Consider the following 144,179-nt stretch of genomic DNA (forward strand, 5'->3'; position numbering starts at 1 on the left):
TGTGGCAATCTTCCATGAACTTGAACACCTTCCAAATATTTCTGAATTCAACTCTGAGCTATCACTGTTTAAACAAACTGCTCATTCCTATTCAGAGATTTGAGATTTTGTTAGCTATACCAGTTTAATTTACCAGAGGATAAACTAGCCATTTAAAGAATCCATTGATCATCTCCTGAAAGAAACGCTAAAATGAATATTCCAATGAATATTATAGCTAAATTTCAGAATGATCAGATGAAGGAGAAAATACAGCAAGCAGACAGAAAGAAACAAATCAAATATCGAGGAGCCACAATTAGGATTACCTAGGATAGTAAGTAACAGCTTCTACTTTAAAGGATCAAGAGGAATATAATACTCTGAAGGACAAATGAACTTGGTCTGCAGCCAAGAATCAACCATCCACCAAAATTAGGCATTATTTTTCAGGGGAAAAAGTGGACATTTGATGAAATAGGTGAATTTGATTTATTTTTGATGAAAAGACCAGAGCTGAATAGAAAATTTGATCTTCAAATACAGAACTCAAGAGAAGCATAAAAAAGTAAAAGGAGAAGGAAAAAAATTAAGGTTAAAAAATTTACATCCTTGTAGGGAAACTGATATGTTTTATTCTTGAGAATTGTAACTTTGTTAGGGGTATATGTAGAGGATGTAGATATAATTTGACTTTATTGTGATGCGATAAAAAAGAAACTAGGATGGAAAAGGATTGTACTGGAAGAAGAGGAAAAGGAAGTAAATGTGGTAAAGGATATTATATGAAGAGGTTTGGGGATATTACAAAAAGATCTATTACAATTAAGAAAAAGAAGGGAGGGGAATGGGCCTTATGTGAACTTTAATCTCACCAGATTTGGCTCAAAGAGAGAATATATTTAGTATGATAGAGAAATTTGTCTCATCCTTTAGGAAGTAGGAAGAGAAAGGGGAAAGGAAAAGGGAAGTCTAATAGAAGGGAGAATAGAAGTAGAAGGGGAAAAGGGATAAAAAAGGGAGGAGGGATTGTAAAATGAAAGGGCTGATTGAGGGAGGTGGTAGAGAGGAGAGAAATGGGGAAAGAAAAGAGAAAATTATAATTTGGGGAAAATAAGATGGTGGGAAATACAAAATTAGTCATTTTAATGGTGATGTGAATGGCATGAACTCTACTATAAAATGGAAGCAGATAGCAAACTGGATTGAAAGCCAGCTACAATATGTTGTTTACAAGAAACATATTTAAAGCAGAGTGAAACAAACAAAGTAAAGGTAAAAGGCTGGAGCAGAATCTATTATGTTTCAACCAAAGTTAAAAAAAAAAAAAGCAAGGATAGAAATTCTTATGTCAGATTAAGCAAAAGCAAAAATAGATCTAATTAAAACAAATAAGAAAGAAAACTACATTTTGCTACAGCTACAGATAACAAAATAATATCAATACTAAACATACACTTAACAACTGCTATAGCATCCAAATTCCTAGAGGAGAAGAGAGCTACAAGAAAAATAGACAGCAAAACTACAATAGTGGGGAATCTTTACCTTGCTTGTCAGAACTAAAAGAATAGAACCACAAAATAAATAAGAAAGAAGTTAAGGAGATAAATAAATTTTTTAAAAAGTTAGAAATGATAGAACTTATAAGAAAATTGAATGAAGATAGGAAGGAACACACTTTTTTCAGTGATACATGGAACCTACACAAAAATTGACCTTGTATTAGGCCATAAAAACCTCAAAATCAAATGAAGAAAGGCAGAAATATTAAATGCATCTTTTTCAGATCATGATGCAATAAAAATTACATGTAATAAAGGGTCAGGGAATAATAGACTAAAAATTAATTGGAAAAAAAGCTAGAAAAAGAACAAATTAAAAAACCTTAATTAAATACCAAATTTGAAATTCTGAAAATAAAAAGGGAGATTGATAAAATTGTAAGTATAAAAATTAAAACTTATAATAGACAAGTAATAAAACTAAAAGTTGGTTTTATGAAAAAAAATCCAACAAAATAAATAAACCTTTAATTAATTTGATTAGAAAAAGAAAAGAAGAAAATCAGTTTGCTAGTATCAAATATGAAAAGGATGAACTTTCCACCAAGAAGAGGAAATTAGAACAATAATTAGGAACAATTTTTTCCCAACTGCATGCCAATAAACCTGATATTATTAGTGAAATGGATGAATATTTACAAAAATATAGATTGTCCAGATAGTATCATTTTAGAAAAAGAAATTGAATAAACTATTATTCCATTCTCTAAGAAAAAAAAATTTCAGGGCCAGATGGATTTACAAGTGAATTGTGTCAAACATTTAAAGAACAAATTAATTCTAATACTATGCAAACTCTTTGGAAAAATAGAGAAAGAAAGAGTCCTATCAAATTCTTTTTATGACACAGAGATGATGCTGATACCTAAATCAGGTAGGATCAAAACAGAAAAATAAAATTATAGATTAATTTCCCTAATGAATATTGATGCAAAAATCTTAAACAAAATATTAACATATATTACAGTAAGTTATCATCAGGATAATACAGTATAACCAAGTAGGATTTATACTAGGAATACAAATCTGGGTCAATATTTGGAAAACTATTAGCATAATTGATTATATCAATAACCAAATTAATAGAAATCATATGATTATCTCAATAGATGCAGAAAAAGCATTTGAAAAAATCCAACACTCATTCCTATTAAAAACACTAGAGAGTCTAAGAGTAAGTGGAGTTTTCCTTAAAATGATCAGAAGTATCTTTTTAAAACCATCAGCAAGCATCATATGCACATAAACTAGAACCATTCTCAAAAAGATCAGGGGTAAAACAAGGTTGCCCACTATCACCATTACTATCATTATTGAATTAGAAATGTTAGCTTTATCAATAAGAAAAAAATGAAAGGAATTGGAGTAAGCAATGAGAAAACAAAATTATCACTCTTTGCAGATGATATGATGGTATACTTAGAAAATCAACTAAAAACTACTAGAAAAACATCCATACTTGTATAAAATAATAAATATTGAAATTAATAGAACCAAGAGAATATTACATACAATAACCACAAATTTTTTCAAGAACAACTTTGAGTGACTATCATTTTGACTATTATAAATATCCAAATTAATTACAAAAGACATACAAAAGAAGATACTATTTGCACTAGAAGACCGATAAATAGAAATATGGACAGAATGATTTTATATACATGTGCATGTGCATACTTGCGATTAATGGGGATAGAAAAAAAAGGAAAAAAAAGAAGAGCAAGTTGTACATAATAGATTTGCAGTTTTGTGTACAATCATGGATATGGAAATGCTTTTTATTGTTTCTTGATTTCAAAATAAAATAAATAAAATTTACCAAAGAAGAAAAAGGAATTCTTATAGTACTTATAAATTTTCCTCAAATTGTATCCACACTTAGTTATTATTAGTTATTACTTATTTACATTCTAAATTTTCTCAAAGAAAAGGATTACATTGATATATTATTTTCTCTACACCCCTACCCCCTTGCTTAGACTATTATGTTAAAACAATATAAAAGCACATAATATTGATGAATTAAATTTAAGCTTATTAATTTGGAAAACATCATGCAAGTATAAAATTTTGAGTTTTATTTCAAAGGAGAACTCTGGCAGATAGAAGTGGAAAAACCATCCTCAGAAATATGTACATCAGATGAAATGATTCAAAGACTGAAGTGTTGAATAATTTGGTCATATGTTATAATTCAGGGATTGTTAATTAGGGTAGATATGATCTAAAGAGAAAAAAATATATAGACTAATTCACATTACTTTGTGGACTGTCTTGTCTAACCTGACTCCAAGCACCCAGACTGAGGAGGGGGAAAAGAAGGAGGAGGAAGGAAAAGGCAAAAATCTATTGGATTAACTAACTTGGAGAACAATTGAGGCATGGGAGCCCTGAAGTAAAAAACAGGCTCAGTTTATATATCCCATTGAACTATAATTCTGAAGAATTTTAGAGATACCTTCGTGTAGCTTCTTAATCTATATTATCATTGTCCTCTCAGAAATTATTTCTGAATCCCAGCACTTGAGACTTATTAGATCAATTCCTAGGTCCTGTTACTTTTTTGTTTTTCTGAAGGGTAAGAATATATTAATATGAAATTTTTCTTAGAACCTGCATTTTGTAACATTGTGTTAGGTAGTAGGTAGTAGTATTGCTCAGAGTGATGCCCATTAAACCAAGGGATTTATCCCTTGGGAGCAGAGGTGAAATCTAAACTGGCAAAATAAATCCTCCTACTTTTCTACTTTTTTCTTTTCTCTTTTTCTGTTTTCTTCCTTCCTTCCTTCTTTCCTTCCTTCCTTCCTTTCTCCCTCCCTCCCTCCCTTCCTCCTTCTCCCTCCCATCTCTCTCCAATTAGATGAGAAGATAGAAGCTATAAGTAGTAGTACTAAAAGTACATAGTACATAGAGGTAGAGAGAGGCAAAATTCCCACTGCTAGAGCTCCTTATAAATAACAGAGCAACTGGGTGTAAGGTGCAAGCGATGTGGGCAGATTTGGCTCAGTTAAATCAGAAAAGTTTAACTGCAATAGTCTTGGGTCCAAGTAATAACCTATCTTTTTTTGTGTGCATTAATCTGCTCTGCTATTGTGTGGACTATCATGCAGATGATACTACAAAAGTTGGTGGTATAAGTGTTTTTTCCCAGGCAGTGTGCTTGAATACCAGTGGATATGTCATTCTGGAGTATAGGCATAATTTTGCCAGTCAGTAATACTGTATTGTGATTTTTATGAACCTAGACTCAATAGTCATTTTATTAATCAATCCCTTTCTAAGGTTTCTCTCCAGATCTGGGCATAGTAAGAGACTAAAGATTCTTGAAGACAAGGTCTATTCTTTAACAAACTTATGGGACACATATCCACATATGCAATCCACAAAAATGATCAGCGCGAATTTATATATATGTTACCAACCAAGTTCAGCAGCAAAAGATAAAAAGAGAAATTCCTTTTAAAATAACTTTAGCTAATATAAAATTTTGGGGAGTCTACCTGTCAAAAGAAAGTCAGAAACCATATGAATACAGTAACAAAACACTTTCCACACAAATAAAGTCAAATCTAATCAATTGGAAGAATATCAAGTGTTCATGGATGGGCTGAGCTAATATAATTAAAAATGACAGTCACAAGTATGCACATACACATGTACATAAAACTCTTCTGTAGCTATTTCTATCAGTCTTTTGATGCAAATAGTATCTTCTTTTGATACTTTTACAGTTAATTTGGATATTTACAATAGTCAAAATGACTTAGTCACTCAAAATTTTTCTTGAAAGAGTATTGTGGTTACTGTATATAATGTTTTCTTGATTCTACTAATTTCATTCTTCATTATTTTATCCAAGTATGGTTGTTTTTCTAAAGTTATTGTGCTATTGTTTCTTATAGCATAGAAGTATTTCATCACAATCATATACCACAACTTGTTCAGTTATTCCCCAGTTGACAGGCATCCCACTATTTCTAATTCTTTGCCACAAATAGAAAGCTGCTATAATAAAAGGAATCATGACTGAGGAGTTGGCGTTTCATGTTTTGAGTCTGCAATGTTTTCTGAAAATCATACCAATTGATCATGACTTTGTTTCATATACTAAAAGTGGATAACATGTGAATGAAGAAAAGAAAATTAGCATTTGTTAAGAATTTACTGTGTGTCAGACACTGCAATAAGCTTTGCAAATGCAAATACAAGCAAAAGGAAAAAAAAATACATGCCTTCAAAGAATTTACCTTCTAATTGGAGAAGTCAACACACAAAAGAGAGATAAAAAATAAGGGATAAATAAGGTTGGAGGCATCCGTAGGAAAATAGTCTTAAAATCTAAAATTCAAGAAAAAGTTGATAAAAGAAATGAAGGCTAGCCTGGACTTCTCCATAAAACTGATACTCCAGGTGGAATACTAATGAGAGGATGGAATAGGTTTTATAAAGGGATGTTCCAAGTTGATGTGTCCACAAGGAAAGGTTGGATGTCCCAGGTGGGGAAGGAGCCTCTGATACCAAGGGAAGTTGCAGGAGGAGACAGAACAGTTTGAAACTGCAAGGAGGAGACAACCTGGCTATGAAGCATTCAGAATGCCCACAGAATGTTGATAAATCTAAAGGAAGACTTCCTCCATAAGGATTTATGGGACATAGAAAAGAAACATAGGATAAGAAGGAAAAGTTAGGTTGTGTCCTGAACCAATGGAAGGAAATGTCTACTAATAAGATCACCTATCCATTGAAATATAGGATTCATGTCTTATATTTCATATATATATATATGTATATGTATATATATATATATATATATATATATATATATACACATATATTTAAGATGTGTAGTTTTACTGAGCTAAAGCAATTTACAGGTAATAAATGTCTGATCCAATCATCTCCTTTACTACCTAGTCATTCCAGTAGTTTTCCTGTCACCAGCAAAATTAAGATGAACTATAATTTTCATTCCATTATGTATTTTTCCCTTCTCGTCATCTCAAATCACTCAGTTTGATTTCCCCCACCATATTCCCTTTTATCCCTATCTTGTGTAAAAAGATGGCTCTTCTCCTGGCTAAGGAAAGCTTTTTTCCAATATCCTTTTGACTCTTTTGCATTCCTTTAGCATACTACCTGACACATAGCAAGATTTTACTAACACAGTAAATGCCTTTTCCTTCCTTTACCAGGGATATTAGATTTTTTTTTCCTTAATAGAGGAAATGGAAAAATAAAAAGGAAAAAAAAATCACTTTTCCAGATCCTGAAAGAGATTAAGGAAGAAATAGACTTAAAAATCCTTTGCCCAGGACTTATAAAATCATTATACTTCCTTAACAAGTGTTAGGAAAAAATGTCAGTAAGGAAAAGGTTAAATGCAGATATTTTGTAATATAATTTACTCAATAAGGATTCAAATATGGATGGAATATTTGTCACTGAGAATACTATTGCAGAGGTGTCCTTAATTTTTACTTCCCTATAAAAGATAAAAAAAAAATAAAATGGTGAGGTAGGTAAAAATTAAACCTGATATAATATTGAGGAGTAAGTTTAGTTTTCTGGAGTACCTTTTTCACTGAACTAGCAAATCAAGACTATAAATATAAAGAACTTCTGGGAGCTCTGGAGTTTGTGGTTTTATTGAAATGGGCCTCTGAGGCTTGATAGTAGATGCTTCAACTACATAATTAGTTATTTCATGAAACCAATGTGTTTATGTTATATAAACTCAACTAAGCCCTTATTTCAGCAAGGTAATCCTATTTACCCTTCCCTAATGGATTTGCTATATCACTCACCACAGTGGCTGTTCCACACATTTTTTACTTCCTTAAGCCTTTCACAAATCCCCTTTCCCTCATCCTCTCAGATGTGGCCTTGCTTCATATTTCACTGGAAAAAAAAATTAGGACCATTCACTGAATACTCCCTTCCTCCTCTTTATCTTACATCATCCAGGTATCTTCCACTATTTTTTCTTTTACCCCATCTCACAGGAAGAATTGTCCTTTTTACTTGCAAGGGGAAGCCATTATATATAGATTCTTAATTCAATTCTATCCCATCTTTTCCAGCAGATTTCCCCCTCTATCATTCCCTATTCCTTTAATTATTTTCAATATCTCCTCATTGACTACAAATATGTCCATATTTAATCATTGTAGAAAAAAAAGGAAAAAAAGAATAAAAATCCTCTTTTGATCTTACCATCTCTGCTAGTAATTTTCCTATCTCTTTCTTTTCTTTGGTAAAATTCCCTCAGAAAACCATCTGCATTTCGTGCTTCCATCTCTTTCCTCCAAACTGTCTACAATCTGCCTTCTGCCTTCATCAGTATTTAAAGAATAATCAATTCCAGTAGTATATAACCTAATTGGAAAAATAGGCAAGTTTCTTTCATGATACAAGTACCAAATTTCTTTTATGACACAAATGTAGTGCTGATATTTAAACCAGGAAGAGTCAAAACAAAGAAAATTATAGACCAAATTCCCTAATGAATAGCAATACAAAAATTTAAATAAAATATTACCAGCAATTTATTATAAGGATAATATACTATGATCAGGTGGGATTTATACCAGGAATGCAGGGCTGGTTCAATATTTGAAAAATGTATTAACATAACTGATCATTCAAATAAACCAATGAAAATAATGTGACTATTTCAAAAGATGCAAAAAAAGGTTGTGACAAAATACAACACCCATTCCTATTAAAAAGACTAGAGAATATTTTTTTCTTTCTCTTTTTTCCCTTTTTGATCTGATTTTTCTTGTACAGCATGATAAATGTGGAAATATATACAGAAGAACTGTACATGTTTAATGTATATTGCATTACTTGTCTGGGGATGTGGGAGAAAGGAGGGAAAAATTTTAGAACACAAGATTTTACAAGGATAAATATTGAAAATTATCTTTGCATATATTTTAAAAATAAAAGGCTATTATTTAAAAAAAAGATAGAGCATAGGAATAAATGAAACTTTCCTTAAAATAACAAATAGTCACTCTTTAAAACTATTAGAAAGCATTATCTGAGATGGAAAATAAGCTAGAAGAATTCTAAATAAGATCTGGGACAAAACAAGGATGCACGTAATCACCACTATTGTTTAATATATTAAAAGTCTTAGCTTTAACAATAAGAGAAGAAAAGGAAATTAAAGAAATTAATATAGACAAAGAGGAGATACATGCTATTGCTCTTTGCAGATTTTATGATGGTATATTTAGAGAATCCTAAAGAAACAATAAAAAAATTCTTAAACTAATTAACAACTGTGGCAAAGTCACAGGGTTTAAAATAAATCCACTTAAATTATCAGCATTTTAATATATTACCAACAAAGTTCAGCAATAAAAGCAAGAAAAAGAAATTCCATTTAAATAACCTTAGATAATGTAAATTTTGTGGAAGTCTACTTTCCAAGACAAACTAAATGCAAATACTAAACACTTTTTATACATATAAAGTCAGATCTAAACAATTAGGAAAATATCATTATTCATGGATAAGCTGAGCAAATATAAAAAAAATTATACAAAATTTGTATAAATTAATTTACTTATTCAGTGTCATATCAATCAAACTACCAAAAATACCTTATTTTGATATGGGGTGTAAGGTGTAGGTTTATGCCTAATTTTTGACATTATTTTCCAGTTTTTCCAGAAATTTTTATCAAATAGTGAGTACTTATTCCAGAAGCTTGAATTTGGGAGTTTATCAAATATTAGATTACTATAGGCCTTGATTAATGTGTTGTGTGTATCTAATCTATTCCACTGATCCACCACTCTCTTTCTTAGTCAGTACCAAATGGTTTTGATGATTGCTGCTTTATAAAATAGTTTAAGTTTTGGTACTACTAAGCCGCCATCCTTTGTATTTTGTTTTCGTTAATTCCCTTGATATTCTTGATCTTTTGTTCTTCTAGATGAATTTTGTTATTATTTTTTTCTAATTATTTTTTCTAATTTTTGGCAGTTTGATTGGTATGGCATTGAATAAATACACTAATTTAAGAGTTGTCGTTTTTATTATATTAGCTCATGAGCTACCCATGAGCAATTGATATATTTCCAAATGTTTAGATCTGACTTTATGTGAGAAGTGTTTTATAATTATGTTCATATAGTTCCTATGTTTTTCTTGACAGGTAGACATTCAAATATTTTATTTTGTCTACAGTTATTTTAAATGGGATTTCTCCTTCTACCTCTTGCTGCTAGGCTTTGTCAGTAATATATAGTAATGCTGATCATTTCTGTGGATTTATTTTATATCCTGCAACTTTGCTAAAGCTGTTGTTTCAAGTAGGCTTTTGGATAATTTTCTAGGATTCTCTAAGTATATCATTATATGGATGGATTATTTCTTACAACATTTGGGACAGAGTATCCTACACTGAGAGGAAGTCATTTCCTAAAAAAAAATCTGTGCATGAGCCCAAAGGATGAAGATATCACTTGATATGGCTTCTTAGTATGGAACTTTTTTAAATTTAACATCAGAAAGCAATATGGTTTTATTAAGGAAAATGGCATTAGAGAAGATTTATTACATTATATTTTAAACCTCTACCCTCTAGACCACCAGGCCTTTCCATCTGCCTTACAGCTGTAACTTTCTATATCTTCTCCATTAGAGTGCAAATTCTCTGAGAGCAGAAACCATTTTTGCTTTTCATTTGTATGTGAGCTCTTAGCACAATGCTTTGTAAATTTATTTTTTAAAGATGTAATTTCATTTAATACATGTTTATTTTTCCCTCCCTTTATTCTTCCATAGAGATGGCAATTATATTTTTAAAGAAGAATTTTAAGACAATAAAGCTAAAATAATTCGAACAGATGGTAGAAAATATTAAAGGCATATATATATATATATATATATATATATATATATATTGGAAAAAAGAACAAAATTCAAAAATAAAACAATAATCATCGGCACAAAATAAGAAGATAACAATGTTGTATGAAAATTATATCTCTACAGCATGAAGCAAATGACCTTGAAGTTAAATTTGAGATAATCTGAGATACATTGGTTTTCTATGAAAATACATACACACATATGTCAATGTACATATAAATATATGTATGTTTGTGTGTATAAAATATTTAAAAAGGGACTTAAAGTCACACTCCAAAAAGAAAAGAAATAGTCTTGAACCTCCAAATATCATAATCTATATAGCTAAGAATATAATTTCATGTTAAAAGATAGATGCTCAGAGAAACCATAAATGTTCAATCATTAAAAAAAAAACTAGAAAATTAAGGATAGATAGAGAGATCATTAGATAGATACTTCCTTCCAAAAATGACTTCTTACTCTGGAGAGGCTGCCACACCAAGCCCTGTTCTCCTATTGGTCTATTCACATATGGAAACTCCCTTTTTGGAAGGAAGTACCCAGGCCTGTTATGTTCATTTTTCTCCATCATCTGCTGCCTCCTTTTACATCTTGCCTCCTTGAATATATCTCAACACCCTCCTTTCATCCCCCCAGTCTCTCCCCAATCACCATTCCTGCCTCACACTTCCTTTCTTTACATGACTTTCTTTGGGGCAGGGGTTATGGAGTGTGTGTGTGTGTGTGTGTGTGTGTGTGTGTGTGTGTGTGTAGCATTTAGCATGGAGTTTCCCGGTGTGAACAGACCAGGAGAACAGGGCTCAGTGTGGCAGCATCTCCACAGTAAGAAGGCTGCTGAGATAAATATGGAAAAGTCTAAAGACTCAGTATAATTGGGAGAGAGAATAAGCAGAACCTTTGCTAATATTACAGTAGGAACAGAAAGAAAGACCAAATTAAAAAAAAAAAAAAAAAACCTTCTAACCTTAAGAGGTTCACATTTTAATGGGAAGGCAACATGAAGATAACTAGATATATTCCAGATATATAAAGCATAGATGAAGATACTATGAGGAGGGGAAGAATTAACTGATAGAATGAGTAAAAGCTTCTGCGGAAATTGGAACCGAAGTTATCCTTAAGAAATCCAGGAATACTAAAAGGCAGAGGTAATGAAGCATTCCAAACAAGGAGATAGCCAGCATAAAGAAACTGTTGGAGATAGACTGCCATGCTTGAGTATCTGCAACTAGGTGAGTAAACACACATTGCAGAGAGCTTGTCAGGCAGCAGGATGTAAGGTAGGAAAAGGCCAAGGTATGGAAAGCTTTAAAGGCCAAACAGGAAACTTTCCATGAAAGTTCAAAATGATAATTTTGGACAGTTGAGCCATGAAAGAATCCTAGAGCTGTTATTTACAAAGCGCACATTCATTCCTTCATTCCAGCAATGGGTGTGGTTCAGGTATGCCCTGGGGATAGAAGTGTCAAGAGATTATATAAAAGACTTGAGTAAAAGCAGATTCCAGGAATATTAGTCTGAGCTAAATAAGAGATGGTATTTATATGTATATAACAGAAATGGCAGAGATAGAAGTGTTTGAAGAAAAATGAACTATGGTATTTTGTGCTGATTTAAAAAATAGATATATCCAGAAATATGAATTTAGTTTGGTCATAGGAAGAAAATGACTATTGAAGTTTAGGTATGATATTTTTATGTTTAAAGTAAACAAACTGAAGGCAACATGACCTCAAAATTCCAATTCAATGTACAACAAGAGGGTACTGAAGTACCTTGAGCATTTTTAGGGAAACTGGTAGTCCCTAAGAAACTGGGTCTAAGATTTGCCTCTGTTGTCATGGACCCTACTGCCTGAGGGTCAGGCATATTTATGGAGAATAAGATGATACTAAAAATAAAACGAGGCAATATAGTCCTGTGATTGGTCAGTTCAAAGAGGGAAAAGTTATTTGATTGGTCAAAGGAAGGAAGTAGAATTCTATATTTGGCCACAGGAAGAAACCAAAAGAAGGAACTCCCATGTTTGATCAAGGGTAATACCACACCCAATCCCACCCTTAGTCACCTGCTTATTTAATCAGTGACCAGGCAAGGATATTTTGGGATTTTCCAATGTTTGTTACAACCATCTGGTGTATAGAAAACAGGAAATTGCAGTTTTCTGGTTCACAGCAACCAACAAAAATAACAAGATTTGGGGAGAAGAGAGAGGTATTCATTCCAATAGGTCTTTGTTGGTAACATAACAAATTATAAATCTACATATTATACTTGTGTTATAAATCATTTAAAGCAATATGATCATCAAAATCATCAATACATAATGAATAAATTAATTCTAACTTACTAAATTCCCATTCTAATAACTTTAACTAACTTAAACTGCATGTTCATGCAATGACTGATACTTATTAAAACAAACCGAAATAAGTAGATACTCAGGTCTGAGTAGATGATCAAATTGAATAAAGCATTAAAATCATTCTCAGAGAACTTAGAAGAATTTTTTAAGGGTAATACAAAAGATTAAATGGAGAAAAACTAAATTTAATTATAAGTTGAAATAAGGTTGATTGTTGTCCTTTTTTTTTTTTTTTGGCTGAGGCAATTGGGGGTTAAGTGACTTGCCCAGGGTCACACAGCTAGGAAGCGTTAAGTACCTGAGGTCAAATTTGAATTCGGGTCTTCCTGACTTCAGGGCTCAAAATGCTTTGCCAGAAGTTGGATACAAATAGTCCATATGAGCATTTGGGATGGCTTTTCTAACTTTGCTCACTTTGTGCTTCTTCTAGGCTAATTCAATTCTGCTTTGTTTATATAATACAGCACCTTCTCTGATGAAGGTATTAATGCAATAACTGAAAGAAGAAAAAGGATAAAATTACATTTTGTTTACTGTTGAGTCATTTTTCAGTCATGTCCATTTCTTCATGATCTCATTTGGGATTTTCTCAGTAAAAATATTAGACTGGTTTACTATTTCCTTCTCTAGCTCATTTTACCAATGAAGAATTTAGGCAAACAGTGGACTTGCCCAGAGACATACAGCTAGTAAAAGAGGCAGGATTTGACCTCATAAAGAGACCCCGGGTCTAGCACTCCATCCTTTGAAACATCTATTGGATGAGAAAATAGAACCTACAGGTAGAGGCAAAATGGAGAAGTAGCAAGAAGTAACATAGTAAGCTTCTCTCCCATGCAGATTCCTTGGGAAAATTTTAGAAAATACTGAATTCTGATGGAGAAATCCAAGAAATCATAGTTGGTCTTTTTTTCCTCCAGCCCAGCTCAGCACAGGAAGACAAACTAATTCTGATGATTGGGAATAATTGTGGAAGTGGAAATGACCAAAACCTTCACAAAAGCATCTACTTCTTCCTAAAGTCTGTGATATAGGAGAGGGAAGATGGGATAATCTAGTATGCATTCTAAATTGGGGAAAGAAAATTAAAAGGATTTAGAAGGAGGATAGTTAAGATAACATGGTCTGAATTTCTACAGGGAAAAAAAAAAAGAGTATCAAATTCTCAAGAATCATATTATGAAATTATAGAGATAAACAATTCAGTTTGACTATTGCAAGAGTCTTTTGGTTGGTCTCCCTATCTCAGGTCTATCCTCATTCTAACACAACCTCCACTGAATTGCTAAATGGATCCTCCTAATATACAGATTTAACCATGTCATTCTCCTCTCATCATTCTCCCATCTACTCAATAATTGTCATATTAAAATTTTATAATATTATATCTAGAATCAACTATATAATCATCTTTTTGGCTTTCACTTCCCTTCAAACTTGCCTCTGCTTATTTTTCCAATTTTCTTGCACTTTATTCACTACCACTTTATTCATAGTATCATATTCATATGACACTAGCTTTCTTGTTATTCTTCACATATGACACGCTATATTTTAGCTTCATAAATCTTCACTAATTGTCCACTAAACTTAAGATTCTCTCCTTTCTTATATCTGTCTCCCTGTTGTTTCCTTGGCTTCCTTCAAGTCCTAGCTAAAATTCCAACTTCTACAAGAAGCCTCATGTATGTATATATGTTTATACAAATGTGTGGGTATATATAGATATGTATACATGTAGGTATATAAAGTAATACATGCATGTAATTCATGTACAAACATTTGAGATATAGTTTGTACAACATTGTTTGCATGTTATTTTTTTCATTAAACTGTGAACTTTCCAAATCTCTCATATCTAATCTTTTCTTTCAATCACATGACCATTCAGGCTGTTATCAACATCTCACTAAACTAGTTCCATAACTTCCTAATAAGTCTCACTGACTCAGGCCTTTCCCCCCTTCAATCAACCTCCTCAGAGTTGCCAGTTTGACAGTTTTAAAACATAATCTGAACTATGTCCTTCTCCTATGTGAGAAGCTTCAATGGGTCCCTATTACTTCCAAAATAAATTATAAATTTCCCTGTTTGACATTACATATCTTCACAATCTGACTCCATCTGGCTTTATCTTTCCAAGAAGAAATACAGTAAGCTCATACCTTACATTTCAGTAAATCCTCCTTCCCCATCTTTAGTTTGTGTTATTCCATTTCCTTTCTCAGTTCATACAGACTGACCCACATACCTGAAAGATTCTTTATCCTGTTGAATACCTAACTTCATTAAAGAAGCAACCCAATTCCATCTACAAAAGACTTTTACTGACACAGTTGTTGGTGATCTTTATTCCCATCCCCCAAATTATTTTGCATTTGCTTTGCATATATTTTATATTTAATTATCTCTATATATCTTTATCTGTATCTTTTTTTCTCTATTTTTTATCTGTACATTTTTAAAACTTTCTTTGTGTCATAGACTACTTTAACATACTGATGAAGCCTGTGGACCATTTTTCAGAATTAATATCACTTGGTCTCTATTTCCATAATCACTGTTTGAATATGATCTTACTACCTCTTCTCTGGGCTGTTATAAATCTCTTTCTCATTCTTTTTTTTTTTTTTTTTGCATCCATAATACAAATAGAGCAAGAAAAATCATCTGTTGATGTCATACCATTATCCCCTTCTTGCTTCTAGTAATTTGTAATAGCTTTTGTGGTTATTGTTGTTGTTTACTTTGTTCTCAGAGAGGTGCATCACATTAGGGAAGTGATGCTATGACATGCAAGTGAAGTGGATTCATGTGAGGGCTGGGCAACTACTAACCCTGCATTTGTAATGTTTACTAACCAATTTGCCTTCCCCTCACTACTATCCTTATATTTCTCTACAGCTTGACTGATTGGCAATTTCTATGCCAGTCAAGGAACACTTTTCATCAATCAGCTATTATGCTTTAGTTCCTATAGAACCCTGGAATCAGGATCAGTGATTCTAGGTTTGAATGTCAATTCTGATCGTTAATAGTTCTATGACCAGGTTTCAGTCTAAAATGAAGGTGATAATTCTTAAGGTAATGATTTAGACACTGTATTACTGTAAGGAAAGTATTTTGGAAGCCTTAAAATACAATATAACTAAAAGGCATTATAATCTACATCATTATTATGTTGTTTCTCTCATCTCTTTTTAAAATAGTTTAATTTTTTAAAATGATCCATATACTAATGTCTATACTAATATTTCTTCACCTCCTCCCTCTCAATGCATTGTTCATGTAAATATAATTGATTTTAGTCACTAAATAAGAGAATTGGGATATAAGCTCAACTTCTATAGAGTTACTAAAAGCAGTTTCAGGGTAACTCCATTTCCCCTACAGGACTCCATATGTATGTCTTGCATCTCATTCCATACACAAACGATTTTAATTTTTTTCACTAGATCTTTAGACTGTAAAACTTAATATCTAAAAAAGGAAGCATCTTGCAGTATATGAGCAGAAGTTTAGGAACTAGCCCTCTGAAAAAAGGTCTATGTTTGATATTTTAAAATTTAATTTACATAAAATTAACATTTTCTCCATCACATTGGGCCAAATTCAAGGACCAAAGATTCCCACAAAATTCCTTAGTAGAAAACCAGGTTAAAATGTAATTAGAAAATATTTAACAAAATTAAAATATGCAATACATGTTTAGTTATTTTTTTATCATGTCTAACTCTTCATGACTCCATTTAGAGTTTTCCTAGCAAAGATACTTGTGTGTTTTGCCATTTTCTTCTCTAGCTTTTTTTGCAAATGAGGCAATTGAAATAAACAGGTCTAAGTGACTTGTTCAGAACGATACTGCTAATGTTTGAGGCTTGATTTAAAGTCAGGAAGATGAATGTTTTTGACTCCTGACTTGGCACTCTATCCACAGTATTACCTAACTGCCCACAATACAACATAATGTTAATTTTCTAGGTCAGTATGTGACCCTAAAGTATCCGAAACAATAAGTCAAGGTCTAATTTATAGCATTTGCTGATTTGTGAGATATAAATGCTTATACTTTTATTTTCCTCAATAGTATTTTATTTTTCCATTTTCATGTAAAGATAGTTTTCAACATTCATTTTTTGTAAAATTTTGAGTTCCAATTCTTTTCTCCCTCCCTCTATAATCTCCCTCCTTCTCAAGAGAGTGAGCAATCTGATAAAGGTTATATATGTACAATCATTTAAAACATATTTCCATATTTGTCATGTTGTAGAAGAAAAATCAGAACAAAAGAGAAAAAAAAAACCCATGAGAAAGAAAAAGCAAACAAAAAGGTCAAAATAATATACTTCAATATGCATTTAATGTGCATAGTATTCCTTCTGGATGAGGATGGCATTTTCTATCCCAAGTCTATTGGAATTGAATTAGATCACTTCATTGCTGAGAAGAACTATTGTAGTTGATCATCACACAGTTTTGTTATTACTGTGCAAGATGTTCTCTGTGTTCTGCTCGCTTTACTCAGTACAAGTTCATGTAGGTCTTTCCAGACTTTTCTAAAGACCAGCCTGCTCATCATTTCTTATGGAATAATAATATTCATATACCATAACTTATTTAGTCACTATCCAACTCATCGGCATCTATTCAGTTTCCAATTCCTTGCCACAACAAAAAGAGCTACTACAAACATTTTCGCCTGGGTGGGTTCTTTTCCCACTTTTATGATGTCTTCAGGATATAGACCCATTAGTGACACTACTAGATCAAAGGTTATACACAGTTTTATTACTCTTTGGGCATAATTCCAAATTACACTACAAAATGGCCGAATCAGTTCATTACTCCAAAAACAATACACTAATGTTCCAGTTTTCTCACATCCCTTCCAACACACAAATACTATATACTTACACTGAAATTTTAACAATCAGCTTTCCTGGAGCCTACAGCAGCTGAGTCCAGTATATTCCTGAAAGTGTCTCTCTTAGACTTGAAAAGACTTACATGAACTGATGCTGAGTGAAATGAGCAGAACCAGGAGATCATTATACACTTCAACAACAATACTATATGAGGATGTATTTTTTAAAAAATTTTAATAGCCTTTTATTTACAGGTTATATGTAAGGGTAACTTTACAGCATTGACAATTGCCAAACCTTTTGTTCCAATTTTTCCCCTCCTTCACCCCACCCCTTCCCCTAGATGGCAGGATGACCAGTAGATGTTAAATATATTAGAGTATAAATAAAATACAAAATAAGTTTACATGTCCAAGCCATTATTTTGCTGTACAAAAAGAATCGGACTCCGAAATAGTGTACTATTAGCCTGTGGAGGAAATAAAAAATGCAGGTGGACAAAAAATGTAGGGATTGGGAATTCAATGTAATGGTTCATAGTCATCTCCCAGAGTTCTTTTGCTGGGTGTAGCTGGTTCAGTTCATTACTGCTCAATTAGAACTGATTTGGTTCATCTCATTACTGAAGATGGCCAGGTCCATCAGAATTGATCATCATATAGTATTTTGTTGAAGTATATAATGATCTCTTGGTCCTGCTCATTTCCCTCAGCATCAGTTCGTGTATGTATGAGGATGCATTCTGATGGAAATGGAAATCTTCAACAAAGAGAAGGTCTAATTCAGTTTCAATTGATCAGTGATGGACAGAAGCAGCTACACCCAAAGAAAGAACACTGTGAAATGAATGTAAACTGTTTGCATTTTTGTTTTTCTAACTAGGTTATTTTTACCTTCTGAATCCAATTCTTGCCATCTAGGGGAGGGAATGAAGGGAGGGGAAAGAAAAGTTGGAACAGAAGTGAGGGATAATGTTGTAAAAAATTACCCAGGGATGGGTTCTGTCAATAAAAAAATTATTAAAAAAAAAAAAAGAAAGTATCTCTCTTAAGGCTCTTTCAACTGGCTCTGCTATTGGTTTTAAGAGATCTTTCTCCAATATCTTTGTCCTACCTGGTAGGCTGGGACAATATATACTTCTGGTTAGCTTCTTCTGCCTCATCTTAATTCCCTAATGTAGCTATTCTGCAGCTACAAAATGAGATGAAAAAAAATGAGAAAACATTTCCCATTTGCAGTCATTCAAATATCCAGATGTATACACTCTTCTGAAATGTGTGGATGTGTTGTGTTTGTGTCTGTAAAATAACTACACACTGCTATCCTGGCATGTTGGATAGGTATACTGGAAAAATGCTATAAATCCACACTCTGCTTTGATCCCACTGCTGACTGGTGTAGTAGTTATCACTATTATTGATGTTCAAAGTCCAAGACAGCTATATAATAATATATCTCCAGAACCACTAAGGAGACATATTCTTGCACTTTCTATAAAACCACAGACAGATGCCCAAGTTATTTCCTTGCAAAAAAAAAAAAAAGAATGGAGTTATTGATTTACTGAACTCTACATCACTTAAAATTAGTAATAATAACCAATCAATTCAATATTAGTCCTTAAATAAAGTTTGAAAAATCTTTCAAACTAGAATTTCATTGTTGTATAAGAATTGTATTCAATAGGCAAAGGAAACTTGGCTGCTCCATGGAGGTCAACTATAAATTATCAAACAAGTTGAGAAGAAATTCATTTGAGAACTTAGAGCAAGTATGGTTTTCCAGAACATCTCAGAAGATGTTCTGAGGGGTAAGGGGAGACTTTGATTTATGTCTCTTCTTAACCCCTTTGATCAGAAGAGAACCTTGCAAACTTTGCAGAATTTGAAGGATTTTGGACTTCCCATTGATGTCATAGTAGCATACCCAGATCATCTGACAGCCTTCTGTGTATTAGAAGCCAAAGACAAACTAGGTATATATTCATGGCTTTACAAGTATATTATCAAAGAAGCTACACCAAATCTAACAGAAATTCCTTGAGCACCCAATGAATAGGAGAAAAGGAATTCTATGAATTAAGACCTGTAAGTTAACATTTTGCCCAATGTATTCTCTTTTTTAAAAAAAATTTTTTCAATAGTATTTTATTTTTCCAAATACATACAAAGGTAGTTTTCAACATTCATATTTGCAAAACCTTATTTCCAAAATTTTTTCCTTCTCCTCTCCCCTCTACAAGATAGCAAGCAATCCATATAGGTGAAACATGTGCAATTCTTCCAGTTATATTTTCATATTTGTCATGTTGCACAAGAAAAATCAGATCAAAAGGGGAAAATACACACAAAAATGAAAAAAGCACAAGCAAATAAACAACAGCAGTAACAACAAAAGATTTAAATGCTATTCATTGATCCACATTCAGTCTAGATAGCTATCTCTCTGAATGTGGATTGTGTCTGGGCCATAACAATGGATGGCTCTTTCTATAACATATCTTCTGTAATTGCCTAGAATGCCAACATTGACCTCACTTTCTTTTGGATTCAATATGTACCAGAATGGGACTGTGTCAAAGAATATTTTGTATCAATTTTTCTTACTATACTATCTTGGTAAATTCAATTTTTTAAAAAAAAGTTACTCAGAGTTAGTTGATAAAATTATTCTTAACTGTTAATTTTTAAGGAAAGCATAGCATTAGAAAAAAAAAAAAAAAACACCCTAACTGCCCAAGAGCATCCCTAGATGCCTAAAGAAGAGTTATCATCAACTTCTGGGACAAGGTATAATTAATCTGTGAAAATGTAAGTTAGGATAGGAAAGCATAATGTTTATATGAGCATATACCTTTATAAAAATTGTTGTTTCCTATGAGGGTTGGGCTTACTACTGGTGCTCTTATGTCCCTCAAAGTCCATATTTTATCCAATAATAGCAAAAGTATATATTAGTATTGGAGCAGAAATTTTACAGTAACAGGTCATCTTAACACTGGCCTTCATGATTACAATAATTTACATTGTCCAGCATCAATATGAATTTTTTTCATTTTATTAATCTTTTCTATTCCAGGAAGGAAATTCTCTTATCAGTCACAATACTGGATTATAAATGCATTTAGCATTTTACTCTTTTCCATCCAGCTTAACAATAACGTAGTGTTCTGGACGCCTCTTACTAACAAATCTCATTATTGATTGTTTGCCACATCAAGTCTCTTTTCCTTGTCAAGTTTAATTAAGAATTTATTTGAACTACTACACTGGTCTTTGTGGATATTTTAGAACCTCTGTACTATAAGAAAAATGCACTTTGCAAATGCTTGAGGCCTTTTGATGCATTCTGTTGTCCTCTTATGATAATCCTGAGTTTCTATGTAATTCAGATCTTAAGTGTTCAGGAAGAAGATTAATGAATACCATTAATCAACCCACTTTTGGAGAGCCAGGAATGAACACTTTATGACAGATGCCACAAAGTTCTTTGTATTCATTTGTTTTGCTTTCCTTCTCAATTGAGGATCAGATAATACAAACCTGAAGTATACTAAGTCTTTGTCTAAATGTAACACGAGAGTAAATTAATATTATGTCAAGTGAGTGACAGAAACAACCTTAGTAATTGTTTGCTTTTGTTAGACAGAAACTCATATATATTTTAGTTGTTTTTTGTATTAGTGGAAACTATTGGAGAGTGCAAACACTTCTCTAAATCTCCTGTCCGAGTTCTGTAGCCCTATGTAGTTTAGTGAAAAAGGCAATGAGATTTAGAGTCAAAGACCTCTTTTTTCTTTTCTTTAATTAATTTTTTTTCTTTTCTAATTACTTTCAAGGGTTGACTTGGATCAAAACAAGTCCTCAGACAAGCATTACCTCTGGGAACTTTGTCAAACATTTCTGGTTGAATTCTATGACTATGTATCTGGGGATAAGTGTAATTTTTATACTTAATCAACAATAGGAATTCTCAGCTCTCTTTAAAAACTATTCATTTCAAGAATGCCAAGAAGTATCCCTATTTAACCATTTCTGTGGCTTCCTTAAATTGATAGAGAGGTATCCAGAATTGGGAAAATTGTCCATTGTTTTCCAGGATATCTCAATTTGATTCTCAGGGATAAAACATATTTTATTGGGAAAAAATAAGATAAGATTAAAGGAGTGTCTTATTAGTTCCCACAATCTACTTGACGAAACTACAAAGCATAAGCATGTCCACTAGCATCTTTCTATGAGAATAATGGACATCCATAATGATTGGATGATAAAGATTCAGAGGGTTAGGAGTCTTGTCAGGGTAGGCAGTCCTCTTTGTGATCATCTCTCTCTTATTCTCACCAGATCCTACCATTCTGCTACTCCTCCATTTCTTAGATAAGGTCCTTAAAAAATCTGATTCTACTCACAGCTTCCATTTCCTCTCCTCTTACTGTCTTCTAATTCCTCCATAATGAGATTTCTGAATTCATCACTGAATTTAAACTACACTGTCTAAATCAGTAAAAAGGATCTTTTAATTGTTAAATTTAAAGGCTTTTTTCTCAGTCTTTATTATTCTTGCCCTCTGCATCTTTAGCTGATGTTCTCACCTTCTCCTCTTGGATATTTTATCCCAAGTGTTATTAACCTGGGGTCCACAAATCCTCAAGGATTTATTGTATAGATTTCATAAGATCCATGAATGTGGATAGAAGAAAAAAATACATTTTTATTTCAATATAATTCAATAAAATTAATTTTACCTTATATATTTAAAAACATTATTCTGACAAAGGGTCTATGGGCTTCACCAGATGACCTTTGTCCACGATGTAAAAAGAATAAAAAATCCCTGCTTTGTCCTTTCTAGAATTTCATGATCTTGCTCTCTCTCTTTCTTGATTCTTCTGCATGTCTGACAGAATCTTTTCAGCTTCCTTTGCTGGATCAACATCTGGTTCTAGCCCGCTAACTATAGATTGACCCTAAGTCTCTGTCCTTTTATTTTTTCTATCTATGTCACTTAGTATCTTTATTAAATCCCATGGCTTCAGTTGTCATTTCTGAATAAATGATCCCCATTTCACCAACTACCAAATAGACATTTTAAATTCTGTTGTTCACAGACATCTCAAACTCAAACATTTGAAACAGAATTCAGTTATTTTTCTCACCAACCTACCCATCTTCCAACATTCTTAATTCTAAAAAGTGCCAATAGCTTGACAAGTAACCCAAATTTACAGTTTTAATGTCATTCTTGCCTCCTCAAACTGTTACTGCAGGTGTCCAATCTGATGCCAATTTTTGATTTATCTCCACAACATCTCTCATACATCCTCTTCTCTCTCCTCACAAACCTTCAACATTACAACCTTATTACCTTTTATCTGTACAAATGCAAAAACTTCCTAATTGGTCTCTCTGTTCCAAGTCTATCCAAATGTCAAAATTAACTTTCACATTGCTTCCAAAATGTTTTTTCCTTTAGGGCATGTTTGACATTCTTTCCTATTTACTCCCAATCAGTAAACTCCAATGATTCCCTATTACACCTGGAATTAAATATAAACTTCTATGGCTGACCTTTCAAATTTTTATTTCCTGCCTTCTTCCTACATTTCTAGTCTTTTTATAGATGAAATCTCTCCATAGCACTCTACAATTCATCCTTACTGATCTACTTACTCTTCCTGATACAGGAACTTCATCTCTTGTCTTCATGCCTTTTTTATAGGCTCCCCCAAACATAGAATGCTCTCTCATTATTTACCTTTGCTTCTTGGAAATGCTGATTTCCTTCAATACTGAGCTCAAGCACTACTTTTTGCATAAGGCTTTTCCCAATTCCTCAAATGCTGATGCCTTTCCAATTTCAGTTACTATTTATCCACTTCATTTGTATCTTCCATATACCTATATATGTACATGTTCTGTCTCTCATTAGAATGTAAATTCCTTCAGGACAAACTTTGATTCTTGTCTTTATATTTCCAAAACTTAGCAAAGCACCTTATATAACAGACACTTTATGACTATTTATTGATTGAATGATTTAATTTCTCAATATCTTCGAGATTTTCTCTTTGCATTTTCCTTAATGCTTTCTTTAAAAGCACAAAAAGAATGTTCTGGGACTTTTCATCTTCCCTCATCACAAGTACAATTAATAGCATATCATGTCTAACTATAGTAAGCTTTGATCCACTTACTTTGGACCAAAATGCATAGCATTTGTAAAAGCTCTCACCCCTCTCATTATTGGGATCTTTCTCAGCAACCATATGATCATCTAATGAAGACATTCTGAATACTCTTACTATCAACCAACATATCATCTCCACCTCTGCTCAGCAAGGCTCATTAAGTATCCTGTACATGCCTAAACCTCTGAACTAAGGGAGAAGAGAAAGATCTGTCCAAATCCTGTTCTATCTTCTATATAAATGCTCCCTCCCACTCCATGTGGGCAAAACTCTGGGACCATTCTCTAATGGAAAGTAACACATCACAGTTGTGCTCTTATCCTGCCTAGTTGATGTTGAATAAACCTACTGACTTGCTTTGCTTTGCTTCCTCCCTCCACAATTATTGTTGTTTCCTAAATTCCTCCTGGGGATTTCCCTTGACATGTTCTAGCTCTGACCTTGTGTCAGGTGATTCCCCTCTACATTAACTTTCTAAGCAGAGCTTAGTGGGACATAGAAGCACATGGAATACTGCACATATATGCCCATGTGATCTAAAAGGAGTCCATCTATACCTTCTGCCTTTTTGTTTCCTGTACTGAGCACATCAGATATTAGAGACCCAAGAATATTGTACCCTATCACTGGGGAAAAGATAGAAGTAGCTGGGGTAATATAGAGTACCTACAAAAACAAATATAAATTTCTATTCAGCATTAAACAGGTAGTTCACTGATAAATGTTCCTGACTTTCAAACTTCTGTCTGGGAAGGGGGAAAAGAAGGAAGTAGTGTGGAATTCTTTAGGTGGTATAATCCGGGAATTCAGCCTTCTACTCAGGAAAGAGGGATTTCTTAGACAACATTAGCTATCTCATGGGTAATCTCAATTTTTTTTCATTTCAAAATTTAAGGCTCTTAAGCATTAGCCTAAACAAAGAATAATCTCTGCACAAAATAATATCTGGATTTTTCTTGGAGAAAGAAGACAACCTATAAAGTAGCTGAAAGTCTAAAGTCCATCAAGAACAGGAGACAGACAAGAGATCTTGAATTTGCAACTTCTTCCCTACTATTACCATGAGTTTCTAGGAAATTGAAGCTACATTGGGAAGTGAATTGCTTTTCCAGCAGTCACCTAAGTGTGTTTGCCTTCCAAAGAAATTCAAAATCATAGGGTGATTCTATGAGTTTATAGGAGGCACAATATAAAAATTTGTGGGAAAGAGGCAAGCAACAGAAGATCAAAAGTTTGCCCAAACTGTAACTCATATTTCATTTCCCTTCCAGAGAGGAAGTAAACTGACTTTCTCTGTACTTTATGTTTTTGTCTGTATATTTATATGTCCTCTGAATTTTTTGTACCTAGTGCATTTTCCAGGAGATAAGGCTGTCCCAAACTTAATTTATCTTTGTCACCTTGAATATTTGTGTACGAGCTAGGGTCCCCTTTACTTATATTTGGAGACATCAAGAAACAAATTAAATGGAAACTAGTTAAACTTTGTTCTAGAGTAAAACCAGGTTTGAGCCCCTGTAGAGGGCTGAAACTCTTGAGTCATTGCCCTGAGGTCAGTTCAAGCACTTAGGGCTAATTATTGAGTGGACAATAGTTTATGGGCATACACTTGGAAAATGGTCCTTCCCACTATCCTGTACTAGCTCAGTGATTGCTGTATACAGAGAATTGTGGGAGTGACAAAGAAATGGAGTAAGATGAGCCAGGGTCACTCTTTGGCAGTAGAGGAGTGAGAAGGCCGTTGTGGAGATTCTGCTTCCATCCTGTTCAATCCTGCGTCTAAATATCAAGAATAAAGAGTAAGGACTTTTGCTTATCCTGACTCTGACTGATTCTGGGGTGTCTGGGGTACTAGCGTGGTCATCACAAGCCCCCATGATTGAGCCCAATCCATAGGAGCCAGTTTTGAAAGAGACCTAGTTCACAGATTACAACTGAATGAATCATGTATTATACCAAGAGAATGACTTAAATTAATCAATGAGATGCCAGTCATTTAGATATTGAGGTATAAATGAGAATCATATCTCATTTTTTAAGCCTTTAATTCATCAAATGACTTAAAAATAATGGAGAAAATATAGGATAAAGTAGGAAGTAAAGGCAGTTGTCAAAGCTCAGGTTATTGCTTTGTAAATAATAGTCTTTCACATACATGTCAACTAGCAAGTCAGTAAGTCAGCCAAGGAGCATCTGTTAAACACTTACTGTGTGCTAGGCTTGTCCCTGATATCAAGAAGTTCACTTTCTAATGAGGGAGGCAACATGCAAACAGGCAAACAATGGAAGATATATAACATATAAATAGGAAGTAAACTAAAAGTGCTACAAAGTCAAATTCATGCTATCCTGATTTCTGTTATGACAGAAGTATCTTAGGAAGTGAGCAGATAATTGAGAACTGAACTACATAATTTAGACTTAAACACACTTCTCCTTTATTTATCTGGCAGTTTCCATTGAATTTTGGATTTCCAGCAGACATATAGTCTCACAGTCATAGAATTTACTTAAAACCTATTGATAAACTGTACAAAGAATATATAATGTCATCCTGTGCTATGGCAACCCAAATAATTTTTTTTTACTAATCTGAGACATGTGACACAACATATAAAGTCTAACCAGCTGCTAGCCTCATCTGCCAGGGCTGCAGAGTGGCCTGAGTGGTTCCTTAACATTGTAGTTCATATTGTATTTAACCAGAGTTAAACATCCTTTTTTTAATAGAACAAATGAACAAACCCTAGGGATCATTAAATATTCCATTTAGAAATAAGTCAGATAAGGATTCACTGAGGAGTTGGGGCAATTCCTTGACACTTAGTAATTATACCTATAAATTCATAAGCCCTACGACTTAATGTTTCTCTTTTCTCCTTCCATCAAGTCTGAACAGACTTCCTCACCTAGGGAATTTTCACATGAATTTCCTCTGTCACCAAAATAGCCCTCTCCTGAGAAAGTGACTGCAACTTGAAAGGAAACTCTAGACTTAGCCAAAAATATTTAGGGATTTAAAATAAATGTAGGTTCTAAATGATTTTTTAATTTAGGAGAAAGAAAAACAATGGTAATAGATCAAATTGCAAAATCATATTAAATAATCCCAAACCACTTACAACCAAATGATCCATCTCTTTAACTTTAGTATTTTCCTAGTAATGTTAAATCCTCTATATCTCTGAGAATGAGATTTTAAAAATAGCCAACAGATTTTTCAGCTCAAACATCTTTCTTCTGTTTGCCTCAGAAAGACTGAGAAGAAAAGTAGGAAAGAAAATGAAAACTCAACTTGGGTTGCAACAGATACCATCTGATACTGCGAAAGGTTTCTTTTTTATGCTATTTGCCTATTCCATGTCACCTGATTTTTAAAAAGTTCCACATAACCCTTAACAGTAAATTTTTTAATGCAAGGCTGGTGGTGTTGTGGGTGAGCATAGAATAAAGGGAATTGAGCTAATTAAAGGAAGAAGGTTTTGGGGGGTTTTATTGTTCGGCAATTTCTGAGTGTATATTAGAATATATCTCCTAGGCCGTCACTAAGCTCAAAAAAAAAGAAAGAATGAGATCATAGATCAGGTGGGAGAAGGTATAAATATCTCCAAACACATTTTGACACTTCATTCACCTGAGCAATACAGAAGATCTTCTCCAGAGGACCCATTTTTCAATATTTACAAAATAAATACAAGGTGATTTGAAGGGCTTTTAAGAAATAAAGTTGATTGTACTGAGATTTACTCACAAAATTAGTCAGCATGTGCTCTGAAACCTTCATTCAAGATGGGCAACTAATGCTGGAGAAGAAGCAAAAAAAGGGGGAAATGCAGGGTCTCAGAATGTAGAAGAGGGAAAATATTTCCCCCTTTTTACTTTTTGGAGATAGCAGTAGAGATTAAACTGAAAAAGTAAGCAAGGTAAATAGGCTCTGAGAGTTTTTAGTGTAGGGTTTATTATGTGGGCCATCATTATTTTTCATATTCTTCTTGAGGAAAAAGTTTGTCTAAGTACTAAATACCCATAACTACTTAACATTGGATTAATTTTTATTTTTTAATGTTATATTTATTTTATTTTTAATTTATGGAATAAAATAATCATTTCTATAATAGTATAATTCTTAAAAATTGTTGCACATAAAATTGCAAATCTAGATAATTTATAATGTATAATCATAATATATAGAATATATAATATGTTAAATATTATATTATGTGTATTATACTTTAATATATTATATATAATTTATTATTCCTTTTTAGTTTTTTTTAAGAGAAATATTTAATTATTTATATCAAGAACAAAAAGAAAAGTATTTTTCCAGCACCTAAGTAATGCTACTTTACTGTGGAATGATGCATTAGGGTTGGGAATTAGACTCACAATTTAACTCAGTTCCTACACAGCAATGAGAGTACCACACTCTGGTCCAAAGCCAGCACTAATCCTGGCTTTTGATAAGCCAAAGTTTTAGGAAAAAAGACAGTGATATCATCTACAAATGACCTGTTTTATGACATTTAAGTTTTAAAGGATTCTGTCTTTAATTTCTAGTGACAAAAATGACCTTCACAAAAGAGTAAATCATTTCCCTTGGGTTCTGTTTTCAAATAATTGTAAAGTGTCTCACTTTTTCTTAAGTTGATCTTTTATATATAAGCACATGCATAAAATGTAAACATACAGTCACCATGCATGTCTCTTCCTTAATTCCCACTCACTTGCCAGTCAAGCTAAAAACTTTTATTATAGCCTAATAAGTCCCAGAAGCAGACCTGAAAGTTTGGATACATGGAATCTGTTTTTAGTATTTCACTAGGTAACTCCATCTTCCTCCACAATTGCTCATATTTCCTACCTTTAATTTCAGTCTTCCATTGCTTTACCTGAATTATATGTCAGATTAAATTGAAAATCCAACCCACTCCCACAGGCATCCAACTTGATATGTCAATGATGCTGTCAGAGCTGGTCCTGGGATCTTGATCGAGACAGGCTTTGGGAGCCTATGCCTTTCTGATGCTCTGAGTAAGTCTGACAGCTAAGTCAATACCAATTGTAGGAAGAGGGCCCTCTACTATTAAAATTCCAGTGTGCTTTTCATGACAGCTTGTTAAATCCCCTTCCTCTGATCTCTGAATCTCTTATGACTCAGGGGTCTGGAAAGCCACAAATGAGTTTCTCAGTTCTGCTGAACTTAAAAAGTACATGGGAACAGAGAAAGCTTACAAACTTCCCCACAGGGATGAAACTAAATTGTTGGCTTGCTACCCCTGGAGGTTAAAAAAGAAAAAAAAAACTTCCAATAAATTCGTTCTTTGACTTGGCCTTTGATCGAAAAATTGCCTACTTCTTGGAAGTGGCTAAGGCTTCAGTGAAGGAACTCCTTCTCCAGGGAGAGAAAAGTAGAATCAAGGAAATTTCTTTCTTTGACTAGATTTCTGATCCTACAGAAATCTGATGTTATTATTGTAGGTTAATTCATTCACATTCTCCTAAAGATATCTTTCTAATTTTTCTTTTGATAAATTCTGAAAAGCTATAATTAATTTTAATTATTTTGTTCCTCCCTATATTAAAAACACAAAATAAAGCAAATATAACCAAAGCAAAAATATGAAATGGTAAAAATATCAAAAAAACTAAACATTTTACAAGTGGCATAGCATAAATATCACTGAACTTGAAATTAGAATGTTTGAGATTTAGACTTGACTTTCTGCCTAGATGGACAAGGAAATTAATATTTTCGCCCCTTAATTACCTTATCTGAAAACAGGATAATAATGCATGTTCTATTTAGTTTCAAAAGGATCAAAGGAAATCTAACACGTGAAAATGCTTTAGTAAGTTAGGATAAACTTAGTGTGACAAAAGTTTGCCTGAAAAACATCTAGTGACTTTTTATGGTCACTGCATTTTAGAAATAACATTGATAAGCTGGGGATATCCAGAAAAGGGCAACCAGCATGGTGAATTTCTAAACCCTATGAGAACAGAAGCTGGAGTTGTTTATCCTGGAAAAGAGAAGTCTCAAGGAAAATGTGTGATAACTGTGTCCATAGGTATTGGAATTGATCTCAAATTAAGTCTAGGCAGAATCACTATTTATTAAGTACATTATAGTGAATATTCTTTTTTTTTCCAGGTATAGGTTAGATTTAAAGATTGGCTAAAGTCTCTTCTAATTCTAAAATTTTTTGGAACTAAAGAGTGTAATGTAAAGATAAGACTTTGTAGTAAAAAAAAAAAAAAAAAAAGCTATTTTGGGTTTCATTTGGAAGACCAAGATATGAATTCTACTTCTGTTAGGATCAAATCACTTGATATCTCTGTATTTCACTTTCCAAATTTGTAAAATGCAGATAATAAAAAATTCCTTCTGAGGATTGTGAACAACGCATTGGCTAAACCTTAAAGCACCATATAATTATGATGAATTATTATCAGTATTACTCTTAGTAGCAGTTGTTGTAAAAGTAATGTTTGTGGTGGTGGTGGGTATTACTAATTACTAATAATAGTAACAACTTTATTCTTAAATTTGTTCTTTAGTTCTTTACATGTAAACAGAATAGTCTCTTCTCATATCATGCATATATTTGCCATGTTATAAGTATGTATAACATCTATCTCATGGAGAAGATAATTCTCAGCTGCATCTATATGTATTTCTATTAGAAATATTATTAAGTTATTCCATAAAGACCTAATTAAGCTAAAATAAAATAATGACTTTGTTTTTAGGTATAACTTGCTACAACCTCCCAAAATACATTGGCAAAATACTCAAAATACTCAACCCTAGCCTAAATATTCTCATTTCATGGAAATTGGCAAAATCTTTGTGCTTTGGTGAGATCTCAAACTTATAATCAGTAAACATTTCTAAATGTCAAATGTCTGATTTACATCTCTTCCATACTTTTTGTGCTTGTATTACTTCTTTGACTCCTAACCAGTTTAATAAAAGATAGGAGGAACTAGAAAAAACACCAAAAAAATTCTTCTGCCTCCAGGAAAATGTCTATCTTCTATGTAGGAAGACCCAACTTTAATTAAGGCAGAAATAAAGCAAAGATAAAGCTAGGCCATCTTAATGTATCCCTCATATTTAAGAAGACCTCATATGGACAATCAGGTAAACATGGAGACAGTTTTTCATGCCATGTAGAAATTCTTTTATTCCTTTTTTATTTTTTTTTTAGAGAGATTGGAGAAAACATTTTTCCCTAGATCCATAATTAAGATGAGGTTACAGGCTTTGTACCAGAAAAGGCAAATTTAGAGCATAGAAAAAAATCAAACACATACACTCTTTCCTCTGTTAAAGGCAGAGCAATAAATTACCCTTCCACCTTAACTGGATAACTTAATTACTTCTTACATTATTTTCACATTTTTAATTAATTATAGTCACTTAAAGACTATGAATTTAATTCTTGTCTTCAATACTATTTCAGGCTGCATGCCCCCTATATTTTTAGCACTACCTGTCCTGGATTCCAAAATTACAAGTTCTAGCTTTGCCTAAAACCTGTGTGAATTTCTAGCCATACTCACAAAGTGGTACAATGACCTGGCACATTAAATCTCTGGGGAAAAATAACTTGGTCCAAAATTCATGAATTTTGTAAGGAATCCCGTGATGTCCATCTGAATTCAATATAGTTTACAAGACTAAGTCAGGCAGGAAAAGATAATGATAAATGTTGTAGGGGATACATTGTTGGTGGGGTTTTGAACTGATCCAAGCATTCTGGAGAGCAATTTGGAACTTTGACCAAAGGGCTATCAAACTCTGCATACCCTTTGATCCAGCAGTGACAGTTGTAGAGGGAGAGGATTTTGGGAAGATGGTGGGAAGAAAATTCCAATCTTTTCATGTTTCCCACACAAACAAAACAAAATAGCACCTCATGGAAAATGTAGGGTAATAAAAATAACGGGAATTGGTATAGAAAGTTGGTCCTTCTGAGACAACCAGAGGAGGGCCTAAGAAAAATCCTAGGACAGAGGTTTGGAATTTAGGAAGTGTAAACACCCCATTGAAAAACCAAGTGGGGAGTCCTGGGGCTAGCCCCAGGGTTGGGAGGTAACCCCAGTCCCAGTCCCAGTAACTTTCACCATCCAGACCCTGTGCTTCTGAGAAAGGGAAAATTGAGGGAAGCTCAGCTGATAGGGGATATCAGGGCTGCTAAGACACAGCCTTGGAAAAGAAGGTACCAGCACATATCCACTAAGAGCAGAAAGCTATGGGCCCAAAGATACATACTGGAGAATAGAGTTATTAGCTTTGGATCCAAGCCAGAGAGGAAAATCTGAAGGAGGACCTGAGACCAGAAACACCATCCCCCTACACCTCAGGACTAAAGATAAATCCACTAACAAGCTCGTATTTTAAAAAAAAGGAGAGAGCAGTCAAAGAAAGAACTCAGCCATAGAAAGTTTTTGTATGGGAGAGGATTCTGGGAAGATGGCAGAATAGGTCAAAAAGTTTCAAGCTTTCCAGATTTCCCCCACAAACTGAATAAATTTGTGTCTCAGGGTGAACATAAATTAGTGAAAAAAAGAAGACTTGGGCCAGAAAAGGGATCCTCCTGGGATAATCCAAAAAGACCCAAATAAAGACCCTAGCTAATTCCAGAGAAATAGCAAGTGGAGAACCCTAAGGCTAGCTGGGTGCTAGCCATAGCCTAAACCTCAGGAACTTTCACGTCCAAGACAGTATGGGGAATGGGAGACGGGGTCTGGGAAGACAGAGAACCTCTGCTAATTAGAAATGCCAGGCACATCTGTGCTGCAAATATACAGCCCTGGACAAGAAGGAAACTAGTACACCTGGTGAATACAGAAGCAGTGGGACAGGGATGCTACTAGCTGCTGGCACTTGCAGGAGAGTTCTTGGGGTTCCAGGTCAAATGAGAGAGCTTAAGTGAAGCTAGAGGCAACATTCCCTTACTCCAGGATTAAAAGTACTTACACTAATAGTTTTTATTAAAAAAAAAAAAAAAAAACATAATGAACAGGCAAAAAAGAAAGAATCCAACCACAGAAATTTAGTATGGAAATAGGGAAGACCCAGATTCATCTTCAGAGGAGGACAATGAAATTTTAAAAACCTCTTCTACTTTACAAAGTAAATAACTACCTATCCAGAAAAAAAAATTTATAAAACTCAAAAAAAGAATTTAAAATTCAAGTGAAAGAGATTGAGAAAAAAATTTAAACAAATAAAAATAAAAACCATCTAAGAAAAACAAGATTATAGGGTGGAAAAGTTAACTAACCACAAAAGGTGATACAGTGTCTTAAAGAAGAAAATCATTCTTTGAAATTTAGAATTTGGCAAGGGGAAGATAGTGAAACTATAAGAGACTACTATTTATTATAAGAATAATATAATTATTATAATAATATAATGACAAAATGGAACAGAATATGTAAAGCACTTATAAGAAAAACAACAGATCTGGAGAACAGATCAAGAAGAAAAAATCTAAGAATAATTGGACTACTTGAAAGCTGTCACCAAAAAAAGAACTTTGATAATCTAATGCAAGAAATAATAATAACTGTCCTGCAATGATAGAAAAGGAAGAGAAAGTAGAAATAAAAAAAATCCACTGATCATTAGCTCAAAGGGATCCTTTGTGAAAAACACATATGAATATTATTGCCTAATTTCAAACCCCCCCCCCCCAAAGAGAAAAGTTTGCAAGAAACAACAACAACAAAAAAATTCAAATGTGTTGGGGCTACAATTAGAATTGTATAACACTCATAGGCAGCCACAATAAAAGATGGCAGGTCCTGGATTAACATATGCTGGCAATCAAAAGAACTAGGCCTGTGATCAAAAATATTTATATTCAGCAAAATTGTACTTAATATTGAATGAAAAAAGGACATTCAACAAATTTGCAGATTTTTAGAACTTGGTCTCAGTCAAACTCAAATTTTATAGAAAATTTAACATATAAGAGCCAGTATCAAAAATTAATTTCAAGAAGCTCAATATGAACAAATAGTTTATGTGTTATGCATGGAAATGTATACCATATACACTCTACAAATAATTGGATAATACAAAAGAAAGATTGGGGCAGAGTTGAGTGTGATCTAAAAGCAATACTATCTAGGAAAAGTTAAAAATAATAATCATATTATATAAATGAGGAGTAGAGAAAGAACTGATTATAGATGCCTGTGGCATTAGAGAGGGGAGAAGGGCACATGCTTCTGAAAATCTACTCACATCAGGAATGGGTGGAGGGAGGATAAATAATAGCAAAGCAACTTAAGGTGTAGGACTAAAGTAGAAAGTTAGGAGGGATAGGAAATAACAGATATATACCAATACAATAACAATAATTGGGAGTAAAATTTAATGGGAAAAAAATTAGGAAAAGTAATCATTGATCTCAAAGTCAAAGTATCAAGAGAGAAATCTAGATTATATGTCAACCATATTAATATTGTTTTAAATGCATGTTTATGTATGTATATGTGTATATATGTATATATATATACATGTATGTATTTATGTAAGTACATTGTTGTGTATATAGATATATGCATGTTTGTGGGTATGAATGTATATGTACAAATACACATATGTATACATAAATATATCCATGCTTAGCTGTAGCCTGCTTGGAGGGAATTGTGGGGGATGAAAGCAAAAAAAAAATAGCAAAAAGTACACATCAAAGAGTATAAGAAAACCTACAAGAAAGCCAAGAAAAGATAGTCATGAATATAATTCCTTCTATTATTATATGGTTTTCTTAAAATGAAATTTATTGTTACATATTTTCAATCCTTCTTGATGTTCTGCTAAGCACATGACAATTTTTTCTTTTTCTGTCTTTTTCTATTTTGTTTTTTCATATTTTATATTTATTTTAAGTAAATAAAAATTAATAATAATTTTCCTAAATAAATTTCCCTACAACTTTCTTCTTCCTCTTCTTTCAAAGGACAGGTACAGCCAAAGATGGAAGGCTTAAATCAAAAGGAAAGTTGCTTCTCTTTTATCTAAGATTTTCCTCACTCAACCTGGTAGACACAGTTGGCAGCAGGAGGTACAGGTTGCTGACACAGATGGAAGTCATTACTCTGGAGTAAATGAAAAATGCACATCTTGACACTTTGCCACTTTTCCTCAGGGACATGATTCCCAGATGGAGATGGAAGGTTTAAGGTGTGGTTTAGTTTCTTTTCTTACCTAAAGAGGTGGAAGTAGGAAATAATACATTTCCTGTGCAGGGGGAAGTCACTTTAAGCAGGAAATTTTATTACATTGCCATGAAGGTCCCTTCCAGGTCTTAGTTTATGATACTGTGGTCATATTCAGAAGAGTCCTTGGTTCACATTCTGGTTAGAACTTTGAGAATACCATTTATCTTCTATGAATCTCAATACCTCATCTGGGTATTATACCATATATACCATATATCTCTATTTATCTATCTATATAGATATATATATAGAGAGAGGTCTATACCAAAGCTTCTTAAGTGGCTTGCAGCCTCATGGAGGTTGTATAATTGAATGTGAGGGTTATGAAAAATTTGGCAACAGTAAAATGTATTAAATATTCCACCAACATTAATTTTTTATGTAAAAATAAATAAGCATATCCATCTCATTGGCATGAAAAGTTGCTTTCATCTTTAAAAAATGGCAAAATAATACTTATAGTAAAGGATTATTTTAAAATAAACTTATTTATGATTTGTTATCAGTAAATATTTGATTTATATACCTATATACCTAGTGTCACATAACCATTTCTCAGATGAAAAGAGGTCACAAGTAGGAAAAGTTTAAAAAGCCCTAATTTTATCATTATTAATATCAATAATGAAAATGTCAAAAATAATAATAGCTAATAATGACTAGCATTTCTATTACATATAAAGGTTTGAAAAGCATCTCAGACATGTAACTCATTTGATCCTTGCAAGAGCTCTATAGGGTAGGGGCTATTATTATCTTTATTTTGCAAATGAGACTAAATGACACAACTGTTAAATATTACAGGCAAGTTTCAAACTTCAAACTTCTTTACTCCAAGTGCTATATACTCTATTAGAATGTTAGAAAATTCCATGAGAAGCATTCCTCCTTTGGACTCTTGGGATCAATAGATCCTTGACTTGACCTAAATCCAGAGTCAGTTACAATTTTTATCTTGTCCATAAAGATAGCATAAAAAATTATGTCAATCCTCTGATAAAATCTAGATAAATTATATCTATAGACTTTCCCTTATCTTTTTGTCTAGCAACATTGTCAAAAAGGAAATAAGATTAGTCTGGCTTGACTTGATCTTGAAGTCATTCATAGGGGTTTTTTGTGATAACTTTTCCTTTTCCTAGATGCTCCCAAGCTATCCTTGCAAAAATACATTCTCTAATATTTTTAGGAATCCGAATCAAGCTCCGTAGTTTAAAGTCTGTATGAGCAACTTTTTCCTTTGTGGAAAACTGTGATACCATTTGCTTTTCTCTATTTGCCATAACCTTTAAAGGATCAGTGAAAATGACTCAACAATCACTGCTACTAATTCTTACAATGCTCTAGATGTAGTTTGGTTGGTGCTACTGACTCAAATCCACGAAGCACCTCTATTAATCATTTGTATCCTGACCTTTCCAATGCAAAAATCATTCATCATGTTAGGAAAAAATAAAACCAAATCCAGAGCTGAGAAGCTTGGACTTTTCTTCATATGTCATCTACCATCATTATCCTCTCTACCTGAGAAGCAAAATGTGGCGAATCCCTTTCTTTGATCTTCCCCTTGTTTTCTCCATATACTTAAATGCCCCCCTTGTTGCCCTTTCTATTTCTCAGCAACCTTATCTCATATGTGATCTTGAACATTTTTGAGGCTATTTTTACAAGACTATTAGCAAGTTTTATTATACTTGCCTTTGCCTCAACATTTTAAGAATCTAAATTGGTTTATGAGTTACTCATGTAGCCACATGAAGAATTTTAGATAGGTTCCTATTTTCTTCTTTATTGGAATGGTTTCTCATAGACTTCAGATTTTCATAGATTTCATTCTCAACTGTTTCTATCCTTCCTAGGCTGACTTCCCTTATAGAATTTTAGGCTTTGGGATCTTACTAAGTTTTTCCCTGGGCCTTTGGAAATTTGCTTTTCTAAAATTTGGAATGCATTTTAAACTGTACTCAGCTTTCCTTTTCTTCTGCATCATTTGGAGATAGAGTGCTCACTTCTTCCAAATGTTTTCACTTTTTTTCTTCAGCATCCAATTTCTCAAACTTGATAAGAAAAAAGTCCACAACAACAATTTGTCTTGTCGTTTCTATCAACTTTGGAATAAGGAAATATTCATTAAGTAAATCAACATGTATTAGCTGCTCTGTGTGTTTGGGAAAAATAATTGCGATAAATGTCCATATAATTGAAGTTTGTCATCAAGTTTTGATATCAAATTTGTGGTTTAATACCAAAATCCTTTATCTATTTCTACCTTTTGTATAAATAGTCTGTTATATACTATCATAATAGTACCACTTTTCCATCACACTTGTTCATTTTTGGTTTCTGGATCTTCTGAGATGAACATTTTAGTGATATTCAGTGTCATTTTCTCTGTCACTGCCACTCCCTCCACTAAAATATTCCTCTTCCTCAGAGAATAATAATCTACCTATTATTATAATATCTCCTTGATAGAACATGTCAATCTATTGTTCTGTGGCTTCACTTAGAATCCTTATGTCTGACTAGACCAAAGTTTTCTTCTTTGACCAAAATTATCCAATATGTGGTTATCAGCCTGATAGAATACTAATTCTTTTGAGTGAAAAAGCCATCTCATTTTTGTATTAGCATCTCATTTTGTAATAACACAGTGCCTGGTGCATAGTAAGTACTTAATAAATTCTGGATCAATCACTCAATATCTGTCAATTATAGATGATGGTTTATAGTATAAGCCATTCCTCAAAACTTTGTTCACTTAGTGGTCTTAAAACTATGACAATTGATAGTACTTCCTGATTATTTGAGTATAAAATATCCAAAAAATTCTCTATCCTCTCTCTGATGCTTTGTTGGAAGACCACCATAGTCAACTCAGAGAATCAACTCTGTGTCTTCACTATATGCTCATTAACTATCTTTCCCACCAATGCCTAAGCAAATATTTTTATAAACTGTTACATGACCTACAAGTAGCTTGTTTCATTCCAAATTAGTCCTAAAAGGGAATGCCCTGAGTCAGGCCTAGCCCTGAATAGTTTTAAAAACTAAGTAGAGATTATTATTTTTGACGTTATGGAGCAGACAATAAAGAATTATTATGGATGTTTAAATATGATAGCTGATAGGATGAAAGCAATGTTTGTCACTGATTAGTTAAATTGGCATTATGTGCAGGATGGTTTGTAGACTATCAAAATAAACTAGATATGAGATAAAATGAGCCAGGATCACAATGGTGACAATGGGAAGGAAGGAGAAGAGGCAAATCCAAAGACATTATAATAAACACATTATAATTATTATAGAATGAGTTGAAAGGAAACTTATTGGTCATCTAGCCCAAGTATTCATAATATGGTGTTCAAAAATTATAACTATTTCAATGTAACTGATTATTAATTCTACTTCTTTTATTTTTACATTAAAAAACATTATTCCAAGAAGGAAGCCATAGGTTTTAACAGCCTGCCATAATATCCAAGACACAAACATGATTAAGAACACCTGCATTTGTTGAATTTTCTCATTTGCAGTTGAAGAAACTGAGTCACCATTGTTTTATGTAATCTCCAAGTTGAATGTAGCTCCAGCTTCTGAAAGAAAAATGCAAATACAATGGTGTACATACATTCCTTTTATTTATACATCCTAATATTTGCTCTCCTTTCTCCTATTCAGTTATGTAGTCTTTGTAGACATTCTCTGGACATCATCACCCCAAGTCTCACATTTGGTATTTTCATTCCAGTTAGAGACAAAACTCTTTCCTAAACCTCCTTAGTAGGTATCTTCCTCTTTGTGTGGTCTTTCTTCAGCCTCTTTATATTTAAGAGATGTGACTTCATTTGTACATTGTCCCAGTTTTCACATTTAGGTAAGTCTTTCCTAGTATGGTGCAACACCAACCAGACTGGTAATTTTTCACCCACACAATTAAGATTTATTTGTTGTCTACATTTTAGAGTCCTGTCTTGCCCTTTCTAAGTCCTGGGTCCCAGCTGTATGACCTAGTGAATGGGGCTCTCTTTCCCTCATACTTTATATATTTTTTTTTCAACTTTGACTTAGAAAGAAGAAAAAACTTCCTGTTCCTTAAATCAAATACAGCAACTGCAAGAGGAAAGTTTTTACCCACTTCAAGCAAAGAAGGGTAAAGAAGCTAGGGTTTAGACATGCAAATATAACCTGAGGTGTGAGTGATGGAATTTTAGATGTCAGTTCTACTCTCCCTTCTCTACCCTAACTGTTCCTGAACTTTAAAAAAGAAAATCTCTTTTATCTGCTCCAATCTTTTTCTCTTTTCTTAAGCTGGTGTATAGACACTAGTCTGAATGCCTTTTGAATGCATGGCAAACTTCTTTTCCATAAGTAACTCTTATCTTTTCTACTACATGATCTTGGGGTTCTTTGTTTTTGTTTGTGTTTTACTGTACTTCCACTTAGCCCGGCTTTCCCCATCCTAAACAGTGGCCTGAGATTTGGTGCTTCTGAAATATCAGAAACCATGAAAAATCAATCTACTTTTTGCTCAGTTAATAAGGTATTTGTGATGATGCAATTAGTCTGACTAGCTTTGTTTTTTCCTCCCTTTTATTAAGCTACCCCCTTAGCTATCATGCTAATTGACAATTCTTTTGAGAGAGACTAATTTAGGCCTCAGGGAAACTGGGTGTTTGATATAGATTAATAAATCAAACATCTTTTTCAGTTTTCTTATTGTTCAGCTTTTATGGGATTTTGTTATTATGGCTGTCAAATCCTCCTCTGTGATTGTTAGCCTTTAGAGAATTCTAAAAACAGATGAGAGATTCTGCTTTTGATATAAGGGGCAAACTTTTTACAAGGGTAATCGAAGCACTAATATAGTACAATCCAAATCATATTTGTGTATCTAAAAATTATTTGAATCAATTTGTCAAGTAGGTTTTCATCATCATAATATAACTTTCAAGATAATCACTTATCTTATAACTTATAGACACCTAGAATTTTCAAAGATGCTCAGAAATTGAAAGCCAATAGAAAAATTCATTCCAAATCAAAGGTTAACCCAAATCACTCTACCTACTTGAAGAATGATGCGCTAATGGTCATCATTTACATTTATCTATCAATTTGAGGTTTACAAAGTACTCTCCTCATAACTTTCTGATAGATGATATAAGCAAAATTATACATATTTTTTCAGATGAAAAAACTCAATAGATACTTAGAATTTGAACTCAAGATTCCTGATTCTTGGTCCATTAAAATTTCTATCTCATGAGGGGATGAAGCAAGCCCACTCTGAAACTTGGACTTTTTCCAGACCAAAAGTTCTTAATCTTGGGTCCATGACAACAGATTGCAAGAGATCTATGAACTTAGAACTTTTAATATTTTGATTCTACATGTTGATATAATTGTTTTCATTTGGAATCCTATGTTTTTATTTTACATACTGGACAAACGTTTTGAGATTGGATTTATTAGGTTTTACCAGACTGCCAGAGGGTCCGTTCCAAATAAATAAATGAATAAGTTTTAAGAATCCCTGTTTTAGGCCTGAAGTTCTTAAATGAAGTGTGTGTGATGTTATGTATAGTGGTGGGGAAGACACATAATACAGAGTGTTTCTAATATACTCAGAGATATAAATATCTTAATACTTGTTTTTGGTGAATAAATCCAGTATTGGTTTAAAATGAAGCATATGGGTTAAAGTACATGACTGGGAAGCTATTCTGATACTAACACCTATTAAAAGAACATGCTTTTTAGAAGAAAGTGTCCTTTGGACCAACAGCAATCACAGATCACTACTTCAAATGTACAATGTGTTTTCCATTCGATTTGAGACTAAGAATGAGAAGTAAATTGGGAAAACTGTTTTTAGGATTCAATTGGCTTTCTGAGTGAATTGCAATTAGAAGCCTGTCCAAACTCATAAAATAAAAAAGAATGTTTTGTACTTTAAAAAAAGTCTTTTTTACTGTTGGCCTTTGTAGGCAGATTTGTGGAGGAGGCTAATATGAAGGCTCTGAAATACTTGATAGCTTAGAAAATAGGTTATTTGATTTATAATTCTTTTCCCCTATCCTTTTGGCTTAAAACCTACAAATATTTTAAAACTTGATGGATTTTTTAAGTTTGTGAAATTAAACCTAGATTTCTGTACTTCCTTATTTTCAGAGGTCTCACTTTTAGAGTTTGAGAATATATTGAAGGTAGAGGTACTTTGTTACTCGGGTAATTGGGTGGGGATGGAGGATGTTTCCTCTATAAAGCTAGGGGGGTGAAGTGCTGAGAGCAACAAACTTGGACTGGAGAATAGAGTCCAAATCTCAGCTATGTGTGATCTTGATCAAATCACTTAATCTTTCTGAGTTTCATTTTCCTCGGCAATATAAGGAGAGTGGGAGTGGGAAGGAATCCTTGACTTCCAATCCTGTAAAGGCAAAGATAGCAAGTTTTATTTCAATAACTTGAAGCTCAAAAGAACTACAATATAAATATTTTTCTCAGCTTTGATTCTGTAAGTTGCTCATTATGGAAATGTTTGCCCCCTAAAACTTAAATCAAAAGAGTTAGAAGGGCCCTAAAAGTTATCTAATCTAACTTAGTGGCAGAACTTCACCTCAACAATGGGTAGTTAGGTAATATGATGCCTGGAAACAGGAAGACCTGAGTTCAAATCCAGTCTGAGATACTGAGATCACCCTGTGATCCTGGGCCAGTTATTAAATATTTGCCTCATCTGTAAAATGGAGATAATAATAGCACCTACCTCACAGGGTTGTGAAAATTAAATGAAATGATAATTATAAAGTGCTTAGTACAATGACTGGCACATAGCAAATATTATTTTTACAAATGGTTGTCCAGCATTTCCTTAGATATTATTCATCAATCAACAAGCATTTTAAAATACATCTATGTTTTTTGTTTTTACCTTGCCTTTCTTTTTCAATATGTCCCTTTTCCTTCCCCACCAGGTAGACATGTTTTATTTAAAAAAAAAAAAAAAAAAAAAAAAAAAAAAAAAAAAAAAAAGGAAGGAAGAAACAAAGAAGAAAAAGAAAAAAAATCAGCTGAACTAATCAGCATTTCAATCAGCTCCTATGATCTCTTCTACTTCCATAGTTCTTTTCTTCTACAAAGAAGAAAAGGAAATACATTTTCATCAAACTGGATCAGTATTGTTTCTATGATTATTTTTGTTATTGTTTTATTGTTTATTGATCTATTACATTATAGCCACTGTACATATTGTTTTTGAATGTACCCAAAAGCCCCCCAAATTATGTTTTGTTGGTTCTTCTGAGCTCCCTTTGCCTCAGTCCTTATGTCTTCTCTTACCTCCTTGTATTCTTTATAGTCATCATCAAATGACTATATTTGATTATTTGATTTTTTGTAGAGCAAAAAATATTTCATTGCATCTATATGCTACAATTTGCATAACCATTCCCCAATAAAAAGGTTTCTACTTTGTTTTCAGTTCTTGATTATTACAAAAAAATTATATGTATGTTGGTATTTGTGCCCTCCTCTCCTTTTCCCTACTTTTTAATCTCCTCTGAGTATATATACCTAGCACTGAGGTCTCTGGGTCAAAGTTATTTCTTTCTCCAGCATAATTCTAAAGTGCCTTTATTATCAACTTTGTGGGGGAGAGTATAAGCAGAGATTCCAGGATTACCTTATGGGCAGAGGATCTAGTTTACCATTATTGGAAAGGCTTCTGAGGAAAAGACAGGGATAGAACCTGGCTGGATGCTTTATTGACCTGATAGCTAAGTTTAAAACAAAGACCTGGATTTGAGGATTCACAGGAAATTGGTACTTGGGAAATTACTACAAAAATGAACTTTATTATGATGTGGCATATTAAGCAAGGATGACAAAACAATATAAAGTATTTGCACACGTGCACACACACACAAACAAACAAATATAACAGAGAGAGGCTGGATCCCATGAATGTGAAGCAAAAAAAACCCATCTGTCATCCCATCTCAATGGATGACATGTAATACAAAAATCTGGTTATGTGGGAAGAGCTCTCAAAGTAGAGGTCTGAGCAGAGAAGCTCAGGGACATTTTAAACTCTAAAAAATGGGCTTGGTAATTGATGCCAGATGTGGGAAGTGGGATTCCTAATCAAACCCAGATGTAGTAGAAAAATTCTCAATTACTTATCTGTACCATGTTCAGGTGGAGGAAGTTTCCTGATAGGAACCAGAAATTAGGTGAGGGTTTAAGTTGGCTTTCTGAGGAAGAAGGAAAGGAGTAGGTTTACAAGTCACTGTAGTGGCCTTGGTGTCTTATCCAATGAGAAACTGTGATCATTAACTGCTAGACATAGGATTGAATATGTGATAATATGTTTCAAGTGAAAAAATATAAACTGTATGTTATTGCTTTATACATGGGCATAGAATCACTTGGTTTAAATAATTCCATTTTGGAATTCTGCTATATTATTATAACTACAACATCAAATAAGGTAATTTTAAATTCACAATGATCATAAGGAGGAAAAGTTCATCGGGGGTTCGGAAAGGTCTAAATATCCTATGCTAGGCAAAACTATGAATTCCCTGTGAAATGAATAGTATGGTTCCTCAAACTTGGTAGGGCATTGTAGGAAACAATCTGCTACTTTGGGTGTGTGATCCAACTACTCTGATCTCTAAAGGATGATGGAGGCAAGATGTGATAGGTATGGGTAGGTAAATGACCCACAGAAAGGGGTATTATTGGCTAAATACGGAGGTAAAAACTGGAAGGGCCAGTTGAGTATTAAAAAAATATTCTAACCTGGAATGGAGGCAAAGGGCGGTAGCCTAAAAAACTGCCACAGAAAAGAAACATACCACCTCTAGGTTGATATGCAGGGACAAAGTTCCAGTTACTTCACTCTAGTTACTGCTATGCCTCAGGGACCCAGAAATCTGTTCAATCTAATCACCTCAGCCTTTGATAGTTTTCATTCTTGCTTATTCCCGCAGAGATTACAAATAACAATGACTTTTGCCTTATTGTCAAGGAATGGTTCCATTAATTTTGCTCAGGCATGCTTCTAAACTAATTTCTGTTATTTATTTCATGAGTTTATGGCAATTCTATTTATTCTTTATATTTGAACGGACTGCATCCACAAAAAAAAAGAAACACAAAAAACCCCAAAGAAACAAAGGAAGTCAGTTCAAATGAATCCAAGGAAAAAATGTTGACACTTTTTTTTGAAGGAAAATAAGTTTTGAATATTGATAGATGACTTTAAAAAATCACATTCAAATGAATGAAAAAGCATTTATTAAATGCCATAAGCATGCTAAATACTGTGCTAAGCACTAAGGATAACAAACATAAAAACAGAGATATTCCTACTCTCAAAAAGTTGTCATTCTAATTAGATGACAAAACACACACACACACACACACACACACACACACACACACACAAACATAATAGGTGTTCCAAAATCTTAAAGCTTAAGCTGCACAAGACTTTTGCATATCAGATACAAGGTTGATGACAGTGCCTAGGAGTATAATGGCAGATCGGATGCCATTTCCCATAGATTTATTTGGAGGGCATAGCTGAAAAGGAGTCAGAGGACCTCAGGACATGGCAGTAGTAGGACAGATAGTAAGGTCAAGTTGGCCTCCTTCTTATTGGAAGAATTGTAGTAGTAACTCTCAACTGCTCCAAGTATTTTAAGCAGCAGAATCTACTTTTGCAAGAGGCTGAAATCTAGCCATCATTAGACAGAAATAGCAAGGAGCTTGAATTCTGTGTTCTCCCTTGAATCTGTGGCAGAAGAGGAGGGGAATGGATTTTGCAATGGTAGGAAGAAGAGATTCTGTCACCTATTCAAAACGTGGGATCACAATGTGAAAGCAAAAAGACTTTTCCTCCTCTTTTCTCACCAGGCTTCCCCATGGTTATCCAAATATCTGATCCTGGTAGAAGAGTATAAAATAAGGTCTTTGCCTTTTTTCTTGGTTATCTAGTTGAAAAGTCATTCTTTATTGATCAATTTTCTTCAAAATTACAAACCTAATTGGACACAGTGAGAGGTAGACCAGTATAAAATAAGGTCTTTGGCCTTTCTTGGTTATGTGGTGGAAAAAAATTATTCTTTATTAATCAATTTACTTCAGATTCATAAATCTAATTGTTTTGATGATTTCTTAAGACAAGTAGTTTTTAAGATTTTAACTATTAATTTGTTTACTGTATAGCAAATTCTTCAGTAATTACATTTATATGTATAGGTCATATGAAAATTCCAAATTGTGCCATATGGTATTAGGTCACTGATGTTTCCTTGTATGCATTATCTAAGGCAACAGCAAAACAATATACATTTATTAAGTGCTTACTATATGCCAGGACATAGTAAAGCAAAATTTTCAAATTAAAAATACTAAATTTTTTTCGATACAGTGCATTTCACACAGTCTGCACTTTGTGAATATTTGTTGGATCCAATTCAAACATATTTTGATCTTTCATTCTTTTAATTCTCCTTTAATAGATGCAAACCTTTGTGAAGTGGTTTTTAAAATCTTTGTCATCTTCACTCTATTATTCTCTTAATTCTTTAATGTTTTTGTTTTAGTAAAATGTGTTTTTAGTTTTATCTGTGCTGCCTTATTAGTCTTTCTTACAGTGCTGGAGCTAGTGTGACTCTATCTTCTTTTTCATTATTGATGGGGTACAGTGTTCAGTTTACCTTTATAAAGCCCAGGCAGACTTTACACTAATGGTTCAATATTTTTCTTTATGATTACTATTCAACAAGGCTTTTTGTTGATCTCATGCTACATATAATTTAGGATGGCTCAGTAGCATAGAATGTTTCATATTTCAAATTGTCTTCATTGCTTTATAGCTCCCTGAATTGTGTAACCATCCTTACTATATAACCTTTTCATTTAGAACTCCTTAAAAATCAGTCATACTTGGTTGCAAAGCTTCCTCCCTACAAGTTGACATGAAAGACAGTGGTAATTTCCAAAGATCTGATGTTGTCAACACTATGGGACTGCTCCCTCATATCTAATTTCTGTTAGTATTTCACCATCAGCACTATTTATTTTGTGGCTTGTTACAAGAGACACTAGATATCAAGAAAATCAGCAAATTCTTGTATATCATTAGCTCCATAATAGTATGCAGATTTTGCAGATGTCTACAATTCAAGAAGAGAGGAGCTGGCTAGTCCAAGCCCACCTTTCATTGCCCTGTGTAGTTGACTGCTTATTGTTTAGGTTTCACTTTTATTTCCTGTTTTCTAAATAATTTCGAAAGTTTTTATGTCCAATCTGTCTGATATGTCTAATAATATTTGACTCCACTTTCTAAGAGTTGTCCAGTACTTTATGAGGTTTGGGGAGTCTTCTCTACCATCAGCTCAAGCCCCCCTCCAATTGTTTTGTCTTAATTGTATGAGGTTCAGTGCCTCACACCTTTTTTCTACTTAACCATCAGATGTTTGCTTCAAAGATATGGCAATAACAAACATATAAATTTTCCTCCCAACACTTTGAGAATATGATCCTCTTCCCCTCTGCCCCAGCGTGCGCACGTGTGCGCACACACACACACACACACACACACTAGAGAGAGAGAGAGACAGACAGATCTTATCTCTGGGAAGGTGATTAGATTTATACCTTAGTTTAGTTTCTCCATTTGTTCAAATTCAAAATTCAGCATGGGCTCCCAAAATTCCAAATCTTGAAGTCCAGAGTGAGAAAGCTCACTCTGCCATCAGAACAATGACAAAGATTTTATTTTATTTTATTTTTTTTATTTAATAGCCTTTTATTTACAGGTTATATGCATGGATAACTTTACAGCGTTAACAATTGCCAAACCTTTTGTTCCAATTTTTCACCTCTTACCCACCCACCCCCTCCCCTAGATAGCAGGATGACCAGTAGATGTTAAATACATTAAAATATAAATTAGATACACAGTAAGTATACATGACCAAAACATTATTTTGCTGTATAAAAAGAATCAGACTCTGAAATATTGTACAATTAGCTTGTGAAGGAAATCAAAAATGCAGGTGGGCATAAATATAGGGATTGGGAATTCAATGTAATGGTTTTTAGTTATCTCCCAAAGTTCTTTCTCTGGGCATAGTTGGTTCAGTTCATTACTGCTCCATTGGAAATGATTTGGTTGATCTCGTTGCTGAGGATGGCCAGGTCCATCAGAACTGGTCATCATATAGTATTGTTGTTGAAGTATATAATGATCTCTTGGTCCTGCTCATTAATGACAAAGATTTTAAAAATAGCTTCAGAGAAGGTTTGCTTGTGTTAAAGGAGAATTGGATGAAAGACCAAAATGTGTTTGAATCCAATTCAGTAAATATTCATTAAGTGCAGACTATGTGAAAGACAATATATTGAAGAAATTTAATATTTTAAATTTAAAATGCTTTTCGTTTACTATGACTTGGCGTATAACTCACTTAATAAATATATGTTGCTTTGCTGTTGCCTTAGATAATGCAGTGAACTGATAACATCTGGCACAATTTAGAATTTTCACATGACCTATACATTCAAATGTTATTACTGAAGAATTTGTTATTGAAAATTTGAAAATGACTTGTCTTTAAGAAGTAGTCAAAAACAATTAGGTTTATGAATATGAAGTAAATTGATCAGTAAAGAATAACTTTTCAACCAGATAAACCAAGAAAGGCAAAGATTTCTCTTTTACCATTGTTCTAGGTCTGATTCTGGAAATCATTTAGCCCAAGGAGTGAGGAGGGAAATGAAATCATCCTTAGGCCCTCGCCCCTTACCATATGGTGTATGAAAGTTTACCTTCAGTCAAGAATTCAGGAAAAGGCACTTTGAATTGCTGAGTCATGCCATTTAAAGATACTAACTTTTTCTGGTTCTTCATACAATAGAAAAGATTTCTCCCAACCAAATGGGCTGTTACAGAACTTGTCCACGCATGCACTAGTCCTCCAGTCTTCCAGAAGTAGAACCTCAGATGCTTTTATGTGGATGACACCATTTTTATGTAATCTGTACATGTGCCAAACCTTTTTCTTGACTGAGCTCTAATGCTTGCTACCTATGTGACTTCAGGCAAGTCTTTTTAATTTCCCTGAATTTAAATGGACATAGCATAAAGGGACAAAACATGAATTTCTCAGGATGTGCAGGCATTTTACTGGGGATGACTCCCAAATCAATGAAACCACAGAGTCTTTTGAGCTTTGAACTATGAGGAAAGCACTGATTTACTTTTAAGGAATACAAAGAAAGGAGCCAGTTTGACCTGCTCTCAAAGTATTTACAATTTAGTGTTTATAATCCGATACTGTTTATAATCTGATAATGAAAGAGTTGAGGAAGGTAACAATCCAATAGAGAACAAAGGGAAGTTTACCTATAAACAGTACCTTTCATCCATTAAGAATGAGTTAAGATAAATGTTGCAGGCTCTGCTCTAGCAATATTCAGAATTTTAAAAACGTCCCTACATTCTATGTCTAATCGTGACTAGAGCATGGGTCCTAAGGTTAATAGGACTAGTCTAATGCAGCTGGAGATTTATTCATTTGGTCCCTTTGAAAGGTTTCTACTGGATTCGAAATAATTGATTGTCTTTCCTATTAGTCTAACCCATCCCAGAAGCTAATATATGAGCTTCACAAAGTGAGTCAGATTCGATGACAAAACTAATTGCTCCGGATCTTTTTGTCAGAGGGAGCAATTGGAAAGACTTTTTTTTTTTTTTTTTTTACCTTCACAGGACCTCCAGCCGAGGGAAACTGGGCGACCCTGATTTACAATGACACCCTTTTCCCAGAGGCCTTCGCGTGCTCTAGTTATTTGGGCAACCTGGCGATGTAGGTCACGGAGGGGTGGGGGGAGGGACGTGGTTAAGCAACGCTCCGGCATATCCCTGCAAGCCAGGCTCTGAGTCACTCTCCACTCCAGTACCGGCTGCTAGTGGGAAGCGCAGATCCCTAATCTCTGGGCCGGAGCGCAATTCGCACACTGGGGCAGGCCCGCCACGCCCCCATCTCCAAACCGGAGGCCGGCACGTTTCCCCGGCGGAGCGCCAGCCCCTCCCGCGCGTAACCCGGATACACACCCACTCCTCCCCTTTCACCTCTCTCCGCCGTTGGCTAGCGGGAAGGGAAAGACCCCGGCGGGCGGTGGGAACCGGACCCGCGTCGCGGAGGCCGCAGCGGCTGCAGACGCGCCTAGCAGGCTGCTCGGCGCGGGTCAGGGAAGGAAGCAGCTGCCTTTATTGTGCCCGGCCGAAGAGAGAGCTCGGGGTAGGGTGGCGGGGGGAGGGGAGGAGAGAGGGGACCCCAGGAATCCCAGGCGGGCCCCGGCTCCCGGGGGTCTCTGCCTGCGCGGGTCGGGGAGCGCTGCGGGCGCCATGGAACGCCGCTGACGGTCCCCGCGTTCCGAGCCTCCCGGGCGGGAATCTCTCCGTTCCGGCTGCGGCCCCGGGTCCAGCCATGGCCCCCATGGGCATTCGCCTCTCTCCGCTTGGCGTGGCCGTCTTCTGCCTGCTGGGGCTCGGCGTGCTCTACCACCTCTATTCCGGCTTCCTAGCCGGCCGCTTTGCCCTCTTCGTCCTGGGGGGAGACCGAGGAGGCGGTCCCGACGCGCCGGGCTCGCGGGCCGACGGGGGCACGGTGGACCTCCGCGAATTGCTGGCCGTGTCGGTTCTGGCCGCCGTCAGGGGCGGGGAGGAGGTGAAGAGGGTCCGCGAGAGCAATGCCCTCAACGAGAAGGCCAAGGGGAAAACCCGGGAAGGCGCCGAGGAGAAGATGACCAGCGGGGACGTGCTGTCCAACCGCAAGATGTTCTATCTTCTGAAAACCGCCTTCCCCAACGTGCAGGTGAGTGACCTGGCTGCGGCCAGCGTGGGGGCAGCGTCTCCTGCCTTTTTTTTTTTTTTTTTTTTTTTTTTTTTTTAACAGCTTAGCCCAGAACACCAGATGGCTTGCGTGTGTTTTGCCTTGAGTAAAGCAGAATAACCTTAGGATAAACATTAGCCGAATGTCTAAAGCAAAAGCTCTGAAATTGGAGTTAATTTCCCAAGCCTTATGCCCGGGAGGTATCGCAAGGGCATCGCCTTATCTACCTTCTCCTGCCGAAGTTAGAATACCATCTGCTGAATAGTTCTAGACTCCTCTGAAACCTTATTGATAGATCCTTGGAACAATTGAGTTACGTTGACCCGATCTCATCTCTTTCTTACTTTTTAACCTATTAGAAAGTTTCTGGAATGAAGAAAATGACCTTGGGAGTGTATCTTATCATGATCTAATTAAGGAAACCTTACTATTCCATCACCTTTTCCTCTCTTTACACTTACAGCGCTTGCTTAATGTACCATATTCACCAATCAATTTATTGATCAAATTAATCAATTTATTATTGATTAATGTTCCTCTCCCCTCATGTTTATTCATAGAATGAGAATCAGAGAGGAGTTGTATTATTTATCCAAAATATAGAACCTTTTCTTCTCGACAGATAATTACAAGCATTGGGCATCCAGGTAGGTCGATGGATCGACGGTTTAATTTTATCATTAACTACTTTAATGAATACTTGAGAATTACAAAGTCCTTTACTTGGATATCATTTGAGGACGCTGTTAATATAGTGCAAGTTTTATTAACCCCATTTTCTGTATGAGGACGGTGCACCTCATAGAGAGGTGAGTGCCGGAGGAATCCACGATAGTCTTCCTCTGCTGTTTAGAGTAGTTTCCTTAGATCTCCTAGTGATACAGTTAGATGGTTTTTAGCCTATGTTGCCACATTGCACAAACATTTTATTAATTAAATTAATTTTAAAAATTTATTCATTTTATTTAATTTCAGTTTTATTAATTTTCACAGCAAGAACTTAGGGTAGTTACTGTGGCATTTCCTTTTGGAGTTTCATGACCAATACACGTCATCTTTATAGTATTTTCTGATTTACTAAAAGTATTTTCGATACCACAGCCCAGAGTTTAAAGTTGTGCAGAGATTTTGTTCATGTTACAGATGAGTTTGGGCCTCTAAGAAGCGATAGGACTTTTTTATGTCACCCAGCTTTAAGTGCAGGGGACAAGATTTACATTCAGGTGTTGATTGTTTAGCATCAATGGAAAATTATTTCCTGAGGAATTTAATAATTGAACGGAAAATGGATTGCATTTGAACTTAAAATGATAGTCATGATTATTTCCTGAGGAATTTAATAATTGAACGGAAAATGGATTGCATTTGAACTTAAAATGATAGTCATGATATCCTGGAAAGAACACTGGATTTGAAGAAAGAAGACCTGGATTAAAATTCAGTGCCTGTGTGATTCTGGGACAAAATTCTTTCACTTCTCTGGAACTTAGTTTTCTCATTTGTAAAGTAAACGCTTCAATCAGAATGGTTTTTAAAGTACTTTCTATCCCTAGATCCTGTGACTTCGAATCAAAAGACCTAGCTTCTGTGCCATATTCTTAGATGCTTAAGTATGAGGAAAGAGTTTAAACTCCCAGACTTCAGTTTTCTTACCTATAAAATTGGATTGATTTTTAAATAGGAATCATACTTTTACTAACTATTTTGTGGGAACTATTGTGAACTACTTTTGTAATGCATGTTCTTCCTTCCCCTTGGGGGAAAATATATATATATATGTATATGTATGTATGTATATATGTATGTATATGTATGCCTATATATATGTATGTATGTATATGTATGCATATATATGTATGTATGTATGTTTGTATGTATATGTATGTATGTATTAACAAGTTATTATTACAGTATGGATTGCCAGTGTCTCAGAGTAGTAAGAGATGACAAATAGCTCAAAGGATAACTAGTAGCACTATATTTAATAATAACCTATGGAATAGGAAAAGATATATTGTCATAAATTTGCAGAAGATTAGAGTGGCTATAAAATTTATTCATGGCTACACAAGTGATTAGGGGTTAAGCAAGGACATATGTAAAAGTTCCTGAAGCCTTGTGACTCAGATATACTTTGTTACTCTCAGTAGCTATTGCCTTATTTTTTAAAACATAGAATTTTTTTTCCTGTGACTTATCACTATGACACTTATCACACAATACATTGATGACACTTAGAAATGATGAGGCAGAGAGGTAGTCCAATGGATAGAACATTGGGCTTGGAATCAGGAAGATCTGACCCTGTATAACTTTCTGTGTGAACCTGAACAAGTCACTTAAGCTCTTTGCTTTAGTCTCCTCAACTGTAAAATGGAGCACTTATGTTGCCACCTTGTTGAGAAGCTTAAATGGGAAAATAATTGTAAAGTGCTTAGCACAGTGTCTAATGCTAAGTGGGCTCTATAGAAATATTTCTCAGCTAGGCAAAGCTAGGAACTTTGTATAATTTAAAATAAACTGTGTGAGTGGCTACTGTTGTGGTTATATGTGACTCAAGTACTGCCAACATTATAAATGTCTATCTTAAAGAAACTTCCTTTAAAAGTAAAAAAAAAAAAAAAAATCCTCTTCTTTCCAGGTTAGTCAATTTTATGGGTAGCATAGGCACTAATCTTGTATTTAAAAATAAGGTGTTTTACATAAGACCAAAGTGTTTTCACTATGTTTTTCCCTTTTACAACAAAATGCTCTTAACAAAACTGCTGTCCTGCAAGTTTGTTTTTGTGATGCATTTGGAAGTCTAGTAAAATTTATTGAGATCAAACCAATGTGTCATTTTCTTCCAGCAATTCCTTCTCCATATTTTTAAATCTTTGGCATTCTAAGAGCTCTAGCCTTGGAATCAGGCTTGGAATCAGGAATTTGGTCTGTGACCTTGTACAATAATAATTAATAATAATAGGAGCTAAACAGATTGAGATAATCTTTAACTGCCTCAGTGTCCTCAATTCTAAAATGGGAATAATATGTAATAGCCACCTTAAAGGATTAGCTTGAAGATCAAATGAGATAATATTTGTAAGATGCTTAATCACAGTCCCTGGAACATAGTAGGTTTTTAACCCTCACTTCATAGGTACAATTTTAAAATTGACAAAAAAATTTTTTGGGAAGCTTAAAAGTGACAGTTTCAAGAGGGATAATAAAGTAATATTGAAGATAGTGGGAAAGATTGTTACTAAAATCTTTCAAAAAAGAGTTTTTTTTCCCCCTTATGTTATTTCCATAACCATTTTGTTCTTTGGGTGATTTCCTAAGGCTGCTACATTTGTTTTCTCACTTACTAGGGAATGCTAAGGCATTATTAGTTGCCAAGGATAATGATCTGCATTTATTCAAGCACAAACACTGAGCTTTTAAAATTGCAGAAATTGGACTCTCCCAGTTTGAGCACAAAATAACTTTTTTGTTTTCTTATGAATATGTGAATGTGTGCAACTAAAATGTTTACATTGGATGGGGGTTGAAACACTAGAGAAGGTAATGTTCGTTTTCATAGTCATAATAGGGTTTGTGTCTTGTTGAGATATCTCCCTTCTTTTCTGCTTTTTTAGAATAGAGGTCAAATGTTTCAGGCCTCAACGAAGAAAAAGAAATGGGGCCCTTCCCTCACTCTTCTGTCCTGGAGGAAATGAGGACTGGGAAGCTTCAAATTCTATTCTGTTATCCCTTCTCTTTCCTGTTGTTTGGAGTAATCACTACACCATATTCCACTGCCTCCCTAAAGACACCTTCCTTCTCAAGCCTGATTAGAGCCTGAGGCTTGGTCCTAGCCAGATGGTGAAGTTCATTTCTCATTCTCCAGAAAATTTCCTTCCCAGTTATTAGCCATGTATCAGTACATGGAGACAGATACCCTTGACAACCAGAGTTAAGTTATGGTCAGGAGATCTAGTTTCAAATGAATTTTCAGACATTTATTAATGTGATTATCTCAACCTCCTTGGTAAAATGGAAATAATAGCACCCCCCTAATGTTGTTTTGAGATTCAAATGGGATACCCTATTTAGAAAAGCACCTGCTTAAAGGACCCTTCTAATATTTATTGTTGTTTTCTTCATTTCCTATCAAAGAATAACTTATTTAACAAGCATTTACTAAGCACTTATGTTCTAGACACTGGGGAATGCAAAGACAAGAAAAAAAAAAAGGAAAAAAAGACAAGTCCTTCTGACTTGAAGGAGCTTACATTCTATTTTGATAATGATAAATGACAATGATAAATAAATACAAACTATATACAAAGTCATTTGGAGCTGTAGCACTTGGTGGTTGGGGGAGGAGAATTGTATTGCACTTTGCTGGAAATTAGAGATTCTAAAAGTTGAGGAGCTAGTATATTCCAAATACTACGACCAAACTTGTTGGTTAATTGCTTGGTTGTCTTTTACTTTAAAAGAAGACCAAAATGGCATCCCTGTGTTAGGATCAAGTTAGTGAATCTGAATATGGCTGATCAGACCGATATAAGCTTAGAATGCTTTTCCACTAGATGGACTCAAATACTTCCTATGAACATTTGCAGTGGATACTCTAACTTTGTGCATCTCATATTTCTTCTGAGCTAATTCAATTCTGCTTTGCCCTCAGAGCATAATGCCTTCTCAGATGAGGTCACACTATACTGGGTGATCCTGTGCCATTGTCTTCTGTGTTATACATTCTTACAAGAGACCTTGAGAGGTCTTCCTTCTTCTCCTGCCTCTTGAGCAGTAGTATCATACTCAAATACAAACAGGGGCTATGAAACTATACGTGAGGATTTTGTGGGTTGAGTATTTGTTTAGAAAATCATACATTTTCTATGCTTAATTGCATTTTTATTTATTTTGATAGATGCTTAATTTTAATTTTAATCTGGTCTGGGCTGTTATGGGCCCACCTGTATGCAGCCTACTGGCTATGCCTTGGATGCCTCTGTCCTAAATCAAAGATTCTTAACCTTGAGTTCATGAATGTTTTTTCTAAGTTGCAGACAGCTACATTCCAATATAATTATTTTTTCTTTGTAATCTTATATATTTTTTGTATTTAAAAACTTCTGAGATGGAATCCCTTAGCTTTACCTCACTACTAGAGGTCCATGACATAAAAAAGAGTTAAAAGCTGTGTTTCTAGATTACTGTCATGGGAGATACAGAGCTCCATATCCCTCTGCTAATAGTAGTCATGTAGTTTGGGGTCTTCCAGCAAGGTTTGAAGCTTATGGGACTATACTTAAAAACGAAGGGAAGGCTAATGTAAGGCATTTCCTCACAGTTCTTTGTGGGTATGATGCTGATGTTCCGTGGATGGGCCATAATAACTTACTTTGAGGCTCATCTAGTTTTACCATTCTCTATCTACTTTCCATAGTACTTTAAGCTTTGCAAAGTGCCTTAATAACCTTTTAAATTAGATAATATGAGTGTTTTAAGTGTAGTTTAGCAGAGAAGAAACTAAGTGAGTTTCTCATGAACACATTAGTGAGTTTCTAAGTTGTCATTAATTGTCAGGTCTCCTGATTCCCAAATCCAGACCTAGAGTTACTATAGATTTCTAGTAGATTAGGAGACCAGCAGACTAGTAAATTTCTGTTCTGCCTGCTTTACACTTCTATCTTCTTGTCTCTGAACTTAGAAATGATTTTTTTTTTTAACATGGGAAAGAAATAGCATTGTGAATCCTTTCTATGCCAGTCTTCAATGATTCTTTCATAGGTAAGATGGCAAATCGTGAACTGAATGATAATATTGTTCAACAATACTGTTAGAGCCTAGAGTATCAATAATGACTTCTTGGCCTGAAGGAGAGTTTCTTTTGGAGTGCTGCAGGATACTGTCTGTGAACCTGTCCTGTTCAATTGTTTGTTTGTTTTTTATCTAGGACATGGTCCAAAATTTATTACAGATAACATAGCATTTAGAGGGATAACAACTCTTGATAATTGACAAGATTCAAAATGGTATCAGACAGAAATGGGATAAATATCATATTTTGCTCTTAGATTGGCAAAAAAAAATGAATACCAGAATTTACAGTTGATATAGGAATTTAAATTTGCTTCAAATATGCTGTTTCACTAACAGAATGATGAAGCTGATAATAATAAAAACAATAATAATAATTCAAATCAACATTAAGCTAGTTAATAGAAATTTAATATTTCCTATGAGATGAAGTAATGCTTTCACACAAGGTGCTCTGTAATGGCCAAACAATATTTCATAAGATCATAGGGTTTCAAGGATAAAACAATACTAATGGTCCTCTAATCTAGCCTATCATTTTATAGATGAGAAAACTGGAACCTAGAGAGGTTATCTTTTTAGGGCCAGGCCTCTGTTGGGATTTTGGGCACAGCTCAAGTAAGATGGAACACACATAGCATGTCACTGAACACCCTCTCTCCACCCTTCCGCCCAAACATCCCAGTCCACACAACTTCCTTTGAAGTAGTATACCAAGGATGAATGAGCTCAGAGAAAATCGTGAAACCTCAATGACTGGGTCTACCACAAATTAATGTTAGGTAATTTCAATTAGGCAACCCTTTTATGTCTTCCTCCACTATTCTCTCTTTCACTTCTACTCATTTTGGATTCCAGTCTCATCATTTCAAATGAAACTACACTTACCAAAGAGATTCCAAATGATTTCTTAATTGAGAAATCCAATTTTTTTTCAGGCATTGTCATTGACTTGTCTATAGCCTCTGACACTGCAGATCATTCTCTTCTCCTTGTTTATTCTTTCCAGGTTTTCAGGAGATTATTTTCTTGCGTTTTTGTTTGTTTTGTTTTGTTTTCCTACCTGACAGTTTGTTTAGCTCCTTCTATGAATGGTTGTCCTCCAAGAGAGTTAGAAATCAAATAAGTTAAATTTCAGCATAAGGAAAAAGGCTTGCAAAGGAAGTCCTCCTGAAAAGGAAGGTTTTTAAGCACCCAAACTTCAACACAGTCGATCTTTTTTTTTTTTTCCCAAATACATGCAAAGATAGTTTTCATCATTTACCTTTGCAAAACTTGTGTTTCAAATTTTTCTCCTTCCCCATCCCATCCCATAGAAAGTTAGCAATCCAATATGGGTTAATCTTGTGCAATTCTTCTAAACATTTCCATATTCTTCATGCTGCAGAAGAAAAATCAGATCAAAAGGTGAAAAAATAATAACAACAAAGATAAAAATACTATACTTTGATCCACATTCAGTCTCCATAGTTCTCTCTCTGGATGCAGGTGGCACTTTCCATCACAAGTCTATTGGAATTACCTTGAATCACTTCATAATACAATCATTCTTAACTCTTAAGTAAACAGTTCTCACAAACAGTTCTTGTGTGCAGGCATTTTAGGAACAATAATATGGGAACAAGTCTGTAAGTTGGAATTGTTGATCTCTGTGATTGTCTCAAATCTTTAGGGATTTGAACTTTGGGATTGTTCAGTGGGATACATAACCAGAGTTAGCATGATGGGCACAGGAGTGATGCACCTAGTTTGGTTCACTTAGCATGTTAAGAGATGTGATTAATCACTTTCTGCTGCAGCATGTCAGCTATGGTACCAGCTTCCCTCAGATCCCCTGGAAAATAGGGATCAAAGCAATACAAAAATTTTATTGTCAGAGTGTGAATTCAGGGGTTTGTTGTTAATGCCAAGCTTAGGGCACAGCTTGCTTACTGGGCCTCAGATTTGGAAAACGGGGTGTCTCTTAATATTTTAACATTTCCCTCTTTTGGTGAAAGAGAAAGGATCTGAAAGAACTCTTCTTATGGCCAATAAAAGAGAGGTAGTTATAAGCCAAGATGCCAGGAGAGGAAGTTCCTTGAGTGGACCTATTGGGGGAAGTTATGTCCCAAGTATCATTTTTAACTGCTATTTCCTTGCAAACAGAAAAGGGTGAGGGGATTGGAGGGTGAAGAATGTAGAGGGAGAAAAAGAAATTAGGACATTATACTGGGCCCTTGTCTAGAATATTGGGGACAGTGATCTCATTTGGATGTCAGCTGCTTTTGGGTCCATACTAGAAAGACTAGAAAGAGACTAGAAAGTCTCTGTTGGGCTTTGCAGTCCATTCAGGAACAGCGGTTTCTTCAGATGATCCAGGAGTGCACACAGACAAGGTTGGCAACTGTGGAAATAGTCAGACCCCTTAGAGAAAACTCTTTGAAGAAGTCTTTGAATATGAGTTTCTGGTCAGCAACCCTAGTTTTAATCCTCTAAACAACATATAGAGATGATTCACTTTCCCAGGCACCCAGGGATTAGGCTCAAACGATGTAATAACATTTTCCCCATAATTCTTATAATTTCATTAAGTCACATCAAGATCATATTACTTAGAGGTCTCATAATGGACTAGTTCCATTATGAGAAGGAAGGGAGGCCTCTGTTGGGATTTTTGATTGTCACCAAGGTAACCAAGAAAATAAACATAAATAATCTGGAAACAAAAGATCAAAGTAATATATTGGTTTTTGCCAATATTGCTTAATGTCAAATTTTTGTATCCCAGTTATCCATTCTCAATATCCATTTAGCTGGCACATTTTGAGTTCCAGAAGTCTCATATAGTTATTTGTTCCCTGGATACCTTTTCTGGGACAATATTTTTATTTTCAGCACAGCTTTAAATGAGACCCTGCTCTTCCAGTTCCAAATCTAGAGTTTTCTTAGATAATTCTGCTAGTAATGCCATATACATTTGGTTCTTCAATTTTGAAACTTCAGAGAATTTCAGTTTATTATATAACATTTTCTGTTTCTGATAAGACTCTTTTTAAAAATTATGAGCTACTTTTCTATTTTCCGACCACCACCACATAGTTTTGATAATCACTGCCTTATTATGTAGTTTAAGATCTAATATTGATAAATTTCCTTTCTTTATATTTTTTAAAAAATTAATTATTTTGCTATGCTTGATTATTTGTTCTTCATTTTTACTACATTGGTCTTATCTATTCATCAATATTTTATATTTCTCTAATTATTTAAATCTGATATAATTTCTGGATTTCTTTTGGCAAATGTACTTCCAGATATTTTATACTATATAAATTTATTTTAAATGAGATATCTCTTATAATCTCTTCTTAGTGAGTTTTGTTTTATGATATATAGGAATGCTTGTGTATCATTGTCTGCAAAAAGATAGTTTTATTATCTTATTACCTATTTTGATTCCTTCTATTTATTTTTCTTATTGCTATGATTTCCAATACAACATTGAATGATATTGGTGATATCTTTGTTTCATACCTGATCTTACTAGGAAGGCTTCTAGTTAAACCCTGTTACAAGTAATGCGTAGGGATGGTTTTAGATAAAAATGCTTTTTATCAATACAAAGGGAAAAAAAAAAAAAAAAAACCTTTATACATCTACACAATCCTTTTATATTTCTTTTATATTTTTCAAATAGAAATGAGTGTTGTACTTTATCAAAAGCTTTTTTCTGCATCTATTGTTATATCATTTTCTTCATGTAAAATTGATTCAATCAATTGTTAATAGTTTTCCTTATGTTAAACCATTCCTGCATTCCTGACGTAGATCCCACTTGCATAGATTACAAATAATCTTGTAATATGTTGTTGCAGTCTTTTAGGTAGTACTTTAGAATTTTTCTTTCCATAGTCATTAGTGAAAACTGATCTATAATATTCTTTTTTGTTTTTACTCTTCTTAGTTTATATCTGTTTCATAAAAGGAGTTTGTCAGGATCTTTCCTTTGCCTATTATTCCAAATAATTTATTTAATATAGGAATTAGTTGGTCTTTAAATGTTTGATAGAATTCACCTGTAAAGCTGGCTGATTCTAATGCTTTTTTTGGGGGTAGGGAGCTCATTTATGACTTGTTCTGCTTTTTAAAATTATCAGACCCTTTAAAAATAATTTTACTTAAATATTATCAGTGCAATTTATGTGCAACTTACTTAATCAACAAATCTGTAATCCAATTTTGAGAATTTACTACTAAAATGTATTCAAAGCCTGCATGAAAGATAAATTTTAGAAGATAATTATATACATCTGTATATAATTTTTTAGAGAAAACAGTCTCATCTTGTTGCTTTTTCAGATTTAGTATTTCATTTAATCAGATAACTTTGACATTACGTTTTGTCTTATTACTCTCTTTAACCATTTACCCCATAGGAAGATATCCTTATATTATAATTTGTCCCCCTTTATAGGTTAAAATGGTAAGATGTTCATACTTGCATCTTATTACCTTAACTCACAGATGTTTCAGTATTTTACTTTGATTCTAGGCATAAATCATATCTGACAGTCAATGATGTAGTCACAGTGTAATCAAAAGCAAGGCCCAGGATCAATCAGTTGGGAATTTTTCTATCAGAAAGGAAATGGTGCAAAGGAGAAATAGAGTCACAAGGCTTTTCCCAGCTTGTCTCCAGACTTTTCCCAGGCATAGATAGACATCCAACTTTAGTGGTTTCTAGACTGTATGTAGCACATGCCATTTTCTACTATTGGCTTAATGATAATTCAGACAACTATCCCTATAATCATAGTTCAGAATAGTAATACAATAGTAAATTATAGTCCCAAGAAATTTTTATCTTAAATAGCACAATTTCACTCACCACAACTTAGAGTTTGAATATTGTTCCTGTTTACCTAACAGCTAACTTTTCATTATCCTTTTTTTTTTAAAATAAACTAAAACCACCTGTATTTCAGTGTTTCAGATATTACAGCAAATACTTGATAGCTGATTCATTATCAACATCTTGTAGTGACACCTTTAAGCCATCCTATAGTTTCATAATATCCAAAAAATTTCAAATGAAAATTTGGTGTTATAGTTAACATTATTATCATCATCTGTTTTATTTTTTTTTATTTAATAGCCTTTTATTTACAGGATATATGCATGGGTAACTTTACAGCATTAACAATTGCCAAACCTCTTGTTCCAATTTTTCACCTCTTACCCCCCCACCCCCTCCCCTAGATGGCAGGATGACCAGTAGATGTTAAATATATTAAAATATAAATTAGATACACAATAAGTATACACATCATCTGTTTTATAATAAAATATACCTCACTACATATTTAAGTTTTCAAATATCTATTTTTATCACATCTTTTTAAAAGTCCAATTTATGAATAACAGCATCCAGATTAAAGCTAGATTATTCTAATAATCTCCTAATTGGTCTCCCAGCTTTAATTTGTTCCACTTTCTAATTCTTCCTTCCCATTGATACCAGAATTATATCCCTAAAGCAAAGGTCTAATCATATTCTTCTGCTTAAGAAAACAAATAAGCAACCCTTTAGTGATTCTCATTGCTTAAAATAATATCTGTTATTCTGACATTCAAGATACCCTACATTCTTTTTTTTATTATTATTTTTTCCTGAGGCTGTTGGGGTTAAGTGAACTGCCCAGGGTCACACAGCTAGGAAGTATTAAGTGTCTGAAGTCAGATTTGAACTCTGGTCCTCCTGACTTCAGGGCTGGTGCTCTATTTGCAATCTAGCTACCCCAACTTAAAAGCCATCTTCCAGCTTTGTAGAATACTTAAATATTCAGTGTATTCTTTTTTATTAGATTTAAATCTAACCTGGTTCTTCATTCTGAGCTGCTGTTTCCCATCTCTGTCATTGCTATCTCTCATATTTACTCATGATTTCCCCACATCACTGCCTATTGAAATTTGTACCTTCTTTCAAGACCCAACTCAGGTTCTCTGTCCTTCACAGATTTCCTCCTGCCTCTTGTGTTTGGCTGCTAGGTGGATAATTCCAAGCTGCCTGGAGTCAGGAATACTCATCTTTCTGAGTTCAGATCCAGCCTCAGACACATTGTACCTGTATGACTCAAATCAAGTTACTTAGCCCCATTTGTCTCATCTGTAAAAAGAGCTGGAGAAGGAAATGGCAAACTATTTCAGTATTATTTCCAAGAAAACCGCAGATAAATAATTGGTTTAACAACAACTTTTTAAAGTTTTTTCTATAATGAGTGATCTTTTCCTATTTGAATTTCTCATCTCCTAATTTCTCCATTTTTTTGGTTGAATGTTATAGTGAATAGGGTACATCATTGCAGCAGCATGGTGTAATAAATAGGATGCTACACTTGGAATCAGAAAGAGTCTAGGTTTGAGGTTTGTCTCATACACAAGCTGTGCTATCTTGAGCGTTTTTTATGACTATATAACACATTTTAGGAATACTTTTGCCCCTAGTAGGAAGAAGATTATAATAAGTGTAGCAACGATAATGGAGCCCTTAAGAATTGAAGATGTCACTGACAGAGTAGAGAGAGAGAATTCTGTTCCTCCTTCTTCTGGAAGCACTAATTCATGAACTGGGGAGGAAGAGGACATGCAGTTAATGGGTAAGGGCAGCATTCTGAAGGGCTTGGTTAGATGATAAGTAGCTTAAGAAATACATAGCATCTTTGGTGGTATTATATGCATCCTGGAGCCTGGAGTAAGAAGAAAAGCTTAGAGAACAAATCCTGGGAAGCAGATTGAGGTTATTATCCTTTTTCAGAAGAAGCAGCCAAAATCATACAAGGCAATAATCCCAAGGCAGGAATTGTTTGAACTTGGGGTCTTTACGTTAGTGCCTTTTGGTGGATTTCTTGAGATTCTATTCAAAAAGACTTTTAAAAGCTTTTTTTTTTTTTTTGCTGCTGACCTTGTATACAAACTTATTCCAACTGTTCAGCTATAGAATGTCCTAAGTGTACATTCTACAACTCTTCTAATTTCTCCACATTCTTTATTTCATCATAACTAAGTTTGTTCTTTTAATAATTTGATTTTCACTTGCTTGTCTAGTCATTGCAGCCTATAAGAATAGTTTCCCAAGGCCAGGCAACAGCTTTGTGATAGTTTGTTACTGTTTTTAATGACACTTAAGTAGCTTTATTTACAGCTTCAAGGCTGGTGTTTGGTGGAAGTAATTCCTAGAGAAAGCAATTACCTTAGCAGTCTGTGAGAGGCGGTACCATTTTCAATGTGATGAACACAGAACCATGCCTTTTTCGAGCATGTGCTGAATCCTCTGTTGTGAGAACAAGAAACTAATATAAAGGCAAAGATGTCTGATGCATGAGCGGTTAACATTACCCAAATGGGATTTTGTCCTCTCCCCTGATGAAATCTGTTGACACAATTTATAATAATCCCAGTAGAGAAGTTAGAAGATAAAAACAAATGAAATCCAGATAGTAGAAGTATCACCAGCTAGCTCTTTAGGGTCAGCAGAGTCAACACATCCAATTCACTTAGTAGAGAATCCCACTATAGAAGTCAGAGAGAAATGTCATGCTGAATAATTTATAATAATTAATGGTATGCAAACTAGGGGCAATTTTAGTGAACAATACTGTGTAATTGAAAATAATGGCAATGAGTCTAATCACTTTGTGCTTAGGTGAGGTTGAAGAATCTTTGCTTCCTGGCTGGAATTTGTTCTTTGGTGTGTAACTATAATTGTTTGTAGAGGCTGGTGCTGGTCCTGGTTTTCCCTTTGGGCCTTGGGCCTCTGGAGTCCTTTGTTTGATTAGAGCTTATCTCATTCCTAAGATTCATTTTATGGCCTGCCTGAATCTTTCTTTTGTTCATAGCTGTGTTACACTGTTGGAAGTTTTGTTTCTGAGCATTCATAAAGTGTTTTTTTTCCCTTTGTAATCCCTTTTATTCCATTTTGACTCAGCATTCAAAAGCCAAAGTAATCTAAAGCCTGTGGTCTTGATACCACAAACTTATCTTTTCATGGTAGGGGTGGCTCTACTGGGATGAGCATCATTATGATGCTGGTACCTTGATTCTGATTGAAAACTTAGTTGCTGAGGATTGTTTCCCTTTCTATATTTGGGGAGTTCTTGCCCCTACCCAAGATGAGTCTGATGGAACTACTTCAGAAACCAGACTGTCTGTACTTCTAGCCACACCAAAGTATGGACTAAAAGGAATTTATGCACCTACTCAAGTTTAGATCCCTTTATTCTTGCTGCTTTCTTGGATGGTTGGGATACAGCGATAAAAATGGAACAGTCTTCCATTCTTCAAAGAGGTAATAGAAATTGAGGGGAGAAAGGGATATAACAAAAGGACGAGTAATTGCAAAATACATGCAAAGTAATTTTGATGGGGTAAGACGTTAACAACTACAGGCTTTATGTAGAATGTGGCATTTGAAGAAATCTGCTGATGTCACACATGAAATGCAGAATTCCAAAAAGTACACTGGAGAATTTAATATCATATGGGCCAGCTAGATGACACTGAATAAAGTGCTTCATTTTGAATCGGTAAGAGATGTGTTCAAATAGGGCCCCAGACATTTACTAGTTGTGTGACCTTGCACAAGTCATTTATCCTTCATTTCTCTCAGTTTTCTCATCTCATCATCTCATTATCAGGGATAATAGTAGTATCTATACCCTACAGTTATTATGGGCATCAAATAAGATAATTGTAAATGTTCTTGGCATATGGTAAGCATTATATAAATGTTAGCAATCAATATGATGTTCTGTATCACATATATCGCATATACTGGGATGCCTTGGAGATACAGGTTTGGTTTCAGACCATCACAATAAAATGAATGTCACATTTGGTTTTCCAGTATGTAAAAAAGTTATGTTTACATAATATGGTAATCTAGTGTGTGCCATAATTTTATGTCTAAAAAAGCAATGTGCATAATTTAATTAAAAATACTTTATTGCTAAAAAAAACAAATGCTAACCATCATCTGAGCCTCACTGAGCTGAAATTTGTATATCCTCACACTCTAGATTTTCATGTATTAAATTTTGAGATGAAGGGAAAAAATAGACATTTTATTTATATAGCAAATGGTAGTATGATAACAGTGGATGCAAATCCTGTCTTTGATAGTTAATATCTGTTTGACATTAGGTAAATTTTTCAGGGTCCTAAGCATCTCAGTAATTATAAATTACTGATAAATTGTGGATCTGCATTGGTGAAAGAAGCTTTCATACTAAGACTCCCCATATTGATGAAATCACAAGTTCAGACCAAAAATAAGAAAAAAAAAAATGTAGAACTCATTCTTTATATGAGGTCAGAACAACAGAGTTGACTACCCTTGTTGATCACTTGGTAAAATTGAGAATATTTTAGCATTTGTGCCTTTTCTTATTTTGCTGTGTATAATTACCCATGTTAGCATGCATTCCTAACTTCATATAATTGATATTTATATAGTGCTTTCAGGTTTGCAAAGTGCTTTAAATACTAAAGAGGCTTTTGAAGTAGGCACTAAAGATATTTTCCAAGTGATAAAAATGAGACTTGGTGACTTTTTTTGGGGGGGGGGGGGGGAGGCAATTGGGATTAAGTGACACAGCTAGTAAATGTCTGAAGCAGTATTAGAGACAATAACATAATTTGCCCATGAGCATAGAGATAAGAAGAATCAGAGAGATTTGAACCAGATCTTTCTGTTTAACAGATTTAGATTTTTATCTACTGTCATGTTATTTCTCTCTTTGTAGAACACATCTTATTTTAAAGTTTTATGAATGTCTTCTTTGTACCTTACAGACATTTACATTTACATTACTTAGTGAAAGATCTTTTGTACAAAGTAAACAGTTGAGTAAAATTAATGACAGGACTTACATCTGAAGCTCTTTTAATGTTAAAGAAAGTATTCTTCCTTCTATTATCCACCCCAGTGGGGGGGGGGGGGGAGGGGAAGGAGAGATAGAAAAATGGAATACATTTTTCTTTTTTTTCCAGATTTTTAAAAATTATTATATCTCTTTATTTCTAGGCCTCTCTGAAATCATCCTGTGTTGGTCATTTCTTACAGAACAATAATATTCCATAACATTCATATGCCATAATTTATTCAGCCATTCTCCAATTGATGGGCATCCATTCAGTTGGAATACATTTTTTGTAACAGATTTTCATATATAAGCAAAACAAATTGCCTCGTTGGCTATATGAGGAAATATATTCTACAACCTGATTCTACAACCTGACACCTCTTTGTCATAGTACATTTCATCATTGGACCTCTGAAATCATGGATGGTCATTGTATCCATCATAGTTCTTAAAGCTTTCAGTTTTTTTTTTTTTTTTTTTTTTTTTTTTTGGTTTTTTACTTTTGTATATTGCTGTTATATAAATTGTTCCCTTTTTTGTTCATTCTTCATCAATTTTAAATTGTTTTCACAAGTGTTCATTTTCATAATATTATATTATAAAATTTTTCTGCTTCTATTTGTTTTACATTGAAGCAGTTCATATAAATGTTTCTGTTGCCTGTGATGTTTATTTCTTTATTTTCTTCCTAAAAAGCACTATGAGGGACACAAGCCTCTGTGATAAAGTCCAACCTTCTTGATTGTGCTATATCAAAGTTAAAACTGCCTTTTTATTTATTCACAGACCTCAATACTCCTGAGGGTTCCTGAACCAATTCAAATGAAACTGGGAAATATTTAGTAAAATAAATAAAAAATACAATAGAACATTGATAATGTGAATGTGTACTTTTTAAAGTCACTGTATATCTAGCAGAGGTGGTTTAGTAGCACCCATTTTTATTTGTCTTGACACTACTGCTTTTAAGTGCCTCCAAACAGACATCCAAGCCTGGTCATCTCAAACTTATTAGGTTGATAGGGGAGTCATCAGATCAAATCTCTCTTCTAGCTTTAGAAATGATTTTTTTTTTTCATCATAAAGTATCTTGACAGAACACATACACAATAATAGCCTGGAAATTTAAATTTATAAAATCCAGAAACTGCAACTTAGATACAGATCTAAGATACTTGAACTTAATTGGCCATCCTAACAAGATTTGGCTGTACTGCTTTAGCCTTCCCCAGGCTTCTGGAGGGAAAAGGCTTTTCTGAACATGTTGGCAGCTGTTGTAATCCTTGAGAGAATTCACTATTTTTCTTTACTAGCTTGCTGCCAGACTGCTCTCTCTTTCCCTGTAGTCTTTATAGGGCTCTGAGTTCTTACTTAATTGCCAAAAAAAAAAAAAAAAAAAAAAAAAAAAAAAAAAAGAGAGAAAGAGAAAAGATACATTTATTAAGGAAAGGTACTCTTACATATATCTTTTTTTCTTTTTTTAAATTAAAAAAAGTTTTATATTTTTAATAATTTTTACTTTATTTTTAATATACATTGCTTTATTAATCATATTAGGACAGAAAAATCAGAGCAAAAGGGAAAAACCGTGGGAGAGAGAAGAAAAAAAGTGAAGATAGCATGTGTTGATTTACATTCCATTTCCCTTCTGGCCAAAGTTTATGGGGATTGTTTTGTATTTATATCTTTTTTTCTCTTTAGCAAATGACACATAATAGGCACTTTGAACTATTTATTTAATGAATGAGTAGGAAAAATTAATGAGAGATTTTTTTCAAGATGGGAAACTTTTAAAGTGCTTAACAACTGGGAGGAGTCAATGGAGAGGAAGAGATTAAAGATGTTCAGAGATGGTGGGGAGGGAAGTAGAAAATACACACACAACACACACCCATACCCACACACACACACATACATATTCTCTAATAAAGGCTACTGATATAGAACTTGAGTTGGAATAGTTTTTTTTTTTTTCCTTTTACTACTCAGGGAAAATGTTCACAATACTTTTTTTTTTAACTGAAGCATGAAGTATTTATTTATTTAAAGCCACACTGATAAGGTCCTGCGTAGCCAGGTGGGCCTTGTCAGAGAAAACCTGAATCTCTCTCTGTAAATAATCTGGGAGTCTAGCTACTCCTTGAGGCAAGCAGAGAGATCTGTAGATCTTTGCTAATTCTTTTTTATGGTACAGAATCTCTTTTTAGGATTAGCCTGCCATGATATATTCCTACCTCACGGCATCTTCAACCTATACACCATTATTTGGTGCCTGATTCCATCGTTCTGGTGACCATGAGAAAAAACAAACAAGCAAAAAGTGAAAATACTATGCTTTGATCCATATTCATATTTCTCTTACTGGATAGGGATAGCATTTTCCATCCCAAGTTTATTTATTAACCCAAGGAATTTCCTTGAATCCCCACATTGTTTAAAAGAGCTATGTCCATCATAGTTGATTATCATAATCTTGTTTTTATTGTATACAATGTTCTTGTGGTTCTGCTTGCTTTACTTGACATCAGTTCTTGAAAGTCTTTCCCAGGCTTTCTGAAATCAATCTGCTCATCATTTCTTATAAACAATAATATTACATAACATTCATATACCATAACTTATTCAGCCATTCCCCATTTGATGAGTATCTACTTGGTTTTTAGTTCCTTACCACTACAAAAAGGACTGCTACAAATAATTTTGCACTTGTGGGTCCTTTTTCTCTTTAATGATCTGTTTGGAATACAGAGCCAGTAGTGACACTTCTAGATCAAAGGGTATCCATAGTTTGATAGCCTTTTGGGCATAAATCCAAATTGCTCTCCAGAATAGTTGAATTATTTCAAACTCCACCAACAATTCATTAGTGTCTCAGTTCCCATCCATCATTTATCATTATCTTTCTTCATCATCTTAGCCAATCTGAGATGTGTGTAATGTTACCTCTGAGCTGTCTTAATTTGCAAAAAGAAAATATTAATAATTAATGTATCTATTGTACCTTCTATATGCTATATACTGTGTTAACACATCAGAACCATGTCATTTGATTTGGATACAACCCCGTGAAATAGATGTCATTAAAACTCAAACTTTACAGTTGAGGAAAATGAGATAGATGGAAAGTGATATAGATGAAGGTTGAATGACTTGTTAGGGATCCTACAATTAGTTGATATTGGATTTGAACTCAAGTCTTCCTCATTTCAAGTCTGGCTCTCTTATCTACTATAGCACCTAGCTGCAAACAGCCATTTAAATATATATATATATATATATATATTTTTTTTTTTTCAGTGATATGTTTTGTGTTGCTTTGCCTTCATAATTACTTGTTTGCATGATGTTGTAGTCTTCTAACTCCTACCTTTTGCCTCTCAATTACTTTTTGATTGTTCCCAAACAGCAATTTTTGGAAACTATAATGTTCTATGACTTGGAGACATAATTGCTGGAAGAATATCAGTATACAGAGAGAGAAAGAGAGAGATGCCTTTGTTTCAAGGACAAGCTTGGGGCCATTGAAATGACTTCGTCATTTCCCCAGAGGCAATCCAGTATACTCTCTTCTCCTTCTAGTCAATTCTGTACTCTGTCATGTATTTGCAAATTGAGATGGCTTTTGTAGCCACAGAGTTAAAATATCAGCGCTGGACTCTATAATCAGAACAATCCATCCTTGGATTTGTGGGTGAGATCTTAGAACCCTGGGCTCAATATATTTTAGGGAAGGAATGAATGTAGTGGCGTAGGAAGGTCAGTTAAGATAAGCAGGATAGGATTGGCAGAATATGTTAAATATATTTAAGAGTAGTTATCAGAGTATTTTTGCCCTGAGGTTAGAAGAAATTATAATAAATGTATAATACATAATATTTTGAGTTTTAAAATAAATTAACAAGCATTTATTGAGTGCTTTCCAAGGCCCAGGCATAGTATTAACTACTCAAAATATAAATAAAGACAAAAACAAATCTGCTCTGACTAGACCTGTTTTCCCAAAGCTTTAACCTTTTATGATAACTGTGTTTGTTCTTTAATCCCCACCTGCACCCTGGGCTAACATGTATGTATGTACAGTCATGGGCTGGGTCAACTAAGGGAGGTCAGGCCTTGGGCTCTGATAGCTACAGATAAAGACGTAATCTTTTTTGAAGAAAATTTTACTACAAGGATTTACCTTTAAATTATGTTTTAATGATTTCAAAATATTTTTTTTCCTAGAAATTGCTTAGCATTTATATATCCCAAAGAAATCTTAAAGAAGGGAAAGGGACCTGTATGTGCACGAATGTTTGTGATAGGTCTCTTTGTAATGGCCAGAAGCTCGAAACTGAGTAGATGCCCATCAGTTGGAGAATAGCTGAATAAATTGTGGTATATGAATATTATGAGATATTATTGTTCTGTAAGAAATGACCTGCAGGATGATTTCAGGAAGGCCTGGAGAGACTTACATGAACTGATGCTGAGTGAAATGAGCAGGACCAGAATATTATTATATACTTCAACAACAATACTATATGATGATCAGTTTTAATGGAGGTGGCTCTCTTCAACAATGAGATGAACCAAAACAGTTCCAATAGAGCAGTAATGAACAGAACCAGCTACACCCAGCGAAAGAACTCTGGGAGATGACTATATAAACCACTGCATAGAATTCCCAATCCCTCCATTTTTGTCCGACTGCATTTTTGATTTCCTTCACAGGCTAATACTACACTATTTCAAACTCTGATTCTTTTTGTACAGCAAAATAACTGTTAAGACATATAGTCTTTAACATACTTAACATGTATTGGTCAAACTGCCATCGGGGGGAGGGGATGGGGTGAAGGAGGGGAAAATTGGAACAAAAGGTTTGGCAATTGTCAATGCTGTAAAATTGCCTGTGCATATAACTTGTAAATAAAAAGCTATAATAAAAAAATTAAAAAAAAAATAAAAAGCAATTTGTTTAGAATAAAAAAGAGAAAAAAGAAATTGCTTAGCATTTAAAAACTACATACTTGAAAAAAAATGAATTTTTGCTTTTAGTGATTTTTTTACTTTTTTAAATAAAAATATAATGCTCTTTGTTCCTTTTAAAAACAATTTTAAGAATTATAATGTTAGGTTTTCAGAAAAAGGATATGGTATTTTTTACTAACTTTCCTGATTTCCAAGGCTAAAAATACTACTATAGTTTGTTTTGGGCTGGAAGTAATATTAAAGTACTAAAGAATAAAATTTTTTTTTCAAAGTTAGTACAACATGGCAACTTTAGTTTACAAACATAAAATTAATGTATCCACTGTTTGGGACATTTTTTAAACTTGTTCCTGGTTATATTGATAATTATTACACCTGAGTTTGTTGTGCCTTGTGTTAACAAGTAACTCACTCAATCCTCATTCTTTGAGAGCCCTTCCTCCCCAGTCCTTCTTGTATCATCTCCCATTGGGAAAGATTCTTATCCGTTTCTCAGTTAATTGCTGAATCTACTTTGGAAAGTATAAGTTTAGGAAGTAATGCAATTATTTTTTTAATAAAATTTAATTTTGTCACTTTTTAGTTTTTCCATTTCCAAGGAAAGTATTGAAAGTTTCGACAGCTTTGTTATGGAAAAGAAAACAACTTAATATTAGAAAGTCATTTTCAGTTACTTGTATGCTTAAGCCTTAAAAAACTTGTCTTCCTCCATTCTCTTTGTCTAGAAATTTCACCCCTCAATTATTGTCTCTAACAATGTTTACCAAAGATGGTATTGATTGCAATTACTTATTTGAAATAAATATCAGTGAAATACTTTTAACTTTTAAATGGTGAGCTGTGGTCAGTAAGGATATTTCTCTCTATAGGTCTTTCTAGTGTGTTTATATAATAGCTTTTGCATTGTTCTTTCACTGTGATCATCTTGAAACAAAGCAAATATTGATTTTTTTTAAACTGTCTACTTTCTTCACATGCTCCTGTAGGAGCCATCCATTCATGTGTTCAGGAAGGCCTGGAGAGACCTATAGAAATTTAACACATTTTAGTATTCTTTCTCACCTCTTGCCTATTGAATGACTTTAGACAAGTATTAAGGACCCATAGGATGTATGAACATCATATTACTAGGCCATCTGCATAGTATTGGGCATATACTTATCTTTATTCCTTCATTAATGTGTTTTTTGGGTTGGTTTGTGTTTTTTGATGGATATTCTTTTAATCAAAGCAAATTGTGACTTCTCTAGTAGATGGTCTTCTGGTTCTAGTGATGGGGTCATAAATGCATTAAGCTGCTCTACCTTCTCATGATAACCCTTCCCAGGTTCGATAAGCTGGCCCCCAGACAACAGTCTTGTAATTCTTTGCCAGATCTGTACTCAAAGCCTTTTCAGAATGGGTAAGGTCCATCAAAACTTGTAGCTCTTCTAAGAAAACTATGAGAACCCGGTATTATCTTATACCATGGTATTCAGGATATGACTATATTGTTGTTTAGAATTTATTAGGGCAAGCAAAATGGACAAATTTTTTAATTGAAAGAAATTTAAGGTGGCATTCCAGGCAGTATTCCAAAAGTTCATTTGTAAGTTATTTGTTTGGAGCTTGAGACATCCTCTTTTACAAAACCATTGTTTTAAATTGTCATTATTGGCATTCCCTGACAATTTTCAAACAGTACTACTTGTAATATGGACATCTTCCTCATAAACCTCTGCTCTCCCTTTGGGACCTTAGACCCTTTTTATTGCTTGGAACAATGTGACTCCAGCCTTTTCCAAAGCATGCTCGTGTGTATGTCTTCCTTTTCCTAGTTCCCCTTCCATTCCATTAGAATAAAAGGTTTAATACAGACTGTTTGTTTTCTTGCCTATATTTATATCCCTAATGCTTAGCTTTGTAACCAGCACTTTGTTGTTCAGTCATTTTAGCCATGTCCAATTCTTCATGGCTCCATTTGAAGTTTTCTTGGCAAAGATATTGAAATGATTTGTCATTTCATTCTCTAGTTCATTTTAAAGATGATGGACTGAGACGAACAGGGTTAGGTGAGTTGTTCTAGATTACATGGTTAGTTAAGTACCTGTGGCTGAATTTAAGTGACATCTGTGACACCTAAATGCCCCAACTAGCAACCTAGTAAATACTTAATAAATGCTTTTTTTATTCATTCTTATTCCATCCATCCATAATATAATTTTTTTAATTGCTCATTATGTCATAACAACATAGTTATTGTTATGTATTTTATATATGTCATAACATAGTTATGACATAATGAGCGATTCAAAAAAAATTATACAATACATGGTCCCTCTTAGGGAATTTACAGTCTAATTGGGGAAGAAAACTTAAGGTGATAAGAGATAGTAGAAGATTTAATCCATAAATTCTGTATTATTAATAACATTTTCGGTGAGCACTTATATAATAATTTTTTTGGAAGTCACAATGTCCCTTTAATGTTTTATCTTCCAAATGCTTGGTAGCTTTTTGGATTTACCTGCTCTTGGTTGTATGGGAAGTTGCATGGTTGTGTTTTTGAAGTAGACTCAAATATTTGGAGCTCTTGATCTGCATGATTTTCTGGGGTTTTCCAGATCAAGTAAGCATGCTGCCACTTTTAATGATTGTCTGGGAGAGTTAATATAATTCAAAGAGCAGAGATCTCTGGAAGACTTGATCTTTCCTAGGAATTCTTGATGGTTTCTTTAACTTCTTCTACTCTGAAATTCACTTACATGATAAATTGGTAAGATTTTCATGTACATGCACATGCATTGTATGTGTTTGTGTGTGTGTATATGTATGTTTAAATCACAGAATCTTAAAGTTTGAAGGGACCTCAGATTATCTTACTGAACCCATACAAATGGTCTTACATTAATGTCAAAGCACCTACTGCTCTTTGAGGTAATTCATTCCATTTTTAGTCAGTTTTAATAGTTCAGAAATTAATCCCTACCTCCTTACATTGAGACAACATTTACCTTTCTGCAACTTCTGCCCAGTTTTTAATCTTGTGCTTGGGTCACCAAAAGTTAGGAGTACATAGTCAAAGAAGACAATGAATATTTTTCATCTGTAATCTTGGCTCCCTTTCATTCTTGGATCATGGATATAGCCTTTAGTTTCAGCCTTAGTTTCCCCATATATAAAACTAAGCTAATGACATGGTAGCCTAAATGCCTAGGACTTGAAAGAGTGAATTAGATGTTTAAAAGATTATTGGGCATGGGAATTAGGGATGCTAATAATGTATTTCACTAGTGCCTTTTATCTAGACATCTAATAATGATGACATCTTTGCAGCACCTGCACAGAGAAGCCCAGCAAGAATGCATGCTTACTGTGCCCATTTTTGCACGTAGAAGCTTAGAGTAATATTGTGATTTGTCCGATGTTACTCATCAATCACAATGCTGAAAAAAAGAGTTCTGGATTCAAAACAAGAGGAATAAAGTTCAAATCTTGTCTGTAATTACTTCCTTTGTGTGTTTAATTAAATTTCTTTCCTCTCTCTGGGCTTCAGTTTTCCTCATATATGAAATGTAGAAGTTAGATGATTTTTAAGGTCTCTTTGTAAATTTGATTTTCTTTATTTCTTGATGTCAAATAAATTTATTTGTGCAATTTTCAGACTTAAAAGAATGCAGTGTTCCATATCAGTGAAAAGTTGAGAGATTTCTTTGAAAGTAAATACTGGAAAAAAAAAAAACTTTTTTGATGTATTAAAGTGGTTGTAGCCAGTTTTAGAATCTGTCCATCATCACACATGACAGTACTATAGGTCAAATTAGTGTGAGTATATTGATAGCAATCAAATTTTGATTTGATTTAATAAAACATCTCTGCTTTTTTTCATGTCATGCCTGTTGTACTACCTTCAGCCCCAGATCAAAGATTCTGACTCTCCACCTGATTGATCAGAATTAGTCATTGGTAACCCCACCCAGAACTACCATGCTATTGACCAGAATCTTTACATAAGGTTGCTGAGTTAGTCTTATTGTTCTTCTTCTTTCCCCCATATACACTTTTTACACCTCTGATGGTAAATTAAATTTTGCATTTACAAATAGGGAAACTAAGGGAATTAAATTAAATGACTTGGACAGCATCACACAACTAGCAAATATCTGAGTCTGGATTTGAAATTAAGTTTTCCTGACAACCTAGTCCAGTGCTCTTATTCACTTAGTTACCTAGCTGCTTGTGATTTAAATAATCATTTATTAAGGACCTGGAGGGTAGAGACTTTCCTTTCACATATATATGCATGTATATATTTTATACATATAAAATAAATGCATGTATATATTTTACATATATATAAGTATAACTATATATGTATATATAAATTTAAGTGTGTATATATATATATAGATATAGATATATGTATATATTTATTTATTTCCATCTCCTAGAGCCATGTCTGGCACAGCAATGCTTATTACCTTCCACAGGGAGAATTATTTGTCACCTCCACCCTTCAGGGCAGTGCTTCAGTAGATTCAATAGATATTGATGGGGGCATGTCCCTTAGCTGTGTAGATAATAACTCATTCCTAAAACCTACTATGACAATAGATTTGACAAATCACTCTAAGAAGGACTTAATGGGTATTTCTGACCACATCAGTGATGTGGATCTCTGATTGATTTCTGAAAATTTTGCTTGTTTAACCTTCATTTCCCTTTTTTTGGTGGATGTGGTTTTTAATGCAGTTTTTAAGTTTTTGAAGCACCCACATATCTTTACAATCTCTTCCTCAGAGCTCTCATTCATCAGTAGCTTGTCATTGATCTTTTATATGAAAAGCAGAAGAGCCCTCATTACTTTTTCAAAGCAGAAACAACAAAAGATTATCTAATTTTTTTCTCTCTCAGTGATTGTGGCATTTACTCTCATTTTGTCTTTCTAAAGATTACTTAGGAAAGAATTGTGAAATTAATCACCATGAAGGGTTGTTTCAAACTGCAAGTAAGGAATGCCCAATAAGAAGAATAAGAGTTGTTAGTGATGTTATAATTTTTGATTTTGAAGCAAATTGCTTTCCCCCCCATAAAGATAGATATTGTGGGCTTTTTTTTTTAAGAGCTAGTTAGTAAGCATTATAAGTGTCTTCTATGTGCCAATCACAGTTTATTAAGCACTGAAAACATAAAGAAAGCAAGGGGGAAAGTCTAATAGTGGAGACAGCATGCAGAAGTGCAAAATAACTATTTACAAAGAGGATAAATCAGAGATAAGGGGAAAAGGCACCAGTATTAAGGGACTTTGGGGAAAGCTTTTGGTAGAAGGTAGAATTTCATCTGAGACCTGAAGGAAGCCAGGGAAACCATGAGTCAAAGATAAAGAGAAAATATCAACCCTGATTCCCCATCACATACTTTTTGACCCAGTGGTAGCTATTCTAAAAACAAGACATCCCGTCTCTTGCTCTGGACATTCTTTTTGGCTGCCTACTATGCCTGGAACTCTTTCCCTTTATTTGTTTTATTGATTTCTCTGGCTTCTTTTTAATTCCCAACTAAAATTGTATGTTTATAGTACATTTTCTCTCGCTCCTCTTAGTTTCAATGCCTTATTACTTCATCCTGTATGTAGCTTATTTTGTATATAGTTATTCATGTTGCTCTCCAGTTAGATTGTAAGCTCCTTGAGGATGGGGACTGTCTTTTGCCTCTTTATGTATTACCAGCGTTTAATACAGTGCCTGGTACATAGTAAATGCTTAGTTATTGATTGAGAAATTGAAATCTGGGGGACAGCCCATGGAAAATGCATAGTCGGGAGATAGAGTATCTTGTTCAAGGAGCAGCAAAGAGGCCAGTGTTACCAGAGCAAAGAATACTTGGAGGGGGTGGAGGAGAATAAGATGGTAAAAGTAGGTTGGTGCCAGATAATAAAGGTCTTTGAAAGCTAAGTAGTATTTTATATTTGATCCTGGAATTGGTAGGGAACCACCAACTTATTGAATGAGAATAGGGTATGGTATGTGACTTGATTAGATCTGTACCTTAAGAAGATCAATTTGACAGCTGAATATAGGGTAAATGAGAGTGGACAGAGACTTGAGGTAGGGAGATCTGCAGTGTATTAGTGCAGTAGTCTGGGCATGAGGTCATGGAAGTTTGCCCCAGGATGATAGCAACCTCTTTGGAAAAGTGAAGGGAGCATATTCTTTTTTTTTTTTTTTTTTTTCCAATAGTTGCTTATTTACAAGTTATATGAATGGGTAACTTTACAACATTGACAATTGCCAAATCTTTTGTTCCAATTTTTCCCTTCCTTCCCCCACCCCCTCCCCTAGATGGCAGGATGACCAATACATGTTAAATATGTTAAAGTATAAATAAATACAAAATAAGTATACATGTCCAAACAGTTATTTTGCTGTACAAAAAGAATCGGAGTTTGAAATAGTATACTATTAGCCTGTGAAGGAAATCCAAAATGCAGGCAGGCAAAAATATAGGGATTGGGAATTCAATGTAATGGTTCTTAGTCATCTCCCAGAGTTCTTTCACTGGGTGTAGCTGGTTCAGTTCATTACTGCTCCATTGGACCTGATTTGGTTCATCTCATTGCTGAAGATGGCCAGGTTCATCAGAATTGATCATCATACAGTATTGTTGTTGAAGTATATAATGATCTTCTGGTTCTGCTCGTTTCACTCAGCATCAATTCATGTAAGTCACTCCAGGCCTTTCTGAAATCATCCTGTTGGTCATTTCTTACAGAACAATAATATCCCATAATATTCATATACCACAATTTATTCAGCATTCTCCAATTGATGGGCATCTACTAAGTTTCCAGTTTCTGGCCACTACAGAGAGGGCTGCCACAAACATTCTTGCACATACAGGTCCCTTTGAAGGGAGCATATTCTAAGTACGTAGTAGGGAATAAAGAAGGAAATAAAATACTTATTGCAACCTTTACTACATAATGTGCTAATAAATACTTTGCAAATATTATCTGATTTGATCCTCACAACAGCCTGTGAAATAGGTACTATTGTAACTACTTTACACTTGAGGAAATTGAAGCAGACTTGTTCTGGGGCAGGATTTGAACTCAGATTTTCCTGATCTGATCCTAGGATGTTATTTACTATGCTACCCACTTGCCATTCAAGAGCTATTATGGGAGAAATGGCAGGATTTGGCAAGAAATTAGATGTGGGGGAAAGAAAGGTTTAAGAATATGAGGAATAAAAGTTAAGTACTTAAGTTTGAAGCCTGGGTGACCTGAGGATGGTAAAGATATTAATAGTTATCAGAGCATCAGGAAGAAAGGAGGACTTTGGAGAAAGGTTATGACTTCCATTTTGGACATGTCAAACCTAAGATGTCTGTATTGCACATCCCAAAGAGGATAGCACAGTCAGAGAAAGAAGGCTAGAAGTCAGGCAGAGGCTAGAACTGGAGAAGTAGATCTGGCAGTCATCAGCCCAGAGATAACTGAAATCTTGGGAACGGATGAGATCATCAAATGATGATGGACACAGATCAACCCCATCTTTGATATTCTCATTTTTGTAGCCATAGTTCTATTGCTTATCAGTTGTGTGCCATTTAGCTTCCCTGGTGCTCACTGTCCTCATTTGCCAAACGAGATACTAATAGGGCTCTTGAGTTCCCTTCCAGGTCTACAATTAGGGTAGATAATTAATAATCTAATAATTTAGGTTTAGAGTTTTATATACTTTATCTTGCTTGACATATATGTTATAAGGTAATTACCATAGATAATATCCTTATTTAGTTGTCTAGTTTATTTGGGGCTAACTAAGATAGTTGGGAGAACCAGGGCTAGAACTAAAGTCTCTCAGATAGTTCTTTTTTCTACTTAGAAACTGCCTCATTTTAAAAATTTGTTTCTGTATAGAAGTATCAAAAATCAAAGTTTCTTGCTAAATAGTTTAAACTTGTGTCTGGAGAAACATTGGAAATAACAGTAATCCCATTTCACACCCCTTTTTGATCCATCCATACTTAAAAATGAAACAGATACTCTTGTCTCCTGATGCAACTATATAATAACATACATTGTTTTAGAAGGTAAGTCCCATTAATGTAAGGACTATTTTTCTGTTTTTTTTTATTGGTTTATTTTGTATTTGAATCTTGGAAATAGCTTTACCAGTCGTAGATGTTTTATTCAGTTAGATGTGACTTTATTATTTTAGTACATAAACCAAAATTTATACAACCAGAGCAGAGGCTATGGATGATTCATCTTTCCAGTTATGTGGGAGAGTTCTCTTAGTCTTATACTATTGAGCCAACCAGTGAATTCTACTCTCCTTCACAATCAGACAAAATTTACTATCTTTATCCTTTCTGTTTCTCTTAAGGTGCTTTTGAACAGCAACAGGTTTCTTGATCAGTGATAAAGATTTATCAGAGGCGAGTCTTTTGGACTTAGGAATTCTCAACATTCTGTTGCCAATTTCAGAGCATAGCTGTGCCATGCCATGAGAGTCCTTAAGACTGTATCGCTTTGGGAGAACGTCAGGCCCTTCTAGGCCAGCTTGTGGATCTGTCTCTTCATGTTGTTGTAGGTGAGCTTCAGCCACATGAGTATGCTGTGGCAGTATGGCAGACAATGCTGGTAGTCTTTCCAGTAGGGTGAACATAATCCATGATGGTGATGATTAGGATAGTGACAGATCTTAGTAGATGCTTACTAGATGCTTCTTGATTTGAATTGCAATCATAAAGTTATGAATTGACACTGAAATTTAAACTTCATTGACTCCACCATGTGAAAGAAAAAAACATCAGTACTATACTGTTATTGACATTCTGCCAGAAACAATTTAAAAATTAACATTAATCTAATAACCTAAGCATTTCTAACTTGGAGTGTTATTATCAAACCATTATAGACTCCCATGCTGTGAGACATGTCCCTTACTTAAGTGGAATTGAGATAATGCTTTAGGGAATATGGAACAAAGAAAAGATTAGAATATGTTAAACTAACATACTTGGGTTACATTCCAAAATATTTCTGACTACTCAGTTAATTCTTTGACTATTCTCCTTAAGGATTGTTAGCACCTCATTCCTGCAATCAATGGAGAAGTGTTGGTGGTAACAGCGTCCTTTCTGCATCTGGAAAGAGGATACTGTTTCTAGATGATTTAATAGTGCAGTCTCTTCAAGAAGTAAGGGAAGACAATTATTCATAATCTAATTAGAGGTGCTCTTTCTTCTAAGTTTGGTCAAGCCCTTTTGTTCTTATCCTAACCCACCTAAAGAGAAAAATCTATAAAGGATTTTTAGGCCAGAGAGAATATTATTATTTAATATTTCTAGAAAAACTAAAATGGATTTGTGGTTTTTAAAACATGTTTACATAAACATAAACATTAAAAATACTGTTGTTAGCCCTTCCAGAATGACTTCTCTAATTTGACCTGTTATTGAAATGGATTAAAGTAACTTTTCACAAATGTTATTCTTAAAACAACCCTGAGAATTAGAGTCCAAGTATTTTGATTTACATTTTTCACATGAGGAAACTGAGCCATAAAGACTTAAATGATTTACCATAGATAAAATCACATAGCTGGTAAGTAAATTGTATAAGGTTGTACACAAATTCAAATAAATATAAACACAACCAAAAATCATGGTAGAAGTAGGTGAATTAAATAAGTGATGTATATATAAATTCAGTTCTGAGATGGCAAGCATTGGGTACTTAAAGGTATTATTTCATGGATTAGACTTAAATATTGAAATGATGAAAAACATTGGCCAAATGGAAGAATTTTAAAGGGCATTTTGCTGGTCATTAGTGTTGATATGATGAGGATTTCAGTGGTGGAAAGTAGTTAAGATCAAATAGAAGGAACTTGTGCAACTTAGAAGGAAGGACATGATGAAGAAGGGAAATACCATGACAGTTTCAAACATCAGAATCAGGTAACTATGTTTTGGCCTTCAGTCAGATCAGCCTGCTCCTTTTGCTAAAGCTGAACCTGTTGCTATGCAGAGAAGTCTGAAGATCTTGTTATAAACAGTTTTGGGATAGGGGTAGCAAGTGTGGCTTTGGTAATTCTATGGAGGTGGCAGTTTGGGACAGGGTAGCTCAAGGAAGATCAAGTATGTGCCACAGACAAAAATTAAAGACTTTGCCCTCACTCAGGGATATTATATTGGAGAAGATATTGTAACATAAATAACTATATAAAATAAATATAAGGAAAAATTGGAGGGGCATGGCAGGGCAGGCAGAGAGCTGTATTGTCTGAGATAGATTCTGTGTCATAATAAAGATTTTTACCTCAACTTTTGTAAACTAGTGTTGATGATTATGAACTGCTTCCTTTCAGTGACAATCTCTCTCCTCAGATTTTACCTATCAGTTTGTTTTTCTGCATTAGTTGCAAACAATATGGGTTGATGTATAGAACGTCAGCATTGGAGTCAAGAGGTCCAGGGCTGATTTCCAACCTTACACACATATTAGCTGTGTGAACGTAGACAAGTTACTTCATTGTCTCTAGGCAACTGCTGTCCAAGGCTAAAACTCTTCACCTAGGGTCCCTGAATTTGTTTTTCACAGTAGGAGCTCCCTATACCAAAGAAAAGACAAGTTTGTGTGTACCAGACAAAATCCTTATCATGCCTTATATATGTGTATGTGGAGTGTGTGGTGTGTGTGTATAAGTATGTGTGTATACATTACACATATATTCTATATACAAATATAAATATATGTATGTGCATATGTATGTATGTATGTTATCCACATCTGAATGTTACCATTCTTAACAGATTGTGCTCTTTGTGAAAAAGGGCCTGTCTTATCTGATTTTAGTATTTGCTTCAGTGGGGCAGCGAGATATAACAGTGGATAGAATGCTGGGCCTGGAGTCAGGAAGACTCATATTCCTGAGTCCAAATCTGGCCTGAGACAGTTATTAGCTTTGTCATCCTGGATATTTAACCCTATTTGTCTTGTTTTCCTCATCTGTAAAATGGTCTGGAAAAGGAAATGGCAAATGTCTTCAGATCTTTACCAAGAAAACCCCAAATGAGGTCACAAAAAGCCAGCTATGAGTAAAACGATTGAACAACAGCAAAAGCTTGCTCCATTGCCTTCTCTGTACATAGCAAGTGGTTAATAAATATGTAATGAATGACCTATTTTGTAGTATTTTAAAAATTCATTCGCTTGTTTTTGAATCATTCTAATCCTACAGTTTATTCAGTTTAAATGCCAAATATTTATTGAATTGCTCTTAGAGGCCAAGCAAGGGGTTTAGGTGAACAATTTGTTCCTATGCTGCTGACTTCTGTAAGTTATTATTTTTCAAGATTTAAGACATATATTTGACAATGTTTTCTCTCTCCCTAGCCCTTCCTATGATATTGACACTGATGTAAAAGTATGTTTGTTGAAACTATTAAATGTAGTTGTGACCTCTGTCTCATTTTTGCCATGTGGATTGGTGACGACCATTCCCTGGTGTATCCCCCATTTCTGCTCTGATTTCTGTATTGCAGGGATATGACATCTGATCATGGAACCACAAGCTGAAAGTTGGTACTGGACTGGACTAGCCATAAAGAAGCATTGTTAGAAAGGAGAGAACAAAGAGATCTGTCATATTCAAAATACTGATCTTTTACTGAAGGGTACTCATGCCCTTGCCTTCCACATTTCTGGGGGTTGGCAAAAGTCTTTCATTTTGCTTGAAAATGCTTTTATAGAGTCAGTGACTTAACTTTATAATTTTATCTTGTTTCTGTGCAAGATGGTACAATATGATTATGCATATACTCATATATAACAAAATTTTATATATATAGATAGATATATATATAACAGAATGATTCCTTGAAGTGTCTTTTGTAAAACTGATCTATATAAATTAATTCACATTTTAAATGTCTTAAAGAAACTTTCTGTCAAAGGAATTATAGTCGGTGAAAAAAGACTATTATCCTAAATTTTCGAATGAGGAAACATCCATGAAAGTTGGAGTGTCTTGCTTGAAGGTCATATAGCTATTTAATTGTCTCAAGTGGGTGTTGAACATAGGTCTTTGTGACTCCTAGAAGAGCACTATAATATCCACTCTTCCATGCTTCTTCTCTTATCAGTGATTTATTTCGGGCATCTACTATAATTCTTTCTAAGACACTGTAGCATATATTTTTCTCAAGCCCCCGTTCCTACAGTATATTTACCTTCCAATTTGGTTTTCTCATTTTTTATTCCTAACTATTAAGGTAGCTTATTGTGTTCATCGAGCCAAAGTCCAAATGCTACTCTCAGATTTCTGATCAGTTTCTTTTTTTTTTTTTTTTTTTTTTTTTTTTTTTTTTTTTTTTTTTTTTTTTGATCATGAAATAATTAGATCTTATACAGCTTTGCTTTAAATTGGCACCTTAACTTTCTGGTTCTTAGAGTTGTCCCCTATTTTACTTAAGTGATACTTTCATGTTCTGTGTAGGTTATCTGAAAAAAGTCAGATGTAAAGTTGAAATTCTCTTTGATGATGATCTCTTTCTATTTTGCATTGAGAAAAGTAGATTTGTCTGTAGCATATACTCCATTTAGTTCTTTGTTGCTTTAGGAATGTAGTGTAACCTTTCTGAGCTTCAATTTTCACACCTTTAAAATATGCTTATCTGATAGGCATGTCATAAGAATATTTAGAATTTATTTAGAAGAATTTCTTAAAACTATGATAAATTCTACACAAATTTACAATATTATTGTTATCTTAATAATAGTTATGATACCTGAAATGTTTCTCTCCTTCTTGTTCTTGATTGTATTTTTTAAGTGTGTGTTTGTTTTTTCTCAGATTAATACCGAAGAACATGTGGATGCAGCTGACCAGGAAGTTATCTTGTGGGATCATAATATCCCTGAAGATATCTTGAGGGAGATAACCAAACCCAAAGAGGTGCCAGCAGAAAGTGTTACTGTCTGGATTGATCCACTTGATGCTACACAAGAATATACAGGTAATTTTGGATTAGATAATCATTGTAAAATGGAAAATTAAAACACTTATCCTGTTTGATCAAGTGTCAGTCTAAGAGGAAACCTTTTTTGCAACGAAACACAGAAAAATTTACAGAATGGAGGATAGCATGAGGGAGTAAGACCATTATTATGACTCTGGGGCCTTTTGCAGTTTTAAAATTTTCTTATTCTAATGTCTCATACCTACAGTTTTTAAAAGTAACATATTTGTTAGGAGAAAAATTTAATCTTTATTTTCTTTGATTAAGTTGTGTTGTACTTGAATGTCTTGTGCAAAGGAGTGATGCTATTTTCTATCCAAAGAGACAATTGACTGATGTTTTTGTTACATTTATACTGTGGTACAGTTGAAAAAGGAGGCAGCATCCTGTTCCTGGAATCAGGAATTTCTGAGTTCAAATTCAGCTTCAGATATTACCTCTGTATCTCTGGACAAATCATTTAACTCTGTTTGCCTTAGTTTCTTCATCTGAAAAATGAGTTGAAGAATGGTAAACTACTCTAATATCTTTGCAAAAAAACAAAACAAAAACAAAAACAAATGGAATTATAAACATTTAAACACAACTGAAATGAAGAACAACAATAAAAAAGTAAATTTTGAATCATGCAATTTTTTAGATGAAAATTGACATTGACATGAAGTAATGTATAACCTTATTACTTTATAGGTGAAGAAATAGAATTCTTGGTTAATTAAGTGATATACCTGTGTTCACACATCTAGTTAGTGACAATTAGACTAGAATCTAACCAGTGTCTAGCTAGAATCAACTCACTACTACTTCCTTTTTTCTTAATTTTTTTCCTTTTTTGGAGGCAATCAGGACTGTGACTTGGCTAGAGTCAGGGTCACACAGCTAGTGTCTGTGCTGCATTTGAACTCAAATTTTTCTCATGACTGATGCTGTATCCATGCTCTACCAAACTGTCTCTACTTCCTTTTGCAACAGCACACTGCCTTCTGAGATGGTTTATTACTTAATCTTTAAATAGTTTTAGATTTAGAGATAAAAGTTAATTGACCTGAGGATAAAGCCTTTTTAATAAATAAAAGGATTATATTCTAACCTTTTGTGGTCAAAATCCATTCTCCAGAATTAATTGTTTCTCTAATAAAAATGATTTAGTTATTTCCAAGACGTAGATTCACAAATACTCTGAGCTGGAAGCAACCTTATAGATCGTCTAGTCCAAGCTGTGTCAGAACCGGATTCTCCTACAAAACATCCATAACAAGTAGCCGTATATTCATACTTAAAGGCTTGAAATGACAAATGACTCCTTAAATTTTTATATAGTCTTAATTGTTCTGAAGTTTTCCCTTCTTCTAGTACCTTGTGAAACCAGTATGTTCTATTTTTGGATGGATTGAATAGACAGTTTTTCTGTATGCTAAAATAAAATATGCCTCTTCATACTTTTACCTATGGTTCCTAAAGTTATACTTTCTGTGGTTAAGAAAAAATTTCATAACTTCAGCAAGGTTGTAAGGCAGTTCCTGTAAGTTTTTTTCTTCATAAAATCCCTCCTATCCCTTTAAAAAAGAGAAAATGAGAGAGAGAGAGATAACACATCATGACATAATGTATGGTAGGCTGAACTTGAAATCAAGAAGACCTGCCCTCAAATTTCTCTCGTTTAACTTAGCAGAATATGTTCAAATGCCTCCTTTCTCCATTCTATATTTTATAACTAATTTTTAAAAAACTCAAACCAAGAGCTTTATGTTTTTCCTTTACTAAATTTTATTCTATCAGATTTATGCATAGTAGCCTCCTGAGACCTTTATGGTTCCTGATTTTACCTTTCAATTTCACTTATCATCTGCATATTTAATAAATATAATCTGTGCCTTTGTGCAGTTCAGCACTTTTACATATACAAAAAATGAAATGAATTTTAGTTTAAAATGACTTTTTGAAGAATTCATACTGGCTTTCAGTTATTGGTGCTTTCCTTTATAATTGCTCTTAAGCTTACCTATTAATATTATTTTTGACAATTTCCTCTTAGCTAAACTCAAGTATGCTCACCTTTTGTTTGAAGAATCCAAATTTCTTCTCATATTTAAAAAAAAAAAAAAAGTTAGGGCATCATATTTACCCTCTTCCATCCTAACATATACCTTTCCTATTTTCTATAATTTTTTTTAAAAAAATCCTGTGGCACAACAAAAAACATCTGAATATTTTCTGTGCATTGTAATAGAATACATCTAGATCTTGACTTGTGAACTTTTTGTGGGTTGGTATGTTTTATGAGCATGTCTTGCTTATAGGCGTTTTCTTACTGCTGGTTATTTTCGTTTTATCCTTTTCAGTGTGAAGATATTATATTCCTTAATTGTTTACTCATATCTTACTCTTTATGACTTCATTTGTGGTTTTCTTGGCAAAGATACTGGAAGGTTTGCCATTTCCTTCTTTGACACATTTTACGAATGAGAAAAAATGAGGCAAACAGTAAACTTCCTCAGGGTCACACAGCAAGTGAATGTCTGAGGCCAGATTTGAATTCAGGAAGATGAGTTTTTCTGACTTCAGCTCTGGTACTCTATCTACTGTGCCATTTAGCTGCTTTGTTGAGGCTCTAGCCATAAGATAAACGGACCACAGGATACAGTTCATTAACTGTATCCTAATTTATAGGATATATAACTGTATCCTAACTTATTAACACATGGCAATGTGACATGTTGGAATGGATGTCGAAACAGGAAAACTAGATTCAATTCCTAACTCTTGGGTAATAGGCACATTTTTCTGACTTTATTTAGGCATATTCTTCTGCCCCAGGAGAAAAGATAATATTATTTGGATTATCTGCTTCACAGAGTTGTTAAAACTGTTTTCACAAACAATGAAAAGTGTTATAGAAATGTGAGTTATCAATTATAATGTATATCAAATTGTCTGTTTTTTCATGTGGGGAAGAAGAAGGAAAGAATTAGGAACTCAAATTTTAGAAATCAAATGTTAAAGGAAAAGAAATGTGAATTATTGCTTAGATAAATAGATGGGTTGATTCAGATAGATGAATTGGAAAGTAAAAAACCAGGGATGATGTGCTCTGGGATTTGAAATCAGAATATCTTATAGTATAATTTAAGATCTTGGTATTACTAAATCAACTTTACATTTTTTCATTAGTTTCTTTGAAATTCTTGACTTTTTGTTCTTCCAAATGAATTATTTTTTTTTTCTAATTCAAAAAAATTGCGGTAATTTAATTAAGATAATGTTAAACATAAAAATTAGGTAAAGAATTTCATTCTTTTATATTGGCCCTGCCTATTTCATGAACAATTATTATATTTTCTATTAGTTAAAACTGATTTTATTTGTATAAAAAATTTATTAATTCATTTATTTATTTTTACAATTTTGTTTATATAGTTCTGGGTTTGTTTTGGCAGGTGTACCCCCAGGTATTTTATATTGCCTAGAATTGTTTTAAATGTGGTATCTTTTACTATCATTTCCAATGTTTTCCTTGTGGTATTTAAGGCTGATGATTTTTGTGAATTTACTTTATAATCTGCTACTTTACTAAAATTATTGTTTCAGCTAATAGTGAACTCTTTGGGATTTTCCAAGTATATTATCATTTTGTCTGCAAAAAAAATGTAGTTTTGTTATCTCAGTTACCTCATTCTCAATTCTTATTACTTCTATTTCTTTTTCTTCTCTTATTGCTATTGCTGGGGTTTCCAATACGATATAGAACATTTAATAAACAATTTAACAAATTATCCTCTTTGGATAAATTATACCCTCTAATAGTGACATTCCCATTGTGAGGCACATTCCACCCATTTTCATGTTTCATGTTACTTTTTGTAGGATAACCTTAATTACAAAACACAACTAAATACACCTTCAGTTGTGCTCATTTTTCAGGGGAAAGAGACTAATCTGAGGAAAACAAATTTCTAGGGATTGACCAAAATTAGATTCATTCCAATCTCATGGAACTATTACAACTCCAGTATATCCACGACAGTAAGATCTGATACTCAGAATTTGGAAGATTGGCCCTGATGTGATGGTTCTACTGTTTGCCTTAATGTTGTGGGCAGAACACATTCTTTCTTCTAGCCTAAAGGTCCTTTCTGTCAAATGAAAAGTTTGATCTCTTAGAGATAATCTCTAAGCTCTCTTCTAACTGTAAGGCTGCAACACACTCTGAATCATACAAAAGATTAAGTGACATTTAACATGTTTATTTAATGTTATCTTTCTTGATATACTGATCTATTGTTTTTAATATCTTTTAAAAAGGCCAAAAGTGTACTGATTATGTACACCTTAGATTATATTGTTTTTTGATTTGACAAGAAAATTCAATTAAATACAATAATCCGTTCTCTTACATTTTCTATATATCCAGAATTTATTTCACCTACATTCATGATCCTAAAGATTCACAGAATGATTCAAGGGAGAAGCTCTGAAAAATTTGACATGCAAATCTCTTTGAAAGGCAAGATAGTTGAAACAGGAAAAGAACATACTCATTTGGATACAATACATTGGAAACAGACATTATGTAACAATCTTCCATAGGAGTGGATTGATAAGAAATAAAATTTCCTTTATATTTGCAAAGAGTTTATCTTGGGGTAGGTATGCATAATAACTGTATTTAGGGCAGACTTATCCCAAAGAACTATTTCTAATCACTTTTTTTAAATAAAGCAAAAAGGAACTTTTGTTACAAAAGCTGATCAGAATTCTGAATTTATATTTTGTAACTTTAACTTTTTTTTTCCTTCTACTCTCTCTAGAGGATCTTCGGAAATACGTTACTACAATGGTGTGCGTGGCTGTAAATGGTAAACCAGTACTGGGAGTAATACATAAGCCATTCTCTGCTTACACAGGTATTTTTTTTTTTTTTTTTTTTGGCCTTTCTTCATTTTTTCATTTTCTTTATCATCTCAAGGAAGTTAATGTTTATAGCAATAAGTTCATATGAAAATGCCACTGAATACTTGGTAAATAGTGAACTTGGTTTGTTGCTTAAAAAATCCTATTTTCCAGATTGGTTTGTTTGTGGCTACTGACAGAGAAGGCAAGAGTAGGATTAAGAGTGCCTGAGAATGATATGTATTAAACTGTATATCCTGCTATTTCAAAGCCAACTGAGAAATTATATTCTGATTGCTTCTGTGTCTCTTTCTGTTAGTTACAAATACTTTAAATTTGTCTATGGTTGATAATGAGCTAGATATAATATATAAATAAGTTAGAATGATTCGTTTGAGTTTTACCACATTATGCCCTGCACTAAGTATTTTTTCATTTTTTCTTCTTTTCATTTTTTTTTTTAAACGAGATAGGTGATTACATTGGTACAAAGGATACTCCCAGTATCCCTTATTAGTGTAGAGTTCACCAATTTAAAGCATTAATTCTTCTAGTATTTATACAGCCTTGTTAAGGCATACATACAGCTTTATTAAGGTATACATGTGTATGTGTGTGTATATGTGTGTGTGCGCACGTGTGTGTGCGTGTGCACACATGCCATAGTCAGGACTGAATCTAGCACTTCCTGACTAGGAGACTACTGTACCATGCTATCAATCATGCAATATAAAAGAAGATATTTATCTCTATCTTCCTAGATAGAGATAAAGAGATAGATTTTGTTGTTGTTCACTCATTTCAGTCATGTCTGACTCTTTGATCCCATTTGGAATTTTCTTGGCAAAGATATTGGAGTGATTTGACATTTCTTCATTTTATAGATCAGGAACTGTAGATGAGCAAACAGAGTTAAGTAACTTGGCCATATGGTTGTAATAATATCTGAGACTGGATTTAAACTCAGGAAGAGGAGTCTTTCTGATTCCAAGCCCAAGTGCTGTATCTGCTGTGCAAAATTGACATGATAAAATAGATGAATAAATATATTTCTGTATATTTCAGATAATCCAGCTACCTTTGAGGGTACCTAGCTTTTATTCTTCCTTCAGAATGTCAACCTTCCATTTAGGTTGTAGTGTATATATTTCATTCTATCTCCTACTAATAATAATGTTTTTAAAATAATACTTACAGTTTGCAAGGCACATTTACACATTAAATATTTCTTTTAAGAACCCTGTGAGAGTAGAAGGTTGAGCATAGATAGATTAAATACTTTATCCAAAGACGTGATGTATTCTAGTATGACTAGCAAATTCTTCTATTATACTTTTGGTCTCCCCTGTTAAAAATATAGCTCTTTAGGGATAAACATATTTTCCATTCTGTATGTTTATATATCAATGCCTAGCACTGGTACCTTGGGATATAAATAGATGCTTATTAAATATTAATATTTAGATTTCAAATATAGGGTACTCTCAATTCACTATTGTTAAGGGACAGATCAGTTCTCTGAGAGCCTCCACAGCTTTGGATCATAACATCTGAAGGAGTTGCAGAGCAGCCTTTGCTGACACAGGTGTTGCAGATTGGGAATGAGATAACTTGGAGGCAGAGGAGAGAGGTCAGACAATGCAACTGCCTCTCAGTCTCCTTGTATTATCCTCTCACATGAGGAGATCCATTCTGGGTTGGATCTCCAGCAGCCACTGTTAGGTGGCTCCCATGTATTCCAACAGCTCCTGTGTATTTCAACACACTATACTATCTTTTTCTTTATATTATTAATATGATTTATCAGATCTCTGAAAGGTTTCATTATTCTAGGTTTTGTATAAGCTATAAGACATAATGAGAATGAGAGTATGTTTAGAACTTCCCTATATATAATATTTTCTTCAAAATGATTGAATAATGGATCCATAGGAGACAAATTACAATATGATTACAGGCATCATTACTGAAAATTGTTTGAAATTCAGGAATCATGATTGATTTAGTCCATGCTATTGTAAGTTATGTGTTCTACACAAGGTCTCACAGATAAAATAAAACTGAAATAACTTGCACTAGTGGAGGACAAAACTCATTTGTCTTACTGCTTTCAAAAAACAATTTCTATACTTTCAAATAGTTATCCTTCCCTTAATGAGATATTTCTAAGTAAATTTTGAATAAAACAAATGTCATTAATCACATTTTTTATTGACTTCTTATAAAATGTCTTCTGGATTTAATAATGTAGTTTAAAATATAATCTACCTTTCATTCTGACTCAACAGATACTTAGTTCTTAATAAATGCAAAGCAATATATTAGTTCCAAGTATGATTACAGAAACAAAAAAGGAACCCTACTCTTAATAAGATTACATTTTATAAGGTAGATATACCATGTGCAAATATAAGTAACATCTTAATTTGAGGAGGGAGACTTGACTGTCTTTGCACTAAATATTGGAATGGGAGAATACTGAAAGGTTTTATGGAAAAGGTGGCATAAGAAGTATTAGAGAAAATTAAGAACCAAGGATGCTTCCAGGGGTGCGTACATGGATGCCTATAAGAATTTTAATCTTTCCACAGAAATAGGGATGTTGGGAAGAGGTATGTTTTTTTTTTTTTTTTTTTAATTTTTTTTTATTTAATAGCCTTTTATTTACAGGATATATGCATGGGTAACTTTATAGCATTAACAATTGCCAAACCTCTTGTTCCAATTTTTCACCTCTTACCCCCCCCCCTCCCCCACATGGCAGGATGACCAGTAGATGTTAAGTACATTAAAATATAAATTAGATACACAATAAGTATACATGACCAAACTGTTATTTTGCTGTACAAAAAGAATCAGACTCTGAAATATTGTACAATTAGCTTGTGAAGGAAATAAAAAATGCATGTGGGCATAAATAAGGGATTGGAAATTCAATATATAATGGTTTTTAGTCATCTCCCAGAGTTCTTTCTCTGGGCATAGCTGGTTCAGTTCATTCCTGCTCCATTGGAAATGATTTGGTTGATCTCGTTGCTGAGGATGGCCAGGTCCATCAGAACTGGTCATCATATAGTATTGTTATTGAAGTATATAATGATCTGGTCCTGCTCATTTCACTCAGCATCAGTTCGTGTAAGTCTCTCCAGGCCTTTCTGAAATCATCCTGTTGGTCATTTCTTACAGAACAGTAATATCCCATAATATTCATATACCACAATTTATTCAGCCATTCTCCAACTGATGGACATCCATTCAGTTTCCAGTTTCTAGCCACTACAAAAGGGCTGCCACAAACATTCGTGCACATACAGGTCCCTTTCCCTTCTTTATAATCTCTTTGGGATATAATCCCAGTAGTAACACTGCTGGATCAAAGGGTATGCACAGTGTGATAACTTTTTGAGCATAGTTCCAAACTACTCTCCAGAATGGTTGGATTCGTTCACAACTCCACCAACAATGCATCAATGTCCCAGTTTTCCGCATCCCTCCAACAATCATCATTATTTTTTCCTGTCATCTTAGCCAATCTGACAGGTGTGTAGTGGTATCTTAGAGTTGTCTTAATTTGCATTTCTTTGATTAATAATGACTTGGAGCATCTTTTCATATGACTAGAAATAGTTTCAATTTCTTCATCTGAGAATTGTCTGTTCATATCCTTTGACCATTTTTCAATTGGAGAATGGCTTGATTTTTTATAAATTAGAGTTAATTCTCTATATATTTTGGAAATGAGGCCTTTATCAGAACCTTTGACTGTAAAAATATTTTCCCAGTTTATTGCTTCCCTTCTAATCTTGTCTGCATTAGTTTTGTTTGTACAAAACTTTTCAGTTTGGTATAATTGAAATTTTCTATTTTGTGATCAGTAATGATCTCTAGTTCTTCTTTGGTCATAAAGACCTTCCCCTTCCACAGGTCTGAGAGGTAAACTATCCTGTATTCCTCTAATTTATTAATAATTTCATTCTTTATGCCTAGGTCATGAACCCATTTTGACCTTATCTTGGTGTATGGTGTTAAGTGTGGATCAATACCTAGTTTCTGCCATATTAGTTTCCAATTTTCCCAGCAATTTTTATCAAACAGTAAGTTCTTATCCCAAAAGCTGGGGTCTTTGGGTTTGTCAAAGACTAGGTTGCTATATTTGTTGACTGTTTTATCCCTTGAACCTAACCTATTCCACTGATCAACTAATCTGTTCCTTAGCCAATACCAAATAGTTTTGGTAACTGCTGCTCAATAATATAATTTTAGATGTGGTACAGCTAAGCCACCTTCATTTGATTTTTTTTTTTTTTCATTAATTCCCTTGAAATTCTTGACCGTTTGTTTTTCCATATGAATTTTGTTGTTATTTTATCTAGGTCATTAAAATAGTTTTTTGGGAGTCTGATTGGTATAGCACTAAATAAATAGATTAGTTTAGGTAATATTGTCATCTTTATTATATTTGCTCGCCCTATCCAAGAGCATTTAATATTTTTCCAATTGGTTAGATCAGAATAAATTTGTGTGAAAAGTGGTCTGTAATTTTGCTCATAAAGTTTCTGATTTTCCCTTGGCAGATAGATTCCTAAATATTTTATATTATCAGTAGTTACTTTAAATGGAATTTCTCTTTGTAACTCTGACTGTTGGATTTTGTTAGTGATATATAAGAATGCTGATGACTTATGTGGGTTTATTTTATAACCAGCAACTTTGCTAAAGTTGTGGATTATTTCTAATAACTTTTAGTAGAATCTCTGGGTTCTCTAAGTATACCATCATGTCATCGGCAAAGAGTGATAATTTGGTTTCCTCATTGCCTATTCTTATTCCTTTAATCTCTTTCTCAGCTCTTATTGCCAAAGCTAGCGTTTCTAATACAATATTAAATAGTAACGATGATAGTGGGCAACCGGGCAACCTTGTTTCACTCCAGATCTTATTGGGAATAGTTGCAGTTTGTCTCCATTACATATGATGCTTACTGATGGTTTTAAATAGATGCTGCTGATTATTTTAAGGAAAAGTCTATTTATTCCTATACTCTCAAGTGTTTTTAATAGGAATGCATGTTGGATTTTATCAAATGCTTTTTCTGCATCTATTGAGATGATCATATGGTTTAAGAGGTATGTTTTTTAAAGGAAATCTAATGAGTTCTATTTCAGACAAAATGACATCTAGTTGGAGATGCTGGAAGGAAGGAAGGAAGAGAACTGCCGAAATCAGGGGGCAGAGTTGGAAATCAGATTGCAACAAAATGAGGAATTAATGGATTAAAAGGGAGAAAAGGAAATGGTACCCTTTTCCCCTTTCCAGTCATTTGGCTTTAGAAAGGATAATGTTTTGAGATGATGATGACATATTCAGGTGAAGTTTTTGTTGTGCCTTTTTTTTTCTCCTTTAGGATGAGAAGAGATCTAGATAAGTTTGTATGCAGTAGAGGAATTAGATAGGCATGCTTTGAAGAGGAAGGGAGGGCAGCTGATAAGATACCAACTTCCTGAAGAAACTGTTCATCAGCCCACGGATAGGAGCAGAGAAGGTAGATTGCAGGAATAACTCAGGGTTTAGCAAGACGTGACTGGCAGTAGCATAAGCATTTTAATATAACCTTAGGTCAGGGTCTGCCAAATCCTAGTGAAAGGAAACATGTAGGTCACAGTAAGACAGTGAAGGAAGGCTTTATCAATGGTAGATGTTCACAAATGCAAGACAATTGGGAGAATGATGGAAATATGTTCCATAGGCCACATTGGACTAGTTGTGAACAGCCTCCCCCTCCCTAGAGTCCAAGAGACAATGGATGTACTATATCTTGATTTCAAAATTGAATCCAGTTTTCTGGAAGTCCCATAAGTGACATTCTTGATTATAAAAATATAGATTTAAAGTTGGAAGATAATTTTTGAGTTCTTTAAGTTCAAACTCTGAATTTAGTGGGGTTTTTAAGACTATGGAAAACAGGAATAATAAAAATTCAAAATGACCCAGAAAATTATTTTTAAAAATAATATTACAAAATCAAATGCAAGACACACAAGTGGTAATATATTTAAATATCAGAAAAAGTGTATATTGAGTACACATTGAATACATTTCCATCATACATGAATAAGCAGCAGTACTTTAAATAAATATTGAGAAGATGAGGCCTTGTAAGGTCCCAGATGATCACAAGCTAAATATCACAAAGATTTCATTGATACATAAAGATTAAACTAGTCCTTTTCCTGACACATAAAATCAGTTAACTTGGATTGTATAATTTGTTTATTTCTTTTTGTTTATTTCATTCTTGTTTATTTCTACAATGTGATTGTGTCCTTATATATGCCAGCCTTGTAGCTATGGGCAAGTTATGTGCTCTGTTAGTGCTCTAGAGATCTCTCCCAGACACTAAGTTAATAGACTTGGCTGCTCTCATGAGGGTTGTTTGGATGGGGAGGGGAGAAGATTTTTTTCAAACCAGAATGAAGTCATAATTACTTATACCCTCCCACCCCCCATGAGACCCTGATTGAATCTTTTCGAATTGTAAGCCTTATTGAACAACTGAATATCTATACTCTTTTCATCAAGAAACTGTCTTTTCTTAAGTATCTCCAAGGGCATAAACTACAAAATATTCCCATTTCAGCATTTAACTGGCTTTTGAGAAGTAATGTTCTTAAACCAAACTAAGAAGGTAAAAGAACTATATCCTGCTTTAACTGAAGTCCTTAACTTCTGGTTCAGGACCCCTCCATATCCATTAAATCATTTATTCATGAAGCATTTGTAGCTGTTTTTCCTTTTTTAGATAATACTATATTGTAGTAAAACTTTAGTGAATTAAGATTCTACCAAGGATTTGAGGTTATTTGGATCCGTTGTACTTTTATAACCTCTAAAAAAAGGATTAGCTGGAGATAGACTGTAAATAGGATGCAAAGGGAATGTAGGATATATATGGAATGGCCCATAAGTTAATTTTAGAGAACTTTGATAATCTTAAATTGTATAAATTGTAATTGTTATTACTGATGTCATTATTATTGGGTACTATGTGTTAGGTCCTAAGTTTGAACTGCTTAGCATTTCTGTCACAAAAGCTTAGCAGTGTATTTAAAGAAAGCTCCTTGAGAGCAGTTTGGAACTATGCTCAAAAAGTTATCAAATTGTGCATACCCTTTGATCCAGCAGTGTTACTACTGGGCTTATATCCCAAAGAGATCATAAAGAAGGGAAAGGGACCTGTATGTGCACGAATGTTTATGGCAGCCCTCTTTGTAGTGGCTAGAAACTGGAAACTGAATGGATGTCCATCAGTTGGAGAATGGCTGAATAAATTGTGGTATATGAATATTATGGAATATTATTGTTCTGTAAGAAATGACCAACAGGATGATTTCAGAAAGGCCTGGAGAGACTTACATGAACTGATGCTCAGTGAAATGAGCAGGACCAGGAGATCATTATATACTTCAACAACAATACTATATGATGACCAGCTCTGATGGCCTTGGCCATCCTCAGCAACGAGATCAACCAAATCATTTCCAGTGGAGCAGTAATGAACTGAACCAGCTATGCCCAGAGAAAGAACTCTGGGAGATGACTAAATACCATTACATTGAATTCCCAATCCCTATATTTTTTGCCCACCTGCATTTTTGATTTCCTTCACAAGCTAATTATACAATATTTCAGAGTCTGATTCTTTTTGTACAGCAAAATAACAGTTTGGTCACGTATACTTTTATTGTGTATCTAATTTATATTTTAATATATTTAACATCTACTGGTCATTCTGCCATCTGGGGGAGGGGGGTGGGGGGTAAGAGGTGAAAAATTTAAACAAGAGATTTGGCAATTGTTAATGCTGTAAAGTTACCCATACATATAACCTGTAAATAAAAGGCTATTAAATAAAAAATAAAAATAAAAAAAATAAAGAAAGCTCCTTGTAGAATTCTCTCCCCATCAGTGCTAGATACTCTTAACTTTTGTTTCCAAGTTCTGTTTTCTTACTCTTTAGTTATTTTTACCACCTTCTGAATTTTGTCTCTGGAACTTTGTTAAAACTTGGGGACCAAAACAGATCACAGTACTATAATAAGAGTTAGAAAATACAGTATTTAGCAAAAGAATATATAAACTTTTCTTTGATGTACTATTATAGATACTTAAAAAGATATATAAATTCAATGCAGTTCCATATAACACCAAAATCAATGCTTGAGGTGTGTTGAGGTTCCAATTTACATAACAAAATGGCTTTTTTTCCTCCTGCAAGGCTCTTTTCTGGACCTATAAAGCTAAAAATTTGTTTTAAACCTCCTGTTTTCATCATCATCACCATTATACCATAATTATTTTTTTAAGTGGCCACTGGGTGGTGGTCATACTGTACTTTTTATGATTTTGAACAATTCTGCTTATATAACATAACCAATTTAAAAAATCCAACAACACAAGTACACATATATTTATTTAAACATGCAATTTTCATAAATGAAGGTAACAGATTTATGATTTGAAATATTACTATTCTTGTGTAGAATATTTAGTAGCAAAATAGATAAACACTTCCTTTACCTTACACAACACTGACCTCTAGAGAGACTAGTTTGCAAATTCTTTTCTTAGTAAATAAAAAATGCCCTAAATGAAGGATATTTTTTAAAAACCTTAAGGTTTTTTATTTGTTTTGAGTGTTGTTAGTTTTTTTTTTCTTCCTCAAGATATAATTACTGTATGTGCAAATGTTTACTGATAAGTTTTTGTTTTAAATTTCTTCATGTTTGGAATGTTCCTACGTAATTCTTTTAATTCTCTTCAGTTAGGGAATTGTGGCAGTCTCCAGCTTTTTATCCAGGAATAACATAGGAAATGGATTTCTTCTTTCCATAATTATAATTGTTACTTGATTAGGCTCCTGGAGAACAGTTCAAATTAATATACTCAGTTGCAATTTAATTATTTTGGAAATACTGTTATTAAAAAAAAAAGCAAGCTTGGAACAAATTGAGTCATTCAGATTACTGAGTAAAAAAGGAGTTTTACTTAACTGTAGTGTTGAAAAGATATTCAAAAAAGACACATTAGGCTTTCATTGGACTAGTTCCCACATGCACACACTTACTTCTATATGGAAATGTATCTACTTAGCAGCACATAGTATAATTGCTAGTTATATATTAGGACATTGGGTCAAACCCAATATGAAGGTAAGTGGACTTTTTTTTTCCCTTTACATGACCAGGAAGCCATGTCAGTGTGACCATTGATACTCCAGGGAACAAATGGGGTCCTGTGATGTGGCTGTGTTGCATTTTAGGGAAAACTAGCATAACTTAACCATGTTTCAGATAATAATAGAATTAGGGGTAGTCAGAGGAGGTGGGGCCATGATAGACATTGGTTATATCATAGCCTACAGAAAAAGACTTCTAGAGATCCCTGTTTAAATTTTTTTAAATATTTATTTCCAAAAATGGAAAACAAAAACAAAATCCTATCCAGGTTATTACTCTTTGATTATGTTGATATAATTAAAATCAAGTTGAGAATTATGCTGCTTTGCCACAGATTGTGCTTTAGGATTGCCATTTTGCCTAATTAGATATATTTCAGAGGGAAAGAAACATATAGCACCCATAAACACATGCATGTATATGCATGTAACCTCCAAATATTATATATGTATACACATTATTTGAATTATCTTTTGGGTGGAAATAATTTCACATGTACATTTTAAAAGTTGCCTTTTGACAGTTCTTGGGAATGGGGGAGAATATTTTCTGAAATTAAGAGAAATTCAAACAACAAATTCTGAAATTATGGCAAAATTTAGCTACAATGGCAAAATATAAATCAGGAATAAAGAGAAATAGCAATTTTGTAAATTTATCATCTACAATTAATTTTGCTTAGTTTAATTAAATGTTATTGCAGAGAATTCTTCTTTGGGAAGTTTGATTTATTTTTTTTTTCATTTTTAAAAATATCTGTGAAACTAAAGAATAACTCCTAGTGTCTATGATCAGGTCATCTTCCCATTTATTAATGGAGGATAAATTTCCTTTATAGCTTGGGCCATGGTGGATGGTGGTTCCAATGTGAAAGCTCGTACTTCCTACAATGAGAAAACCCCAAGGATCATCGTGTCTCGCTCCCATTCAGGAACAGTTAAACAAGTAGCGCTTCAGACATTTGGAAACCAGACCACAATTATACCTGCAGGTGGTGCAGGTATGTTACTATTGTCTGCTTTAACTGTAACCTGACTCAATTACAAATAGAGATTTATTGCAGTCAGAAGGATTTTCATAGCATATTTAGTCCAATCTACATCTGAACAGGAATCTCCTCTCCGGTAGCTTGGAAATGGCCATCCAGCCTTGGCTTGAAGACTTATTGTGAGGAAGTAAGCTACCTTGTATCACTGTGAAGTATTTTTAATTATTGAGAGTATTTTTAATTATTTTCTTTTCACTGAGCCAAAATCTTAAAGTCTGTCACTTTGAAATATGGAAGTAAGTTTATGTGTGAATCTTGTTTTCTCAATTAGATTGGAGTTCCTCGAGGCCAAAAAGTTCATCTTAGATTTTTCCTATCTCCTCATACCATCTTGCATATAGTAGATGGTTCAAGAATATATAGTAGATGGTTCTACTATATATAGAATATGGAATATACATATATATATACTCTATATATATTGTGAATATATATATTCTACTATATATATATATATAGAATAGTAGAGTAGATATATTCTATATATAAATTATATATAGAATATATAGTAGATGGTTCAAGAATATCTGCTTTTTAAAGTTTGCCTATATCCTTAAGGGAAATTCACTGCATCCAAGGAACAGTGACTTTTGTCTAGAAAATAAATAAAAAAGTTGGATTAAATGTTTTATGATTATAACTTGAATCCATTAAATAAAGTTACTTTTTAACATATTGATATACAGTGGTGTTCATGAAGCAAATCATTGCAGTTGTAGTCAGACTTATATTAGGAGAGCAACCTAGTCTTTTTCTTGTATCTAGAAAGATTATTAAAAATGAATATTCTTCTCTTCTTTTTAAGTTGATCAGTGCAACAAGATCCCAATTGGTACAAATTATGAAACCCTTGAAGTGACTGAAATTTACTCAGATTTATACTTAACACTTCTTTTGGATTTCAGCCAGTTACCATTTAGTAAATAATTATGACTTTGAATAATGTGAATGTGAATGCATGTGACCACTTTTGGGATTTTATATTCACATTAATAGGGACTTAGCTATGCTTCTAAAAATTTTCCTATATCCTTAAGTGAGGATAGGAGAATAGAGAAGAGGATATAGAAAAAAAAAGAAGTGTGATTTACTTCTTGAATAATGGGTATATGTGATTTTCTTCTTTAAACTTGATTTTTTTAAATGTATACCACAATGTTTGTTTGGAGATTTAACTTCTGATTATATTGATGTATTGCTAACAATCTAAAATTCACAGTCTTTTTTTGCAGTGGCTAAATAGATGGGTTAACTAGGTTTATTGGAATGACAAAGACATTTGGAGTCATGGGACCTGAATTTTGATTGCCTTTGATATGACCTCTTAGAACATTAGAACTTCTCCTGTCCAGTCAGTGTCTTCATATAAAAAATGAGAAATGCAAATACTAAATTTGAAATTTTAAAATTAAAAGGAAAAATTAATAATATTGAAAGTAAAAAAAAAACTATTGTACTAATAAATAAAATTAAGAGTTGGTTCTATGAAAAAAACAGTAAAATAGATAAGCCTTTGGTAAATCTGATTAGAAAAAGGAGGGAGGAATATCAAATTAGTAGTCTTAAAAATGAAAAGGGAGAACTTTACACCAATGAAGAGGAAATTAGAGAAATAATAAGGAATTACTTTGCCCAATTTTATGCCAATAAATTTGATAACCTAAGTGAAATGGATGACTACCTCCAAAAATTTAGGCTTCCCAGATTAACAGAAGAGGAAGTAAATTGCTTGAATAGTCTCATTTCAGAAAAAGAAATAGAACAAGCTATTAATCAACTCCCTAAGAAAAAATCCCCAAGACCAGATGGATTTACATGTGAATTCTACCAAACATTTAAAGAACAATTAGCCCCAGTGCTATATAAATTATTTGTTAAAATAGGGAATGAAGGAGTCCTACCAAATTCCTTTTATGACACAGACATGGTACTGATACCTAAACCAGGTAGGTTGAAAACAGAAAGAAAATTATAGACCAATCTCCCTAATGAATATTGATGGTAAAATCTTAAATAAGATATTAGCAAAAAGGCTACAAAAAATCATCCCCAGGATACTACACTATGATCAAGTAGGATTTATGCCAGGAATGCAGGGCTGATTCAATATAAGGAAAACTATCAGCATATTTGGCCATATTAATAACCAAATTAACAAAAACCATATGATCATCTCAATAGATGCAGAAAAAGCATTTGATAAAATCCAACATCCATTCCTATTAAAAATACTTGAGAGTATAGGAATAAATGAACTTTTCCTTAAAATAATAAGCAGCATCTATTTAAAACCATCAATAAGCATCATATGTAATGGGGAAAAACTGCAACCATTCCCAATAAGATCAGGAGTGAAACAAGGTTGCCCACTATCATCGTTACTATTCAATATTGTATTAGAAATGCTAGTTTTGGCAGTAAGAGTTGAGAAAGAGATTATAGGAATTAGAGTAGGCAATGAGGAAGCCAAACTATCACTCTTTGCAGATGACATGATGGTATACTTAGAGAACCCCAGAGATTCTACTAAAAAGTTATTAGAAATAATCCACAACTTTAGCAAAGTTGCAGGATACAAAATAAACCCACATAAATCATCAGTATTCTTATATATCACTAACAAAATCCAACAGTCAGAGTTACAAAGAGAAATTCCATTTAAAGTAACTACTGATAGTATAAAATACTTGGGAATCTATCTGCCAAGGGAAAATCAGAAACTTTATGAGCAAAACTACAAAATACTTTTCACACAAATTAAGTCTGATCTAACCAATTGGAAAAATATTATATGCTCTTGGATAGGGTGAGCAAATATAATAAAGATGACAGTACTACCTAAACTAATCTATTTGTTTAGCACTATACCAATCAGACTCCCAAAAAACTATTTTAATGACCTAGAAAAAATAACAACAAAGCTCATGTGGAAAAACAAAATGTCAAGAATTTTAAGAGAATTAATGGAAAAAAAAATCAAATGAAGGTGGCTTAGCTGTACCACATCTAAAATTATATTATAGAGCAGCAGTTACCAAAACCATTTGGTATTAGCTAAGGAGTAGATTAGTTGATCAGTGGAATAGATTAGTTGATCAGTGGAATAGATTAGGTTCAAAGGACAAAACAGTCAATAACTATAGCAACCTACTGTTTGACAAATCCAAAGACCCTGGCTTTTGGGATAAGAACTTACTGTTTGACAAAAATTGCTGGGAAAATTGGAAACTAGTATGGCAGAAACTAGGCGTTGACCCACACTTAACACCATACACCAAAATAAGCTCAAAATAGGTTCATGACCTAAATATAAAGACTGAGATTATAGATAAATTAGAGGAACACAGGATAATTTACCTCTCAGACCTGTGGAAGAAGAAGGAATTTATAAGCAAAGAACAATTAGAGATCATTGCTGATGACAAAATAGAAAATTTTGATTATATCAAACTGAAAAGTTTTTGTACAAACAAAACTAATTCAGACAAGATTAGAAGGGAAGCAATGAATTGGAAAAATATTTTTACAGTCAAAGGTTCTTTTAAAGGACTCATTTCCAAAATATATAGAGAATTGACTCTAATTTATAAGAAATCAAGCCATTCTCCAATTGATAAATGGTCAAAGGATATGAACAGACAATTCTCAGACAAAGAAATTGAAACTATTTCTAGCCATATGAAAAGATGCTCCAAATCATTATTAATTAGAGAAATGCAAATTAAGACAACTCTGAGATACCACTATACACCTGTCAGACTGGCTAAAATGACAGGGAAAGATAATGCAGAATGTTGGAGGGGATGTGGGAAAACAGGGACACTAATACATTGTTGGTGGAATTGTGAATACATCCAGCCATTTTGGAGAACAATTCAGAACTATGCTCAAAAAGATTTCAAACTGTGTATACTCTTTGATCCAGCAATGTTACTACTGGGCTTATGTCCCAAAGAAATCTTAAAGAAGGGAAAGGGACCTGTATGTGCACGAATGTTTGTGGCAGCCAGAACCTGGAAACTGAGTGGATGCCCATCAATTGGAGAATGGTTGAATAAATTGTGGTATATGAATATTATGGAATATTATTGTTCAGTAAGAAATGACCAGGAAGATTTCAGAAAGGCCTGGAGAGACTTACATGAACTGATGCTGAGTGAAACAAGCAGGGCCAGGAGATCATTATATACTTCAACAATAATACTATATGATGATCAATTCTGATGGACCTGGCCATTCTCAGTAATGAGATGAACCAAATCAGTTCCAGTGGAGCAGTAATGAACTGAACCAGCTACACCCAGTGAAAGAATTCTTGGAGATGACTAAGAACCATTACATTGAATTCCCGATCCCTATATTTTCGCCTGTCTGCATTTTGGATTTCCTTCACAGGCTAATTGTACAATATCTCATAGTCTGATTCTTTTTGTACAGCAAAATAATGGTTTGGTCATGTATACTTATTCTGTATTTAATTTATACTTTAATATATTTAACATCTACTGGTCATCCTGCCATCTAGGGGAGTGAGTGAGGGGAAGGAGGGGAAAAATTGGAACAAAAGGTTTGTCAATTGTCAGTGCTGTAAAATTACCCATACATATCGCTTGTAAATAAAAAGCTATTAAAAAAATAAAATAAAAAATGAGAAATGGGTTTTAAATTCTCAGTTCAGTTATTTTTCATTTGTGTTCAACTTTAGAGTTAGACCCATTTATAGTCCAACCCAATTAGAGTTTTCTTGGTAAAGATATTAGAGTCGTTTGCTACTTCCTTCTCCAGTTCATTTTTCAGATGAAACTAAAGCAAAAAGGGTTAAGTGACTTGACCATGGTTACACAGCTAATTAAAGATGTGAGGCCAGATTTGAACCCTATCTCAGTCTTCCTGATTCCCAGATCAAGCATTCTATCAATGCCACATCTAGGGATTTTAAATAGAGGCTCACTTATGTGCTTTGTAGCTCTCAGTCTGTAATTTACAGTTACATAGCACTTTACATAATCTCTTTTGATTGTCACGTCAATCTTGTAAGATTAACCTCTTTTTTGAGTGTAGGGAAACTGAGGCACAGAAATAATACTCACTAAAGTTACGTATATATCATGTGGTTGACAAAGCCTAAGGGGAGAAAAGGATTGGGAAAGGAGACTGTGGAGTTCAGAAATGTGAATCAGTGATAAATAAAAAATTTGCTCATCAGCATGCTCATCAGCTGAGACTGATTACAAAGGATACTTCTATAATTGAGAGAATGCAGTTGAGAGGCTTTCAAGACTTTCAGGGATTACAGACTAGGAGAATCAGGAAGTCAAGATGTGGATTAAAAAAAAAAAAGCCAAAACACATTTTTTCAACTTTAACTTTCAAGTAAAAATTTCCAAAGTTTTTAAATGAAAAACATGGTTAGTAATTTACTTACCTCTTATGTCCATATGAAATACCATTCCATATAGTTCATAAAAAATATTCCATTGGAAAAAAAACTGCAAGGAAAAAAAATCTAAACCAGAATACAGGGATCTGGTCACAATATAGACTCTAAACATCACCAAGTATAATTATTAATATTTAAAGTGATTTTAATAACTGATATTAATAGTATAATAATTTGTCCTATTATTTAGTAATTGAGGTCACACTTTCAAAATCCAAGCTACTTAAAATAAGCACTAACCTAAATTCTATGCTTTATTCTTTAGGTTACAAAGTTTTATCCCTTTTGGATGTGCCTGATGAGAACCAAGAAAAAGCTGATATCTATATCCACGTGACATATATTAAAAAATGGGATATTTGTGCTGGCAATGCCCTCCTCAAAGCTCTTGGGGGCCATATGACCACCTTGAATGGTGAAGAGATAAGTTACACTGGCTCTGATGGCAATGAAGGAGGACTCCTAGCCAGCATCAACATGAACCATCAGGCACTAGTCAAAAAACTCCCAGAACTTGAGAAGACATCCCACAAATGAGCATAAGGTCTGCAAGGATACACCTCTGCTTCCCAGAGCTGCGAAGAGTCCACCTGAAGGACCCTGGTCTATCTGTGGAAGACTATGCATGATCAAGGCCATCCAGTCTTCTTGAAATGATGGAAAGCAACAGGGACTCTCCCCACCTCCTACTCCCTTCCCTTTAAGATGCAAGATTGAGGAGAATGTGTAGTTTTTTTTAATATCATTCACCATATTTAATTTGGAGACTGTTTTCATACAGCTGCCATACTCAAGGTGCATATATGTAGATAGATTGTGGGTTGAAATCTAGATTTGAACAGACCATATTTGAGTGATTTGTCACAACAGCATCATTAAACTTACAGTACTTTTCAGGCAGAACCAAGGATTAATTTTGAAAGCTCATTTGACATTACTTTATAATATACCTTATTGAAAATGAATTCCCATCAAGAATTTCTCCCTAGTTCCATTTGAATGGAAAGCACAAGGAGCCAAACACCTATCTATATGCAAGAAATAAATAACTATTCATCTGTGACAGAAGAACATTTCTGACTGATTAAAAATAACATAACAGTTTGAGTTTGTTTTTTCCAGAACTTTTAAAAGTTGGTCATCCAGCTGGTAGAAAATAATGAATTTTTGATGATTTGTAAATCATGGTAATTGTTATTTCTGTGTATTTTAAAAGAAAATTGTGTTTCTTTACATAGCTTTAACGTCTTGCCGTTGATTTTCACCTTCTCTGTGAAAGATGCATGACTCATTGGGTGCTCCCCCAACCCGTTTCCCAGTCCTAATTATTGATTCTTCTACTTGTAAGTTTAATTTTCAAGTTTCACAATTGGCCCTAAGGATTTTACTAAACTTTCCACAATCTATTTTTAATGAAAAGATTGTTAAGGGAATTAGGTTCAGAAAAGGGAATCATAAAATTTTAAATGAATTGTTGATAGCTGAAAATTGATGTAATATCAGAATTGGACTAGCCTTTCTCATCCACGCCCTAAAAAATAATCAAATTACCTAGAGGTTTTTTTATTTAAATTGTTTTATCTAGTTTGCATTTAATTGATTTGAACTTCATCATAAATTACAGACTGAGAGCTACAAAGCACATAAGTGAGCCTCTATTTAAAATCCCTAGATGTGGCATTGATAGAATGCTTGATCTGGGAATCAGGAAGACTGAGATAGGGTTCAAATCTGGCCTCACATCTGCTGCTGTTACTGTCTCTTTGAGTATTTTTCCCTAAGCTACAAGTGGTTTGGGGGCATCACATAAATAAATATACTGCAGGGTAAAACACCAAGGCTTAGAATTCATTCTGATGAGAGTTTTCTTCTGAATACACTTCAGACTCTAGTTCAAATAGGAAGAATGAAACATTTGCCTCATGTCCTGTTGTGTTTTGGCTATAACCAGGGCCTATCTCTGAACTTTCATCCAGAAGTCTGGTTTCTTTCTGGGTGATTACATACCTGAACACTTTAAGGACACCAACCAGCGCCATTCTTTTTTTTATCCCTTTTGTAGTCCATTGTCCTATGGAACAATGGCAAAGAAGGGATTCTGTTGAAAGAAAGGTTGGACTTAAACCTTTTAAACTTAATTCTTTATGTTTTTTTTTTCCTAGTAACATGACTTAATGTTTCTGAATGATGAATTATGGTATTTAGTATTACTGTGGAGTATACAGCCCTCTTGACTTCATAATCTGGTGAAGAAAGCTTGTCTCATATAATATAGATCATGTTGAGGACATTTCTAGGTCCTTTCTTGAGGACAATGAGTAACATTGCCACATAACCACTTGAAGTGTAGCTAAAGGTTGTTGATATTACCTCAGTGACCAGAGCCACTATCAATGTCCTGGTCTGCCTAAAAATGACATGCATAAAATGTGATGATTTATGAGAATTCTATAGTCAGGAAAAAATCCAGACTCCCTATAGGCAAGATCATATTGTGTCATCCATCCACTTTTACCTAGTCCTCAACTCTGATAATATAGCTGACAAAATGGTAAGTGGGTATGTGGTTATGAACAAAGATTCCCCTTGGCTTATCTCTATGAAATAGGTTGTTTCTGTACCCATGACCATTTAATATTTCTTTTGTTGAGTGATGCATATTTTTTGGTTATTCTAATAGTTAATTTTTTTTTTAAATTTATGCAGTTAGCTAGGAATTCTCTATACAGTGTTGAGAGTTCAAAAATCCCTAGCCATTTGGTTAGCATTTTGATTAAAAAAGACTTCTTATTGTCATTATAAAAATGGCAGGAGAGGTAGATCATTGCTAACTCAACTTGAATCCTCTAGCAGTGTATATGGAAAAGGCATTTGTTTTAATTCTATAAATTGGTTTTTATTAAAAATCTGCTTTGTGCAAACCACTATTTTGAGTGTTGAGAGGGATGCAAAGATATGAGGGAATGTCTTAACCAGCACATTTTTAGCTGGCATTCACCAATAACTATATACCAGCAAACAATTGATTTGTACCAGCAAAGTTGGTGAGTCACATATTTGCCAATTTGGGCCTCTATACTAAGACTAAATATTTTAGGAGGAGAAATTCAGCTGATCGTCTATTTTGATTACATATGGCATATGACTTTAGGTTTGAAAATTCCAATTCAGCTTGGACAAGGTACCTCCCTTGACCTTATTATTGAAAAGTTTTCTTTTTCACACATCTGCATGACCACCGAGTCCATTCAGCAATGAACAGACATTAGTTGATAGTCATATATGATTTCATTGATGTGATAATGAATTGTGTATTTGGTATTTTGGGTTTTAGGTTGGCATTGTGCTTTACCCCTAGTATTGCATAATTAATTATGTCTTTAAATGTTTTTCTTATCTTCTAAGATAATTTAAAATAAATTATTTTGAAATGGTCAAAGCTGCTAATTTTTGTTATTTTTTATTTATTCTTCCTTTAGAAGATTGTCAAATATATTTTAAGGGGGAAAAGTGTTTGTCCTAATTGTAAATGTCCACATTTTGTGGAAATTGGTAGGATATTTGAAAGAAGAGAGGAAACTAAATTAGATTTGTTGATCTGAAGTAGAAGCTTTTTCCTAATTAGCAGAAAAAGCCTTCAAAGAATAATTTGCCATTTGATTTTAATAGTTAGGACTTTGTGAGATACCTGTGTGTACACAAAAATTAAGATACTGGCTAGCAATTAAACATTTCTATAATTTGTTTGGCATAGTTGGTTGAGACTAACTTGCATGGCTGATTTCTTTTGGAAGTGCTTATGTAGCATATTAATTATTTTTAAAGGTTTTCTAGTTATCTTCAAAAGCTAGTATGCATTGTTTCCCAATGCATGAAAAATGACTGTTTTGTTATTTGATTTGAGACAATATTTTTAGTTTTTTTTTTAATAAGAAAACACATTTTATTTCCTTTTCAGTAAGCAGAAACAGTTGTATCATATTAAAAGAACTTAAATATATGGAAGTACGAAATATAATTTCCCTAGATTACTGAAGTGATGAAATAAAAAATTCATGCCTGATTTGGGACTAAAGGAGGAATTTGGCAAAGTCACATTTTGGCACATCCTGCTGTTATCCTTTCATTCTTCTATTTTCAGAGAAAGTATTACAAAATATTTGGTTTCCCTCCTCCCTACCCCCTCTCCCCCGAATTAGTGACAACTGGTCTGTTTCTTTATTCCAAACAGTCATTGTTGGACACTCTGCCAAGTTTCATGAATCTCAACCTAACAAGCCATTTCAGTACCACTGACATGAGTCCCTTTCCCCCTTACATATCTTCTGCCGTAATTTCACTTTCTCAATGCTACCTTTCCATCTCTATCATTTTCTCCCCCCTCTTTCTCTTGATGCTCTTATATGTATTATCTTTTTTTTTTAAATATTGTTTTCTCCTTAATCCATTTATTGCTTCTGAACTTGGAGCATTTCTATTGGACTACCAGATATTTCTGGTCTTTCTAACTCCAAATCAAATCTCTTAAAAGTGATGGGTGGCACTTTGTTAAAGAAACCGCAGGGAAAAACAAATTGTCTGTCCTGAAAATTTCCAAATTAAATGTGTTTTCACCAGATTTCCTTTAGAAATTAAAGAGAAAAGACTTTTAACTCCCTAAACTTCATAGTTGTCAAATTTAATCTAATGCTTTTATTTCTTCAAAATATTTGTTGCTCTTTCACACACAAGTCAGGTATAAATATAGGAGAACATAGAACTACAGAGGTAAAGCCTTCAGGGAAATTGGTATTAATCATTTTCAAATCTGTGCCCAGTTTTAGAATATAATGGATCTTCATCATTTCTGTGGTCTTTGTATGTGTACAATTTTATTTTAAAAATTATGCACTTCTCAAAGACACTCACAAAAGTGACTTAAAACTGTGGCAACAAAATGATGTGAACAAGGACACACACACATACCCTTTAATTCACACTGTTTCAGAATGTCTAAATATTCCCTTCTGTATTTGAAAAAAATGAGGGATAGGGAAGAATAAGGGGAATAGTAGCAAAGGAAAGGAAGCCTTAAAAAAAATGAGATCCATCTTAAAGAGTAGAATTTTGTGTGATAGTGGGGATATGGGAGAAAATATGAAAAGAAAAAAAAAAAACCTTTCCTTACAGTGGGTAGCAAGAACAGTTGAAGGCACATATGATCTCCCATTAGAGTTCAGTTTCTCTTAGAGCCTTCCTGTTTTCTTTGAAGCTAGTAACTACACCATAGGTAAATAAATGCTAATTGGAGAAAACTAGAGGTGAATACTATCAGCTTCCTTCTTCCTTCCTTAGCTGTGGGGCCCACTATTCTTGTTTTGCTTAAAAGTAATTAATTTAGGGATTTTCAAGCCCAATTGAAGTGAAGAGGATGTAATGAAAAATCAGTAGATTATTAGGGAAGCAAACACCTTTTGGGTGTATGGTATTCAATTACAGGGTAGGCCCATTTATTTTGAGTTTTGAGACGTGCAATCTGAAAATTTCTTTTAGTGTATACCTAGTAACAAATTTTGAGTCTTCTTATTTAATTATTTAGCTTAGCAAATCTGTGCCTTACTGCTACTAGGGCATTGTATGTTCATAGAGGGGGAAGGCTTTCTAGTGGAATGGGGAAAATAGTTACTTAATGGGAAAATAAATTATTTCACTGTTTTTAATGTTAATTTTTGGAGATAATTCATTAAAGTGAATGACAAAATATTTTTGCATACTCTACAAGTATAGTACACTTTTATATGAAACTGGTTATCTCAATGTTTATAAGTCTGAAATGTTACTTCATCTTTTGATTTTTAATTTAGCTTTATTGTTAACATTGTAAACCTGTGGAAAGTAGGATACATTTTAAAATGATGTTTTAGACAACCCTGTTTTAAATGAATTACTTTAGCATGGAGTTAAAACTGTTGTAGTTCCCATAGAATCAATTGCTATAAATTAGCTATTCCTTTTCAATTCTGTTATAAATTAGCTATGTATGTATCATATCAAATGATGATAATGTTAAAAATTGCTTGTGTCCATGGGTTTATAGATAGTTTTGATTATTTGTAAATAATTCACAAAGGGGATGATTTGAATTTTGTACTTTCAAAAAAAAGTCTTTTGGTTATGGGGTAATGGTGTATAAAGGTTTTTCTTTCAGAAATGAGAAAAAAAATTCTGGTCAAACCTGGCAGGTATATGCATTTCTAATTTGCCACTAGTGAAGGTTTATAAATATTAAAACAGTTGACAGGAAAGCTTTTTAGAAGTTGGGTGGTGAATTAATCATGTGTGGGAAAATGAGATTTATAAGTAGTTTTCCATTTGGGATGAAAATCAGAAATGCAAGCCAAGTTGGCTTCATGTCTTGTTAAAAGAAAAAGGTGATGAATTACATTAAAACAACTCATTCTATATCGTATACTTAGAAGGGTTCCCCAAAGTATTTGTACCATAAACGTCATCTATATAGCTTGGCAAAGCAAAAATGAGTGTTCATTTAGCTGTGTTTTCCATTAAAGTTCTGTGTGTGTGGTTTGTATGCATTGCACACATGGTACATTTTCCATCAGAAGAGAAATGCTCAGCATATGTCTTGATATTATGGGAGTTGGCAGGGAGAGTAGAGATGAAGTCCACTCTGGCTATAACTCCATCAGTCATTAGGAGGATCAGTTAAATATTCAAGAAGAGTTTACTACTCCTTACTATACCAGCATCATTTAGTCTTTCCAACCAGCCTGAATGAAAGACACAAAGGATCAGGTGGTATGTTTTGTCTCAATAGAAGGCTTCAGTCCCCAAGGCTCTTATGAAAGCCTGTCTCTCCTGGTCAACCATTATAAAAAAACAGCTATTTCCTTCATCTACTAGGTATCTTTCCTTAGGTACCAGCCACAGACTCGGAAGATGCAATCCATACAAAACATTTGTATATCAGCATTTTATCTTTTCAGCCTTCCTCTCTAGTTTTCTGAAGTTCATTTTGCAATCCTTTCTGAAAGAGTATTTATATAGTCCAGTGTTGTAGAGGCTACAAATGGTCTCCTAACTTTTATAGGCCAATTTATTCATCTTGCCCAGTGGAAAAGAAATGAAGGCCAGAGCATGTGGAAAAGAGGCCATGATACTCTGGACATTCAATTCCCTCCATCATCATGTTCATAGGATTAGCCCTTAGCATTTCTTAGCTTTTACTTTCTTTGGAGAGATATTTGACCATCTAAAAATATACAAATTATGTTCCAGTTTCTTCTAAATTCTCTAAGTTGATGACTGTCTTCTATTTTAAATTATTTTTTTCCCTAAAAAAAAAATTAAGGATATTGTCTTTTTTTTCACTCCACCCCTTCTGAATACTGCTCAGAAATCAATGAGTGCTAGTAAATTTGAGAATGTCTCATTTTAAAACAATCTGTTGTCTGGCCCCAACAATTTGTGTGTGACCTGTCTCTCTGGCTGATACTTTGCCAAACTAAATCTAAATTCTCAAAATAAACTACAGCGATGTATGAAGACTGAAGTGTGACAATTTGATTTGGGAAAGGAAATTGGGGATAATGGGGTGGTGGGAAAAGGGTAAGATTTTTAAAGAGATGTCAGATGTTTGAATTAAGGAATGATAGATTGGAGGGGTGATAGTGGTATAGAAATGGAGAAAATGTGGATTAGAGAAATGGTGGTGGTAAATAGCTTAAAGTAACGAAAATGTCATTTCATTACTAGATGAAAATATTTAAAAATTAGAATTAGGGATTTAATTTCCTGTCAGATGTTATGCTTTGTTTCAACTTGGTATTCTTTGTTGAGTCCCCTGTCCCCTTTCAGCTTCTTTTTTGTTATCTTCTCCCATTAGATGTCAAGTTCCTTGACGTCAAGGGCTGTCTTTTTTTTTTTTTTTTTTTTTTTTTTTTTTTTTTGTATCCCTAGTGTTTAATGCAGTGCCTGATACATTGTAGGTGATACAATGTTTACTGAATGATTATTGACAGAGGATGAAGGGGAAGAGATTAAAGGGAGGGGAAAAGATAGGAAATAAAGGGAAGAAAATGTAAGTGAAAGATAATTGGAAGAGATGGTTGAAAGAGAACCTAGACTTGAAGGGCCTGGAAACACTCAATACTCAAGATACCCAAAGAATCAGTATTGAAAAGTCAAGTGGGAAACTCAAACATGTATACTTTCATGAGCTTCACAGAGTTAAGTTTCCTAAGGAAGTTCCCAGATCAGATTGGAAATAGAACAGCTAAGTCCCTCTGTGGATCACTAGTAGAATGGATAGCATGAGTATCCCCAGCCAGGATGAGATGGGACAACCTGTCAAATTTGACCTACAAATTTGAATATAATTTGAAACAAAGCTTGACTTTTTAATTAGTTTTATAAAGGAAAATGTATAATGAGGGTCATAAATGGTAGGAAATTATTGAAACAAAGAAAAGGAAAGAAATGAGGGGAGAAGAGTCAGAGCAAGTAATTCTAGTAAAGAGAAAGGAGGAGCAAGGAGGCATTGGACATGGAGTTAGGAGTACCTAAGTTCAAATCCAGCCTCAGACACTTAATACCTTTGTGATCTGGGCAATCACAATTGCCTCCAAAAAAGAAAGTAAAAGGGAAAAATGATGAGTGAGATGATAGTGATGCTTAGGGAGGAGATCAGAAGTGAAAAGAAAGTAAAATTGAAAGTGAGAATATAGAGAATAAAGATGGAAGAATAGCAGTGAAGGGAGAGAAATGATAAAGATTGGAATGAAGAAAAGGGATGAAAGAGGGATTGAAAAGAAAAAAGATAAATTAAATAAAAGATGGAACAACTTGAATAGACCAGAAAAATTTCTATGTGAATGGTTACAAAGGGTCTGAAATTGGAAGCTGGGGGTAAGTTCTCAGATAACTACCATCAAGATAGAACAAGATAGAGGATTAGATGTTTAGTTTGCAAGAGGTGTTTGCTAATGATTTGACTGACTACTAGTAATTGGCTGTAAACTTTACCTGCCAAAAATGAAGTAATGGTTAAATGAAAAGAAGTGAGGTCATAGAGAGTGAGGAGTTCAGGATACTGGACATTGGATGGATAAATGTTGCCTTCAATAATGGGATGTTTATCTTTGGAAGAAGGAAAGGTTAAAATTGGGGGAAGCTGAGTTCAGCTTTAGATCTGTTGAATTTAATATGTCTTCAGAACATCTAATTTGTAAAGACCAATAGATGATTTGTGATCAAGATTTGAACTTAGTGATCTTAGAAGTTTCTGTTCAGAAATCAGTTAAAAAACACAGATTTCAAAGGATTGAGGAGTAAGTGAAAGGAAAAGAAATGGACGTAGCACCTGTAGACAAGTTTTCCAAGGAGTTCATATGTCTATGCAGTCTGGTCTGATGTGGTTGGGGTGAGGAATTTTAGTGATGAGTAAATATGTCTAAAAGATGTGATAATATCATATTTAGGAAAGTTAACTCAGGAACATTTTACATATATGTCTACTTTGTCCCCATTTGTGTTACATATGAGGACTCTAGTCCTTCAATTTTACAGGGATGGAGTTACAGAATTTTGTAAAGGGCATTGGCATGATTTCCCTACTTTCAAAGTTCATTGATGTCTCAGTGTCCTCAAATCATATATCACAGAGGTCTACTATGTCTTCTTTTCAACTCCAATTAAGAATTTTGCCTCCTGTTCTTTATCAGGTAACTTGATTGTAATAATTTTATAGATTAGACATTTGAACACCATAATCTCTTCAAAGTTATAAATAGAAGCATCCTTGCCTAGGGCAATGTTCCTATCTTAGTTAATTATTTGATGATGTTTTTCTTAAAATCTTAAATGACCAAAAGCTTCATTAAAATACCTCGAGGCTTGACAGAAAACTTGGTCATTTGGAATTAGACTAAAACTGGCTAGAAGATCCTTATGTGAAGAATTCTTATAGTTATTCTGGGAAAGGGTGACTGATAAGGAGTTGCTAAGAGAAATTTTGTCGACCAGCTCTGGCAGAGCTTGTTGGCCCTTATATTGGTCTTTTCACCATGTGGGAACAGACAGAGGGGACAAAGGCAAATTCTGGCTCAGGGGAGAAAACTTGTCAAGAAACCAAAATCATTAATGATTTCATTATCTCTTCTGCCTTAGACCTCATATAACACTTTGCTTCTCTCTGATGCATTTACCACGTGTTATTTTCTAACATATTTCTAACAATTTCTTTGGGGGTTTGTGGAAAATCTCTCCTTTCTTTTTACTCTTTTATAGACTTTACTCAGCTCCAAGATTGAAAGTACTCCACATTGGCTCTTTTTCCTCCTGTGGAAAATATCTTCTTCCTAGATCCAGCAAATCACCAAGATATTTTTCTTAGTAAACCATACAGTTCAACAGGCACAGGTAGCAAAAAAAAAAATGCATCAAATATCATCATTTTCAAAAGTATCTCCTATCATGCCTTATATCCCAGGATTGAAGAAATATAGACTCCACCTAGATCAGTAACATACTAAAGGCAGCATGGAACCTGGGTAATATTGGAGAAAGCTTTGTGGTTTCTCCTCAGCACAGCAATTGAATAATAAAGACATGAAGACCTTCACTCTGGCATTTCTTCTGGCTAAAGCCTTCCTTCTTGGTCATCTAACCTTCACCATCCTGTCCTCTTCCCTCACATTCTCTCCAGGATCTTTTCTTTCTTTCTAATAGATAGTAGAAACAGCCTCATAGGAGTATATTAGAATAATGAGTCTGGTATAGCAAGTAGAAAAAGGTGTCAATAATTACTATACTCCTTAGCCATATGAGAGAAGGCTTCCAGGACTTCCAAGGCAAGGTGGCCATTTTTTTTTTGTCTTTCCAGAACTTCTTCCCAGAACTCTTTCAAAATTTCCTTCCAGAAATGTCATCATATTTTACATAAAAGTCACTTGGGAGATAAAGTCTAGAAAGGCCCTTATAATGTTATTTGTATATCTATTATATCTCCTTACTACACTTAACTTCATAAAAGCGTGATTTATAACTTGGCTAAATCTCATATCTTCCCCATTATCTACAAGATCTTCCCCATTGTCTTTGTACCCAGGAGGCATTTGAAGATTTGTTGAATTGAGTAAAAAAGACTTAATATCTGTACCTCTACTAGGCTTGATTGCTCTGATGATAGAAAGGAGTAACATAACCAGGTCGAGGAGAAACTCCTTTTCCTCAAAAAAAGGTTCAAAATAGTAAGATATAATTTAAGGTTAAGGACTATCAACAAAATTTTAATGTATTACTTCTACCTCAAACTTCTACCTCAAAACTGGTCATTGACTAGTGAGCTTAGTAAATTTGTTTTGGATATTTCCATTTGTAGGTCATATTTTCAGAATTAAAAGGAACTTCAAAAATAATTTAGACCAGAAAAGAAGGAAACTCCTCCAAAACATCCCCTAATGAGTTATCAAGTCTTCAAAGGAGGCCTTCCAGTGACAGGGAACTCATTACTTCCTAAGAAAGCCCATTTCATTTTTTAGCTCTTATTGTAGGAAGTTTTTTCCTCATATAAAACTTTACAAAATCTGCATCTCTGCAACTTTGAATGGAAGCTTTTATTTGAAGACAGGTAATAACTTCAATCTTTTTTACATAGAAGCCCTTCAAATACTATATTTAAAGACAACTCTGTGTGCTTAAATTATGTATTATAAATCCTTTTCCCCTCCAAGTCTCTTCTCCAGGTTAAATAGTCCCAGTTTTTTCAGCAAGTTCTTGCATGTGGTGACTTAACATTAAGTTAACACCTTAACATTCCGGTCCTTTTTGGAATATATTCAAAGTGGTCAATTTTCCTTCCTAAAATGATAGTCCATAACTGAATAAAATATTCCAAATGTGTCTGAAAAGGAAAGATTAACATGGCATTCTAAACTCTTCCATTCTGCATTCTTAGGTATGTAGGTAGATTTTTTTGACTGCATCAATGGGAAGATTTCTCTATCAGATTATTGTTTCATCATGTATTTTCATCCTTTACAATTCTTGGCCATACCTATTCAAAGATTTTCTAAACTATTCACTCAATGTTCTAGAAATGCCCTGCTGGTTCTCTTAATAGAAATGAGGTTTTTTTTTTAAGCTTGACCACATGCTTTCTTTCAGTTTTGATTCATAATCAAGCCAAACTTCTTCTCTGTCATAAGTGTCCTTGATGGTTTTTGCTGTAATACAAGAGATATTATTAGAAAATTTCAACCTTTTGGGAAATATCATATTGTAGAAAAAGGCCTAAATGGATAGAATACTGGACATAGAGTTTGGGAAAAGATATTTAAATTCAACTTAACACACTATGTAATGCTCGGCAAATTATTTAACCTCTGATTGAGTTTCCTCAGCTGTTAAAAATAGATAATAATAGCACCAACCTATCATAATTATGCAGATTAAATGAGATATTTATAAGGATTTTTATAACTTACTGTACCACATAAATGCTTATTATATGTTTTTCCATTTCCCTTGGGGGTAGATGTGATTTTGATTATTTAGAGAATGTGTTATTCTGTGATTTATAACCACCTAGATCACTGTTTATTGGAGTTAAAGATAGGCTTTTATGTCTGCAAGTGGTTTTACATCATTAAAAGCACTGTTCAGTTTCTTGAATTGTATCCAAACTATTCCTCTCTTACTCTTTATTTCATATCCTTCTAAGCCCAACTTTTTGTTTGCAACAGATATGTTTGTGTATATATGTATGTATGTGTGTGTGAAAGGCAAATATGAACACAAATGATCATTCAATATTTGCATGAAAGAAATCTACCAATCTCCCAAGGAAGCTCATTTCACTTTGGAGAGATGTGAATGTCAGGAAGATTTTTTTTTTCTTTTAAGCCTAAATTTGCCTCCTTGAGACCCCTTATAGTTTTCCTGCTTATGCCCCAATGAACAAAAAAGACAAATTGAATTCCTGTGATACACAGTAGTTCTTCATATACTTAAATATAACAAAGACATCCCCCTCCCCAGCATCTAAGCCTCTTTTTCCCTAGGCTAAAACCTTCAATTTCTTCAGCTGATCCTCAAAGGATAAACACTTAGGGTCCTTCACCATCCATATTGATCTGTTTTGGACACTCTCCAACTAAACAAATCCTTCCTAAAAGGCACTGACCAGAACTGAAAACAATAATTCAGATGTGTTCTTTCAAAGCAGAGAGCAGAGGATATAACCTCTTACTTGCTGGAAGCTACATATCCTTTCATGGAGTCCAAGGTCACATTAGTATTTGTAACTATCTTATTACATTATTGTTGCCTATTGAATTTGCAGTTTATTAAACCCCTCTGGTTCTTTTTGTTTGTTTGTTTTTTATTGGGGGTTTTTCCAAGTGAACTCGTCTTACCATGCCTTTTCTGCCTTTGCAAGTGGAATCTGATTTTTAAAAATTCAGCTTCAGACTTTAAATTTGTCCCTATTATTTTCATCTCACATATTCTTAGATCCTAATCGGTGTTCTAATCCATCTAGATCTTATAAATCTCTTATATTGTAAGCTCCATGAGGACATCTCTGGTATTAATTCATAAAATTTCGGTCTTGTCCAATACTGTTTTGTTTTTTTTATCTTGTGAATTTTATTCTAATTATTCTACATGAAAAGCATAATTTCTTTTGTTTAAATGTTGGAATTTTGAAGACCTTTAATGGGGGCTAAAAGGCTGCTATTTTGCTGATCACCAAACTGGAGTCACTCAAATTCAACATTTACAAAAAGCTTACTACATACTAAACATTGGATTGTTTATTGAGGATACAAAGATGAATCTCACTTAATTCTTGCCTTCAACAAGCTTCTGAGCAAAAATGTTTCATTTAAAAAAAGTTGATGTTTATATTTGTCAATGATTACTAAATTGATTAATTAATGGAACTAAAAGAATCATCTTCCTGTGCTCTTCTATGCTCCCATGAATATTATTGCTGCCATAGTCCTTATCTGAATCACTTTTTGCATGAACAGGAACATTTAAACTATAGGGAAAATATCTTGGCTAATTTAAAGCTCAGCTAATACATTTTGAAAATCTATAAGATTTTGATCTTATTTTTGACCACAAGAGGGCAACATAGATTTCAGAAAAGCCAGAAAAGTTCTCTGATAGTCTCAAAATTGATTTTGTCAACTCAATATGAACTTCATCTAGGTGTTTAGGAGTAGCTTGAAAGTTCATTTATTAATTGTGTTCTGTTTTATATCTGTAAAGAGCTTCAAGGCATTTAGGATAAGATTGAGGTATAGAAGATTTCAAAGAGTCCTGGAAAAAGAGGGAGGGGACTGGGACAGCAACAAAGTTGACTAATTAGTATTTAGAGGAAACCAGGAAAATCTTATGGAATAGAATGGAGGATCAGGGTTGAGCTAGAAAGCTGGAGGGTCTAAATTGTTCTGAATCACCATAAGGTGCGGAAGATAGTGAGGGAGGTCAACAGGTAAAGTCCATAAGGAAAAAAATAAAATGAACAAAAGACAATAAAAAGAAACAAAAAAGTAGTTAAGAGCAGAATGTTAGAGAAACAAGAAATCAAGTGGTAGGAGATAGTTAATATGCCAAAGGCACTTCAAAGGGACTACTGTTGCAGTGAGCAAGCCTTGCTTTAATCAGCCAGTTGACCTATTTCAATTCATTTCAATGAACATCCATAACATGTCATCTACAAAGTTCTATATTAAGCGCCCCCACTCCTTTTGTCTAGGATTTATGGATAGGTACAGAAAACACTAAGGGAAAACTTAACTTGAGCAACCCTTAAAGGTTATTCTCAGAAAGCCTCCCAAAGAACTATGCTCTCTATGAAAGGAATCAGTTTCCTTTTTAATTTTTTAAAAAAGAAATCTATTTCCCTCGATGTCATGCAATCAAAGGTTTTTTTTATAAAATAAGCAAACATACAAAGAAACAATGAATGAATATATAAATGAATTAATCAATCATTATACCCTTTGTTTTTAAATTATGGTTATTTTGGGTTATGTCTTCTCCCACCCTCCCCTATCCCATTGAGCTCTTCTTTATTAGGAAGAAAACCAGTTAAATTCAATTAATTTATACAATGGACAGCTAGGAAGCACAGTGGATGGAGTACTGGATTTGAAGTCAGGAAGACTTCCTAAATGAAAATCTGGCTTCAAGATTGTATGACTCTGGGCAAATCACTTAAAACTGTTTAAATTCCTCATGTGGAACAGAAGATAGAAAAGGCAAACTACATTAGCATTTTTGTTTAAAAAAAAAACATAAAATAGGGTCATGGAGAATTGGACACAACTGAAAAAATTGAGCAATTTATTCAATAGTTAAGTGTAATGTTCTCTGGTTCAGTTTTCTTGGGATCTCTGGGAGCAGCCTTTTTTTCAGCTCAGTAATCAAAAAAGAGTAGCCAAGGATTAAAGTCCAAATCCTTTATTATCTCTTTCAAAGTCTTGTCTCCTTTCCTGGGGCCTGGTTAGCTTTCTTATAGTCCAGATTCTTTATCATCTTCCTGGGGCTGGGCAGCTTTCTGGAGAGCCTTTCAGACCCACCTTGGTCTCAGTAGAGAAATGCAGGAAAAGAGCCGGCCACCAGTGGCCTGACTGAAGATCGAATGAATGTCTGTGCTTGACATTCTTGAGCTTGAGCTCCCCCACCTGTCTTCTCTGCCCTCTGAAAGCTCCTCTGTGGCTCTTAGTTCCTACTTATATGCTCCACACTGAGTATAAACCAGTCATTATATCTCTAGGAAACCATTATTTGTTGTAAGATTAAATCAATCATACTGAACCATGCAAAAATAGATAACTATTGTCCCCTCAATTCCACTTAGTACCTTGTTTCAAGTTCTGGCCCATAACAGTTAAGCCTGACTATATATCCAATGATCTGTATCTGAAAGCATAGTCCCTTACCCCTTTACTCTTCCATCCTCAAAGATCCCAAACCTTTTCTTTCTAGCACTCTCTCAGGTTAGGAATTTGCCTCTTACTGAGAAAATTGAGACCAGTCCACGTTCTCTTCTCTCATTCTCTTAATTTCAAACTTACTTTCTCTTTTTTCTCCTTAACTGTTTGATAGAGAGGCAGTTTTTCCTGGGTAAGACCAACCCTTCCACATGTGCATTTGATCCTCTCCACTTTTGTTTTCTTGATCTATATCTTGCTACTGGACCCCAATGGCTCTGGAGCACAAAGTGAGGCTGCACAGCCCATTTTCACTTAAATCTAATTCACTTGTATGCCACGGCATCATCTTCCTGATGTCATGGCCATCTTCGAGAACAAAGAACAACAGCAGCACCTCCAATCATCTCCAGTTTAAAATCTTCAATCTTTCCCTATTGACTGGTTCCTTCTCTACTGCTATCAAAAATGTCCAAGTCTTCCCTAATCTAAACCCCTCATCAACAACCTTTCACTACCCTATACCATCTCCTTAAACTATTGTCTTTTTTCCCTTTTTTTTCTGATAGGATCCTTGAAAAAGTTGTCTTTGATCTCTGCCTCCACTTCTCATTCACTCCATTATACTTTGTAATCTGACTTCCATTTTCATCACTCAACTAAAACTGTTCTCTCTAAATTTACCAATGATCTCTTAATTGGCAACTCTCATGTTCTTTTCTCAGATTTAGTCCTTTTTAACCTACCTGTTGCATTTACCACTATCAAACACTCAGGTTTTTCATTATATTTTCTCTCCTGGTTCATCTTCTACATGTCAGAATTCTTAGTCTCCTTTAATCTCTCATTATGCCTCTTAATTGGTGTTTTCCAAAGTTCTATTCTAGGACTTCTTTTCTTCTTCCTCCACATTCTTTTATATTTTATATTCTTTCTAGATTGATATATCTAGCTCCGTTCTCTCCTTTGACCTTCAGTGATTTTCCAATTGATATTGCAAACTCAAAAGACCTACAAGCAACTCATTATATTCTTCCCCCTCAAAACTTTTTCCTCTTTCCAAATCTCTTTAGTTTTATAGAAGGGGTCATTATCCTTCCAATCTTCTTGATACATAATCTGTGCATTATTTGGAATGCTTTATTCTCCTTCATCCCACATCCCTAATCTAATACCAAATATTGCTATTGCTACTTTTACATTATCTCACATATGACTTCTTCTTTCCACTCATAATTATTACCTTAGTTCAGATAAGTAAAATCTCTCACATAGACTATGGCCATAGCCTTCTAATTGCTTTTCCTGAGGCAGATCTCTCACCACTATAATTCGTCCTACTTACTATCAAATCAATTTTCCTCAAACATACATACACTCTCACACATATGTTTATGTGACTTCCCTATTCAAGTAATTCCTTTGGTTTTTTAATGCATCTAGAATAAAACATAAATTTATCTCTCTTTATTTTTAAAAAATATTTTATTTTTAATTTATGGAATAAAACAAACATTTATATAACATACTATAACAGAGAAAGGAGATTGCATATGAAGCTGCAAATATACTTTGTATAATTTGCTATTCTTTTAAAATATACAACAAAGTCATAAAGTAAATTTTTTTCTCCCTCCTCCACCTTAGATAGTCATATATAGGGATATATATGCAAAATTATTCTATACATACTTCTATTTATAAGTTTTTTCTTGGGATGTACATAGCATCTTTATTCATATCCTTTATAGTTAATTGGGTATTTATAATAGTAAAAATAATTTATTCTCTGAAAGTCATTCTTTAAGCAATATTGCTGTCACTATCTACAATGTTCTCTTAGTTCTATTAATTTCATTCTTCATTATTTCATGCAAATCTTTCCATATTTTTCCATGGTCATTGAGCTCATCATTTCTTTTTAATTTAATTATTTTTAAACCTTCTTTAATAAAATCCCAACCTGTCTTTTCAGTCTTATTGGACATCACTCCCTAATCTACTGAGATATGGTCAAATTGATCTTCTCTGTATTCCTTATACATTACACTTCCTCTCTCATCACTGTTCCTTTGCACTAAGTTTCAAATGTCTGGTCTTTCTTACCTCTGCCTCAACTAGTGTCTCTCTTCCTTTAAGATGAAATTCAAAAAAAATCTTCTTCATATAGTCTTTCCTGTTTTCCTCTATTGGTAGTGCCCCCCCCACTGTCTTGTATTTAGCTATTTGTAAATATTTTTATATAGTAAGTCCACTTTTTCTGAATATATTTTCATTTTTCCTTTTCTTTCCTAGGAGTTCCTTGAGAGTAGAAATTATTTAATTCTTTGTACCTATGATTACAGCATCTAGATAGTACCTGACGTACAATAAGTGCTTAATAGATATAAATTGATTGTCCTTTTGCTACACAGTCCTTTGTTTTACATTATTTGTCATTGAGTTCACAAGATTTTGACATTTTAAAATTTTTAATTATGGAATTATATTTTTAGTCATATTGGGTATTCAACATTTCATTTTATATAATTCTAACTCAAATTGTAGCTCATAGGTCTTCCATGAAGTTTAAATCAGGTGAATTTCAAGGTCAATGAAACATATTTATCTTCATTTTAGATGAATTTCTTAATCTTTCAGGACAGTGGCGGGAAGTAATATTGCTTTGTAGTATTCAATCAACACTTAGACATTGCTGAAATTCTAGAAAATTTTGCTTCTCATTATATCCACATATTCATGAGATCTCATCATTGCTGCAATGGAGAAAAGACTTCTAGGAAGTAAAACTTGCCCCAAACATTTTTGGTGGGTTTTATAAACTGATGAAGATGCTATGATCACACAAATTTTTCTGAAATTCTTCCAACAAAGAATTTGTTTTGTGTAGTCTTGAATGAAAGAATGAGTTTCATATTAAAAACAAATTACCTAAAATCTCTAGCACTCAATCTGGGAATTTTTTGCTCATGATAGTTTTTTTTTTTCCTTCAAAGCTATGGCTAGCATTTACTTTTTATCAGTTTTCTTGTGTTCTTTCAACTTTAAGAAGGCTATACCACACTGAATTTAATCTATAAAAACTCTTCTTTTTTTCAGGTCTGTTGGAAGGTGTTTGCTTCTTTTTTAAGGCTTAAGGAGGCTGTTTGGCAGCATTAGTTTTTAAGTTCTCATCTTTAGTTCTTGATTACATTTTCCTTTGCATGTGAGTCTAGCTGATCTTTGCTTGTTGTGGCTTTTAATGATATTTGAAACATTTGGCTTTTCCTCACAAAAACTGCAATATTTCATACAGTCATTAAAATGTGTTTTTTTTAATTAAAGCTTTTGATTTTCAAAACATATGCATGGATAATTTTTCAACATTGACTCTTGTTTAAAATTATTATAACTTTTTATTTACAAGATCTATGCATGGGTAATTTTTCAGCATTGACAATTGCAAAACCTTTTGTTCCAACTTTTCCCCTCCCCTTCCCCGAGATGGCAGGTTGATCAATACATGTTAAATATTAACATTGAGTCTTACAAAAATTTGTGTTCCATTTTTTTCCTCTCCTTCCCCCAACTCCCTCCCCTAGATCCAATATGTGTTAAACATGGAAAAATGTATGTTAAATCCAATATATGCATACATATTTATACAATTTTCTTGCTACACAAGAAAAATCAGATCAAAAAGGAAAAAAAAGAGAAAGAAAATATAATGCAAGCAAACAACAAAAAGTGAAAATGTGACTCTCTTTATCACAAGATCATTGGAACTGGCCTGAATCATCTCATTGTTGAAAAGAGCCACATCCATCATAATTGATCATTGTATAATCTTGCTGTTTCCATGTACAATGGTCTCTTGGTTCTGCCCATTTCATTTAGCATCAGTTCATGTAAGTCTCTCCAGGCCTCTCTAAAATCATTCTGCTGATCATTTCTTATAGAACAATAATATTCCATAACATTAATATGCCATAACTTATTCAGCCATTCTTCAATTGATAGGCATCCATTCAGTTTCCAGTTTCTAGCCACCACAAAAAGGGTTGCCACAAACATTTTTTCCCATGTGGGTCCCTTTCCCTCCTTTAAGATCTCTTTGGAATATAAGCCCAGTAGAAACACTGCTGGATCAAAGGGTATACATATAAAATGTGTTTTTTAAAAGTTACGACTTTTGCACATTTGCTTGGATTAATAATGATCCTTATAAATCTTAGAAAGAAAACTCATCAAACTAAAGAAGTAAAAATCTAACAATAACCTAAGAGAAAACCAATCAAATGTGGGGAAACCATATCATTCTGATTTTATTTGGTCATGGTCAGATTTTATGAATTTATCTACTATCAGTAGAAGCATCATTCATGGCCATAGCTATCACAAAATGAAGTTATACCAACAATATTGCTTCTCCCAAGTAGTTCACTCTCTACTGGTAGAAATATGTGGCAGGAAGAAGTGTGGTATAACGGACTTAGAGCTGGCCTTGGAGCCAGGCACACCAGGGTTGCAAGTCATTTCTTTGACAGATATTGACCATGTAATCCTAAGTAAATCAATTAATCTCTTGATGCCCTAGACTAGTATCTAAGACTCTTAAGTTGCAGAAAAATTATTCTGTTGTGTTGGTAGATGGAACTTCCTTCTCTGGGAGTCTTCTATACCAATGGAAGTATGGGGTCCATTTCCTATCTCCTAAATATACGTTGTATCCTGAGAAATGTGTATTCTCAAAGGTAGGCACTATTTCACTTTTATCCTTATCTTCTTATCACTCAGCTCTTATCTGGCATCTAACAAGTATGCAATAAATGCTTTCTTGATATATATGAGAAAACTGAGGCTTGGTGAATCTTAGTGAAACTAAATAACCTGTCCAACTTGGGCTCTTTGCAATAATGAGATGATTTAAGGCAATTCCAATATACTTGAGATGGAAAGAGCCATGGCTTCATCCAAAGGAAATTATGGAGATTGAATGTAGATCAAAACACAGTATTTTCATTTTTTGTTGTTATTGTTGTTTGCTTTTTTTCTTTCTCATTTTTCCCCTCTTTAATATGATTTTTCTTGTGTATCATGACAAATATGGAAATATGTTTAGAAGAACTGCTTATGTGTAAATTATATCAGATTGCTCATGTCTAGGGGATAGGGATGAGGAAAAGAGAGAAAACTCTGGAACACAAGGTTTTGCAAAGGTCAGTGTTGAAAGCTATCTTTGTGTGTATTTGAAAAAGAAAACATTATTAAAGAAGAAAAAGAAAAAGGAAAAAGGAACTTGTCAAAGGTCATACAAGAAGGAAATGACAGAGTTTAATTTGTAGATCAGTTACTTTGATTTCAAACAAAATTTTGTTCATAGTATGTGCTTAATAAATGCTTCATTCATTCATTTATCCCAACTCAACTTTTCCTACTGAATTACTCTACTTCTATATCGATGTATTCTCTGTCTCCACATCTCTCTATCAGGTCATATTCCACCTGACTCCCTGCTAAAAGTCAGATTGTAAAGGTGAAGTGACAAGAGCTTTGAACTTATAATTGGGAATTTGGGCTTCTTGTCCTGATTCAACTACTAACTCATTGTATAATATCATTGAGCAGGGCTATATTCTCATTTTTACAATTTTATGATTCATTTAAATTTAAAGTGTTTTTTAAAGTATTTGAACAAGTAATAAATGCAGAGCTTTGGGATTTTAGCATATGTAAAATAAACATTTTGAAAAGAGAAAAATAAATCCCTTTCTTTTCTCTATCCTGTGTCTATGTTTTTTTGTTTTTTTTTTTTCCAAAAGGAACTTGGAATCTGTGGAGTCGATTGCAATAAGATAGGAAGATGACAATGGGGATGGCACCAATGAAAGTATGAGTGCATTGCATTTTTTCTCAGTTACTTATTTATCTTTTCTGCATAGCCCTGTCACTACCAAATTTTTCATTCCTTATTACAAGAATTTTTTACTTTTTCCATACTAATTTTAAACTTCTGTAGTTGACACTATGGAACCATGGTCACCTACAGAAACATTTTCATTTTCTTTTCTTATGTTTGCTTCATTTTCAACATTAAGATTAATTTTTAATGTTTTTATATACTTGGCATATAGTCAGCATTTAATAAATGTTTATTGAATGAAGAAGTTATTTCAAAATAATAATCAATTGGCACTTTTCTCATACATTTGAAATAAATATCTTCCCACTTGTTATTTATTATTTCCTTCTCTGTTTGTGTCCCTGTTAAATTTACTTTTTTATTAGGTCTGTTACTCCACAGTCTGTTATTCCTTATCTCTCACCCTGCCATTTTTGTGATCCCTGTGTTACTCCCAAGCAATAATATTTTCAATTCATTTAGAGATTATCTTTAATGACCCCCATAGTCAGTAAACTGAAGTTTGGTAGTGTAATTGTCTCTAAGTGAATTGAGAAGTTGACAAATGGCATTTCTTTCTGAAGAAAAAGTTTTCAATCCTTGACTGGTGAGAAACACAGAGAATGTCTCATAAGACAGAGCTCAAGCACTGATTTCATCTGTAATTCAACTTTCATTATCATATAAATTGATTCTGTAATTCAACATAGAACTCATTTGTATGCTTAATGTTTGAAACCCAGGCGGATTAACTTTCTGAAACATTAAGTCTAGCATTTAAAGCAATTTTACAACCCCTGTGGTAAAATAGTTAAGTGCTGGGTGTTTGTGTGTGTAAGGAGCAGGAAGTGGGTAAAATACCAGGCCTGGAGTCAGGAAAACTCATCTTTCTGAATTCACATCTGGCTTCAGACATATGAGAACTGTATGACTCTGGGCAAGTCATTTAACTCTGTTTGTCTCAGTTCATCTGTAAAATGAGTTGGAGAAGGAACCAGTAGACCACCCCAGGTTGTGTGTGTGTGTGTGTGTGTGTGTGTGTGTGTGCATTTATATTTATATTTAAATACACTGCCTCCATATACATTTGTATACGAATTAATGACCAGAGAACTGGCTTTGGAATTAGGAAAAATGTGGGTTTAAAATATTACAAGCAACACTAGCTTTGTGACCATAGGCAAGACATTTAACTTCTGAGTGCCACCAGGCAAGTCTACTATCAGTTACAAATGAGTTTGTTTAAATGGAAAAAAGTTTCTCCAGTGAGAGTTCCCAATGATCCTTGACTGTTAACATCAAGCAGAGCATGAGAGAGAGAGAGGCATTTTTTATCTGTGATTTTTTGCTACTGTCATGGATAATGTCCAGCATAAAACTAGAATGGAAGAGGATTTTCTGTGGATGGTGAGATCCTGCAGTTACTTCTGATTTTAAATGATATTGTGCTGATTATATAAAATTCTAGAATATTGTTGTTGTTCAGCTCTTTCTTCCTTTTTGTGAGCTCATCTGAGGTTTTCTTGGCAAAGTGGTTTACCATTTCCTTCTCTAATTCATTTTATAAATGAGGAACTGAGGTAAACAAATTTAAGTGACTTGTTTGAGGTCACACAACTAGTAAGTGTCTGAGGTCAAGTTTGAACTCAGGGCTTTTTGACTCCAGACCCAACACTCTACTGCTCCACTTAGCTACCCAGAACATTGTAAAGCCTATTGAAATCTATGATCACTTAAAGAAGTTTGCATTAACTCTCCACAGGAAAAGGCAAAGGATATTTATTGTTCTGAGTGCTATGTAATTGGACAACTCAATATCTAGTCAAACAGTCATTTCAGATGGATGGTAATGAACAGAACTGAGGCAGAGGAATAGAGACAACTGGATTGTTTTTGGGAAACTGTTCAAAACTTTTAATGAACTAAATATCTTTATTGAACAAAGAATCATCTTTTACATTGAAATATTCTTTCAGTATTGCTCATTTCTACAAATAACTATTTCTGAAGAACCAAAATTGTGGACCACACAAAAGACATTGAACAAAAGCCAAGTAAGTGTGAGGTCTAAAGAGGCTGTATGTAGCATGATACTGCTCTTCCGAGAGGAACAGTATTAAGAATATTACAGATATATGACTAGAAACACAGAAGGGTGGGGTCATATATTGCATGTATGTGTGTGAATACCTTTACACACATATATTTATACATGTACATATATGTGATGGCTAATATTTATGTAACACTTTAAAATTTGTAATGATTATCTCATTTTGCCTTCATAACAACTCTGGAAGGCTGGTGCTATAATCACCACTGTTTTATTGTTGAAGTAGCTAAAACAGACAGATTAAATAACTGGGCTAAGGTTACCCAAATAGGGTCTGATTTTGGATTTAAACTCAGGTTTTCTAGATTTTGTTGGTGATAATACACTTAATTATTACATTCAATAGCCTCTGCCCCTCTGAATGGAGAGCTACAGGGTGAAACTAAAAATTCCTCCTAAAATTCTAATTTCAGAAATCCAGCAACTCTTCTTTTCTTATCAACTATATTTTTTACATTTGACTCCACCATACTCATGACTCTAAAGATTGTTTGCCAACTTTCTGCTTTCTTTCTAATTTTGGTAGCATTGTTTTTGTCAATACAAAATCTTTTAAATTTAACAAAATCAAACATTAAAAAAATTAAACAAAATCAGTTTTATAGTTCATAATATTCTTTATCTCTCTTTTGGTCATGAACATATAACTCACTTAACATATCCCTTAAGAATTTGGATACTATATCACTTGGTGGGTATTATGTGCTCTTTTAATGTCATTGATTTTTGCTTCCTTTCAGCTGATTGTCCCTAGAAGTTCTGGTTTTTCTTTCACTGAAGCAGAATGTTGTCCATGAAGCACAATAATCACCCAGAAGAAGTAGTTTCCCTTTATCCAACTCCATGCAGATTAGACCTATTGTAAGGTTTCTGACTCTTATTATAAAATATATTTCTTCTCTGCCACTCCCCTCACAACTTTCCTGAGCAATGCTCTTCAATCAGAGGTCCCTGACTAATAAGATTTTTCCTTCTTTTCTCCTGTTTCAACACTTCCATTTGCCACTTCACTCAAATTTCTTGAAACTCTTCTTACTAAGAAACTCTAGTGGTTACCATCCCTTTGTTGTTTACCCATTTGTCTCTATGTGCCACCTCCTTTTTTCTCTGCCATGCATTCTTTGATGATTTAATTTAGTCCCTCAAAATATGTTGATTTATCTGAAGTGGAGTCATATATAATGTTTTAAGTTCCTCCATCATTATTTTCCCTTCTTAAACTCTGCTTACATATTTCTCCCCTTGTGTATTTTTAAAAATAAATCTTTCACAATATGATTAATGTGGAAATATGTTTAAGATGATTACACATGTATAACCTATATCAAATTTCTTGTGATCTTGGGAAGGGAGAAGAAAAGGGAAGGAGAGAAAAAAAATTGGAAATCAAAATCTTATAAAAAAAAGAATGTTAAAATTTATCTTTACATATAATTGGAAAAATACTATTTACATAAGAAACAAAAGTAAATCTCTTAATGATCTCCCTATTGTTGTTATTGTTTTTATTGTTGCCACTAGGTATTTTCTTTTTCTTTTTCATTTCTTTTAATAATTTGAAGACATGGAATAATTTATTTCACTACTTGTGACTGCTATAGTGGTTATATCTATTTCCTTTCCTCGTGTTTCTCTTAGTTTATAAACTGAATAATCTGCTCCTATTTTTTCTTTAAGAATGATGCAAATTATTCTCTTTTATTGAATATACATAATTTTTTTCATTCATGATTAGGGTTTTGAGCTTCTTTCAGACTTTTCTGACACCAAGGCTATCACTATACACTCAGCTAGCTGAAGCAGTGATTTATTTGACCTCAGAGTTAAAGTAAATACCTGGGTTTGGGATTTCCAGAAAATTGGTCCTTAGGAAAATGATACAATCTCTAGCTTTATTGTTATGCCATATAGCAAGCAGACAAACAAAGGCTATCTATACTAAGGCAACATAAATAAACAGAAGTTTGTCACCACATGCAAGAACCTTAACCCAGCCTGAGGGTAAGGAAGATGTTGGAGGAGGAGCACACTCAAAACTGGGGTTCAAGTGGCAAGATCACATACCCTAAAAATGGGCTGAGTTGATAACTGGTAATTCATGCCAGATGTAGGAGAGGGTATTCTTAATCAGACCCAGATGTGGTAGAAAAATTCTTGGAGTCCTTTACCGATACCAATCATGGGTGAAGCTGCTCTAGGGAGCATTTCCTTATTGGGACGGTGAACTGGTGGGAAGATATAACGTTAAGAAAGACAGCAGAAGAATGAGTGGAAGCCCCTGCAGCAAGTCAAAATTCATCCAATCAAAAAGCTACAAACTTTATCTGACTGACACAGAGTTAATAGAGGAAAAGTACACACTGTCTCTTTTGCCTAACTCTTTCTATGAGCACTGGGACCACTTAGCTTAAATGACTCCATATTGGAGTCCTATCATTAGAAATCTAATATCAAATAAAAAAAGTTTATAATTATCACAGAAAGGTAAATGGTTTAGTGGCTAGAGAGCTGATCTAGGAGTCAGGAAGGTATTAGTTCATATCTTGTCTCAGCCACTTATTAACTAAGAGACTCTAGACAAGTTACCTCACCTGTTTCTTCAAGTAAAATGAGGATAATGACATCACCTATCTGTCCAGGTTGTTGTGAGAATCAAATGAGGAAATATCCTGACATATAACAGCTGCTATATAAATGGTTATCCCCTCCCTCCCCCTACTATTAATATAGGATTGTTTGAAAACTTGATAAATATTCCATCTATGCTTTCATCTAAGTAATTGATGGAAAAACAAAACAAAACAACAACAACAAATACTGAATGGAACAGAGCCAAGAACAGAACCTTAGTACACTCTTTTAGATAATTCTTCCCAAATTAAATCCATTAATTTCTACTCTTGAATTCTAGTCATTGAAGGGAATTAAAAATCTACTTGATTTCATGATTATCTAGCTTGCATTTCTTTATCATGTCCAATTAAGTTCAATTAAACAAATACTCATTAAGTGTTTCCTCTGCTAAGATATTAGGGATACAAAGAAAAACAACAAAATGATCCTTCCCCTCAGAAGAGTTTATAAGAGGATAAAACATGTACTCAAATAACTCTTGCCTCTGAAGGACAGAAATACTATAATATAATGAAAATGAAACTGGACTTCAATTTAGAAATCTTGATTTCAATTTCTGGCTTTCCTTCTAACTTACTGTATCACTTAAGGTCAGTCACAGAGCCTTTCCCGGATTCAGGTCTTCATTTTAAAATGAATGAGTTTGCCTAATTGATTTTTAAGATTCTTTCAGTTGTAAAAGGCCAAATCAATGAATAAGGCCAAATCACATACTTAATATTGCATAAGAATATATTATTTATGAGATTAACAGTGGGCATTATTTTCACATAAAATGTTATTTTATTTGGCTTCTTATTACTGATTCATGAATACTTTTATCTAATTATATATCAACATTAACAACATATATATCAACAACAGGCTAGACTTTTAGATTAATCGATACAGCATACATTCCTGGATATGCCAGTTTAATCCTAAAGCAAGATTTCACTATTAGATTGTGCCTATTTTATCGCAAGCATCTTCACATAAAAATTCTGAATTTAGATCTGGAATTTTTCTGAATCTTAGATTATCATTGACCTATAGTAGCAACAGCTTTAATAAAGCGTCTTTTATATACAATAAGACCAGTCATTTGGTAAAACAACTTAATTTTCTACTTCATCCATAAGAAGTGCTCTTCTAATAAGATAGACCACAAAAGATGTTATAGGATTCAGAATGAGAAAGGGCTTCAGAAGTTATCCAATGCAACAACCCCCTCATTTTACAGATAAGCAAATTTATACCTAGAGAGAGAGGTTGAGGCTTGCACAATGACACTCAGAAAGTATGTAGCTACCTTCTCCCCCAAACCCTTCTCCCACCAATTCCCCCAATATTTATTTTCCAACATCATTTTGATGTCATTTGTAGAAGCTCACGAGCAAAGGGTTTTCTACTTGATAAAGAATTTTTTGGCAACAAGTCACCTACCTATTTACTAAAACATGCAAAGATTTTCCTACTCATTAATAGAGAGCATACCCACATGGATAATATCACAGATCTTTAAAGCATTAAAGTTAATCTCATTTTCTCAAATGGCTGTTTTGGGGCTTATAATTAGATTTAAACTGAAATAAAGTTAAATCTTTTTTTAGCAGTGTCTGAAATAAGATAACTATAATGATGATGATGATATTTAGAAATAATTCAGGTTAGTCAATTAACATATGTGCATATACATATATGTATATATGAATCTAATTTTTCAATTCTGAATTATTTTAACCTTAGAAGAGATAATTCTACCTTCTTATCTATACTTGTCAAGATTGTATTTGTGTAGCAGTCTGAATTGTTATCTCTATTCCTGTTATATTTAAAGAATGTTAATATGATTTTCTGTGACAGCAACATCAAGATCATGAGTCTACTCATGACAAAGGGCAAAACTATAAAAAACATATAATTGTGTGTGTCTATGTGTGCATGTATATGTTATATGCATGTGTTACAAAACTTAAAATAGTTGTTAAATATATGTGGATAGGTATTAAATACTGAAGAGGAGTACAAAAAAGTTAGGACATCTGAGTACAGCCCCTTGGGTGTGATTCTGTGTTTTTAAATCAGAGAGGAAAAGAAGGTTCCTCTATGTGTAAATGACCAAAGTGGTCATGACTTCTGCATTAACACTCTGCAATAATGACTTCTAAGAAGTGGCACCAACATTTTAAAGTCTGATGATGAAGTTCAGAATATCTATGTATAGATCTATATATAGACACATTCATCATTGGATATATCAACATAAATATATGTGTATAGTTATATACACACATGTATACATAAATACATATTATATACATATATTCACAATACATGTCTACACAATACACAACACAGATGCATACATATATATGTATATATGTATGTGTGTATGTATGTGTATATATATATATATAAACACTTCTGAACTGTTCCAACAGGTCTTTGACCCAATGGTCTATATATCATTTGGTTATTTTCAAAGGTAATATTTGGTTATATCTCTTAAGAAAATATTATTCATAATAAATTCATCAGATCAATAATCCACAACATGTCTCATTAACCTCCCTATATCCTCTGTTATTCACCATCTCATGCCAGCCAATCCTATTTACAAGATTAACATGAGACCAGGGAGGAAATGAAGGATTCTGCCTTGTTAGGCTGAGGAGTATTTTCCTTTTTAAACCAGATTTCTGATCATGAAACAAGTCTTGCACAGTTCTGGTGGCAGTCCTCCCCAGATATGTGTTAGGTCAGATCACGTTTCATGGTGAGGAATGTAAACATCACATTCACTAAAGAGTTTCTTTCTGTTTTTAGTAAATTCACTTCCCTGACTGGATTAAGATCTTTGGTTACATCAAGCCTCTAACTGGCAGAAGACCAAGCTTAATTTTTCAAAGAGAACATTGTCATGGAAAGGGTCTAAATAAGGAACTATAATTGGTCTGAAAACAGCTGTGGAAAAAGCTAGGAGAGGAGTGGAGGGGAATGGAGTGGAGTGGTGTATATTTGCAGGGGAGGAAAGAATCTCTTTCAATTTGTACTTCCTGAGAACTCAGTGGTACAAAAATTTTCAAACAGAAGCCTTGGTTTATGAGGATGTTTCTGAAACTTCAATGAAAGTAAATCCTTTAAAACGTGCAGTCCTTCATGTACCCAAACAATATTCTCACCCACTATCACTTAAGAGTTATTTTTCCACAAGTGATAATAAGTTGTTCCTTTCCCAGTCCTGTTAGTGAGTAATGGATGTACCTACAAGACAGCTGGAGGCAGCTTGGAAGACAAAAAGAGGAGGGGTCATAGACTAGAGTTTTTCTCCATGTAAAGCTCAATCCATTTGCAGAATTTTTTTGTTTGTTTTTGTTGTTTGTTGTTTGTTTGTTTTAGCAAATGCAGTAGAAATTTGTAAAAGGCACACATGAAACATGCATTTAATAATGACAATAATGATAATGACAACAATCAAACCATCACCACTGGTAACAGCAAAAAGGTGACTTTATGTAGTTCTTTTAACTGCCAAGAAACAATGGAACATCTGATTGGTTTCAGATTAGAAAAAGAGTATGACAACACTATGCACTTTCATCTTATTTAATTTATATGTAAAGTAAACCATTTGAAATGTCAGGCTGAATGAATTAAAAGCTGGAATTAAGGTTGCCAGGAGACATATTGACAACCTGAGGTATATAGAAGATACCACTCTGATGGTACAAAGCAAAGAATGAATAAACTTTGTGATGGTTACCTTACAGTGTAAATGCGGTCTTGAAGTTTAATATAAAAAACCATGGTAACTGATCCCATTGCTTCCTGACAAATACAGAGAAGAATAAATTGAAGAAGTATCAGATTTTGTATTCTTGAACTCAAAGGTCACTGGAGATGGTGACTGCAACCATGAAATTAAGAGATGTTCCTTGAAATTAAAACTATCACAAATTTGGTAGTGTGCTAAAAAGCAGAGATACCATTTTTGCTGACAAAGGTCGATAGTCAAAAGTCAAAGCTATAATGTTGTAATGTATAGTTGTGAGAGTTAAACTATAAAGAAAACTGAACACCTCAGAATCAACACTTTTGAATCGTGTACTGGAGAAGACTTTTGAAAGTCCCTTCAACAACAAGAAAATCAAATCAATCAGTACTTAAAGAAACTCAGTCTACTCATTGGAAGGACAAATATTGACGGTGAAACTTAAATACTTTGGTCACAAATAAGAAGACAAAACCATTGGAAAAGACTCTGATGTTGGGAAAAATTGAAGACGAAAGAAGAAGTGAACAGTGGAGGATGAGATGGATAGATACTATCAGGAGGCAATCAACATGAGCTTGAACAGATTTTAGGAGATAGTGGAGGATAGAAAGGTTTATCATGTTATGGTCCATAGGATCACAATGAATCAAACAAGACTCAAAGAATATTCAAATAGATTTTGAAGAAAGGCAGATTATATAATGGACAGTGTAGTGACCTCAGAGATACAAAGACATGGTTCAAATCCTCTCTTTGACACACATTAGCCTAATGCCCTAGAAAATCTTTACTATTTTAAATGATGGACGAGTTAGCATCAGTAGCAGATGTCAATTTGCTTGGGCAGAAGTTTCCTCAGGAAGAAATCTCTCAAACAGTACAATCATGGATCTGGTTTTTAAAAAAAGAGATTTGCAAAGCACTTTCCTTATTTATCTTATTTGATGCTCAGAACAGTCATGTAAGATAGGTATTATTGAAAAGACCTATTTTACATATGAGGAAATTCATACTTAAAAAGGTTAAGTGACTTGCCTAGTCAGTAAAATTAGAGGCCTTATTTGAACCTTATTCATAGTTCAGGGCTTTTTTTCCCCCCTGCATATGCTAATCTAGGACATCTTATAATTTTCCAAAATGTATAGATGTAACCCTGTTATTAGGCAAGATCACAAATTCATGTGTCATACACACATATACTTCTATAATAGACCAGATTCTTATACTTTATAATCATTATTCATTATTTTGTTGATCATCTTTAATCACATTGTTAACTCAAATTTTGTTATTTTCATGAAGACGTTTATTGTTTTGAAGGAATTTGGGATTTGAGTAAAACATATTGACTCCATCTTGTGATTCAATTTTGAAGCTAACTCAGTTTCCTTTCTATTCAGTTATGGGTCTAGTCCAACTTTGTCTTATGAGAAAATTTTATTCAGTTATGGGAATTGTGACAAAACTATTGCATTTTTCAAACCTATTCTCTTGAGGCTGGGGAATTGCACCTCTTCCAGCTGTTGCTTAGAACCCCTGGGCTATGCTGATCATAAATCCAATCAAAGGTACAGGTTGATATAAGGAATTTTTTTTTTTTGACATACATCTCAAGCAACCTATATGTCTTATCTAAAAATGGGCCCTATACTGTTCAATCAGTTACTGTTTCCATATTCTTTTGATTGAATACAGATACTTGTGGGAGGGGGGATATCTCTTTTTTGATTTCAGGGAATTGCACCTGTTTATGTTTGCCCTTCCAATTTAGAAAATCCCCAATCTTTCCTTCAAAGAATTGAATCTTGTTAATTGGTTTTATATTTTTTTTAATTATTTGGTCTTACTTAATTGTTTTTAATGCATAAAAATCCATCTTCCCTTGTATTTGGGATTCATTACCAACCTGAGGAGATGTTTCCAATTTGTTATGCAATTGTCATGCATTGCTTAATAAACTGATATACTCAGAAATCCAAACCTATGTTTCCATTGTCACTTTATTTTTCACTTTCCATATCTTTTAAAAATATTTATTTAAAACCTAAATACAAAATAGAAAATGAAAAAAAGCAGAAAAAGGAAAAAATACTATAAACATAACAAAGAATGAAAGGATTCAAAATATGATATATTAAATTTACATTTCAAGAAAGCCTAAATAATATATACTACATACTTTGTTCACAGCTTTCTATCTTTTATTTGCCTCCTGGTAGCTTTATTTTTGTTTTCTCATGTGAACTTTTTACTTTTTTTTCTTTTTGACCTCTTTCCTCCCCTCTCCCCCCAGAAGGCTATAATTAAGCACAGATATATTTATATATAATCTATCTATCTATCTATCTATATATACACACACACACATATATATATATTACATATATACATCTATGTAAGACTATAATATCCAAACTTTATACTTTCTAATAATCTAAAATAGTCTAAATAGTCTAACAATCTAAAACTATATTAGTTTTAGTCTAAACTAATACTAATAATCTAAAATAATATTGACTAATAGGACTGACATTTAGTATAGTTTCCTATTTTTCTCTTTTGATGAAATCTATTTTAGCTTTAACTTTATCTGAATTCAATGATTGTTACCCCTGCTTTTTTCTTCATAAATTCTTTTTTTCTTAATAAAGTCTTTTTGCCACAAAATCCTGAAAGTCTGAAAACTCATTAAATATCCTTCTTTTTTCAGTTAGAACTAAGCTTAACTTTTCTGGGTATGATATTTTTGCCCATAATCCTAATTCTTTTGCCCTCATATATATATAGTGTTTCAAGTCCTGCAGTCTTTTAATGTAACCACTGCTAGATTTTGTGTGATTCTAATTGTGAGTTTTCCATATTTATTTTGTTTCTTTTACTTGTACCTCATAATATTTTCTCTTTGATCTGGTGGTTTCAGAATTTATTTTCTCCTTGATCTGGGGGTTTCAGAATTTAGCTATGATGTTCCTACAGGATTTCCTCATAGGATAACTTTTAAGTGGTGATCAGTGAATTTTTTTTTCTATTGCAGCTTTCTCCCCTTGTTCTAAAACTTCAGAACAAATTTTTAAAATTATTTTTTGGAGTATTATATCAAGTTTTTTTTATTGTACTTTTCAGGTATTCCAATTATTCTTATGTTTTCTTTTCTTGATCTGTTCTCCAGTTATGTTGTTTTTCTTATATTATTTTCTCTTTTTTTCTATTTTCTTTATTACTTCTTGGTCTCATAACTTTACTGGCTTCCCTTTGCCTAATTCTGGTTTTTCATGGACTCATTTTATTCCTTAAGTTTCTGGATCTCATTTTCTACATAATCTTGTTTTCTTTTCATAATCTTGTTTTCATAATCTTGTTTTTCTTGGATAGTTTTTGTAATTTTAGTTTTTCCTCAGTTTCTCTCATTTGATTTTCAAACCCTTTCTTGAGTTCTATAAATTCTTTTTTTGGGTGAGTCTTTTTTATTGTAGTAAGTTTATTTTTAATACACATTCCTTAATGAATCATGTAGGGAGAGAAAAAATCAGAGCAAAAGGGAAAAACCATAGGAGAGGTTAAAAAAAAAAACAGAAAAAAGAAATGAACTTAGCAAGTGTTGGTTTACATTTAGTTTCCTTAGATTGCTTTCCAGAATGGTTACATCATTTCTCAACTCTTTTTCTGGATGCAGATGGCATTTTCTTTCCAAAGTCTATTGGGATTGCTTCAGAACACTGAACTGCTGAAGTCCAAGCCTTTCACTGTTGATCATTGGTTGATGATTCTTGCTGTTATCATGTACAATAGATTCCTGATTCTGCTTGTTTTGCTCAGCATCAATTTATGTAAATCTTTCCAGGCCTTTCTATATTCAGCTTGTTTATCATTTTTTTTATAGAACAATAGTAATCCATTACCTTCATGTACCTCAGCTTATTTAGCCATTTCCCAATTGATGGACATCCACTCCTTTTCCAATTCTTTGCTATCACAAAAAAAGCTACAAATATTTTTGCACATGTAGGGTTTTTTTTCCTCCTTTATGATTTTCCAGGGATACAGGCCCAGTAATGGCACTGCTGGGTGAAAGAATTGCACAGTTTTATTGCCCTTTGAGCATAGTTCCAGATTGCTCTCCAGAATGGTTAGATCATTTCACACTATACCAACAATGCATTAGTGTCTCAGTTTTCCTACATTCCCTCCAACATTATCTTTTCCTGTCATCTTAGCCAATCTGAGAGATGTGAGGTGGTACCTCAGAGTTGTTTTAATTTGCATTTCTCTAGTCAATAGTAATTTAGAGCATTTTTTCATATACTATTGGTGACCTTGATTTTATCATCTGAAACTGTCTATTCATATCCTTTGATCATTTATCAGTTGGGAAATGACTTGCATTCTTATAAATTTGACAATTCTTTATATATTTTAGAATGAGACCTTTATCAGAAATACTGTCTGTAAAGATTTTTTCCCAGCTTTGTACTTCCCTAAATCTTGTTTCTGTTGGTTTTGTTTGTGCAAAAACTTTTTAATTTAATGTAGTCAAAGTTGTCCATTTTACCTGTCATAATGTTCTCCAGTTCTTCTTTGGTCGTAAATTCCTTCCTTCTCCAAAGATCTGACAAGCAAATTATTCCTTATTCTCCAAATTTGTTTATGGAATTATCCTTTATACTGAGTTGCTATATACATTTTAACCTTATTTTTGTATGGGGTGTGAGACATAGGTATATGCCAAGTTTCTGACATATTATTTTCCAGTTTTCCCAGCAAGTTTTGTCAAATAGTGAGATCTTATTCCAGAAGTTAGAGTTGGAAGGTTTTTCAAATTTTAGATTGTTATAGGCCTTGATTATTGTGCTGTGTATCTAATCTATTCCACAAATCCATCATTCTATTTCTTAGCCAGTACCAAATTGTTTTGATGACTGCTGATTTATAATGTAATTTTGATACTATAGGTTTGGTACTCCTAAGCTACCATCCTTTGTATTTTCTTTTCATTAATTCCTTTGATATGCTTAACCTTTTGTTCTTCTACATGAATTTTGTTATTATTTTTTTCTAATTCTATAAAATAACTTTGGGGCAGCTAGGTGGCACAGTGGATAGAACACCAGCCCTGAAGTCAGGAAGACCTGAGTTGAAATCTGGTGTCAGACATGTAACACTTCCTAGCTGTGTGATCCTGGGCAAGTCAGTTGAATCGATTGCTTCAGCAAATAATGATAAAAATAAAAAAATAAAAAAATCTTTTGGCAGTTTGATTGGTATGATACTGAATTGTGCAAAATAGTTCCTAATAATTGCTTTAATTTCTTTTTCATTGTTAGTTCACCCCTTTCATTTTTGATGCTGATGATTTTTTAAAATTTCCTTTTCCTGATTAAATTAACCAAAGATTTATCCATTTTGTTAGGTTTTTATTTATTTATTTATTAAATAAATTTCCTGAGGCAATTGGGGTTAAGTGACTTGCCTGGGGTCACACAGCTAGGAAGGATTAAGTGTTTGATGCCAGTTTTGAATGCAGATTCTCCTGACTTCAAGGCTGATGCTCTACCCACTGCACCACCTAGCTGCCCCTTAGTTTTTTTTTTCATAAAACCAACTCTTAGTTTTGTTTATTACTTCAATAGTTTTCTTAATCTCTATTTTATTAATGTCTCCTTTGAGTTTCTAAATTTATAATTTGGTATTTAATTGTTTTTGTTCTTTTTCTAGCTTTTTAGTTGCATCCCTAATACCCTGATCTTCTATTTCTCTATTTTCTTTTGTGTAGCTATTTAGAAATACAAAATTTCTCCTAAGAACTATTTTGGCTGCATCCCATAGATTTTGGTATGTTTTCTCATTATTGTCATTTTCTTGGATGTAATTAGGGATTGTTTCTGTGATTTATTGTTGGATCTACTCATTCTTTAGAATTAGATTATTTAATTTCTAATTGGTTTTTAGTCTATCTTTCCCTGGCTTTTCATTGAATATAATTTTATTGCATTATGGTCTAAAACAGAAGCACATACTATTTCTGCCTTTCTGCATTTGATTGTGAAGTTCTTATGCCTTAATACATGGTCAATTTTTGTGTAGGTGTCATGTACTGCCAAGAAAAAGATGTATTCCTTTCTATCCCCATTCAATTTTCTCCAGAGATCTATCATATCATTTTTCTGGGATCCTATTAACCTCCTTACTTTCTTTCTTGTTTATTTTTTTTGTTAGATTTGTCTGATTTTGAGAAAGGAAGGTTGAGGTCCCCCACTAGAATAGTTTTGTTTCTATCTCTTCCTGTTCAACAATTTGGCTGTTCTACCACTTGGTGCATACAGATTTAGTTTCATTAGTACTTCCTCATATCAAGAATTAATACATTCTTTTTTCAAGATGTACTTTCACTTCTTATCTATTTTAATAAATCTATTTTAACCTTTGCTTAATCTGAGATCAGATTTGCCACCTCTGCTTTTTTCTTTTTTACATCACCTGAAGCATATTAAATTCTGATCCAGCCTTTTACCTTTACTCTGTATGTGCCTCTCAGTGTGTTTCTTATAAATAACATATTGTAGAATTTGTTTTAATCCACTCTGCTATTTGCTTTCATTTCATGGGAGAACTCATCCCATTCACTTTCACAATTATGATTACCAGCTCTGTTTCCCTGCATCCTATTTTCTCCCTTGTATATACTTTTGTTCTCTCTTTCCACCCTATCCTTAGTTCTGTGTTTTTTTATCCAACCCACCCACTACCTTATCTCCTATTAACTCTTCCTTCCACTTCTCTTACCTTTTCCCCCCTAGTATTTCTGCCCTCCCTTATAGCCTGTCCTCCCTTTTCTTTTCCTCTATCTCCTTCTATTTCTTTATGGGATTAATAAATTTCTATACCCAATTGAATGATTAATTTATTCCCTCTGAAAGCCAAAAGTGATAAGATCAAGTTTCAGACAATGCTTATCCCCCTCTCTTTTTCCCAATTTTAATAGGTCTTTAGAGCTTCTTATGGTGAATTAATTGTTCCATTATACCTTCCCTTTCCTCTTTTTCCAGTACAGAGCTTTTACAAACCCTTTAATATCTTTTTCTTTGATGTCATCACATCAGAGTGCATTCACAACAACCATACCCTCAGTCCATGTAATATCTCTCTTTGTCTGCTCCAGTGTCAGATATAGTTCTCAAGAGGGATATTGTTTTCCTATCTAAAAACAATAGAAACTATAAATAATTTAACCTTTAAATATATATTTCCCCCTATTTACCTTTCTATGGTTCTCTTGGAGTCCTATATAGGTTAAATTTTCTGTTTAGTTCTGATTTTTTCAATAGAAATGATTGAAAGTCTTTTACTTCATTGAAGCTCCATCTCCTCCCTTGAAAGATGATGCTGAATCTCACTAAGTAGTTAATTCTTGATTGTTACCCTATGTTTTTTGCCTTCTGGAATATAGTATTTCCAGCCCTCTTATTCTTTATGATAGAAGCTGCCAGATCCTGGGTAATCCTGATGCTTCCTGATATTTGAATTGTTTTTGTCTGGCACCTTGCAGCATTTTTAATCTTGAGATTATAGTTTTGAAGTTTCTCAACAGTGTTCCTAAGGGTTTTGCTTGTGAAATTTCTTTGTAGAGATGATTAATGGAATCTTTCAATGTGCATTTTCTCCTCTGTTTCTAGAATATTAGGACAATTTTCCTTAATGACTTCTTGTAGAATGCTATCAAGGCTCTATTTTTAGTCATGGCCATCAGGTAGAACAATAACCTTTAAAATGCCTCTTCTGCATCTATTTTCCAGATCAACTGTTTTACCAAAGAAATATTTCACATTTTCTTCCATTTTTTCATTCTTTTTAGTTTGTTTGACTTATTCTTGCTGTCTCATAAAGTTATTAGCCTCCATTTGCCCTGTTCTAGTTTTTAATATCTGATTTTCTTCAGTTATCTTTTGTTATCTCTTTTTCCATTTGCTTTATTCTACTGCTTAAATAGTTGTTTTCTTCAGACAATTTTTTTTCTGAGATTTCTTCTGTGGACATTCTGTCCTCATCTGAATTTGTGTTTTGATCTGCCCTGTCACCATAGTAACTTTCTATGGTCAGGGTTCTTTTCTGTTTCTTTCCTTTTTTGGTATTTGCTCTTTTTCAACTTTTAAGGTCGAGCTCTGCTCCTGGGGTAAAGGAGGCATTGTTCCAAGCTTTCTGTGCAGCTCTGAGCTTTGACTTTAACTACAGGGGTCCCAGGTGTTTACAGGGGGTAGCTTTGCCTGTTCTTTTCAGGAAACAGTCTGGTTTCCCAGAGTTTGCTTTCTGATCTGGAACTGGAAGCTGCCCCCCTGATTTGCTCCTTTACTGAGCCAAGACTGAAGGTCTCAGTTGCTGATTTGCTTTGATTGAGACCATCTCACTGGCTTTCCCAGATTCTATCTGAGCTTAGGTGAACATCCCTTTCACCAGTGAGACTGTCTTTTCTTGAAATCTTTTCTATCTATCTTGAGCTTGAGAGGGGTTTCATTCCATCAGATTCTGTTCAGGGGCTTGGTTTCATGTGGATTTTGAGGGAAACTGGGAGGTTGGGCAGCTTCCTGACTTTATTTCTCCGTCTTGGCTCTACCCCGGGAATTTCTTTTGAGGTAGAAGAAACTTCTTTTTTTTTTTTTTTTTTTTTTTTACTTCAGTGTCCTCCTATGAAGATGAAGTCTGTTCTTCTTTATTCTAACAATAACTTTTTAGTGCTGGATTCTTTTCCTTTGCCCACTCTTTTTTTTTTTTTTTTAATTTGTAGCAGATTATTGTTGTAATCCCCACTAATCCTGGGTATGGGGAATGGTGCCTGGGTTTAGTTTCTCCTTCAGTTCTCCTCTCTGGCCTGGGACCAAAAAACAAGAACTTTGCCCTCTTATAAGTGCCCTCAGCCCTCAGTATCCCTGCTCCACTGCTTCTACATTCATTGGTTGTGTGCTGGTTGCTTCTTGCCCAAGACTGCCTCTGGGTAGCCCCAGTGGCATTTCTTATCAGCAGAAATTCTCTCAGTCTTCCCCAACTCAGATGCTTGAATGAAGGGACACATCTGGAAGGTCAAAATTCCTGTGCCTGGGGCTGAGAATGACTTCCAATCCAACTAGTCACAGGACTTGCTGCTTGTTCTTTCAGTGGAACTATCCTCAAGGTGTTTACATTTCACAGAAACAAAACTTCAGTCCTAGTATCATTCTTTGGATTTTCTCAGATTGTCCCAGAAAGAAACTTTTTGCCTCGGTTCTTATTGTTTTTACCACTCTATGTTCTCCCTGAGATGCAGTTTTGCCTTATTTGTGGGGGGAAATCTGGTGAGCTTGGAATTTTCTTACCTTCCTCTGCCATCTTCTCAGAATCCTCTTTTCCTGTGATAGTCTTTTGAAGAAATATAGGGCTGGACATTTTCCTTATTACTTAGCTAATTCCAGAACATATACAAATGGTAAAATGAACAAGATTTCACTTATTCTCAAAAATTCAACATTATTTAATCAGACAATCTTCCAAAGCCCTGAAAATT

At 33.8% G+C, this 144,179-nt stretch overlaps 1 protein-coding gene across 1 annotated transcript; it reads left to right on the forward strand.

Moving 5' to 3' along the window:
* Window positions 1-49,104: 49,104 nt before the first annotated feature.
* Window positions 49,105-111,287, forward strand: IMPAD1 (inositol monophosphatase domain containing 1). The gene is made up of 5 exons (XM_031946381.1): window positions 49,105-50,009; window positions 83,542-83,704; window positions 88,516-88,611; window positions 98,672-98,833; window positions 104,587-111,287. The coding sequence occupies exons 1-5, from the start codon at window positions 49,623-49,625 to the stop codon at window positions 104,856-104,858; spliced, it is 1,080 nt and encodes a 359-aa protein (XP_031802241.1). The 5' UTR covers window positions 49,105-49,622; the 3' UTR covers window positions 104,859-111,287.
* Window positions 111,288-144,179: the final 32,892 nt, after the last annotated feature.

The sequence above is a fragment of the Sarcophilus harrisii genome, chromosome 1 (genome assembly GCF_902635505.1).
Source record: "Sarcophilus harrisii chromosome 1, mSarHar1.11, whole genome shotgun sequence".
Taxonomy (NCBI): Eukaryota; Metazoa; Chordata; class Mammalia; order Dasyuromorphia; family Dasyuridae; genus Sarcophilus; species Sarcophilus harrisii.

What these genes read in the sequence shown, in the direction of transcription:
- IMPAD1 (XM_031946381.1), top strand. Translation starts at nt 49,623, where the DNA reads ATGGCCCCCATGGGCATTCGCCTCTCTCCGCTTGGCGTGGCCGTCTTC. An exon ending in TGCTACACAAGAATATACAG is followed by an intron (nt 83,705 to 88,515) that starts GTAATTTTGGAT and finishes TACTCTCTCTAG; the next exon opens with AGGATCTTCGGAAATACGTT. An exon ending in TATACCTGCAGGTGGTGCAG is followed by an intron (nt 98,834 to 104,586) that starts GTATGTTACTAT and finishes TTTATTCTTTAG; the next exon opens with GTTACAAAGTTTTATCCCTT.